Source organism: Engystomops pustulosus, chromosome 3, assembly GCF_040894005.1.
Source record: "Engystomops pustulosus chromosome 3, aEngPut4.maternal, whole genome shotgun sequence".
In the NCBI taxonomy this organism is placed as follows: Eukaryota; Metazoa; Chordata; class Amphibia; order Anura; family Leptodactylidae; genus Engystomops; species Engystomops pustulosus.
In genome coordinates this window covers 43,992,951-44,137,129 of record NC_092413.1, presented here as the reverse complement: position 1 = coordinate 44,137,129, position 144,179 = coordinate 43,992,951, and the positions used below count along the sequence as shown (strand labels likewise).

General features: G+C 41.8%; 1 protein-coding gene and 3 long non-coding RNA genes across 6 annotated transcripts; 1 reads left to right on the top strand and 3 right to left on the bottom strand.

Moving 5' to 3' along the window:
- Positions 1-7,929: 7,929 nt before the first annotated feature.
- LOC140121259 (uncharacterized) lies at positions 7,930-11,744 on the bottom strand. The gene is made up of 3 exons (XR_011854060.1): positions 11,409-11,744; positions 9,789-9,865; positions 7,930-8,081 (listed from the first exon to the last, which is right to left on the bottom strand). It is a non-coding gene; the product is annotated as an uncharacterized lncRNA (long non-coding RNA).
- Positions 11,745-31,015: 19,271 nt separating this feature from the next.
- KIZ (kizuna centrosomal protein) lies at positions 31,016-122,875 on the top strand. Of its 3 annotated transcripts, XM_072140616.1 has the most exons (15): positions 31,016-31,234; positions 38,343-38,405; positions 38,651-38,813; positions 57,133-57,778; positions 60,352-60,619; positions 66,197-66,331; positions 68,503-68,640; positions 76,321-76,456; positions 87,114-87,264; positions 90,580-90,645; positions 97,537-97,635; positions 106,151-106,253; positions 112,139-112,271; positions 120,083-120,153; positions 122,640-122,875. In XM_072140616.1, exons 1-14 carry the CDS (start codon positions 31,155-31,157, stop codon positions 120,122-120,124), a joined length of 2,223 nt encoding a protein of 740 aa, XP_071996717.1. In that variant the 5' UTR covers positions 31,016-31,154; the 3' UTR covers positions 120,125-120,153; positions 122,640-122,875. The 3 variants fall into 3 exon arrangements, with proteins under 3 accessions (XP_071996717.1, XP_071996716.1, XP_071996718.1); XM_072140615.1 differs by lacking the exon at positions 112,139-112,271 and having other exon boundaries at positions 31,018-31,234; XM_072140617.1 differs by lacking the exons at positions 31,016-31,234; positions 38,343-38,405; positions 38,651-38,813; positions 112,139-112,271 and adding an exon at positions 46,209-46,240.
- LOC140121258 (uncharacterized) lies at positions 38,653-46,701 on the bottom strand. The gene is made up of 3 exons (XR_011854059.1): positions 46,665-46,701; positions 45,856-45,943; positions 38,653-38,849 (listed from the first exon to the last, which is right to left on the bottom strand). It is a non-coding gene; the product is annotated as an uncharacterized lncRNA (long non-coding RNA).
- Positions 94,394-105,665, bottom strand: LOC140121257 (uncharacterized). The gene is made up of 3 exons (XR_011854058.1): positions 105,498-105,665; positions 104,420-104,531; positions 94,394-94,815 (listed from the first exon to the last, which is right to left on the bottom strand). It is a non-coding gene; the product is annotated as an uncharacterized lncRNA (long non-coding RNA).
- Positions 122,876-144,179: the final 21,304 nt, after the last annotated feature.

The window sequence follows — 144,179 nt, the reverse complement described above, 5'->3', positions numbered from 1 at the left end:
TACATACATGAGGTCAGTGAGAATATATACACAATCCACCTACATACATGAGAACAGTTAGAATATATACACAATATACCTAAATACATGAGGTCAGTGAGAATATATACACAATCTACCTTCATACATGAGATCAGTAAGAATATACACACAATCTACCTACATACATGAGGTGAGTGAGAATATATACACAACCTACCCACATATATCAGATCAGTTACAATATATACACAATCCACCTACATACATGAGGTCAGTGAGAATATATACACAATCTATCTACATACATGAGATCAGTAAGAATATATACACAATCTACCTAAATACATGAGGTCAGTGAGAATATATACACAATCTACCTTCATACATGAGATCAGTAAGAATATATACACAATCTACCTACATATTTGAGATCAGTTAGAATATATACACAGTCTACCTACATACATGGGGTCAGTGAGACTATATACACCATCTACCTAAATACATGAGGTCAGTGAGAATATATACACAATCTACCTAAATACATGAGGTCAGTGAGACTATATACACAATCTACCTACATATTTGAGATCAGTTAGAATATATACACAGTCTACCTACATACATGAGGTCAGTGAGACTATATACACCGTCTACCTACATATTTGAGATCAGTTAGAATATATACACAGTCTACCTACATACATGAGGTCAGTGAGACTATATACACCATCTACCTAAATACATGAGGTCAGTGAGAATATATACACAATCTACCTAAATACATGAGGTCAGTGAGACTATATACACAATCTACCTACATATTTGAGATCAGTTAGAATATATACACAGTCTACCTACATACATGAGGTCAGTGAGACTATATACACCGTCTACCTACATATTTGAGATCAGTTAGAATATATACACAGTCTACCTACATACATGAGGTCAGTGAGACTATATACACCATCTACCTAAATACATGAGGTCAGTGAGAATATATACACAATCTACCTAAATACATGAGGTCAGTGAGACTATATACACAATCTACCTACATATTTGAGATCAGTTAGAATATATACACAGTCTACCTACATACATGAGGTCAGTGAGACTATATACACAATCTACCTACATACATGAGATAAGTGAAATGTCCTCCTTATTTTAGGCTGGTGATTGAGGATATTGAAATCTCCCAAGGGTGCCCATATTGTTATTATTAGATAAATTTAACACATGATTGGACGGATAATAGAAGCAAGGATTGGAAGTGACAGCATGAAAACAAAAAAGACATGTCTGTGGTTCTCCGCAGATGCGTCGCGGCGGTCTTGTGTGGTGGTTATATGAGGCTGTCCACCCTATTCAGAGGCGGCCTTTATTCTCTCATCATATTTTCTAATGAGTAAAACTAAATAGAATGAATACTGTGATCAGTCTGTTTGTCGACCTCTGAAAGACCTCCTCAGTAAAATGATGTTGTCAGCTCCTGTCCTCACATCCAATACGTTCTGCCTTTCACTTCCCTGCAGCCCAAACAAAAGGCACACAACAATATCAATTAATCATGCAGCAGGCAAACAAGGAGATTTATTCCACTACAAATAGCCTCACAGAGAGATGCTGAATGGCTGTGATTAGCATGTGAAAAGAGAAGCAAAACTCCACAGTTCAACAGCTAAAGAGCAATTTGATGGGGCTGGGATGGGGAAATTACTTGATTAGTGTCTGTGGTAGAGATCACAATTAGAGCACCTCAGTCATGAATCCTGACGAGGAAGCACAGCCCAGCTAAAATACAGCCATAGTATTGAAGAGCACGAAATCTGTTATGGCCAAATAATCCCAGATAGGGAATGTTCACCTGCATAACCATCAGAGCGCTCGCTCCGCAATGCCCGTCACTTGTATTTACACACAAGATACAAATGTAGTAAAACTGATTGTGTTGTTTATCAGATTCTAACGCGCTAGCATCCGGTATAGTAATATCCTTATCACTGGATAAATGGACCGTCTCACATTAAAGCTGCTTTAACACAAGTCTAAGGGCTTATTCACATTTTCTTTATGTTTTTTATATGCATCCGTTTAGAATCTATTGTTGCAAATGTTTTTTTTTTTTTAACTGTTGGTTTAGCATTAGGGCTCTTTCACATTGGCGTTGTTTTTCATATCTGTGCTATGGTGATTTCCATGGATGCCTTACAGAGTGTTTTCACAATGTTTTTTTTTTTTCAAGGATCCGTTGTCAGTGAAAAAAATTATTAAACCTGTCTGTTGTCTTTTAAGCCCCTTCCACACTGGCGTTTTTCACGCGCGAGTTCTGCGCGTGCTTTTGACGCGCAGAACTCGCATTGCACTCTGTCCCATTGTATTCAATGGGTCTTTCTTCATTAGCGTTGTTTTTAACGCGCGTGCTTGCGTTCGTTTTCACGCGCGTCAAAATCGCAGCATGCTCTACTTTTGCGGGTCACGCGCGTTTTTCACGCCCCATTCAAGTCTATGGAGATGCATCAAGAACGCATTGCACTCGCAATCATTGCAAGTGCAATGCGAGTGCAATGCGTTTTAAACGTAAGGGTTGCTAGGTGACCAGAATAACATTATTTCCCCTGCTCGCGATCGAGCATTTAATTAAAAAAACACAATGAAGAACAGTGAAGAATAGAATAAAAACATTGAACACAGTGAACACAGTGAACACAGGATCATTTAAGATAAAAACACAGTGCAGAACACAGTGCAGAATAGATTACAGATGTTCGGCACATCTGCTTACTTGTCGGGAGATACGCGCGAAACGGTGCGCCCAAAATAGCATGTGAAGAACAATATATATGTGTGAAGAACACATTGCAGATGTATTTAAACATCTGCAATGTGTTCTTCACACACATATATATTGTTCTTCACATGCTATTTTGTTTGCGCCGTTCCGCGCGTATCTCCCGACAAGTAAGCAGATGTGCCGAACATCTGTAATCTATTCTGCACTGTGTTCTGCACTGTGTTTTTATCTTAAATGATCCTGTGTTCACTGTGTTCACTGTGTTCAATGTTTTTATTCTATTCTTCACTGTTCTTCACATCTGCTAACTTGTCGGGAGATAATATACGCGCGGAACAGTGAAGAATAGATCGCAGATGTTTGCAATTTATCAGAAGACATTATTTTTCAATTAAATAACACATTTTAATCCCAAACCATGGTCCCTTTGAAAAATGCTCGAGTCTCCCATTGAATCGCGCGTGAAAAATGCGCCGAAAACGCAAAAAAACGCTAACAACACGCGCGTGAAAAGCGCAAAAACGCTAATTACTCCAAGGAAAAATGGAACAAAAACGCAGGCAAAAACGTCAGTTTTTCACGCATTGCACCCTGACCTGAAACGCAACGCTAGTGTGGAAGGGGCCTAACTGATGCAGATCAATGAAGGCAATAGAAGGTTATGGGTCCGCAAAAAAAAAAGCTGAAGGTCGTTTTTTTTCACTGGTGGAGTTTGCAAACAAGTTGTGATACTTTCTAACCAATGTTAGAAATGTTAGGGTTTTTTTTTCTGGACAAAATTCTCTGAAAATTCTTTTGGAATGGATATGCTTGTTTGGATTTAATCCTGCATCATGTTATTAGGCTTCATGCAAGTCATGCTTGATGTTAAGGGGGTTGCCTTACAAGGTAGCTAAAGAGGCAATTTTTCCCTATCCCATACTGAAAAACATGCTTCCATATATCCCAGAACCCCCCATTGGAGCATCAATGGCTGTTTCTCTACATGCCTGTAAGGTGGCCTTAATTGGCAAAGTTTCCGCAAGGAGAACTCATATTTCCCAACCCTAATCATGGACAGCACATGGATGTTAAAAGCAGGGCCGCCATCATAATGGGAAACCAAGAACTGTAGTACCAGGTCCAGCCAGAACATGGGGCCCAAGCTGCAGTTCACCGCCACTTCCTTCAATAGCGATGTAGACCCTGAAGAGTGCAGGAGTGACAAGGAGCCAGCTCCCAGGGACTATATGTAGGAGAAATAATTTATGAAGCGCTTATATCTGATGTGGCTTTGGTACCTAAAGTGTTTGTGGGGTACCAAAATTCATAGTGGCAGACCCGGTTAAAAGATTTTTTTAAACATACAAAAGTATATATTTGTGTTTTGTTTTTTGATGACATGAAAAACGGAACCGCGTGCAAAGGACAGACGTCTTTCACATCAGCAGGATTATGTGCAGTCCATGGATAACAGAAATAAGAATAAAACCTTATGGATATATTTCTGGTCTGTAATACAAAGATACTGTTAATCTATAGAGCAGATAACAAGGGAGTATTATATTTGTCCGTTTATTGGAGTCTTATGTAGAATGATGAAAATATTGATGCACCTCTATTGCAAAGAAGAGGATTTCCTCAGCAAGTGATATTCTCAAGTTTAATGTCCATAAAAATATAAGAGTTTGGGTCCTCACTGGAAATGGTGTGGACCATTTATTTTTGACTTTCCACTCATTTTTTGGCAGATTTTTTTTCTTGCTGCACCTTGCGCGCCATATTTATGCAGTATCGGTGCCACAATATTGCAACTTTTTCCGACACTTAGGCCTTTTTTATTTGGTCGCATACTAACACTTCGCTCCTACTTTGCCAACACTTTTTTGGTGCGCAGTTAGAGCCACAAAAAGCTGGTCTACAGAGTTCTACTTCTCCTTCATGAATGGAGTAAGCAGACCATTTTTGGTTGTGCGTCAATTCATTAAAGGGGTATTCCGGGAATATGAACGTCTGATACAAAAACCCATAATGCTATAAATAAATGAATTTAACAAAACTAAATGTCATTAGTTACAAAATGGAGCTTAAATAGTTTGATTTTATGATTCACAAAATTTTATGGCCTCTCTAAAGTTATAACCAAGATGGCTGCCACTGGAAACTACAAGTCCCAAGATGCTTTAGTTCTCAGTAACTTCTCCTCCCTCTTATGCTCTGCTCCCAGTGATGATGTAACAGGTTTTCTTGCTCTGTTACCATAGTAATGATGTATAACTGCCATCACCACAACACTGATCATACTGGATGAACTGCAACCAACTGACTACAGCTAAACGTAGTGGTGATCACATGACCTGCCCAGGCAGGTGCAGGACATGTGATGTGGACATGTGACCAGCAGCCATCTTCTGTCCTGTGTATGCTCTGCAACGGACCGCGCGGAGGAAATTAACGGACTGATTAAAGGGCCAGTAGCATTTTAATTCTCCATTACAGTCTATGTCACCAGCATTTATCCGCTAACGGGAGCAAAATTTTAAATAACAACTAATTACATATAAGCTTGTATTTTAAGGACCCATTTGTGTATGAATTATGCTTATTCTTGGAATACCCCTTTAAGACCTTGTGCCACAATCTAAAATCCCAGCGTATGATTCGTTCGCCAAAAACGGACCATGCACCAAAATTGATGCCTCCTGGTGTTTCATATAAATGTCTTTGCCTCATGTGCCGTAGTATGACGGTATTGTGCCTCTTACATGGGAACACTGAAATTCCATATCATTCTTTAATATTGACCCATAGGGACCTTGGGGAGATTTATCACAAGTTCCTGAGGTAAAACTGTTCTAGTTGACCAAGGAAACCAATCAGAGCTCAGCTTTAATTTTATAAACATCTGTATAGAGCTGAAAGCTGAGCTCTGATTGGTTGCCATGGGAAACTAGAACAGTTCTGCTCTAAGACATTTCTGATAAATCTCCCCGAGTGAGTCTATCTACCATCATGCAGGGTCTGTGCACATGACACTGCCAAATATATGAACCTAAGAGTGTGTACATACAACCATAGTGATCGTCCATCCTTCAAACAAACAATAAAATGGGAAAAGACCGTTTCTTGTAGCAGCTTTTCCTATTTGACTGATATGTTCATTTTCTGTCTTTGGTAAAAAATGTATGGCGGTGTTCACATGTGGTGTGAACGCATGTGTTTTCAAATACACCACAACAGCTGAGAAGAGGAGTTTTGCCTAATTACATTGCTGTCAACAATAAATTTACAAAACGCACGTGGTAACGCAATGTTAACACATTTGTTAATGAAGTGTTGACAAATGCATGCATTAATGCTATGTTAACAGATTTAACACAGCAATTTGTGTCACAAGCCATGCACTTACATTCACCAGGAGCGACACATGCAGGAACTCGGGCGCACAAGCTTCATGAATCGGGGCAGATGTGGATTCCGGCGGACAACGCACCTCAGGGATTGCGCAGGGACCAGGTAAGTAAATGTGCCCCAATGTGTTACTCTCCGACTGAAATACTCAGTCTTTAGGCCCAGCCATAGTTACTTGTTTTGTATTGCAGCAATTCAAAAAACAAAATAGAAATATCTTCACTGACGAGCAGAAAATGGAATGCCTGACATTATTCTATATTGCATATGGGGTAGGAGTGCGACTAAAATCTGACTTGAACACAGTGGGGCTCATTCCCTTTTTCTGGGATTGCATGGCTTGGACAGTTATTCAACAGGGGTCTGTGCTAGGATTGTGTCGCACACAATAGTTTTCTGTTGCAGCTGTGCTGGCTTCCATGCGACACAAATTGGGGGGCGTCCGACGCTCCAACTGATTCGGACTGAGCGCTGGATTTAACTTTCAAATAGTGTCATACTTACGTGCACCATGAAGAAGAAGGTGAACTCTGTCGGACCTGAGCAGGGAAGTGACACATGCACGGGCGCACAATCTTAGTGAATCGCGGCAGAGTGCATTCTCGTTGGACAATGCACTTTCTGTGAACTCCATAGACATAGTAAGTAAATGTGCCCCAGTATATCACAAAAAAAGTCACAAGTGCATCCGGAAAAAAAGGTTAAAGGGGTTCTCCCAAGTTTACATGTTATCTACAGGATAGGGGATAACAAGTAGATCAGTAAGGGTCACGTGAATGGGCTCCCAGCAATCCAAAGAACAGGCGTCCAATTCTTGTTATCATTTGGAGATCCTGGGAGTTGGACCCTCATCAGTCAGCTGTGGATAGGGAATAACTTCTAAGTCTCCCATCACCCTTACATCTCCAATAGCTGTTGAGCAAATACTTGGTAGAGATGATTGATTAATAATAATTCTTTTATTTATATAGTGCACACAGATTATGCAGCGCTGCACAGAGGTTGCCAAATCAGTCCCCAATGGGGCTCCAATCTAATCAACCTACCAGTATGTTTTTGGAGTGTGGGAGGAAACCAGAGGACCTGGAGGAAACCTATGCAAACTTGGAGAGAACATACAAACTCTTTGCAGATGTTGACCCTGGTACTTGAAGCCAGGTCCCCAGTGCTGCAAGGCTGTAATGCTAACCACTAAGCCACCAGGCTGCCCTATTGGGTGAAAGGAGTAAGCACCATAAGATACCTTATTTTAAGATACCATGGTCATGATAGAAGGAGTCAATGATATGTATGATGAGAAGAGTCAGGCAAGTGGAGAAAAGAGACACTTTCCTCTGATAAAATATCATACAAAGTTTCTTGTATTCCCTTGTACCATTGATACATATGCAAAGTTTGTTGAAAGTTTTGACCATTTAAGTCAGTGGTTCTCAACCTTTCTAATGCTGTGACCCCGCAATACAGTTCCCCATGTTGCGGTGACCCCAAAGCATGTACAAGAATATTGTATTTGCACCCAAAATGCGATAAAATCGAGGCTCCGATGGCTTTCGGTGACCCCTATGTTTTGGTCTTTTGACCCCTGCCAGGGTCGCAACCCACAGGTTTGAGAACCCCTGATTTAAGTGAATGGAAATGGAATAATTGTATAGACTTAGTTGTCAAAGTTTAATATGCTGTAACACAAGATCACATGGAACCTTAGATCTAAATTGAATTTATAAACTCTACATTCATGTGCAGAAACATAAAACACACAACTTAGTAGCCTTTATTATAAATGTATAGTTCAATTACATAAGCTGGAGGCCTCCTGTGGTCTCATGTAGCTTCCTGCAGTAGTAGTCTTGTCCTTGAAATGCAGATTTTCCTCAATTTTGCAATAAGAAAGTCTTAGTTTTCTTTGTAACTAAATATGAAAGAAATATAGAATCATGAAACAAGTACATGTGCATTTAATATGTCATAAAGAGTACCATATACTGTATGTAGTAAAATAAAATAAAAGTAGAATAGTATTATAGTTTCATTGCTAGTAGTAGCAATATATAGCAGTACTAACTATTTCTAGATGAGTACTACAATAATGCTATACCTTACAAACCTAATATTCCATAGTATATAACTGCAAGGTACAACTACACAGGACTAATTTGCAACATATAAAGAATATTTGCAGTTAAATTGTCATAGAAATACCTGATTTTATTCTCTTTATTGCAAAGGGTGAAAACAATTTGTGGTAGGTGACTGCACCCCTGATGCTGCCCCCCATTTTGCTGCAGGTGGTGCTGCCTGAGGCAAGAGGTTCAACTTTCAAAAATGTTTCTACAAAGGAAATAAGTTCCCATTCTTCATAATGTATCTAGTACTAGATGTAATCAACAAAATGCCAAATGAAAAAAAAAATCCTATTATATACAGTATTCCACAATTTATATCTTTTGATGACTGCAAACGAATGTTCTCAGCCCCACATAAGTAAATAGGACCCATGATGTCTTCCTGGAAGATCAAGAGCAGTTTCTCAGCACGAGGCACATTTAACTTACCACCTGTAGAAGTTTACCAGATGATCAAGTCAAAATAGGGAAATAATTCTTAATCCAAAATTGTAAATTTTTTGTGTTTTATTATTAAATCCAGTCAAGAAACTAAATTTTCAAGAACACTTGATAGATTTTATTCCTTTACATTAAAGTTGGTAGCCAATTGATTTTTTTAGCAAATTTTTCAAATCAATTATCACTTAAAATCCTATCTTTTTATTTTGTAATAGATTTAAGGGGATTGAATTTGTGTTTTGGTTCGCTAATGTATGTGTCCTCTTAATTTGAAAATGTTGGGCCTTGATCAAGGATATTATATATATTTTTTTAATTGTATGTGTCCTGTTTGTAATTCATAGGTAGGATAGACATTGTAGGATAGAAAGGGGGCAATGACAAGCTGGTAATATACAAATGGGCATCATAACTCTCATGTATAGAACAAAAAAAAACAACCTAAGACTATACATCTGTAGCAAGTACAATTTGGCTTCCTATATTACTTTCAGTCCTTTGTCTTCTTGTCTTCTGGGCTGTAGTCATGTAGTCTTCAGACCCGTCCATCAATTTCAATCTCTCCCAGATCTAACTATTTGGTCCAGTAGAGAAAAATACAACCCCCACCTCCTGTCCTGGGCAATTGTGACCAATTTTGCCTCACGTGGCCAAGAGATTTCCTTCCTCTCTCCATAAGAGGAGTCAGATCAATTTCCTGGATCAAATGATCCCATACATTCTTTCTATTAGCACAGTTGATACTATTACTTGTAAGGGTCTGGTCTTTTTTTCATTTCCCTATTGATTTTGCCATTACTTGCTTCTGCGGCTCCGCATTTCATATCCTAGGCAATACGCTCCGGAGAATTCCAATGGCGAACGCATTCTAAGTATGAGGGATACAGGCTCTGAAGGGTTAATGCAAGGCGCAAAATGTATCTATCGGCGGTGCTGATGATGATTTGTTTGATTCTCTATGGGCAGGCACAATTGACTTTTTCTATTCTCCTATTACTCTTCAGCAAGGTGAGGAGCAAGTAGATTTATTAATACAAAGAAACTAATGTTACCATAAAGACAGCAGTTATGGAAGAGCAGCGCCCGCTCCCTGTTCTCCCCATTTTCTTAGGATATACACATAACGTTCCTGTGAAAAGGGGAAGAGAAACGCAGCAATTTATTCCAATGGGTGGTTTTTAAGAAACTGGCAATTTAAACCGGTTGGGTGTTATTTAGTGCTATATGAAATGAAATGATCCCATTTCTCAAATGACAGTGTCTGCCAGGAGAAGTGAATAGCCTCTAAGGGTAATTGTCTCCTCATGATATTTCCATTAGACTCAATCTTGGCCTTTAATGACATTCACTTGGCTAGGCTGAAAATACAGACAAATCAAACACAAAACTCAGCATTTAACAAGTTAATTTCCTGGGTTCCTGGGCCCTGCGTCCTATAGTCCTGTATTCACTGTGCTGTGTGGAGAGGCTGGAGGGACAACAAAATCTTGAACAAAGGCTACAACTTGTCTTATTTGTCTCAAAAGCGGAGGCTCATTAACCCCTGTGTTGCTGGCAATAGTAGATCATAAAAGAGGTTAAAGGCATGAGCCACATACAAATCTAATAGAGAAATAAACTATATGTGGACTGGCTGATCTCTCTCTAAATATAAAGATGGATAATTTAACGTATGTAAATAACTATATATATACTATATATGCACGTGTGTCCTTAAGCAAAGATAAACATTAAATATTAATAATAAATCTTAAACTTTTATTGGAAAATAATAAAATATGCATTTTGTTTTCTATAATATTTTAAAAAAAAGCATATATTTATATATTATATTTCTAAGTTCGTTTAATAGATTTGCAGTATGTACAATAATTGACTTCATGCTTTCATTTTCTTATTTTCTAAAAATAATCTGAACAATAAGCATGATAAATCTTAGCACATATATATCAATCAAAATAATAGAAATATAATATTTGAGTTATTTATGATTATTAATGAAATTTGTATTATTTTTATTATTATTTTACAATTCAATTTATTTTATTATCATTTGTATTTATTTTAATTTTTTTTATTAATAAGAAGAATAAATCGATTTTTTTTAAATTATTAGGTTTGGGTTTTGTATAATATTTCCACTATTAATATTTCCATAGTAGTACATTTCCTTCCATCGATTACAATGTTATTTAATATTTGATGTTAAATATATTATTTGTCCACTAATTATATTATATATTATCATATTTAATTTGATTGTGTGACATATGTTATAAAAAAAAGACTACATCGTAATATCTGTGATCATAATTTGATTTTATGATTAATCCATCGATTCATACAATCGTGAACATCGGCCTTCCATAGAGAAAGAGATGGAATTGTACGATATTTTTGTCCTATGAGAGCCGCTATCAGTTGCACATTTGCCGTTCGATGTTGGTAGATAATCAGAGATCGATGCGATCTGCTCGGCTCGGTAGCAGGTTATTATAAATGTGATCGGGCAGACTATGTGATGATGTTTGTGTGTGTTACTATTGTGTGCAGGAGATGAGTGTAATGTGCAGATCTGATTCTTCTCCCCCTCTATTCCCATCCGACCTTGAGAATAATTGACAATAAGGTGTAATAAGAATACATAGAAGTAATAGCAGGAGCAGTCCTACCTCACACCCGGCCTGTGCTCTCCCTGCTGAGCTGCTGTGATCTGACTGCAATGGAGAGGATTTTCCTGGAAGGAGAGAAGGTACTTACACTCCATGAGGAGACAAGAGGTTGGTGTCATGGCAGATCCTCCATCCTAGTAATTGTTGCCGGGATCAGTCTCCCTCTATGCTGCTTCCTCCACTTCATGAGGTTCTTATCCATGGGCTGATCATACATGTACAAAGCAGACACATATGTCTTATATGTGTAGCTATAAGTCTACTTCCTTCCATAGGTGTCAAATCTGCATATGTGTCTATACTATGTAATATATATACATTTATAAACAAGTGTTTATATTCATGTATTGCTTATTTCTCTGTAGTTGTATATCTCAATTTGCTTATTGTATTTATTATAATTGCAAGTGTGTATATATATATATATATATATATATATATATATATTCATGTGTTTCTATTCTATTACTATTAGTGTAGTATATTGTTCAAGTAAGTATAGTCTGATAGATTTATGCAGGTAAGTGTCTTGTATGTTTATATCTGTGTCTGATGCAAGCTATTTTTATGTATGCATATAGATTTATATTCATGTGTTATATATTACTATATATATATATGTATATTTGTGTGTCTTTGTATGTTTATACGACTGTGTGCAAATATGAATGTATCGTGTATGTTAGTGCTTTAAAATGCTTTAAAAATATATCTATATATATATATATATATATAGAGAGAGAGAGAGAGAGAGAGAGAGAGAGAGAGAGAGAGAGAGAGAGAGAGAGAGAGAGTTTGTAAGCTTTTGGGTGCAGTGCCCTATTTTCTATTGATTCATCTGACCTTGTTATTACTTTGCATTGCCTTATTTTGTCTGTTCATGTACCCCATGAGGTGCTGCGGAATGTGTTGGTGCTACATAAATAAAGATTAATTTCTGTATAACATTGACAGTACAATCTGAAAATTTATATATATATATATATATATATATATATATATATATATATATATAGTACTTATATAATTAGTAGGGGATACAACTATATTCCCATACACACATCCAGTTTTTTTTAGCAGTATGACTATGTTAATTTACTGGGTCTGTGCTTTTTACATACCAGGTGTTGCAGTTTTTGGATTTTCTTTTGTGTTCCCTCATGTTGATGTTTGTTGTAGTTTAGATTTTCAGATCACCTAAGTCAGCACTGTGGGTTCTGTCTGAGACATTAGTGGTAGATAGATGCTGCTGCATCCATCTGGAGATGGAAGATGATGGGAATAGAGCAAGCACTGATCTTGCTGTCATGATTCTACTTCAGGCACATTCACACTTTGCAGGCATCTGAATATATAGATTATTATCTTCCTGTATTAATACAAGTTATATAGGGAGAGAGAGCAAAAGAATACACATCACATGTAATAATAATAATCTAAACACAAATGTACAAGCTATTGTTATTGTATAGGCCTTCCCCCTATCTATAAGATGTGATCCTTACTAATGTTAATACACAGTATATATGTGCATGCCTCTCTCTATATATATGTGCATGCCTACACTTTCCATCAGTAGGATAAAATTGCGCCTTACATCTCTAATTATTGACCCACTATATAACAGGGAGACTCAGTAATTTGGCCTGTAAGCATCATGTTAATTTCATAACATTTTCAAACTCTTCCAAATAAAATATAAATGTGCCATGAAGCGTTTTTCTCCAGCTTTATTATAATCCAGTCAATAGTGTGATTTGTAATATGATTTATTATTTTTTTTTTAATCTCAACATGCAGGTCAAGTATTCTTTCTTGCCTTGAGATGGGAGATCGGATAGTTAACCACTTTCCCGGCTGATTAATGTCAAGCTGTATGAAGCATGTTCTAAATATGCCTATACTGAAGTGCTTCCTTTTCCAACCTAATCACCTGTCTCTGTCGTTGCAATAAAAATCCTTTTGGGTTGTTCGTGCCTATAAACAACTATGGTGGAGTTATTTCCGTAATAATATTATGATACCTAAGTCATTCATTTACATTGAACTGATTGGTAAGTACAATATTCTCATTGGGTTATATTCGGGGTCAGAGTTCAAGGAAAACGGACACCAGAGCTTTCACATTCATGCTGCCATCATAACTATTATATCATAACAATGATGTTTGGATACAATAGAAAAGCTGTGAATACCTGTTCTTATTGCTATACAATGATCCCACTTACTACACATGGAAAACTGGGAGCTCATTGTTACATAAATGTAACCAAGTAGCAATGAAAAACATTGGATGAGAAACAGTGGATGTTATGTGTGATAAATGATCTTACCAGCTGGGAAGGTGTTATGTGGCTTAGAACCAAATATTTGGGGTAAAGCTTTTTTTAAAAAAATATAGCGCATTGCATTATTTTTTTTACAAAGGGAGTTGTAGATTAGGGAGGTTAGGGCTGCCATGCAGATGCTCATCCCAAAAAACACATACATTTCATTGGCTTTCTCTGTATTTCTGGTTTGTGATATTTATGTTTTGTTCTTGACTATCCTTTGTATCCTTTGATTTTGTGCCTGATTAGCTATCTCTGTTTTGACCCAGATTGTCAACCTCTCCTTTGTGTTATTAGCATGTCTATTTTGTTTTGTGTCCATATTGTGGTGCAGGGAGGGATCGTCTTTGTGGCTGTCCCATATTGCCTAGGATATGCAGAGGCAAGCAGGCAGGGCTATTGGAGTTGGAGTTTTATGGTGCATCCACTGAAAGTAAGCAATGAAGTTAGAGAAACATGAGGAATAGATATAGACACACACTGCGTATAGCTAACTGCAAACAGACACGCATAGGGTAACTGGTAATTAGTGGTAATTTACCTGACCAAAGGGAAAAGGAACATATACAGCAACAAGGAACAAACATATTCAAAAAGCAAAACAGTAAAAATGTAAAAAGTCATACCGACCATCATCATGGATTGTTAGACTAACTGTCCAAACCTTATTTTTTTGGCTTTCTGACTGCAAAATTCTTAATGTGATACACACATGGGAAAAGAGTGTAAAAGAGTATGGCAAGAGAGGACAAGGGGAGAGCGCTAATAGTGTTACACCTTTCTTGAGAGGATAGGAGTAAGGGTGAAAGATTGTGCTCACCGTATAAGGTTGTGCTTAGATAGGCACAACGCTATGAGAAGTTAGAGATTCAGATGGCGAATAGTCTGGTGCTGCCTCCCGGTAGAGGATCTCCTCTGTGGTATGGCCGTACCACTCAGGAGTTTTATGGATAGTAGGAAAAGGTTTTGTGATTAAACCAGATGGCGCACTCAGAGTGTGTTATACAATTTGGTTTATTTGGGATCTTAAAACACAACGCGTTTCGGGGTTATAGTACCCCTTTATCAAGTGTACAAAGACTGTAAAAGATAAGCAGTGACAATAGGAGCGGGGGAAATAAAAAGTATATACATTGTCGTTGGTTGATAAAATTGACAGAATAAAATCAATACACTGATGCAATTCATAGTTAATACAAAATTAATACAATAATACAATTAATACAATAACATATGTCTTAGTGAGAGAATGCTTAGTGGCTTAATAGTTCTAAAAAATATATGCGAAACAAATGAAAAATAGATAAATAAATAAATAAAAAACCATTGGTACACGATGAGTTGATCAAATGGTTAAATGGCAAATTCACAATATGTAACCACGATGAGGAAAATAATAGTGATATTGAATAATAAATATAACACATATAGATGTAAATATAAAGTTGGTAATGCTGCTGCTAATGGAGGATGTTTATATATGCTTACCAGTGCTGGTGGTGTTGACAGTGTCGTCCACAGCAATGAGAGACGTTACGTGGTGTGAAGGTATTTAAATGCTCGTAGCGGGGAGAGGCTCGCGCCATAAATTATCGGGCGCATGCGCAATAGCGCGAGACTCCAACAAGATGTCAACCGTGTCGGGTGCGACACAAATTTGTAAGGCATTGCGCATGTCCCGAACGGGACTTCGTATTAGTGATGGAAGATGATCGTGACGAATGTTAAGGTGTTGTATGGGATGGATGAAGCTAATTGGTGTGCTGATCCGAGCTTGGAGCATATAGGGGATGGACGAAGCCCCCGACCATCATCCCCTATATGCTCCAAGCTCGGATCAGCACACCAATTAGCTTCGTCCATCCCATACAACACCTTAACATTCGTCACGATCATCTTCCATCACTAATACGAAGTCCCGTTCGGGACATGCGCAATGCCTTACAAATTTGTGTCGCACCCGACACGGTTGACATCTTGTTGGAGTCTCGCGCTATTGCGCATGCGCCTGATAATTTATGGCGCGAGCCTCTCCCCGCTACGAGCATTTAAATACCTTCACACCACGTAACGTCTCTCATTGCTGTGGACGACACTGTCAACACCACCAGCACTGGTAAGCATATATAAACATCCTCCATTAGCAGCAGCATTACCAACTTTATATTTACATCTATATGTGTTATATTTATTATTCAATATCACTATTATTTTCCTCATCGTGGTTACATATTGTGAATTTACCATTTAACCATTTGATCAACTCATCGTGTACCAATGGTTTTTTATTTATTTATTTATCTATTTTTCATTTGTTTCGCATATATTTTTTAGAACTATTAAGCCACTAAGCATTCTCTCACTAAGACATATGTTATTGTATTAATTGTATTATTGTATTAATTTTGTATTAACTATGAATTGCATCAGTGTATTGATTTTATTCTGTCAATTTTATCAACCAACGACAATGTATATACTTTTTATTTCCCCCGCTCCTATTGTCACTGCTTATCTTTTACAGTCTTTGTACACTTGATAAAGGGGTACTATAACCCCGAAACGCGTTGTGTTTTAAGATCCCAAATAAACCAAATTGTATAACACACTCTGAGTGCGCCATCTGGTTTAATCACAAAACCTTTTCCTACTACACATGGGAAAAGAGACACAGGTTGGTTACACTGGCAAGTATTTATCACAGCCCTGCTACATATCACTGACATGTGCCTGCCTCCCCCTTCCCCCGTATCACTTATCTCCTTGTAGCTTGCAGCCTCTTTCTCTGCTCACCATGTGCTTACAGGATGTAATTAGTGAGTGTCTCTGAGCTCCATGCAGGGGGCGTGGCTACAGCCACACAGCAGAGACAGACCGAAATCTCAGCTCCGCGATCTCACAAAAAAAAAATATCAAAATGGCCACCACCCGACCCTAAGTGAGAAGTTACTGGGGTATCCAGTGGAAACTGAAATTGTGTACAGCAGGACTGAGACAGGTTTGACTTCTGTGAAATGCTGCATTTGTTAATTACAGTAAATTAGAGAATGTGTTGTTTTGTTATGTGTTATAAGAAACTTGTCTTCGTGGGAATACCCCTTTAATAAATGCCTTCCTCTAAGTCTACATCAATTAGCATTTTTCTATTAATAGAGCAGAGGAAACACAGAGTGGGGGAACATTTGGCCTAGTGACTAGGTGTGAATTAGGTTATCTTGTAGTTTTCTCTATTTTCATGGGGAAAGGATGCATGAAAACCCATAGCTCATAACACCTGCCGTTGGCATTTATTGGTTCTGTGATCATGTACTATGGCAGTGGTGGCGAACCTATGGCACGGGTGCCAGAGGTGGCTCTCAGAGCCATTTCTGTGGGCACTCAGGTTCTCACCCCAGGACAGAGTTCACCAGACAGGAACAAATCCACCAAATCTTCCTGTAGTCCCAGGAAACTTAAGAGATTTTAAAGAAACACTTCATTGGCTGTTTGGAACTGCGGGAAAAGTAAGAAGGTGTGGAAGGGGCTGCATTATCTTTGGAGGTCCTCCTGCTGGACCATTCATTCTTCCTCTGGAGAGAAGCTATAATGCTATAATGATAGTCTGAATTTTCCCTCCTTCTTTCAACTGTATTGGTGGTCTTAGGGGTTGATACGATTGAAATATGTGGAAGAACAGGTAGCAATAAGTTACTGCTTAAAATTCCATGTCGGCACTTCTCAGTAAATAAGTGGATTCTAGTTGTAGCTTGGGCACTCGGTCTCTTAACCCTTTCACGACCCGTGACGTAATGGCACGTCACGGGTCGGCCGCGGGTGCCAGCACCGATCGCGGGTGTTTTCCCGCTGATCACCGCCGGCAAAGCTGTCGGCGGCTTCAAAAGGATGGCGCTCCCCGTGACGTCATCGGGAAGCGGCGATCCGTCGCCATGGTAACCTCGGGTCTCACGAAGACCCGGGTTAACCCGGGTTAACCCAGCACATTGTAATGTATGAGTAGTAAAATAAACATATACTGCCATACTGTAGTATGGCAGTATATGATAGGATCGTGCAGACACCCTAGGGTTAAAGTACCCTAGGGAGTCTGAAAAATAGTAAAAATAAAAATAAAAAAAAGTTAAAAAAAAAAAAATTATAATAAAAACCCCTAAAAACTCAAATCACCCCCCTTTCCCTAGAACTGATATAAATATAAATAAACAGTAAAAATCATAAACACATTAGGTATCGCCGCGTCCAAAAATGCCCGATCTATCAAAATATGATAACATTTTTTCACTGCGTCTAATCCCGTAACGGAAAATCGCGCCCAAAGTTGAAAATGGCACTTTTTTATCATTTAAAAAAAAAAAAAATTCTATAAAAAGTGATCACAAGGTCGAACAGTCCTAAAATTGATAACATTGTAAACGTCATCAAAATCTGCAAAAAACGACACCACCCACAGCTCCGTACACCAAAGTATAAAAAAGTTATTAGTGCCAGAAGATGGCAAAATCCCCCAAAAATTTTTGTACAGAAGGTTTTAATTTTTTTAAATGTATGAAAACATTATAAAACCTATATAAATTTGGTATCCCCGTAATCGCACCGACCCGCAGAATAAAGTAGACATGTCATTTGGGGCGCACAGTGAAATCCGTAAGATCCAAGCCCACAAGAAAACAGCACAAATGCGTTTTTTTACCAATTTCACAGCATTCTGAATTTTTTTCCCGCTTCCCAGTACACGGCATGGAATAATAAATACTATTACTATGAAGTGTAATTTGTTACGCAGAAAACAAGCCATCACACAGCTCTGGACATGGAAAAATAAAAAAGTAATGGATTTTTGATCATGGGGAGTGCAAAATGAAAATGAAAAAACAAAAAAGGGCCAGGTCCTGAAAGGGTTAAAGGTTCGCCATCACTGTACTATGGCATTCATACCAGTGAGAGCTTCCTGTAATTCCTGGTCAGAAGTTTTTGCTTTTCAGTGTGAGACCAATTACCCTAACCTGCTCTGTACTGATGAGAAGCAATAACTTCTAAACAGATTTGTTTGCAGATTGGGTATCTTTTCTTGGGTATTGTTTCTTACTGAAAGAGATATATTGGTTTGGCTCACTCCCAATTGATGTCCCAAGGTTTCCTGAATGTTGTGCTTTGAACTAAAGGGAGCTACTCTCCCTGTATATATTTTGATACAGTAAAAAGAAAAACATACAGTATTAACACAGTAATAACACTTTCTAAGGTATGAAATATATAGGATTAGAATTTAAGTGTCAACTATGATATACTGCTGACAGCTGCTGTGGATGGTACGGGTACAGCTGCTGAGCCGTAACTATCACAGTCTTTTACATTAAACACAAATTGAACTACACTTGGAGGTAGTGCCATAAATATTTAGTGGTTATATTTTAAGATATTGGAGTTTACAGATTTTGCTTCTGTTAGGACAAGTAAGAAGTGCAAGCACTGTACTAACTGCACTAACAACTGGTTGATGGTCCCTACTCTGGGTTCTTGCAGAAAACACAAAGACAAACAAGACAGACTGAGAGACTAATAGCGAGGTCAGGCAAACCGAGTCAACACCAATATGGAAGCGAGGTACAGAATCGTAAAGAAAAAGAGTAGCCAAGGGTACAAACAAAAGGGGTCAGAGAAAGAATATGGATAACCACTAGTCAGATGACTAGTCTAACAAGCACCTCTATATGGATAAATGAGGAATATATGTAGTGACTGGACTCTGCCTCAGAAGCTGATTAATGAAACACACTAAAGGATATGCAAACCCATACACAGCTGAGAGAGGCTTCTAGAGCAGTCAATCAGGCATAGTATATGGTACTATATAGTTGCATTTAAGTAGGTATACATTTAGAACTTAGCATTTTCAGCCACTGCCAAATTTGGCAAACAACGTGAAATGTCAAAAAATGATGACACAACAGTGCAAAATAATTTCTCAGTATTGCGGTGCTGTAACTGCTGGCATCTGTATATACGGCCTGCTAGAGCATTGGTTTAAGGACTGTGGGGCACCAGAAACAAGGAGAGAGGTGAGTATATGCTGTTATATAACTCCTTTAACCCCTTAACGCCGAAGCCACTTTTCACCTTCCTGACACGGCCCATTTTTTCAAATCTGCCCTGTGTCACTATAAGTGGTTATTACTTTGAAACATATCCAAGTGATTTTAAAATTGTTTTCTCGTGACACATGGTTCTTCATGTTAGTTGAAAAATTTTGGTGGTATGTTTTGCATTTATTTATGAGAAAATCAGATATTTGGTGAAAATTTGGAAAAATTCTCAATTTCTCATACTCTTATATTTGTATGATGTTATGGGGCTTTAAACGTCAGGTGCAATTTATCACATTTTCATTAAAAAACGCAAAATCCTGCTATTAAGGGACCTTCTCAGGTTTCAAGTCACTTTGAGAGGCCTAAATAAAAGTAAAACCCCATAAATAACCCCATTATAGAAACTACGCCCCACAACGTACGTAAAACAACTTTTATGAAGTTTGTTAACCTGTTAATTGTTTTACAGGGGTTAAAACAAAATTGCATACAATTTTGAAAGTACATTTTTTTTGGCTAAATTAATGTGTTTTTCAAAAAATTTACAAATTCTCAGTGGATAAAATACCAAAACGCTCCACAAAATTTGATACCCAATCCCTCCCGAGTATAACAATCCCCCATATGTGGTGGTAACCTGCTGTATGTGCACACGCCAGGGCATGGAAGGGAAGCTGTGCCATTCAGAGCAGATTATGCATTGTCACTTTTTATTGGCTATACAATCTTAATTTTTTTGGCAATTTGGACATATAAGGGCTTATTTTTTGCGACATGAGATGCACTTTACAAATATTTCATTTTAGTGGGTCATTAGCTTATTGATGAGATTTTATTAACTCTTGAATGTATGGGTGAAAAGAAAATTGTCAATTTTGGTTTCCTTTCTTTTTGCATTTTTTGGGGGTTGTACACCGTACACTAAAAATACTATATTATCTTTTTCATTTATTTTTTCAATTTTACGGGAAAAAAAACTAATATAGAGGAAATCTCATTTGTTTTTGCATCGCTATCTTTTCGGAGACGTAACTTTAATACTTTTTGGTTAGACTAGACAGAGCTAGTTTAGGGCTTATTTTTTTACATGTTGAGTTGTCCTTTCAATTGGTACCATTTTGGCGCACATAACTTTTTTAAATCACTTTTTAGAACATTTTTGTGAAGAGATTTTATGAAAAATGTAAATTTTTGGCGATTTTTTCGTGTTTTGTTTTTACAGCATTCACCAAGCGTGTACAATAATGTTTCTGAGTTATTGTATGGATTGTTACGGATGCGGGGATACCAAATATGTGGGGTTTTTGGGCGATTTTGTGATCTTTTTACTTTATTACATGTGTATAGGGGATGTTTGTGTTTAGGGGACTTTAACTTTATTTAATTAATTCTTTTTATAAAAAAATGTTTTTATTAATGTTTTTAACTGTTTTTATTCATTTTTACAGGTAAGCGTGAACAAGCGATCCACTGATCGCTTGTTCAAGCTATTCTTCACCTTACACAGTGTAATACAGATGTATTACACTGTGTAATGTAACACACTGGGCATGATGCGCATGCTCAGTGTGTTACAGCCGGGTCCTGCCAGAAGGCACGGACCCGGCACCAGGAAGCACCAGGATGCAGCCCCGGGCACCGGCAGTCCCGGGGCTGCAATTGGAACCATGGACCCCCTCGTAAGCGCCATGAGGGGCGGGTGTCCGATTGTTGTGAAATGCCCGCTGCACGCCGCGATCAGCGCGACCGCAGCGTTTTAGGGGTCAACACCCCTATCTCCGATCGCGGGTGTTAGAGGCGGGTGTTAGTTTGACGTAATACTACTCCATTTTTTGCGGGAACGCACCTCCCGCGTGCAGTAATATTACGTCAATGCCGGGAAGGGGTTAAAGTAAATGTTCAATTACATTACATAAATCAATAGTACAGGTGATGATAGCAAACTTTGTAATATACTTTATCAAAGAAATATGTTTCTGTGTCTTTTTTTTTACTCTGCATTTCTTCCTTGTTTCAGCAGTTTGTGTAAATCAGCTTTCTATTCTGTATCCACTGACAGCATGTCTAATGACTATTTCTCTGGATAGTCTTATCTCCTTACACAGCTGAAGAATCAAGGGAAATATTCTCTAGTTATGAAAAGAGTTAATCAATATACACTCTCCGGCCACTTTATTAGGTACACCTGTCCAACTGCTCGTTAACACTTAATTTCTAATCAGCCAATCACATGGCGGCAACTCAGTGCATTTAGGCATGTAGACATGGTCAAGACAATCTCCTGCAGTTCAAACCGAGCATCAGTATGGGGAAGGAAGGTGATTTGAGTGCCTTTGAACGTGGCATGGTTGTTGGTGCCAGAAGGGCTAGTCTGAGTATTTCAGAAACTGCTTATCTACTGGGATTTTCACGCACAACCATCTCTAGGGTTTACAGAGAATGGTCCGAAAAAGAAAAAACATCCAGTGAGCGGCAGTTCTGTGGGCGGAAATGCCTTGTTGATGCCAGAGGTCAGAGGAGAATGGGCAGACTGGTTCGAGCTGATAGAAAGGCAACAGTGACTCAAATCGCCACCCGTTACAACCAAGGTAGGCAGAAGAGCATCTCTGAATGCACAGTACGTCGAACTTTGAGGCAGATGGGCTACAGCAGCAGAAGACCACACCGGGTACCACTCCTTTCAGCTAAGAACAGGAAACTGAGGCTACAATTTGCACAAGCTCATCGAAATTGGACAGTAGAAGATTGGAAAAACGTTGCCTGGTCTGATGAGTCTCGATTTCTGCTGTGACATTCGGATGGTAGGGTCAGAATTTGGCGTCAAAAACATGAAAGCATGGATCCATCCTGCCTTGTATCAACGGTTCAGGCTGGTGGTGGTGGTGTCATGGTGTGGGGAATATTTTCTTGGCACTCTTTGGGCCCCTTGGTACCAATTGAGCATCGTTGCAACGCCACAGCCTACCTGAGTATTGTTGCTGACCATGTCCATCCCTTTATGACCACAATGTACCCAACATCTGATGGCTACTTTCAGCAGGATAATGGGCCAGGTCATAAAGCTGGAATCATCTCAGACTGGTTTCTTGAACATGACAATGAGTTCACTGTACTCAAATGGCCTCCACAGTCACCAGATCTCAATCCAATAGAGCATCTTTGGGATGTGGTGGAACGGGAGATTCGCATCATGGATGTGCAGCCGACAAATCTGCGGCAACTGTGTGATGCCATCATGTCAATATGGACCAAAATCTCTGAGGAATGCTTCCAGCACCTTGTTGAATCTATGCCACGAAGAATTGAGGCAGTTCTGAAGGCAAAAGGGGGTCCAACCCGTTAATAGCATGGTGTACCTAATAAAGTGGCCGGTGAGTGTATTCCTTATTTGTCGGAAGTGGGCGGTCCTTAGAAGGCTTTGAGATACACTCCTCACTGCAAGATAAAGAGCAGGTAAAGGCCAAGAGAAGCTGCATTGCCTAAAGGAAATCTACTATCAAAATCAAGCATGGATAAATGTGGGTCACTTACTCATAGATCCAGGCACTATGACTGGGGTAATCTTCTTATATTTGTTATCCAAGGCCTCCAGATTCCCCTGCATGTAGCACTGAAACCTGCGACTGATCTTACATCGTCAGGCAAGCAGGTAAACATCGAGGCAGACATTTGTTGCAATACCTGCCACTGCACATGACAGCAGCACGGAGGAACACTGGTACATGGAACACGGAGGAGGTCAGGTAACACAGGAACACGGAGGGAGTCAGGAATGCAGGAGACACAGGAACGCAGGAGACACAGGAAAGCAGGAGACACTGGAACGCAGGCAAATCGCAACAGAGCTTTCTCTAAGGCTGTGAGGCACAAAGATCCGGCAGGGTTAGATGGGAGAGGCAGATATAAATAGCCTCATGGTAAATGACCAGCGCCAATCAATGATGCGCTGGCCCTTTAAATTTTCTAGATGTGCCGCGAGCGCGCCTTAAGGCACGGGCCGCGCACACACGGAGCGAGGCTGGGACTCGGGAGCAGGGAGAGGCGAGACGCGCTGGCGCGGCGCCTGCGGGGAGCGAGAGGCACGGGTGTCCACCCGTGACAGGAACATTTGTCAAATTGGTGATCTGTAGGTGTGCAAAAACTGGCTGACAGTATTCGTGTTGCCCCATCCTATATGAGAATTATAAGCTAATATCTTTTATAAAATGTTCAGTTTTAGTAAAAATAAAGTACTAGAAATGTATTAAATATCCAAAAATAATTTACTGAGGTTTTCTGTATAAAAATATTGATCAGCAAAGTAGGGTAACAGCATTATTTTACAAGAGAAAGAGAATTTTCGTGTTTAATGGACGCCAATATGAATTCATTCCTTCATCTCCTGCTGTTCTAAGCCTCATAAATGGATTCTGAGCACTTCTTATTACAATAAACTAAAATCCTAGTATCCCTGTGTTTTGAGCTTGCATGGAGAAAATGCTTTACATTTCTACTACCAAGAGCCTGAGACATCACTGAATGGATTTGATAACCTTATATCTTGTCATTGTCCCGCTGGGCAGCAGATTTCTTTATACAGACAGAACTACACAGCGACTATGGCCTTGTCATGGCAGGGATACATATCTTTTAGTGCAGTCCCTGACTTAAAGACACCCAACTTACAGACTACCCCTATCTACAGAAGGACCTCTCTGCCCACTGGGACATCTGGTGAAGGTGTAATGAAGTTTTATTGATAATTGATAATTCTTGATCCTGTCACAGCACAAAATTAAAAAAAAATCCATTTGTCCCTGGGACAAAATGTTTGTCTTGAGTTACAATTATAAAATATACCAGGTTCAACTTACCGTACAAACAAATTCAGCTTAAAGAGAACCAGTTACCAGGCAAATCGATTTGAAACCACAATATGTACCTTGTATGGCCGGTTGCATGTGTGCTGGACATGTCTTTATAAATTGAGACCACTGCCTGCAGCCAGAGAAATTAACTCTTATTCACGATCCGCTTGCAGTCAGGGGGTTGAGGTTCTAGGCACAGCAGTCAGGGAGCAAGCAGCCCTCATGGCTGCATCTCTACATAATATCTCCTCGTAGCCGCAGGCACAGTGTACCTTTCTCCCTCCGCATACATGCTGGGCCGGAACAGAGATGACCAGTACATGCGCAAGAATTGGGACGAAACTGATGTGGCCGTGACTGCTGTGTCTGGAACCCCATCCCCCTGACTAAAAATGCACCATGAATGTAAGTACATTTTTCAGGTCTCAATTTATAAAGACATGTCCAGCACAAATGCAACCAGCCATAGACGGTATTTATCATGTCCCCTCGTGAATACCCCAACCGCTTACAGAGTGGTCTGGCATTTTCCATTGTACAGCGCTGCAGTGTTTGTTAACCCAACAACAGGCAGCAGCTGCAACAGCAAATAAAATGGGTGAGATAAAAGAGACCCCAATGCAATGTTACCCCTTTAGAACTCCCTTCTACACTCACATATTGGTGGTGGGAAAAGGTTTTGGACTTTGCCTACGAAAAAGGTCAAAAGGAATCTTGAGAGACTTAAAGGGAACCTGTCCCCAAGGTACTATTATTGGGTTATTAGAGCTTCTAAAAGCCCATAACATCGCAAAAACATATGTGCTTTTGTCATGTTTGTGTGATGTATACACCAGCTAATATAGGCATTAGAGTACAGTACCTGGCTCCCTATCAGCTTCCCCCCTAAAGTCCCGGGGGCTGGGATTTAAATTAAAAAAAGTCTTCTACTGGATGACGTCAACCCACACATCGAATTCCATCCCCTCTGTGACGTCAGCTCCCTGCTGCAAGCATTGCCGACACTTGAGCGGTGAGCTGTATCTCACTGTAGACGAGGCTCGTACTGCACATATCAGAGAGATATAGCTCACCAACAGCACACCTTCCATGCTGTGCAATGCCCTTTGGTGGACCACATATGTAAAAACCCCTAGTGCAGTGGTGGTGAACCTATGGCATGGGTGCCAGAGGTGGCACTCGGAGCCCTTTCTGTGGGCACTCTGGCCATTGAGCTATTTTAAAACGACAATTCATTGGCTGTTTGGAACTGCAGGAAAAGTGAGAAAGTGTTGATAGAACTGTATTATCCTTGGAGGTCATCCTACTGGACCCTTCAGTCTTACTGTACAGAGTGACCCTGGTGAGAAGCTACAATCATAGTCTGAATGTGCCCTCCTTCTTTCAACTGTATTAGTGGCCTCAATGGGTCGATACGATTGATAGATGTTGAAGAGCAGGCAGCAATAAGTTACTGCTTAAAATGCAATGTTAGCACTTTGCGGTAAATAAGTGGATTTTGGTTATAGTTTGGGCACTTGATCTCTAAAAGGCTCGCCATCACTGCCCTAGTGAAAACCAGCACATATAAGTGCCGTCATTCCTGAAATACCCTGACATATAATATCCCTCTTCATTATAATATCCCCCTTCTCTAGCTCCCCTCTAGTATTATTCGTACATACTGTACTTTTGTTCATCACTTAGTGAGTCCTTATATTTATCAACCCTCCCAATACTTATAATCCCCAAGCTTGCACTGTACTTCAACCCCCCCTTATTTAAAATTGTGGCTCTTTCCTCGTCATATTGTGATCTCTCTGGTGCTCCTCACATTCTGGTCTCCTCCTCATAATGTGACATCCCCCCCCCCCACACTGTAGCCCCTTTCCTCATACTGTGGCTCCTCTCCTCCTCTGTCCCACATTGTGGTCCCCTTCCTCCTCCTTCTCACATTGTGGCCCCTCTTCCCTCCCTCAAATTGTAGCCCCCTCCTCACTCTCATATTGTGGCCCCTCTTCCCTTACTTACATTGTAGCCCCCCTCCTCATATTGTAACTGCTCTCCTCTTCCCTCCCACATGATGGCCCCTTTCCTCTCCTGCTTCAGATTGTGGGTACCCTCTCCTCCCCTTTTATCATAGTATCATAGTATATAAGGCTGGAAGGAGACGCAAGTCCATCAAGTCCAACCTTCAAGAATTAAATAAATGTTTTATCCCCATAACCCGTGATATTTTTGCTCTCCAGAAAGGCATCCAGGCCTCTCTTGAACATGTACATAGAGTCCGCCATAACAACCTCCTGCGGCAGAGCGTTCCATAGTCTCACTGCTCGTACAGTAAAGAACCTTTGTCTATGGTGATGGTAAAATCGCCTCTCCTCTAGGCGTAGAGGATGCCCCCTTGTCCTGGTCACAGGCCTAGGTATGAAAAGATCTTTGGAGAGATCCTTGTACTGTCCGTTCAGGTATTTGTACATTGTAATGAGGTCTCCCCTCAGTCGTCTTTTTTCTAAACTGAATAATCCCAAATTTTTTAATCTGTCAGTGTATTCTAGTTCCCCCATTCCCCTAATAATCCTGGTTGCTCTCCTCTGCACCCGTTCCAGCTCTACTATATCCTTTTTATACACTGGTGCCCAAAACTGTACACAATATTCCATGTGTGGTCTGACCAGGGATTTGTATAAGGGCAAAACTATGTCTTTATCATGAGAATCTATTCCTCTCTTGATACATCCCATTATTTTATTTGCTTTAGCAGCAGCCGCCTGGCTCTGGTCAGTAAAATTAAGTTTACCATCCACGAATACCCCCAAGTCCTTTTCAGCTCCAGTTTTACTAAGTAATTGACCGTTTAGAACATAATTATACTTTTTGTTTCCATGGCCCAAGTGCATAACTTTACATTTATCTACATTAAATCTCATCAACCATTTCTCTGCCCACTCCTCAAGCTTCCACAAATCCCTCTGTAATGCTAAACTTTCGACCTCAGTATTTATTATTTTACACAGCTTAGTATCATCTGCAAATATTGAAACTTGACTGTGTAAACCCACTACAAGGTCATTAATAAAAATATTAAAAAGAAGTGGCCCCAATACTGACCCCTGTGGCACTCCACTGGTAACATCAACCCAATCTGAGAATGTGCCATTAAGGACCACCCTCTGTTTTCTATCACTAAGCCAATTACTTACCCAAATACACAGATTTTCTCCTATTCCCAGCAGTCTCATTTTATATACCAACCTTTTATGTGGCACGGTGTCAAATGCCTTTGAAAAGTCCAGATATTAAACATCTACAGCGTCCCCCAGATCCAGTCTTGAACTTACCTCCTCGTAGAAACCAATCAGATTAGTCTGACAGGACCGATCTCTCATAAACCCATGCTGACTCTGGGTTATAAGGTTGTGCACAGTGAGATACTCCAGGATAACATCTCTAATAAACCCCTCAAATATTTTCCCCACCACAGCAGTTAGACTCACGGGTCTGTAGTTTCCAGGATCGCTATTTGATCCTTTTTTGTATATTGGTACCACATTTGCTATGCGCCATTCCTGTGGAACATAACCAGTCTTCAAATATTAAAAATAACGGTTTGTCTATCACCGTACATAATTCATGCAGAACCCGGGCGTTTATGCCATCTGGCCCCGGTGATTTATCTATCTTAGTGGTTGCGAGGCGGCGCCGTACCTCTTCCTGGGTTAAACTGTTGACATTATAAAAAGAATTAACATTATTCCTCATTGTGTCTTCCACCAGGGGATTTTCCTGGGTAAAGACAGTTGAGAAGGCGACATTCAGTAGATTGGCCCTTTCCTCATCTCCTTCCACCATGACCCCCATGTTATTTCTAAGGGGACCCACACTCTCTGTTTTTAGTTTCTTATCATTTATATACTTGAAAAATAATTTGGGATTATTTTTGCTCTCCCTGGAAATATTTCTCTCAGTCTCTATTTTTGCGGCCTTTATCTGCTTTTTACAGGATTTATTTTTCTCTCTATAATCCTGTAATGCCTCATCGCTACCTTCACGTTTTAGCACCTTAAACGCTTTATCTTTCTCGCTTCTTGCTTTCCTTACAAGACTAGTTAGCCACATAGGGTTTTTCTTGTTCCTTTTATGCTTTTTCCCATAATGTGTTTCTCACAGGACTTTTTCAGAATATATGAGAAAAAGTCCCATTTTTGGGGGGGGGCTTTTGTCTTTGAGAACATTATCCCAGTCTATGCCTTTAAGGTCTTCCCTTAGTTGCTGAAAATTTGCCCTCCTGAAGTTTAGAGTGTTGGTTGCCCCTTCACTAACGCTCTTAGTAAAGCGTAATACAAAATCAATGATATTATGATCACTATTCCCCAGGTTCCCCCCAACCTGTAGTTTTGATACCCTATCAGGTCTGTTGGTTAGGATAAGGTCCAGCAGTTGGCTCCAGGACTAGTTGCGACAGGTAATTGTCTTTTGTTGTTGACAAGAACCTGCTGCCTTTGAAGGACCTGCAGGTTTCTGCCCCCCAGTCGATATCTGGGTAATTGAAGTCCCCCATGATAAGTACTTCACCATGCTTTGAAGCCGCATCCATTTCACTTATCAGCATTTCCTCTGCTGCCTCCATTATATTTGGAGCCTTATAACAAACCCCTAGTAATATTTTATTATTCTTTTTCCCTCCTATCTCAACCCATAGGGACTCCACATTTGCGTTACTGATGTCATCTCGCAGGACGGGCTTGAGGCAAGAATTCACATATAAACAAACCCCTCCCCCTTTTTTATTTATACGATCCTTTCTAAAAAGACTATAACCATCTATAGTAACAGCCCAGTCATAGCTACTGTCCAGCCATGTCTCGCTGATTTATATTGTGGCTTCTTTCCACCTCCTCTTCACATTGTGGCCCCTCTCCTCATACTATGGCTCCTCTCCTTCTCTGCCCCATATTGTGGTCCCCTTCTTCCTCCCTCTCACTGTAGCCATCTCCTCATATTGTGACCTCTCTCCTCCATCTCACATTCTGGCACCTTTCCTCTTCTCCTTGAGCTTGTGAATCCCCTCTTCCTCCCCTTTATATTGTGGCTCCTCCTCACATTTTGGCACCTCTCCTCCTCCTCTGTTGCTGTATATTAAAATAAAATAATCAGTTACTTACCTCTCCCTGTTCCCCTGCAGCAGTTCTCTTTCCTCCTCTGATGCTGGTAAGCGCAATGACATCATCACACCGTGCCTGCTGGCCTCTCCTGCACTAAGAAGCAGCAGAGAAACAATGATGAAGCAGGGAGCACACTGCTCCCTTCATCACCATCACATTCATCTCCCATTATGTTAATTTTCATTCACTGTATTCAACGCTATCCAGAAGAGGTAGATAACATTTATCGTAAGCGCGTGGCTCAGTCCTGAATGTCTGGGATGCAACTGTATCTGTGTCCTCTGGATTCAGATAGAACTGACTGTAATGGTGAAGTTGTGAGTGTGTGTGACCTGCCTGGGGCATTGGCATCTGGAGCTTCAAAGTCAAAATTAGAGGAATTTTAAAGAGGACATAAATATGATGATAAAAAAGGGGGCATTTTATGTGGGTCCAGTAATATACTTTGTGGTCTCTCTAGAGCAGTGATGGCAAACCTTTTAGATGCAGAGTGCCCAAACTACATCCAAAACCCACATATTTTTCGCAAAGTGCTGAAAAAGTGCCGAATTTATACAGTAACTTATTACTTCCTGCTCTGTCACATGTTTAAATTGTATAGGCATCTGAGGACACAAATACAGTTAAAAGAAGGAGAAAAACTTTGATTATCATTGTAGCTTCCTTCTAGGGTCCTGGGCTGCCTGGGGCTGCAAGAGGCCTTGAGTCCTGTCTGGCGAACTCTGCGGTGGGGTGATGGCCGGGTGCCCATATAGAGGGCTCTGAGTGCCACCTCTGGAACCTGTGCCATAGGTTCGCCACCACTGCTCTAGAGGCTGAGGATGGGGATGACTCAGGGGCAGGGATACTGGCGGGACTTGTCAGCTCAGTTGAATATTTTCATCTTATATTTTTCTTTTGGATTCCTACATGTGGGAGGTATAAGATAGGGCTGAATTACACAATTGTAAGGTTTTTTTATGCAATCTAAAAGAAGTGTCAGTCATTTCTTTATATTTCTTTTTTTGTGGCTTTGGCTAAAAAAATATGCACACGTGAGGATTGGCAGTTTATGTTCTTGTCATTAATATGTTTTCCATTACTGAACCCTGATATATGATCTCTCATCTCCCACATCACGGAGAGCGCGCAGATCCAGGCTACGCGTCACTCTGGATACTGTTACTGAACGCATCATGTGACCTGCCGGGCGCCTATCACGTGACGATCATCGGCTTCCTCGGTTACTATGGTTTCCATCGGCCATGACACCGCGCTTTGCATTGTGGGTGAGCCGCGCTGAGGCTAAGTTACCCGGGCTTCTCTCTTAGGCGTCGCTCGGTGCGGGCCGGTAGGAGACATCATGGAGGGCGGAGCGGGACTTCATGATGGAGAAGACTTTGATAAACGGGTCACGAAACTGCGGAAGAGCCTGAGAGACTGGTGAGTGTGGGCGGAGCCAAGCGCCCGGACACATGACTTCCTCTGTGTTCGGGGCAGCACAGGCCGGATACCGGGGCTGGCTGCCTGGGGACAATTCTGGGATTAGTTTGCTCTGTTTAAGAGCTGCCATGTATGTGTCACATGCTACAGAGGACGCTACTACTAAGGGTGAAGACACACTTGGCGTTTTTGGGCCGTTTTCAGATTGTTAAAAACGCATGCGTTTTTGACCAGTTTGGATTAAGATAATTGGTCAAACCTGTCAAAAAACGCATGCGTTTTTCAAAAACGATTTGAAAACGCACTAACTAAAAACGGCCTAAAAACGCCAAGTGTGTCTTCACCCTCAGGCGCTGTTCATACTAGATGCCGGTTATCTGGTTTCCTGTTGGGATGCGGGACCGCCCACTGGACCCAAAAGATTATAGGGAGCCCTCTGGGTCCTGGCATTGTGTCCGCTATATAATTTTAAAATTGTGTTGTTTTTTAATATCAGATATTGTGGAGTCTCCAAGGAAAGTTTGAAAAGAGCCTAACACTATATATTACAAAGGATGGGGCTACTGAGATACACCACAGAGGACGGGCGCATAGTCTATTCAGATACACCACAGAGGACGGGCGCATAGTCTATTCAGATACACCACAGAGGACGGGCGCATAGTCTATTCAGATACACCACAGAGGACGGGCGCATAGTCTATTCAGATACACCACAGAGGACGGGCGCATAGTCTATTCAGATACACCACAGAGGACGGGCGCATAGTCTATTCAGATACACCACAGAGGACGGGCGCATAGTCTATTCAGATACACCACAGAGGACGGGCGCATAGTCTATTCAGATACACCACAGAGGACGGGCGCATAGTCTATTCAGATACACCACAGAGGACGGGCGCATAGTCTATTCAGATACACCACAGAGGACGGGCGCATAGTCTACTCAGATGCACCACAGAGGACGGGCGCATAGTCTACTCAGATGCACCACAGAGGACGGGCGCATAGTCTACTCAGATGCACCACAGAGGACGGGCGCATAGTCTACTCAGATGCACCACAGAGGACGGGCGCATAGTCTACTCAGATGCACCACAGAGGACGGGCGCATAGTCTACTCAGATGCACCACAGAGGACGGGCGCATAGTCTACTCAGATGCACCACAGAGGACGGGCGCATAGTCTACTCAGATGCACCACAGAGGACGGGCGCATAGTCTACTCAGATGCACCACAGAGGACGGGCGCATAGTCTACTCAGATGCACCACAGAGGACGGGCGCATAGTCTACTCAGATGCACCACAGAGGACGGGCGCATAGTCTACTCAGATGCACCACAGAGGACGGGCGCATAGTCTATTCAGATGCACCACAGAGGACGGGCGCATAGTCTACTCAGATGCACCACAGAGGACGGGCGCATAGTCTACTCAGATGCACCACAGAGGACGGGCGCATAGTCTATTCAGATGCACCACAGAGGACGGGCGCATAGTCTATTCAGATGCACCACAGAGGACGGGCGCATAGTCTACTCAGATGCACCACAGAGGACGGGCGCATAGTCTACTCAGATGCACCACAGAGCACCCAGCGTAGTCTACTTACTCGGATGCACCACAGAGCACCCAGCGTAGTCTACTTACTCGGATGCACCACAGAGCACCCAGCGTAGTCTACTTACTCGGATGCACCACAGAGCACCCAGCGTAGTCTACTTACTCGGATGCACCACAGAGCACCCAGCGTAGTCTACTTACTCGGATGCACCACAGAGCACCCAGCGTAGTCTACTTACTCGGATGCACCACAGAGCACCCAGCGTAGTCTACTTACTCGGATGCACCACAGAGCACCCAGCGTAGTCTACTTACTCGGATGCACCACAGAGCACCCAGCGTAGTCTACTTACTCGGATGCACCACAGAGCACCCAGCGTAGTCTACTTACTCGGATGCACCACAGAGCACCCAGCGTAGTCTACTTACTCGGATGCACCACAGAGCACCCAGCGTAGTCTACTTACTCGGATGCACCACAGAGCACCCAGCGTAGTCTACTTACTCGGATGCACCACAGAGCACCCAGCGTAGTCTACTTACTCGGATGCACCACAGAGCACCCAGCGTAGTCTACTTACTCGGATGCACCACAGAGCACCCAGCGTAGTCTACTTACTCGGATGCACCACAGAGCACCCAGCGTAGTCTACTTACTCGGATGCACCACAGAGCACCCAGCGTAGTCTACTTACTCGGATGCACCACAGAGCACCCAGCGTAGTCTACTTACTCGGATGCACCACAGAGCACCCAGCGTAGTCTACTTACTCGGATGCACCACAGAGCACCCAGCGTAGTCTACTTACTCGGATGCACCACAGAGCACCCAGCGTAGTCTACTTACTCGGATGCACCACAGAGCACCCAGCGTAGTCTACTTACTCGGATGCACCACAGAGCACCCAGCGTAGTCTACTTACTCGGATGCACCACAGAGCACCCAGCGTAGTCTACTTACTCGGATGCACCACAGAGCACCCAGCGTAGTCTACTTACTCGGATGCACCACAGAGCACCCAGCGTAGTCTACTTACTCGGATGCACCACAGAGCACCCAGCGTAGTCTACTTACTCGGATGCACCACAGAGCACCCAGCGTAGTCTACTTACTCGGATGCACCACAGAGCACCCAGCGTAGTCTACTTACTCGGATGCACCACAGAGCACCCAGCGTAGTCTACTTACTCGGATGCACCACAGAGCACCCAGCGTAGTCTACTTACTCGGATGCACCACAGTTTTGACACAACCACTTTAAAGGAAACCTACCACTTGAAGTGGTAGGTGTAAGAAGGCAATACCGAGCACCAGCCGAAGCAGCTTCGGCTATAAAGTTTAAAAAGTGTTTTAAACCGCGATACAGTGGTTTAAAACACTAACAAAAATAAACTCCGGCACCAGCTCACCCTGAGCTGGTGCTCGGTATTGCCTTCTTACACCTACCACTTCAAGTGGTATGTTTCCTTTAAAGTGGTTGTGTCAAAACGGCAATTAACATTCACAGGGGCAGATTTACTTACCCAGCCCATTCGCAATCCAGCGGCGCGTTCTCCGAACAGGATTCGGGTCCGGACGGGATTTATGAAGGTAGTTCCTCCGCCGTCCACCAGGTGGCGCTGCTTCGCTGAAAATCATCTGAACGCGCCGGAATACACCACGCCCCCCGATTTCCGTCGCGTGCATGCCAGCGCCGATGCGCCACAATCCGATCGCGTGCGCCAAAATCCCAGGGCAATTCAGGTACAATCGGCGCAAATCGGAAATATTCGGGTAACACGTCGGGAAAACGCGAATCGGGCCCTTAGTAAATGACCCCCACAGTGTTTAAGCAGAGATGTAAGAGATGGGTTCTGGACATTGGCACTGCTTCACTATGAAATTGTGCTTGCATAAAGTCAGGGTGTCTTGTTCTCCTGATTTGGTGGTGTTTTTGGCAGTCTGACCCTCAATCAGCTTAGGGATGGGGGAAAGTTTGCAAACGTGATACAACCCCTTTAATATGTACATAGTAAAAGAAGTGATGCATCTCATGGTATATCAAGTGTCATGGTTCTCGTCAGTATACCACACATAAATAAAGAATACTGGCTGGAAATGCTTGTGTCTGATTATTTATTCATAGAAGCCCAGTATAGTGTGTCATTTATCTTCTTTTAAATGGAACATCCCTTTAAAGAGATCTTGTTGCCAGGGTTTACCCTACTAAGCTCCTAGCACCTTTAGATAGGGTATAAAATTGTCTTTTCTAGAATTTCCCCTTTTATGTGAAATCTCTCCCATTTACCTATACTTTGTGAGCTACAGAACCAGAGGTACAGGTAGCTAAAGACATAGTTGAACATCAGAAAATAAGCAGAACTCCAAACGGTCAAGTTGAAGAAAAAGTGGTCTCCTTTATTTCATTTATAGCAGTAGTGACATTTCGGCCCCAATTGAGCCTTTCTCAAGCCAAACAATCAGTGTACAAAGTGAGTATACAGGCGGTCCCCTACTTAAGAACACTCGACTTACATACAACCCCTACTTACAAACGGACCTCTGGGTATTGGTAATTTATTGTACTTTAGTCCTAGGCTACAATGATCAGCTGTAACAGTTATCAAATGTGTCTGTAATGAAGCTTTATTGTTAAAGGAAACCTACCACTTCTGAAGGTAGGTATGAGATGCAAACACCGGGCACCAGCTCAGGGTGAGCTGGTGCCGGTGCTTAGTCTCGTTAGTGTTAAAACCGCGGTATCGCGGTTTTAACACTTTTTAAACTTTATAGTAGAAACTGCTTCGGCGCTGCACGCGACCGTGCGCGCGCAACGCCTGCTGCATTTCCAATGTAGGCGCGCGCACGATCGTGCGCACGCAGCGCCGAAGCAGTTTCTGCTAGAAAGTTTAAAAAGTGTTAAAACCGCGGTTTTAACACTAACGAGACTAAGCACCGGCACCAGCTCACCCTGAGCTGGTGCCCGGTGTTTGCATCTCATACCTACCTTCAGAAGTGGTAGGTTTCCTTTAATCCTGATTCTTATGACAACCCAACATTTTTAAAATCCAATTGTCACAGAGACCAAAAAGGTTTTGGCTGGGATTACAATGATAAAATATACAGTTCCGACTTGCATACAAATTTAACTTAAGAACAAACCTACAGACCCTGTCTTGTATGTAACCCGGAGACTGCCTGTATATGCAAAATACACAGGTCATGTGACCATGGTTGCGATATAAAGTGTCAAAGTGTTTAAATGGTGGATGGACATACCCCTATGTGTTCTTAATCCTCCGTTTGTAGAAAAGTGTGCACAGACACCAGCATGTTGCTGGTACGCATATCTGGAACGCAACCCGGAGATACCCAGCTGCGCATGCGTCAATAGATATGGAAGTGCCAGTCCGTTCTCATGGAGACGAATAAACAGCCGCACAGACAACAAAGTGTCGCACGTTCATTGAATTGCAACTAGTGCTGTATATATAGAAGGAAACAATAAAACTAATAAAAATACACAAAATGTGGCACACTAGTCTGCTTAATTAAGGTAAATAACTCATTGCACCATGTCACCCATAATTCAGAAGGCTGAAATAAGTAATAAAGGGGTCTGGGATGCCCCAATATATGGAGCCCCAACTTTGTGACCTCACATTTGCATATAACAATCCTTGCAGGAGGTAGACTTCGTGAAGATCGGCAGACAAAACTTGTGGCCAATGCATGCTGTAAGGTCGGCTGAATACATAAAATTATCGCACATTTGTATACACACATTAAGTTAACTGTGAGTAATATGTAGGAAAAAATAGAACCCACGGAGGACGTCCACATAGGCTCAAATTCTATATAGGTATTTCATCACTGATTTTATTGGTTTTAAAGACATAGTTGGTAATGCAAACAGCAGTATCCAGTTCCTGACTGTTATTACTGTTTTTTAAGTATTTTTATAACATTGAAAATTAACCAAGACTATAATTCTGAGACTACAGTCCAGCATATTGTGACATTCAAATATCAGTGAGATGCAAGGAAACATAAAATCAGACAGTATAATAAACGCACTTGGGCAGTATTGGTCACCAGCATAAAAAGCAGAGTTTGAGAAAAACAACCGACCACACCAAAAGACATATACACAAGACAAACAACCTCACCCCCTCCCATACACTCTCACAAACAGAGGGAAATCGGTAATAATAATAATCTTTATATAGCGCCATTAAATTCTGTAGCACTTTACAGTTTCTGGGGCACATCATAGAGTAATGAGTCATATGAAACAAAAGCAATGAAGGTCCTGAAGAGCTTACAATCTATGAGGAATCCGTAAATTTATGTCAATCACATGGCAGTATGAGGATTCATGCACCACCTCAACCAGATGAGATCAAATTTCTGCGGACATTTCCTATTGCTATATACTGAGCGGTAATGAGGAATGGAGCTGTTACTGAGTACTGTCCATCGCTATAAAGCTGGAGGGTGATCCTTCCATGACATTATCTCTCCCTTAATAAAAAGATAAAAACCTAAAGAAGATCTTATCATAATGGCTATGTACGCCGTTTATGATTCTGTAGAGACAGACTTTTGGGATTCCAGACAAGGAAAACCAAAATGCAACCTCTGACCAAAAACCACTGACTCTTGGACAGGCCCAAACACAATGCAGGTAGGTGCCAATGGCAGCCTGACAGGAGTAATTAACCATTACACCCATATGATGCAGCCTAATAGGGGTGTAGTAAACACGATGCAAGAACTTAGATTGAACCAAGAAGTTTCTATTGCTCACTACAGTGTCACAAAAAGAAAGTTCAACTCCCCTCCAATCATCGTCAGATAGGTCGGGAATATCGCTCTTCCAGTGTAGGAAGGCCCAATCAAATGAGAGAGCCATGGATTCAGCCACAGTGGAGATGGGGGAGGAAGATCCTTGTTTTGGACCAGCAGATCTTATATCTGTATAATAGGTTAGTAAGGGCTTCATACGATCCCATTAGGGTCCCCACAAGAGCGGTTACAGCATTGCCTCTGTCAATATCTATCCACCAGTGAGCATGAATCAGCTGAGAAGCCCTGAGACTTAGGGGCCTGCAGCAGAGCCAAGCCAAGGATCTGAGAATACCATCTATGTATTTAAAGAAAACCTACCATTTAATTTGATGCATTATGAACCAAACATACTTTGAGAATGCTGTAGCTACACTGATGCAAAAACATATCTAAGATCATTGATTGCTTGTTCATGATAATACCCTGCAATACTGATGCAGTGTATTAGCTGTGCAAGCCTATGTATATGCATAGGTTGACACTGTGCCTCTAAGATGACATAGACTCCATCTATGAGGCACTGCTGGCAGCCACCTCTGGGGTCTTGTGATTTCCAGGGATTACAGTAGTTGGACCCTCAGTGAGGAAAGGGGATAAGTGTTATTTATGTGACAACTCAATCAGTTTGGCAGTTTGAGAACTATTCCGATTTTGATGTTCTATATTTTTTAATCTTGATTTATTTTGTGATTTGATTTGTATTTTGTAGTGAAATAAAAAGACTGGAGTTGGAAAAAAAGATGTCTCAATCCAGTTCATCCAGCACATATTTGTAAGTATTGTACATATTGTCCACCTGTGCTTGATAGGGTCCTATCCCCCTACCATTAGAGAAAAACTAGCGCAGCAGCGTCTTTATTATAATGGAATTAAAATCAAGGTAGATTTTCCTTTTAATGTATTGTGAATCAGAAACTCTGGGTGCAAGTGTGAACTGAACCCTACTTGTAATAAAAAAAAAAAATCACTTTGAAGTTGTATTATACGCTGTAATGATCTTTTAATCCTTATTTCCAGGTATCATCGGCAGTATGAAAGGTTAAAAAGTTCCTTGAGAGAAATCTGTGAGAAGGAGAAGATGGCTCGTCTCCGAAATAAAACGTTCCTTCGGGAGTTTGAAAGCATCGAAGCGCGCCTGCGTTTTCTCTTATCAAATTCAATGATGTCTCCACGAACAAAGGTAATATGTCCAGATGGATGTCACAAGGTACAGAATCTAATATAAATAACAAAGGGTGATAAAACAAAATTCTATCCTATTTTATAAGCGTAATAGCCTTTTGCACTGGAAATTTTACCCATTCAGAAAAGCCCCATGGGGATAAATCCGCATGGGACTTTTCTCTCCTCTCTCTATGTTGTGGCTGGAAACTGCAGCCTCTTCAGTGTCTCATCACTACTGCAGCTCCTGGCTCCACATAAACTTCCAAAGCAGTAGAGACGCAGCTGGTATCAGGGACGGCATTGGGGTGGCTTATACCGGGCTCCCTTATCCCCACTGCCCCCTCACATGCCATTAAATGCCCCCTCAGTGCACAGAGACACTGTATTATTTATAATCTGAAGCTTATAATTTTTCTGGTGTTGATTCTGTGGAAATGTATGTTTGTTTTTTTTTTGAGTATTGGTTCAGTGTCCAAGATTCCCAGGGGGAAGCAAGAAGTCACACCTGCATTACTGCAATACTTATGCACAGTAAAAATTGTCTTGCTTAAATAGCAATTCATCTACATTATCTACACATAATAATGGAGACCACCTCCCTCCCCCAAAGAAAACAAATACTGGAGACCTCCAGAACAGACAAATAATGGGGGCCCTGAGCAGACAAAAAAAAAATTTAGTAAATCCTTTCCTGGCTCTTCTTCTACTCCATGTGCCGCTCTGTTCTGTGTCCCACACTAGTTGTATGTCCCGGCACAGAGCTGTGCCAAGAGCAGGAGAGGATCTGGGAGCAGTAAAGTGCAGCTGACAAGTACATATTGCTGCAGGTCCTCTCCTGCTCTGTGTTCATACCCGAACACATACAAACTGGAGAGGATCTGGGAGCAGTGAGGACTTAAAGGGGTATTCTCGTCTGGGCACTTACATTCAGTTTCATTAATCTGCCATATGTAAACATTTCTTCAATTGGATGTTATTTAAAAAAATGTTCCCGTGTGAAGATAATTTCTCATAAATGTAGTCATATGATTCCTTAGAAATGAGAAAGCTTTCTCGGATATGGCCACCTCTGCTGGAGTGAGTGCACAAAGAAACAAAAGGTTATTGTATATAAAATGTCCGGGAGTTACTACATGTCACACAGCTACCCTGTGGTAATGAACACTGAATCCTGGTGGTCAGGCAGGACTCAGTAGTACATGTCTGGCCACCGCTGCGACGTGGTCGTATCCGAGGAAGCCATCTCGTTTCTATGGGACCATATCACTACATTTATGAGAAATTATCTTCACACAGGAACATTTTTTTTATTAACATCCAATTGAAGAAATGTTTACATAAGGCAAATGAATTTAATTAAATATAAATGTCCAGATGGGAATACCCCTTTAACTCTCCTCCAGCCAGAGATCGCATTAACGCCTCACCAAGCGTCATAGACGCATGATGAGGCGCCATTACTCCCCAGAATAATTGCCATGCGTGGAAGTACGCTTGGCAATTATCCCTGGCTGTAGTGTGTGAGCTTAGCGGTCCGGAGCGCACAGCATTGGTGTGCAGGACATTACACTGGCAGCGCACGGGCCGGCACTGCTCAGCTCACACTACAGCGCTGGTAGTCTGTAGAATGGAGCTGCTCCGAGTAGCCGTGATGTCACGGGAGGGGGCGGAGCCTCCTGGAAAGGGGCGTGGCTTACCACGCAGTCTCCTCACAGGAAGTCGAGCTGTAATGGCTGCCTGCAAGTAGAATGTGTACAGGTACTGTGTGCATACATGTGTATGGAGGGGAGGGGGCTTGACAGGAGTGGATGTGGTAAGGGCAGGGAAGACCTGTATGTTACATGGGACTGCATGGCTTGCAGGTGCTGAGTTGGCATGAGGTGTATTTTACATAGGTCTGCATGTCTGGCGGGTGCTGAGGTGTCAGGTGTGTGTTACGTAGGACTGCGTGTCTGGCGGGTGCTGAGGTGGCAGGTGTGTGTTACGTAGGACTGCGTGTCTGGCGGGTGCTGAGGTGGCAGGTGTGTGTTACGTAGGACTGCGTGTCTGGCGGGTGCTGAGGTGACATGAGGTTTACGTTACGTAGGACTGCGTGTGTGGCAGGTGTGTGTTACGTAGGACTGCGTGTCTGGCGGGTGCTGAGGTGGCATGAGGTATATGTTACGTGGGACTGCGTGTCTGACGGGTGCTGAGGTGGCATGTGTGTGTTACGTAGGACTGCGTGTCTGGCGGGTGCTGAGGTGGCAGGTGTGTGTTACGTGGGACTGCATATCTGGTGCTGAGGTGGCATGAGGTATATGTTACATGGGACTGCGTGTCTGGTGCTGAGGTGGCATGAGGTATATGTTACGTGGGACTGCATGTCTGGTGCTGAGGTGGCATGAGGTATATGTTACGTGGGACTGCATGTCTGGTGCTGAGGTGGCATGAGGTATAGGTTACGTGGGACTGCGTGTCTGGCGAGTGCTGAGGTTGCATGAGGTATATGTTACGCGGGACTGCATGTCTGGTGCTGAGGTGGCATGAGGTATATGTTACGTGGGACTGCATGTCTGGTGCTGAGGTGGAATGAGGTATAGGTTATGTGGGACTACGTGTCTGGCGGGTGCTGAGGTGGCATTAGGTATATGTTACATGGTACTGCGTGTCTGGTGCTGAGGTGGCATGAGGTATATGTTACGTGGGACTGCATGTCTGGTGCTGAGGTGGCATGAGGTATAGGTTACGTGGGACTGCGTGTCTGGGGAGTGCTGAGGTGGCATGAGGTATATGTTACATGGGACTGCGTGTCTGGTGCTGAGGTGGCAAGAGGTATAGGTTATGTGGGACTGCGTGTCTGGCGGGTGCTGAGGTGGCATTAGGTATATGTTACATGGTACTGCGTGTCTGGTGCTGAGGTGGCATGAGGTATAGGTTACGTGGGACTGCGTGTCTGGGGAGTGCTGAGGTGGCATGAGGTATATGTTACATGGGACTGCGTGTCTGGTGCTGAGGTGGCAAGAGGTATAGGTTATGTGGGACTGCGTGTCTGGTGGGTGCTGAGGTGGCATGAGGTATATGTTACATGGGACTGCGTGTCTGACGAGTGCTGAGGTGGCATGAGGTGTATGTGAAACAGGACTGCATAAACAGTAAAAACACGTAAAAAATGACAAAGACACAAATTCAATTAATAAAAAAACCTAAAAAAACACCTCATTCCAAAACAGTCTGTACGTTTGGTGTCAGCGGCGTTGGCCGCAGTGTGGTGGTGGGAGGTCTCGGCGGGCCGCAGTGTGGTGGTGGGAGGTCTCGGCGGGCCGCAGTGTGGTGGTGGGAGGTCTCGGCGGGCCGCAGTGTGGTGGTGGGAGGTCTCGGCGGGCCGCAGTGTGGTGGTGGGAGGTCTCGGCGGGCCGCAGTGTGGTGGTGGGAGGTCTCGGCGGGCCGCAGTCGGGTGGTGGGAGGTCTCGGCGGGCCGCAGTCGGGTGGTGGGAGGTCTCGGCGGGCCGCAGTCGGGTGGTGGGAGGTCTCGGCGGGCCGCAGTCGGGTGGTGGGAGGTTTTCGACGACTGTGGTTTGGGTGGTTGGGGGCGTCAGCTCCAGTCTGGTCAGTACATGATGTAACATCACTATAACTGCCTCAATTTGCTATTTAAACACAGAAGATACTGACACATGATTTTCTTATATAATTAGCGTCTATCAACATTATATACAGCTATGAGTTATATACTTGTATTACTGAAAATTTCATACTCCTTCCCGGCTAAAAATACTCCTCAAAAATAGTAAGAGGAGTATTATTACCCTTCTAGAAATATGTTAGTGCGACCTCTGCCTCCAGCACCAGTGATCTGACATCAGTCATGGAAGTGCTCATTGGACTCATGTTAGCGCTTTAACTCTGTTTAGAAATGGAATAAAAGTGCCATGGACCAGTCTTTCTATGGAATTTTTATTGTAATGTTCTATGGAAACGCATGCAGTCGGTAACCAGTTCCTGGTGTCTTGTATTGTTTAAAGGTAAGACACCAGGTGCTGGTTATAGGTTTCCTTAGAAGTGCATATGGCCCCTTGCACACCCCCATGCACTTTCATTCCATTTCTAAACTGAGTCAAAGCAGTACGGTGTGACCGCACCCTGATCGTTTTCAGGTTGCAGGCTGCAGCTCGAAGCTTGACATGTCACAGGTCATCTGCTTGTTGTGCACCCCTGATCTAGGCTTTTAGTTAAGATGAATTTGGCCTCATTTTATTTACATTTAAAGCGGTAAAGCTCCTCAACTCAGAGCCGGATTATAGGCGGGGCTCCCGGGGCGCGGCCCCCACCATATAGCAATTGAACTTGTAAAAATCATGCGGGCATTAGATTTGCGGCGCCAGCGGCAGACCGCTAGCGCTCCGGGACACTGACACTGAGCTCTCTGGAACTGGGAGCGATGCGCTGCGGCTGTGCTGCAGCGCATCACTTCCAGCCACGCACGGACATTTCAGCTGTTTGCAGAGCGGTGGGCTTCCACCCCCATCCGGATGCCTACCAGTCCCTGGTAGGAGACGATAAGCTGTCTGTCTCCACCTGGAGCGATGTGCTGCAACAATGCAGCACATCGCTCCCAGCCAGAGATGGTCAGCTCCCTTCTTCAGTGTCACAGGGTCACGTGCAGTTCATTGTCACGTGACCTGCTGTGAGCCCGGGAAATGCCGGCTTCTGTATACTGCCGGCTTCTGTATACTGCCGGCTTATCTACTGTGAGAGGAGGCTTCCCTGCCTGTCATGGGTCAGCGCTTCCCTTCACAACTCGGCTGAAAGGTAATTTTTGAGAGAAGCTAAGTCCTGGGCTGCCTGTGAAAGAAAAGGGGGGAGGGGGGGGGTCCTGGGCTCAGGGTCTCTAGCTCTGGGGGGGAGAGGAGACTGTATATAGATGTATTGCAGGGGGAGAGGAGACTGTATATAGATGTATTGCAGGGGGAGAGGAGACTGTATATAGATGTATTGCAGGGGAAGAGGAGACTGTATATAGATGTATTGCAGGGGGAGAGGAGACTGTATATAGATGTATTGCAGGGGGAGAGGAGACTGTATATAGATGTATTGCAGGGGGAGAGGAGACTGTATATAGATGTATTGCAGGGGGAGAGGAGACTGTATATAGATGTATTGCAGGGGGAGAGGAGACTGTATATAGATGTATTGCAGGGGGAGAGGAGACTGTATATAGATGTATTGCAGGGGGAGAGGAGACTGTATGTAGCTTTGTTACTGGGGGCCAGGCGGCTGTATGTAGCTGTGTTACTGGGGGCCAGGCGGCTGTATGTAGCTGTGTTACTGGGGGCCAGTCGGCTGTATAAAGATGTGTTACTGGGGGCCAGTCGGCTGTATGTAGATCTGTTACTGGGGGCGAGGCGGCTGTATGTAGCTGTGTTACTGGGGGCGAGGCGGCTGTATGTAGATGTGCTATTGGGGGCGAGGCGGCTGTATGTAGCTGTGTTACTGGGGGCGAGGCGGCTGTATGTAGCTGTGTTACTGAGGGCCAGGCGGCTGTATGTAGCTGTGTTACTGGGGGCCAGGCGGCTGTATGTAGCTGTGTTACTGGGGGCCAGGCGGCTGTATGTAGCTGTGTTACTGGGGGCCAGTCGGCTGTATGTAGATCTGTTACTGGGGGCGAGGCGGCTGTATGTAGCTGTGTTACTGGGGGCCAGGCGGCTGTATGTAGCTGTGTTACTGGGGGCCAGTCGGCTGTATGTAGATGTGTTACTGGGGGCCAGTCGGCTGTATGTAGATGTGTTACTGGGGGCCAGTCGGCTGTATGTAGATGTGTTACTGGGGGCGAGTCGGCTGTATGTAGATGTGTTACTGGGGGCGAGGCGGCTGTATGTAGCTGTGTTACTGGGGGCGAGGCGGCTGTATGTAGCTGTGTTACTGGGGGCGAGGCGGCTGTATGTAGCTGTGTTACTGGGGGCGAGGCGGCTGTATGTAGCTGTGTTACTGGGGGCGAGGCGGCTGTATGTGGATGTGTTACTGGGGGTGAGGCGGCTGTATGTGGATGTATTACTGGGGGGTGAGGCGGCTGTATGTGGATGTATTACTGGGGGGTGAGGCGGCTGTATGTAGCTGTGTTACTGGGGGCGAGGCGGCTGTATGTAGCTGTGTTACTGGGGGCGAGGCGGCTGTATGTGGATGTGTTACTGGGGGTGAGGCGGCTGTATGTGGATGTATTACTGGGGGGTGAGGCGGCTGTATGTGGATGTATAACTGGGGGTGAGGCGGCTGTATGTGGATGTATAACTGGGGGGTGAGGCGGCTGTATGTGGATGTATTACTGGGCGGTGAGGCAGCTGTGTTACTGAGGGGGTGAGACGGCTGTATGTGAATGTATAACTGGGGGGTGAGGCGGCAGTATGTGGATGTATAACTGGGGGGTGAGGCGGCTGTATGTGGATGTATAACTGGGGGGTGAGGCGGCTGTATGTGGATGTATAACTGGGGGGTGAGGCGGCTGTATGTGGATGTATTACTGGGGGGTGAGGCAGCTGTGTTACTGAGGGGGTGAGACGGCTGTATGTGGATGTATAACTGGGGGGCGAGGCGGCTGTATGTGGATGTATAACTGGGGGGCGAGGCGGCTGTATGTGGATGTATTACTGGGGGGTGAGGCAGCTGTGTTACTGGGGGGTGAGGCGGCTGTATGTGGATGTATTGCTGCAAGCATAGTGGATAGTGAGCAGGATAATTTGTATCTTTGTTGTATTCGGTTGGGGCCTCCACCATATTTTGCGCCCAGGGGCCCCCACCAACCTTAATCCGGCCCTGCCTCAACTACACATCAGAAGAATAAGGTGCTGGGAACGAATGCCGGCTCTCATCTTACAACTGATAGAGTGACCAGAAAAACAGGAGTGTGGAGTCAGTAACCATTTTTGGGTGTATGGAGTCGAAGTTAGAGAAATTGAGGAGGTGGAGTCAGAGTTGGAAGTTACCGCCTCAACAGCCCTGATAAAACCACAATTGGGTCATTATCTGTAACATACAATGAGGGGTAGGAACATTTCGGACATTGTGCTGTAAGGTTCTACAGGTACCTAACATTTTGATGATGTGGATTCTCTGTCGGGTTCTCAAGCAGATTTTTATTCCATTCTGATGGATGATCTTCAGCATGATATGTACCTACATACGATTAATAACTTCACTGTTACTTTACATTACTATATTCCTAATTGTGATTTCTCATTACAAGCATCATTCATCACCAACATTGTTGTATTATAAGTGGATATTCAATTTTATTTTGTTTTTACAATAAAACCTGGGCCATTCTGAAAACGCAGATTGGTTGTTCACTCGTTTACTCACCTGTTCTTGAGTTGTCGCTCATTATCTTCCATTGTCTCTAACTAATATTGTTGCTATGTCAACTTACACTTATAGCGAATAAAGACAATTGAACAGAACAGCATGGCAAAGGTAAAATATTAGATTGCGGAGCTGAATGCTTGCACTTGACACGCGTGTATGATCATTACGGATGTTTAAGTGTTGGGTTTTGTTTATTTACTATCATTTTGCTTCATGTAATGACTTGTAGATTCCTGTTTATAACAAGTATTACACCGCCAACTATTACTGTGAATTGCTGGTTTCTGAGCATCTACTGTATAATTGTCCAAACAAATATTTATTTTTGATCTTACTCCACCATTCCACCGTGAAATTCATAATTTTGCCATCGCCATAGCGCACAGCTTTCCGTAGTGCACAGCGATTGCTAGGCAACGACGACCAAGCTCTTCACAAATGAGGATCTTTATGAAATAATTTTCGCTATTTAACCCACTGATTGTATAAAATGTTCTTAGTAAAGGGAGCTATAAAGAGGAACTTTAATCACCTCAACCTATTCCAACTCTTTGCATCCTTTATTAAAGATCTATCTACTAATTCTGAAACTGTTGGAATGTTTTATGTAGCCTTTTGCTGTTCCTAAGCAACCAGTGCCATAAGTTGTAGGTTGTTCCGAGCCTTGTGTCGGAAATACAAAAACGGCCAAACAATGTTTCGGTAACTCCCATAGAAGTTTAAAGAACGTTATGGAAACAGAATATTCTAACAAATAATAATTTGAAACCAACGTTGCGATATGTATGGGGGGGGTGTGTGGATATCATGATCAGGTGATTCACATATTGACTTTGTTTAGAAAACCTATTAAGTCTAAAATATTTTAGCTTGAAAGCCGTTTCCGTCGTTCCAATAGACATCAATTACAGCTACGGCATGGCGGTATCATTAGTCATGAATAGGGCGCCATTTATTTATATTTACGGTATTTATTTTGTTTTCTGCTCCATAGATTTATTATTTATCATGGGGAATACATCATTTTGAGAAATCGTGACTTTGTTTTCAAACTCTTGAGTGATTTGCAGCTTTTTAGGGTTTTCTGTTTTTTTATTTTTAATTTTTATTTTACTAAACATTTATATGGGCTATTTTGGCTTGAAAACAATGTATTCATATAATGATAAATTCATATGACGTGATCAGCCTGATCAATCACTGACAAGTAATCATATGGCAGGGTATTAAGCTCTTACCCTCCTCTGCAATTTAGTTTAAAGGAGTATTCCCATGAAGACAAGATTCTTAAATACACTTAGTAAGTCCAACCTTTCTCTATTAGTCCTGATGTTTACAATTTTCGTTGCCCCTGGTTCCAACAATAAATCTTCTGACTATGGTCAGATCCTTCTCATGAATAGCTTCTTTTGTCTGCACACTGCAGTGCTCTCTGCCTCCTGCTCCCCCCTCCCTGCATTTCAAGACCAGGTCAGACACAGGCACCTCTGGTCAGCAAGCTGCAGTGTGCAGAGTCCTACACTACTAGCTACCGACAGATAAGGTCTTTATGCATATAGCAGGGCTGACTCTGTGTGTTATAGCAAAGCTGAGAGTGTTTTATATCCATCTCATGGATCTCATCATCTCTGATCGCTCTTTTTTTGTGTCAGATGCTACTACAATGTTCAGGAGATAAATAAAAGTGTAGATAAATCCTGTACCCAGATAATCTAAGCACATTGTTAGCACATAGCATCTCGTAGCAGAGGAATTATGAAGTGTCTGCTAAGAGATTCCCCGCCCACACTCTGGAATCTTACACTGCACAGCAATAAAACTGAGTGAAATTAAAGTAAGGGGGTTAAATATGATCTTTATTGTGTAATATCACTAAGGGATAAAATTTGAGAATTTTCTTTCATATGCAAACCTTTTGAAAGACACGCATTTTGAGCACCCCATTCCAATCTGTTGCATACACCTCGTAGGGCCCCTGTTTTTTTTTTTCTTGCAACTTTTACCAAAAAAAGAGCAAAATGACAACATAGAAAAGCACATCCAACTAACATAAACCCTCTTCAATGAGTTTTGCTGTTTCACTCCCAAAGTAGTTGTAGTCTGAAACTCCTCTATGGACGTTATGGAAGGTATCAGCTGTTCCAGTAAGTTATATGTGTTCCGGATACAGGACTTTTCTCATTTCAGTGAAACCTTTAATATGCTCCTTACACAGTTCAGTGTCAGACAGGAGGCCCCAGTCTCCCATGAAGAACCTTCCCGCTTTTAGGGATTCTTTCACATGATGGGCTCACCCACTACGTTATTGTGGGGAGTTTAGAGCAGTGGGTCCAATATATGTGTAAATTTATGTGTCCAAAAATTTTTTAAAAAAGCAACTTCTTAGACATTAAATGCATTGGCATTTAAAGGGAACCTGTCACCACCTTTTACAGAATTTTTGCCTTGACTGGTTCCCATAGAGCCGTTATACCACAAGGGCAACCTTGTTTCATCTAAAAAAAATAAAACTTTGCTCCCTAATGAATAAAATGTACTTTGCTACCCTACCTGGTATCTATGCAGAGAATCTAGCGTGTCGAACTGGGGGTGGCCTGTTCGAGGAGTCCGATGGCTCCTGCTGACCTTTTCATAAATCCCGCGCCTCCCCTCCTAAGTCATCCGGCCAAATTCTCAAAGCTACACATTAGTCTGTCCGCTGTTGTGCACAGTGAGCGTTGGAGTGAAAATGTGCCCTCCGTCTGCCCACTGCGCATTCGCGGCTTCCTACTTAGAGGACCTGCTCCAACAGAGGCTATACAATCATAGAATTTCGAATATACTTTCTGTATCAATTACTCATGGTTTTCTAGATCTCTGCTTGCTGTCCTTCTATAGAAAACTTCTATTTTGATTTCCAATGGATAGAAATCTGTCCATGGTCTTGTGATGGTCATGCAGGTGTCCATCATAAGACCTCCATGGGTGTTAATGGAACCTGGAGCCCCTCAGACTCATTTGCATTTTTTTCTTAAAAACAAGGGCATAAGAAGCCTAAAGAAGAGCAGATCCTGCCAGAGGGGGCACACACCAGTATGTCAGTGTGTTTGGTGTACAGTCCTTCATCCCTTTAAATGTTAAAGGGATTTTGCCATATATATCCACAGAGAACTCCTTAAACAAATAAAATTGTGAAGTCAATGTGGAGAAAAATGTAAATAGATCGTGACGCTATGTATTTCACAATCACATGATTTACATTTTACAAAAAGCAATGAATTCTGGGTAATCCACACGGCATATATCGGCTTCGAATAGCGGTCTCGGTTTGGTTACCATATCCGCCATTATCTTGCGTCTTTGTGTTCTGAACACACATTGCAGAAATATCATTATGCCACACCACGGAGCACAACACTGCAAGCAGCGATTCCATTTGTTTGTTTGTGTACTTTATCCCCCTCTTTTACAAAGGAGAGGAAGCCGATTACATATCCGCAGGACCGACAGGAAGAAAAAAATCCGGGAAACGCTCAAACGCATTGGGTTATGTATCTGCAGTAATGCAGGCTTCTAATCCCTCCTACTATCTCCATATAAATGATGCCGTTCAAGGCCATTGCTTCTTTTTTCACTTTAAAAAAAATAAAATAACATAAAAAAAATGTAACAAAAAAAAAAAAAGCAGCAAAGCCCTTTCAGATGAAATGTCTTAAAAAACATGGCGTAATAACTTGGAGCATGCTGGCAAGTGTAGTCACTTGTGACTGCGTGAATCCCCCTCAGCAAGTCAATATTGTAATAAGCAGAACTGGTAACATCTCTCCATTATTCAGAGGAGCCAACAGCGCGCTTGTCCCTTAGGCTGCGGCATTCATTAAGGAAAGCTTACTGGGCTGAAAGCTGGAAACAGATGATAACAGGATATGATTTTCATATTTAATGCATCCCCTTGGAAGAGTCTGTGTGCTGCAGATTGATAGAAGAATCTACCGCTACTTTACTGAAAGACTTTCTAGTTTGCCCTATAGCTACCGATGGAATCATTCAGCCAAGAAATTACCTTTTCCTCTTTTTTACCTGCTTTATATATCTGCCAAGCAGCCAGCCGAGCTGCCAGCCAATGTTATTGTGCAGTTAACTGTTTGCTATTTAAGACGCTTATCAGAAAAGAAACAGAGGCCATATGTTTTTTTTTGTTTTTTTTTTTAAGTAAGAAGGTTTGAGTTTTTTTTTATTTTTATTTTTTTTTCTTCTTCCTCTTTTTCTCTTCTTTTGGTATTTAAGTTGGCATAGAAGTGGAGTTTGCTGAAAGTTGTTTCTTCTTTAGTTGTCTATGATTATTTTCTTTCTTTCGGGTGTTTAGGGGACTTTGAGGAGGTATGGCGTGTGTGAATTGTATCCAAGGGGTTGGCTTTGATCTCTTCATAATGAAAAGGAACCTTTTTGGGGGGATAGAAGGGCATAATGGAAATATGTCTACCTATGCTCCAGGACCTGTAAATTGCTTTTATGCTTCTCTACCAGTGAAGATAAGGAGAACTTGTAAGATATTAGTATAAGTAGTAAGAAGATGGGCCCAGTCTTGCCTTGAGATAATATTTAATCATCTAAGTCTCTAGTTATGGAGGATTTGTGCTATTTTTAATCATTTTTGATTGCTTCTTGGCTTATTAGAATCTGGGCTACAATCGTATAGAGCTTTGATCTGTGACTACAGCTCAGCTACTGGGCTGGCAGGGAGTCTGAGACACACCCCCTATCTGATTATTGGTACAGACTTCTTTTCGGCCCCTCCCCCTACAGCTTTGTCTCCTTAAGATTGGCTGCTGTGTTAAAACACAGCAGTCAATCATTTGCTCTTTGGGAAGTCATTGCTTGGAATTTTGATTTCCAGGGTAGCAAAGGTAGAATGATCAAAACCTACAGCAGTGATGGCGAACCTTTTATAGACAGAGTGCCCAATCTACAACCCAAACCTACTTTTATGTCTCAAAGTACCAACATGACAATTTATGCAGTAACCTAGTGATCCCAGCTGTATCAATCGTATTGGCTTCCTGAGGACACCAATACAATAGAAATTTGGATTATAGCTTCCTTCCAGGGTTCCCTGAAGAGGAAGAATCAGGGGACCTAGAGCAGGAGCTCCAATGATAATCCATTTCTATCCACACCTTCTCGTGTAGTCCTGGGGTGAAGGCCTGGGTGCCCACAGCAAGGGCTCTGAGTGCCACCTCTGTACCTAAAAAAAAAAAAGTAGCCAAACACCTTCTCGGACATGTTTCTTCCATGGCCCAGTTAAGGTAAGAACATCCAGAAAATAAACTTTGAAGAGAGATGTATAATGGTTGTACAAGTCATTGGGGGCCATTTACTAAGGGCCCGATTCGCGTTTTCCCGACGTATTACCCGACGTATTACCCGAATATTTCCGATTTGCGCCGATTTTCCCTGAATTCCTCCGGGATTTTGGCGCCCATGATCGGTTTGTGGCGCATCGGCACTGGCATGCACGCGACGGAAATCGGGGGGCGTGGCCGAACGGTAACCCGACGGATTCAGAAAAACCGCCGCATTTAAAAAAAAAAAATTTGTCGCACGGGCTATACTCACATGCACCACGATGAAGACGATGAACTCCGGGGCACCTCGGCGGACTTCGGCGCACCAGCACCACCTGGTGGACATTGGGCGCAGGACCTTCATGAATGGCCGGAAGACCCGAACGCTCGTCAGAGAAGCCGCCGCTGGAACGCGAATGGACCGGGTAAGTAAATGTGCCCCATTAAGTTTAGTACTGAAGTCAAGCTCTTCTCTACTTAAAGGGAACCAACCACCACAAATCTACCTATAAAGGTAGATCGGGTGGTAGGTGGATCAATGGGACGTGAGGATAGCCCTTTTAAGGGCTAATCCTCACGTCCCCACACTTTTTTGGTAACTTTTATCAATCGTTTATGCTAATTTTATTATGCGGCTACTGGGGCGTGGAGTAGCCGCATCTGAGGTTACACGAGGCGGCTACTCCACGCCCCGGTAGCCTATTTTCTCCTCCTACTCACCATCTTCGGCGCGCAGCTGCTCGTAGCTGCGCGCCCTCGTCCGATGATACTACGAGCAGCTGCGCGCGGAAGATGGTGAGTAGGAGGAGAAAATAGGCTACCGGGGTGTGGAGTAGCCGCCTAAAAGGGCTATCCTCACGTCCCATTGATCCACCTACCCTTTAAAGTGTCTCCTCTGGTGTGATTGACATCGTGCACCAGACTACAGGAGCTGGTTAGTGATTAACTAACTCATAAGGGCATCAAATACAGCAAATGTGTGGGGAGAATTTTACTTTAATGGTAGATTTTCTGCCTTCTTGATTTTTTTTTCAACAAAACTGCATCTCATTTCAAAGAAACATGAACTGGAAGGTGGTAAGCAGCTTCACAATATACAGGTAGTGGTTTATCAGGTCCTGCTGACAGGTTCCCCTAAATAGCTCAAGCACACAGCTGTGATTGATCCATGAATCAGGGACTGTGCGCTGACTGGATTTCATGGACCGCCCACACTGCAGAGGACTCAGTGTGGGTCAGATTTGACTATGATGTTCGGAGTACCATCCTCAACACTGGGGTCAGTCTGTGTAATCCGTCCAACACGACTTAAAATTAGCCATGTTTTTCAAACCTTGAATAATCTCTCTATCGTATAAAATATCGACATAAAACCATTCACCTTCCTCACCATCAGTCATCAGCAGGCTCCCATGGAATATCAATTTTGGATATTTTGAGACACAGGGATACATAACATATTCATGTTTTGTTTATTAAGTGTGTTCAAGGGAATGATTTTGATTTTTTTATAATTTATTACCGTAATAATTTTTTTTTTTTACGTTTTTTTTAGAACCCCCCTCCCTTTCCCAATAGGATGTCTGAAATCTAGTGGGGTGTGATCCTTCATACAATATGCTGCACAACAATTGTATTGCACTATATTACCAACATACTGCACATACTGTAGAATAAAGTTGATTCATAAGTGATGGTGGATTGAGAATGCCTGACCAAACCCAAGTGGTTATAACTTTGGAATGAATAAAAGATGTGCAGGTTATTGGTTTCTTGCATCCATTGAACTCCATATTCGTTTAAATATTTGGGTGATATGTTTTGCCTTTAGGTATGAAAAAAATGGAAATTTCTACATTAAAGTTCAAAATTTACTGGTTTCCAGGCAGATATTTAGACCACCTAAATAACTTAATAACTAAAATTTAATGTAAGTCTGCTTTATATTGCCATGTTTTATGCATCCTCTGTTTTCTAGGATGTTATGAGGTGCAATTTTTTTTTTTTTTTTGTACGTTTTCATGAAAATTGCCAAGATTCACATTTTGAAAGACTAGCTCGATTTTCAAGTGACTTTGAGAGGTCAAAACAATAGTAAAACCCCATAAATTACCCCATTATATAAACTAAACACCTCAACATTTGTAAAACAACTTTTAGTAACTTTTTGTATCCTTTTAAAGGGAACCTGTCACCAGGGACCTAATTTTGTATAAAGACAGGTTGTAGAAGCCCATTACAGCTGCAGTGCAAATATGTCTTTCTGCTTTCACATTTGCATCACAATATACATGTGTGTTATAACTTACCTTGTGTGACAAAATCCTCTGTTTAGTCCCAGGGGTTGCGCTATGGTTTGGATGCATTTAAAAAAAACAACATGTCACTGTGTCTGTGCTGCAGACTGCTAAGCTATCAGTCCCCACCTTTGTGCTCCTGTACAGCTCCTCCCTTCTGCTTTTTCACAGAGCTCACAGGGTGGAGAGCTGACAGCAGCAGGGGAGGGAGGAGCTGTCCTGGAGCACAAAGCTGGGGGCTGAGAGCTGAGGAGTTTGCAGCACAGACAAGTCACGTTTTTTTGTTTTTTAAATGTATCCAAACCAAAGCCCATGCCCTGGGACAGAGGATTCTGTCAGGGTGCAAGGTAAGTTAAAACACATTGGGGGTCATTTACTAAGGGCCCGAATCGTGTTTTTCCGTCGCTTTACCTGAATATTTTCGATTTGCGCTGATTTTACCTGCATTGCCACAGGATTTTGGCGCACGCAATCGGATTGTGGCGCATCGGCGCCGGCATGCACGCGACGGAAATCGGGGCCCGTGGCCGTAAGAAAACCCGACAGATTTTAAAAAAAAAACTATGTATTTAAAAAAAAAAAAAAGTGTCGCTTGACACGCGCTTACCTGCACCCAGGGTAGGACGGTGAACTTCAGTGAACTCCAACGGAATTCAGCGCAGCAGTGATACCTAGTGGACATTGGGCGCACTACCTTAGTGAATCACCGGATAGCCCGAATCCTCACAGATAACACAACGCTGGATCGCAACTGGACCGGGTAAGTAAATCTGCCCCATTATGATTTTGTAAGGCAAAGGCTTAGAGAAACCAAAAAGGCATATTTGCCCTGCAGTTATAATGGGCTCCGAAACCTGTCTTTAGTGAAAATGAGGTCCTGGTGACAGGACATACATTTATTTAGGCCAAAATAATTACAATGGATAAAATATCAAAGAGCTTTGTAACGTTTGATACCCAATTGCTACTGTGTGTAACAATATGCCATATGTGGTGCAAAACTGCTGTATGGGTAGACAGCCGGCACTGAAAGGAAGGAGCGCCATTCAGAGCAGATTTGCATTGTCACATTTTAAAGGCTATAACATACAATTTTTGGGCACTCTGAACCTATTAAGGCTTATTTTTTGCAGGATGCACTTTACATATACTTCTTGAGCTTTTGGGGCATCTATAGCTGATTGATGAGATTTTATTAATTCTTTCAGAGTGGCAGAAAAGTAAATCATCGTTTCTTCTTTTTAGCATTTTTTTTTTGGGACGTTCCCATACTATAAATATAATATGTTATCTTTATTCCCTGGGTTATTACGTTGATACCTCATTTACCTAATATACATGGGTATAAGACAGGTTTTTCTAGCAATTTCTGCGCTGAAAAACTTAACTCGACTTCTACGCGAGTCTATAAAAATAATTAACACTGTACTCACCTTTCCAACACAGGTCCTCCTTGTTTTGGCTGCTCCGGCTCCTCATCGGCTGGCTATATACTGCAAGGGCTGGCAGACAATCTACTGGGGAGGGGGCAGGGGCTGGCTGGCTATATACTGGGGTGGCAGGGGCTTGCAGGCTATATACGGGCGGGAGGGCAGGGGCTTGCAGGCTATATACAGGGGGGAGGGCAGGGGCTTGCAGGCTATATAATGAGGGGGCAGAGGCTGGCATACTATATTATGGGGATATGGGCTGGCATACTATATTATGGGGATATGGGCTGGCATACTATATTATGCGGATATGGGCTGGCAGGATATATACTGGGGGGGCTGCAGGCTGTATACTGGGGGGCAGGGGCCGACTGTATACTTGGGGGGCAGGGGCCGACTGTATACCGGGGGGGGGCAGGGGGCGACTGTATATCGGGGGGGGCAGGGGCCAACTGTATACCGGGGGGGGGGGGGCAGGGGCCGACTGTATACCGGCTGTAGGCTTAACCAATGCATTTCCCACCCTAGGCTTATACTGGTCAATAGGTTTCCTTTTTTTTCGTGTTAAAATTAGGTACCACGGCTTATACATGATACTTGAGTATATATGGTATATAGTTTTTTAAAAAGATTTTTCCCAGTTTTCCTGGATAAAAAAAGTATTGGAGAAAATTTCATTTATTTTACTGTCACTATCTTTTCAGAAGTATAATTTGTGTATTTTTATGTTGACTGAGGTGGTGAGGACTTATTTTTCACAAAAAGGGTAATTTTTTTTTTCTTGGTTTCATTTTGGCACATATACCTTATTTTAATCCCTTCTTAGTAATGTTTCATTGTGAAGGGATTTGCATAGTTACATAGTTGGTTTAAAAAGACACATGTCCATCAAATTCAACCCAGGCAGGTATAAGGAAAGGATGTAAAGGAACACAATTCTACATTATAACATAACCATCAATGTTATTTTGATGTAAAAAAATGGCATCTATACCCTTTTTGAAGCTCTCTGCTCTCCCTACTGTGACCAGTGTCTGAGGAAGGCTATTCCACAGATTCACAGTTCTAATTTGAGGAAATTAGTTTAGTTTATAGTTTTAGGCCAACAATGCTTCAGTTTTATTGTACAGATTATTATAATATGTTATAAAAATATTTATATACCTTTTTTATTAGAATTGAACAAGTGATGCTGTGATTGCTTGTTCAAGTCACTGCACTGCAATGCTTAACTGCGGCACGTAGCTGCATGCATTAAAAGTTCTGCTCCACTTTCTTGATGAACTTGGAGCCTCCTTTCTTTTTCCAAAGTAGTACAGAACTTTTAATAGATGTATATTGGTAAATTACCCAATATCCTGCTCCCCCACACTTATACACATATTACAAAATACATGAGGTAAAGTGGCCAAATAATAATAATTCCTTTATATAGCGCATACAGATTACGCAGCACTGCACAGAACTTGCCAAATCAGTCCAAGACCCCATGGGGCTCACAATCAACCTACTGCAAAGAGTTTGTATGTTCTCTCCGTGTTTCCATGGGTTTCCTACGGGTCCTTTGGTTTCCTCCCACACTCCAAAAAAATCATACTGGTAGGTTGCCCCTTTAAGACTAAGATGGACTAATTTAATTTAGGAAATAACAAGTTATACAGAATCTTTTCCTAAAATACTCATATCGATCTCCTCAGTTTCTCCTGTTCTACATCACTGTATCTGCAGAATTCTCTCCATTTTCAATGTATCAAGTCCCCTTTAAGAGAGACAACAAAAAACCTGGAATTCAGTGTACTTTACACAATAGTATTTTCCTTTATCCAGGATCTTAAAAGCATCGTTAATACTCGCTTTTGAAAAACATAAAATGCCATTTTGAAGGAGGAAAGAAAACAATTTCCCTCAGTTCAATTCTCTCTTAAAGCCCCACAACCTCTATTTTCCAGATGCCGCAAGTTTCACGACAGGCCGAAATTAACACAAGCGCAGACATGTCAAGAAGAATCTATCATCCAGCAACAATCTTCATGGGCCGCCAAATGTCAGCCAACTCAAGCATTGAACATTGCCTTACACAGAGGAAATCTCCCCAGCCCACAAAGAGCTTTTCTATTTGTGACCCACATTCAGTCAGACAGGCAGCAATAAACAGCAATGTGACAGACAGCTGTGTAGTACCAGCTAATAGTGATACTCAGTGCTTAAATAAGCCTGACAAAATAGATGGGGAGACATCATCCTTCCAGATTAGTCAAAAAATGCCGGTCACATCCGTCGCTTCTTCTGAGGATGCGAGAACACACCGCGCCGAGATCGACAAGACTCAAAGTGCTAGGAAACATTTAGTTGAAAGCAGGCAATCTGCACAACTTAGCTCACAGACTCTGAAAAGATTAAGTCCAGAGAACAGAACAGGGGATTTACAGAATGACAGCCCAGGCAACAAGGTGGAAGACTCATTGATGTATGAAAGGCTGGTTCCTAATGAAGAGAGATTTACACACGCGAGCCCCTCTGGATCTCCACCTGATGCCTGTGATTACATAAATAACCAAACATCAGATAACCGGAGCGCCTGCGGAAATCTGTCAGGTACCGTGCCTTTACTTATATATTTATTTTGCCTTTATCCTACACTTTTCTTTGATTTGTTCTTTATTGTCCTTGGTCTGCCGCAGGTATTCTCCTGAGCCAAAGTGAAGCAGCAGAAACCTTCAATTTCGTGCTTTACGTTCTGTTTCCTGGATAAGCCTTTATTATATTTAGTATATTGTGTGGTCATGTGTTGTTTGAGCTGTTTATACAAGTCAGTCCTGTTTTATACACTGTTTATAGAGTTCTGTCTGCCCTGCAAAGAAGAGGATGGTCCTCAATTTTAATGCTTAAAGTTGCATCTGCTGCTTAAAGAGTACAGTATTACTTGGCTGTTGAGTAGTAAATTTTGACCCAAAACAAGGCTCCTGTCTCAGGGGGTTGTAATCCAGAACTGGTCAGATATAGGGTGGTTCTGTTTTGTACATTGTACAAATCAGAGGCTCACCAGATGTAGCTGTACTAGTTGGGCACAGCACTTTTTATGGCTTATGGAGCTGTGAGGGTGCTGCCACCATCTGTTATCGTCACACTGTAGATGCCACACTTTTTCCGAATAGAGGTAGCAGGAGCATGGAATGATGGAAGATTGCACACACCACATTTAAAGGAAATTGACCATTTGTTTTCATGCATTGTGAACCAAACAGACCTTGAGAATGCAGTAGCGACACTGATGCAGTCTTGTTTAATCCCTAATCTGAGTGGTTTTGCTCAAAAAACAATTATAACATTCAGGACCTTGGGAAAGCTGGGTTGCATGCTGAATTACACGGAGCTTCCGAAAAGATCCAGACAGGACTAATCAACCTGAGCTGGATGACTCGTACATGGCAGCTGGGGAATGGTGCTGCGCTTGATTACTTCTGCCTGTCAGAGACAACACAGTGACAACATAGTGGAGCAGTGCATAATCAGGGTAAAAGGAGAAGTGTCGGAGCAGCCACAGTAGCGCCAGAGTCTCATTATCATAATTTTATAATAGTTTTTTCAGCAAAAACACTCAATTCAGGGATTAAACAAGAAATGTTTCTGCATCAGTGTAGCTACAGCATTCTCAAGGTATCTTTGGTTCATAGTGCATAAAAACAAATGGTAGATTTCCTTTAATAGAGGAAGTTTTAGAATTTATGTGCTCTCCTGATCGCAACACGTTCCTAGAAACTGCAGTCCTTTTTTCTAGAGTATGAGACTTTACTTCCTTGTCCCTAGTGTGGACAATATCTCCTGGCACCCTAGTGACAAGGAACCAAAGTCTCCTACACTTGAAAAGGGGACCCTGGTGTCCTGACACGCGTATGTTCAGGAGGCCATTTTGGAAAAATGTCATTCTTAATCTTCCTGTATGAAGTGTGGTGTGTGCCAACTTCCATCACCTACCCCTCCTATTAATGTTGGCCTAGTTGCTTGAGTTTTAGGTCATTTCCAATTCTAGAAGGATTTCTTTTCGTGCTTTATCAAATGACAGCTTATGCAATTCCTTATAATTAAGCATGCATGATTAGTGGACGTCCTCTTCAGTTCACAGGATTAATAAGATTCAAGCCTTTAGCGACTCCGTGGACTTTTTTTTTATTGGTCAGAATATTTCTTTCTTCTCTGCCCAAAGTATGATCAGGTCAAGCAGAGGGGAAATTCAGATATTATTGTGTACAAACAGGATAACGCGTTTCGAGGCTATATCGGATGAAGAGGGTTTCAAGGGTGAACTACCCTCTTCATCCGATACTCTCTCGAAATGCGTTATCCTGTGTGTACACAATAACTTCAAGTAATTTTCACATTTTGCTTGACTTTGTGCTTCTACACATGTAACTAGATGACCAGGCTGAGGACTCGGTGCCACCATCTGATTTACTGTTATTTACTATTCTATTCCAGGTATATAGGCCCTAACTATATGGGTTTGAGGGCTCGATCAACTCCAGATTTTTACAGCACCTTTTTACCCGACTTACCTGCTATCTGTTGTGTTTATCTGACGTTCTCTGCCATTAAGTTAAATGGTTCTTTACTTGAAACTGGACTATATTCTGGACTCGCATAGACAGTAAATTGTTCTGTGTGTTATAATGTAAGGGCTATCTGAGAATCCAGCGTACTGTCTGACATCAAGTGATTGAGGGAACGGTGTAATCCGCAAATATCTGTATAGTGCCATTGTTTTCCATAGTGCTTTATAGATTATGGGACACGTATAGAAATAACATGAGACATTACAGAGGTTAAACATAGTCATATGGGACAATACCAGTGTGGACCCTGCCTGCAAGAGCTTACAATCCTTGAGGATGAAGGGGGGACACAAGAGGTATAAGAGCTTGTGTAATGGTCCATTATCTTTTTGTAATGCACTATACCTAACCTTGGTAGTGTAGCTTATCCTCATTCACTTTAATGGGTCTGAACTACAATATGACCTTATGGCCAATGGATGTGACATCACAAGCAGCACCCACTGCAGACACTGACTACCCCTTTATCTGCATATCGTTGCCTTTAAAGTGGTGGATATAAATCCCAGTCTTATTTTGTGAATATTAAGCACTCAAGATAATGTTTGTATCCTTCAGCTTTAGATCCAGCCTCAAAGAAAGAAAACAGTGATGTTTTTGACAGCAGCAGTGACCTCACCGTGTCCATCACTGAGTCTGAAGACATGTCAGTCGAAGATCTACTTGATGTGATCGATGGGAAAAAAGATCAGGCTGGGCCCCAAACCAAAAATGAACCTGTGAAGAAATATCCTACGTCTAGCAAGAAACTCCAAGACATTAAATTTACACGTTCCCAAGAAGATAATTTATATGAAGATTCCTCATCAATCTCTACAATGAGTCGGTAAGTCCAAGATGCTGTTATTTAAAGTTGTCTCCTAATGACAACTTCCCATAGACTTTTTAATACTTTTTCTCAATCTGATTTTATAATTAACATTAGTGGTTCCACTTTTAAAAGTAGATGAAAGCATAACGGACTCCCTGTCAGCAAACAGGAATGTCTGTACAAGGCCAGGAGTCCCTGTGTTGTTGTTGTCATTATCATCATCATTATTATCTCCTCTCTGCTCTGCTAGCTCTTCCTTCCTTCCCCCTCGTGCAGCTACTTCCTGACCACTTACTCCAAGCAAATCTCTTTCATGTCACATCTGCATAGGAGAAAGATCTAGAAGAGAGGAGATAATGATAATGACTTTGTGGGGAGAATTATCAGTGTTATAATTATCAATTATCAATAATTTATTGTTATTAAGCACTGAAACAACTGTACCTCAAGAAATTGAGATTATTCTTGCAACTACATCGCCTCCACCCCATGTGGGAGTGAAGGGGACACAGCTGGCGGCGAGTTGGGCTAGCATGGGCCGTTACTGCCCCACGACTGCAAGTTTGCTAAAGCCTGTGGATATTCACCACTAAATATTCGCACCTTAGACCATCTCCCCTTTAAGTGAGATCACACCCTTTTAGACCAAGGACACACCCCCTTTGGCAAATCTGTCTCAAAAGTGTCTAAAAACCATCCTTAGATAAATGTGATCCAAGGTGTTTAAGACACTTTTTGGCTTAAATTACAAGAGAATTCTGATTGATGAATCTGACCCGCTGTGTTTTGCCTCAACATGCGTTCCCGGATTAACTGGACCAACCATAACACTGTAAAACTGTCCTGGTATGTATGGCTGGTTTAGAGTGCGTGTCCAGGACTATAAATATGTGACAGAATGGGGCACATTTACTTACCCGGTCCCGTCGCGATCCCGCAGTGCGTTGTTTAACGAAGATTCCGGTCCGGCACGATTCATTAAGATCATGCGCTCGAGTTCCTGCAGGTGTCGCTGCTGCGCCGAGGTCCGCCGGAGTTCACCACCTTCTTCCTGGTGCATGTGAGTGCTTGATCTTGCGACACAATTTGTTTTTTAAATTCCGCCGTTTTTCCGCATCCATCGGGTTGTCCGACGGCCATGCCCCCTGATTTCTTTTGCGTGCAAGACGACGCTGATGCGCCACAATCCGATCGCGTGCGCCAAAAACCCGGGGCAGTTCGACGCAAATCGGAAATATTCGGGAAACCCGACGAAAGTGCGGCGTTCGGACCCTTAGTAAATGTGCCCCAATGTTTCTCGAAACAGCACGTTGCTTCATATAAGTGAACAGAGAATTTGGTTCTTGGGGGAATTAATTAAGACATTTTGCCTTTGACTGGTTGTACATTAGAGGTTTATGGCCCAAAATCTATGTTCCTATTCCAAAAATGTTCAGCAGGGGTTGATGTCTGGACTCTGGGTGGACACTCAAGTCCTTGCTTTGTGCACTGGAACGGAAAAATGCTTCCATGGATTGTTTCCACAAACTTAAATGATTTTGGTTAAAGGGGTTGTCCACTTTCAGAAAATAATTGACAAAAGCTGCGTCACCTGCGCAATAGCATCTGAACCCGGAAGTTCAATTCATCCAGTTTGTCAGTGCGCTTGGTTTACAATTCTTAATCCTGCTGGTAAATTTACTTTCTGCTCAAACCAGAACCTACCCTGAACGTAACCCGGGGACTGCCTGTGCTTTTGACCAAGGTGTAATGACTTTTCTATACCACGAAAACTCGTTAAGCTTATGGCACAGCGTTTGTGTGTGTATGGATGATAATAACCCAAATTCGACGCACCTGTATATAGATAAATGGACCCTTTAGGTACGGCATTTTCCTTCCAGCAGCTCCACATAACAAGGACATGTTTGATCAGTATCCTTCTGCAATGTGTACATTTTTACTTTTTACTGATGGGGACGGCAGTTGTATTGAGAACTCAATAGCCCACAATTTCTAAGGTGCTTTCGCCAGTTATCTGTCAGACTTTGCATGTTCTTTTCAGTGCAAACTGCTTATACATGTATTTAAGAAGTGTCTGCAACACATTTGTGTCATACGGACCCATTTTGTGGCACAGCTACATTATTCTTCGCTCTACACAAATTTCGGCCGTGAAATGGGCACTCCAGTGCACAGTCGACCGTGCAATACATTTATCATGCAAAGTCCGACAGAAGTGTGTTACATGCCCCATGTTAAAGGTGCACAAAAAAAAAAGTCGGGGCAGTGCAGAGAGCACCAGATTCATGAAGAACGTGCGCCACAATTCCTGAATCTGGTGCCCTCTGCACGTAGTACAGTTTGCACTGTTTTTAGTAAATGTAGGCCAATATCTCGATTAATGTATCTATCTAATACTATTATATATGTATGTATATATGTGTATGTGTGTGTATATATTAGTGCATGTGTATATGTATATATTTGTGTGTGTATACACACATAAATACACACATATGTGTGTATACACACATATATACATATTTATACGTATATATACACATATTCTACTGTCCCAAAACAGATTTCTGATAACCATGTTCTTATGGTAACTGTCATAAGGTCTCTGTATCCAGCAATTTGTACTGTACACACAGACATGCAAGAAAGATGTGTCGTTCCTGTATGACTACAAGACCCAGTTCACACCTGCTTTGAAACAAAAAGCAGAAAGTGAAGGGCAGGTCTTCTGTTCTTCGTAGACTTCAGAGTACAGAAGGCAATATATAGTGGAATAAAAAACATGTGCTGCCGTTGTATTAATACCTTAGCGACATGCACCACATTGTCATATTGATTGCGTGATCAGACCCTGCTCCTGCCCTCCACCAACCTTGGGCTAGCGGGCCAAACAAACTTAAAAAAACCGAAGGAAACGTTATATTTAATTTAAAAATAAAATGATGTATTATATTATTGTTAAAAACTAAAGAATAAAATCAAAAAGCCGTCAGATTTTCAGGCATTCCATACAAAACATAGTTAAGAAAATGTTCTTTTTATAAATTTTATTCTTTTGCGTTTGACAACACTTATGACTTATGGAATGCATGGAAAAAAAAATGAATCCGCAAAATCGCAAAAGGGCAGTGAAGTTAAGTGGATAGTAACAGAAAGTCAAAAAACGGAGCTCAGCCTGGGAATAATCCTGTTACGGCAGCAATTCCACATTCGGGAGCATCCCTAAAAAAGGCAGGGTTTTTATATTTGTGAATTTGAACCAATTTTTTCAGTTCCAAGTCACAGTACAGTTAGTGTGTCTACCCACTGTTTGCTAATACCATAAAACTAGATGTGTAAATGATCAGGGTGCAGGGGCTGCTGACACAAAGACAGGATCCTAACCCATTAGTGTACATGGGGCATTGTTTCAAGCTTGTGCCTAGAAGCAATGGCCATTATTTGGAGACTGTAGCAGGGATGAGGAGGACCCTGCACACAGTATTGTCCTCCATACAATGTAACCGATATCATTCATGCTGTCGGCTTAATCAGACTGTTTCCAGGAAGCAACCTGTAAAAGAGAGGAACCTCTTGTTCCATGACCTCTGATCCTGAGCCTGCTGCAGATTGTCATAAATTCTGTTCTTCTTTCTGTTAGTGTCCATTCCCTCTCCTCCTCCCGATTTATCAACGTGCCTTCAAGTAACAGCGAGAAAGACCACCCAGACGTAACCACAATGGGGAGAGAATGAGCTATCTCCCAAAATAAAGGTAGTAGAGAAAAGAAAAGCCCCCGCTTATCTGAAGCCACGTTATATTCTGGCTAAAACAAACACTGTAGTGATGGACGCACAGCTGCCTGCAAACTCTGCCCCTGGTTTTATTGTCATATTCTGCCCTGAAAGATATAGAAGACATCCATTCTCCCCTGCCAATGGGATCTATTGTTTCTTATGTAAAGAAAAGTCAAATGATGCTCTCAATAATTCCCATCCAAAAAAAAAAATTGGCTTGAAAGCGGGCCAGGATTCTGTGTGGCTGGACAGATATCTGATTCTTGTAGTGCCTATTTACGTTAAACCCTACACAAAGCAGGCGGTCTGGAAGTGAAGCCTGAATGGCCATTTACAACGCTGTAAAAAGGATTAAGAGATTTCTATTGTTACGATGTTCAAATCTTAATTTGCATTATTAAACGACTGAAGCCTTCACCAAATCCTCATTTGTCCACCACAACAAGTAGATGTGTGTGTCTGCAGGTGGTCTGGAGATGTGATCTCCAAAACTTAGAGATAGCCGGCAGGGCTGCTCCTCTACGCTGATCAATTGTTCTGCCTCTCAAGGCCCTGGCGGACGCGCTGCAATTACCCCGGCACCGCCACAAGTCATTAATTATCAGCTGGCCTCTTTATTCACAAAGGATTTATGCTTTATGATCCTTCATCATATTTTTAGGAAACTTGGTTCACGACAGGCAAACACTTTAAGATTTTCAAGTCCTCTTGAGGAGAAGAGGCCGACACTAGTGATTCTCACAGCCAGTTTATCATTTCAAGGATTATTCATTTCTAGGCTAAACATATTGATGACTGATGTTTACAGTAGATTGTCAATATCAGATTGGTCGGTTGGGGTCTGGCACATGTACCACAAGCCCTGTACCAATTACAAATGTTACCACAAAGAAACTGTGAGAACATATTGACTAGTGTATAAGCCTAGTGAGGGAAATGCAGCTGCCGCTATATAATAAAATGTTCAGCAGCCTCCCCACATCAATGAAATGACTAGCAACCACCCCTCATCAATGAAATGTCCAGCAATCTCCCCTCATCAATGGAATGTCCAGCAGCCTCTCCACATCAGTGGAATGTCCAGCAATCTCATCTCATCAATGAAATGTCCAGCAATCTCCCCTCATCAATGACATGTCCAACAGTCTCCCCTCATCAATGACATGTCCAGCAGTCTCCCCTCATCAATGAAATGTCCAGCAGTCCTCCCCTCATCAATGAAATGTCCAGCAGTCCTCCCCTCATCAATGAAATGTCCAGCAGTCCTCCCCTCATCAATGAAATGTCCAGCAGTCCTCCCCTCATCAATGAAATGTCCAGCAGTCCTCCCCTCATCAATGAAATGTCCAGCAGTCCTCCCCTCATCAATGAAATGTCCAGCAGTTCACCCCTCATCAATGAAATATTCAGCAGTCCTCCCCTCATCAATGAAATATTCAGCAGTCCTCCCCTCATCAATGAAATGTCCAGCAGTCCTCCCCTCATCAATGAAATGTACAGCAGCCTCCCCTCATCAATGAAATGTCCAGCAGTCTGAAGATGGCACACACTGCACTGGGGGAGAGTGTTTGGCACTTCTTAAAGGGGTTGTCCAGGTTCAGGAGGCTTGCGCTTGATTCATAATCAGAACATGAAAAGGCATGTTCAATACATGTGAAGAGATTCTGTATATATGCAGGCATAGCACTAAGGAAGAGCCTGGTTATTGGGATCATTTCTAGTTATTTGGCATATAATGGGTAGGATTTGTGCACCACCAGTTCTTCGATCAATTCATCCAGTCATTTGATATAAATTTTTTTTGCCGTTACAGAAACAACCTTTCTAACAATGGATTCCATTATTTGCTTCAGTCCATTGAAGATATGCTCCAAAAGATGGAAAGTGTTCAAATCCAACTATACCAGGACACTGAACTTGATCGCAAGAGAATAGATCACCTTATAAGGTATGTTTTATGAAGGGAAAACCTCGCACATTACATTTACACCACTGCTCCCTTCTATCCCTCTGTAGGGATCGTGTTAGAGGGGTTGGCCACTTGGCCAGGATATTGGGTAATTTACCAATATACATCTAGTAATAGTTCTGCAACACTTTCTTGATATGTAAAGTGCAGCCTCCCTTCTTTTACCTCATCAGGCGGACATTACTGACCATAACATGGTTGCAGATCGAGGGTCAGGTGATCTCTAACTTTCCATGAGCAATCACCCTGCCAGGAGCTTATGATAGTATTCATAAATATAAAATCAAGGCCCTGGAAGGGTGATTGCTCATGGACAGATAAGATCACATGACCCTCCATCTGCGGCTATTTTATGGACAGGAATCTCTGCCTGATAAAAGACAGGAGGCTTCACTTTACATATAAAGAGAGCGTTACAGAACTTTTAATAGATGTATTAAATGTAATAAATTACTTAATATCCTGCACTCCACGCTTACACATACATTACAAAAAACATGGGGTTAAGTGGCCAGGCTCCACTGTATCATTACCAGGCATAACACCTTACATGGCTATACATCGCACTACATGTAGCTCTGTCCGATTCATTTAACCCCCTCTAAGACAAGTGACATATTAGGTTGTATGTATAGGGCTACCAAACTGAGCCCTCTCCATACAAGTTGGTAAGGTCCACGATCGGTGCTGGCACGTATTGATATGACCCACAATTGGCTCATGGGCTCTGCCATATTGGCTTTGATTGTCAATCCCCATTGTGTCATTGGACTCCAGGACCTGTCATTGCGGAAGATTTATAACAGTGGCGCCAGTGGCACAGTTTTACACATATGTAGCAATTTCTCCATGTACTGAAATACAGTAGGGTAAGATCGATCTGACAACCTAGGGTTAAGGTACCCTAGATTGTCTGATCGATCTAAAAGTTTAGATCACCCCCCTTTCCCTAAACTAAAAAATAAACCTGATAAAAATGATAAACCTGTCAGTTATAGACATGTACCAAAATTCCTGATTTATCAAAATATTATAGGGTTTATTCCCGGAGTTGAACCCCTGTAACAGACAATAGCGCCCAAATGTCCAAAACTCACCTTTTTCGCTATTTTGCAGCATATAAAAAATGTAATAAAATGTGATAAATAGGTCATACAATCACCAAAATGTTAGCACTAAAAATGTGAGGTCATCCCTCAAAGAATAACATTTCATACAACTCTGTGCACCGAAGTATGAAAAAGTTATTTTCTTCGTACAGCAGATTTACATTTTTTTAAATGCATTAAAACACATCAAACCTTTATGAATTTGGGATCTCCATGATCCTACCGACCCAAAGTATAACGGAAATGTTTGGAGAGCCGTAAAAACCGAGCCCACAAGAAAAATGGTGCAAATGCGCTTTACACAATTTGTTGCGCAGAAACCAAGCCCACACACAGCTCAGTGCATGGAAAAATAAAAAAGTTATAGATTTTTTTGAAGGTGGGAAGTAAAAAATAGAAATGCATAAACAAAAAAGGGCCACGTTGATGATTACTACATAATGTATGGCTCTTTGCTAGTAAGCAGGTAAAAGCTGTGACACCTTTACACAATTGGTGATGCAGGTTCCAGATTTTGACCCCTCTGACAACCTATCCTATAAAACTCTTTCAATGTAAATATAATTTTCAATTAAACCTTGAGAATGGTAATGGTTTCCTTTTATATGTGGGGATCTACGTGATTTATTTTTGCTATTCACAAGGGGAATGGTTACGCTCTTCTTTAAACACTTAAAGGGGTTGTCCGGTGATAGCAAGTTAGGCCCTTTCCACAGAAGAGGGCCTAACTTGACAATTGGTGGGGGCTTGGTTATCTGAGGGCGGCGCTCACTATCTCTGTCATAGAGATGATTGGAGCAGTGGGCGCATGCGTGACTGACTTCTCTGGTCAGGTCGGGCACAACAGACAGATACCCGCCACCAATCAGCAAGTTCGGCCCTATCCTGCGAATGGGGGTCTAACTTTCTATCACCAAACATCCCCAATTAAATCTTCTAAATTCCTAACTTTTTTTTTGTTTCCATTTTTCTTCTGATTTATGAACACACTTCTTCCTTTGCTGAGTATTCCTGATATTGAAATGCATCTTTATTTTCTAGTCTGTGTAATCAGATGAAGCCTCTAAAAGCAGAAGACCTTGAAGCGTGTACTGCACTTGTTCTGCACCAGATCCAGAGATACAATGGACGAAGCTCAGACCAAAAAGTCAATCTCCACCACCAATTTGATGGAAATGGGTAATGTGATTATCCAGAAAGTTATGACATTTATGTTCTTATTCTGTGTTACATGGTCATAATGAAACTAGGTAGAACTGGAAATGATAAAACCCACCTTTATGCTGCACAAAGTTGTGAATACATAGCAGTGCTCTGGCTGTGTATTTCCAATGTTTCATCTATATTACCTGGGCTACCATTACTGCTATCAGGGGGGGTATCCAATGAACATATATCTACCCCATTCTAACATGGACTGAGTATCTAACCTGTCTAGAGCTTCTGTGTAATCTGACTTGTCAGGGAGCTTCTGTCTGTATTTCTAGCAAGGAAGAATTCAGCAATAAAAGAGCAGATTGGAGACAAAGGTTAGGAGAACAGAAAGGGCCACAGCAGGACGGCTGCATGGAAAAATATAGGATGTGTCCTATATTTTGCAGTTTTACTGTGGCCACTCGACTTTCAATGGAGAGGGAGGGGTGAGGAGCACTCGCACCTCCTCTCTCCTGCACACGACTGTATATATTGTAATGTATATGTCTAACCTCAAACCATAGTACAAGGTGACATTAGCAGATTCACAAGTGTTTTTCCCTCTGAAAAAGTTCATGTTTTTTGTCCCATGATGATTTCTATGTATTTTCTATTATTCTGGATTATTTTTACAAACCAGATGTTATAATCTATCGATTCCTCAATGCTTTCTGATTGCTCGTTCCAGAGCCATCACATTCGTTATCATTTGCTTTTGTCAATGTGATTAGGCTTTTATTATAACAATGTGATCTCATTATTCTCGCAGACATTTCTTAAGCTGGAAGGATTTGGCCCAAAACCAAATACAATTATCTGAACGCATGTATAATATACAGTAATGTAGATGAATGGTGTCGGAGTAGTAGCCATAGAAACGCCATATCAATCTGCAGGAAGATAAAAATGAGTGTCGAAGTGTTAGGGAATATGTGTACTTGTCAGGTGTAATTACAGTCATTGTGCTAATGATTTAGAATAATCAGCACATAAAATGTAAGTGAAGCTAAATATAAACCGTAAATAGAAATGGACATTAAATCTAGCGAGACCTCTCCTACATACTATTTGTGTAATGGACACTTATGCAGATTTCTGGTGTTAGACTGGAAATAACTTTTTTTTTTTAAACTTTAAAAGGATTAAAACATTGATGGCCGATCTTAAAGGAAATCTACCATCAAAATCAACCACTTACTCATAGACCCAGACTATGGTAATCTTATATTTGTAAGCCATAGCTTCCTTCCTTCTAAAATCAACTTTTAAAATGATGCTAATGAGTCACAAGGTATAAGATGACATTTTCAGTCATACCATTTTGATAACTGCACTGCCTTTAGATCAATTTTTATTAAAATTTTTATGTGTCACAAAATGGAGAAAATGCAGGGTTTACCGTATGGGCTGAAATTTTTTTTTTTTTTTTTATATTTTGATAGATGAGGCATTTTTGGATGCTTGTGGATACCGAATATGTTAGTAGGGAAAGGGGGATGAGTAGAGTTCAGTTTATATATAATACACCTTTCCTGTATAGAGAGGGCTCAATGTGCAATCTTTTTGATTCCAGACCTCTTATGACATTCCATTTTAAAGGGGTTTACTAGGAATAACCTTACATGTGCTGGCAAAGGGGAAAGCATAAGAAATAAAGGGTAATTTTCCCACTCTGGCTCCCAGCTTCAGCCTTTCACGGCCCTTCCATTCCAAATGAAATGTAAGTGAGAGGCCTGGTGACATAGAACAAGTGACATCACCAAGAGGTGGGGGGGACCGATATGCTGCAGCCGGTCCCGTGACCCCCCAATGCATTTTCGGCTAAGGCGGCAGAGTCTGGGGATTGACAACCCCCAACACTAGGACAAGGTAAGTACAGGTTTTAATTTTTTTTTTTTTCCTTTACCCTGGCCCCAGAATTCCTGGAAAATTAAAAATTAAATAAAACTATTTAAAAATCATGTTACACTTTAACAAGCCTTAGTACTATCATTTTTATTTTCTATCAAAAATATTCAAAATTAAGATTTGGGATATTAAGTCTGGCTCTTGCCAAGTCACCAATGCCGTCTACACAAATTCTAGGTCTTCGCTGTATGACCATGAACATGAACCTTATTGTTCCAGCTTTCAGTTCTACATCTGTAGGAATGCAGATGGTAAAGGATTGTACACTGTGCTCAGGGGTAATAATACATGATATAATGATACTGTAGAAGACAATGCAGAAAGACTGCTGAAACAATAATGGGCTGAATAATCGGCCTTGGCCTGTACATACAATGGTTGGGGACATTAACCAAAGGGACTCAAGGTTCTTTCATTTTTATCCTTTTGTATTGACTTTTGCAGATGATATTATTTGTCAGCTATTGTGTCTCTTTACTCTTCCGTATTTGTATAATTTATTATACACTGCAGTACAGGGGTTTTATGGGCTGTGGGCCAAGAGGTCGCAATAAATATTTCTGATAAAGTAAAACTACTCCTCTGACCATTTTTCAAGGATTATTAGCAGAGGAAGAGTTTATAGTAAAGCAAATAAATATTCTGTAAGCGTATAAGTTAGCAGGTAACTATTGCTAGAACTATCTTCCACGCAAAAATGCCATATTTAGGAAACATTACATTTAAGACCTCGTGCACTCAAACTTGTGGTCCAGCAGTGAGCTAGCTGTACAAACAGTGGCTGGCTCCTGGCCCCATTGCCTTCTTTTGGGCTTGTGCACAGCGCGGTGAGGCTCAGTGCATGCATTTCCTATGGAGATTGGCGGGGCGAGCATTACTCGCGCATTATACGGGCCGTAAGCAACGGCACACGGTCCATTTATTTGTAGCCTGCAATGCATACATGGTTGAGTCTTTACTTGCATAACATGTTGGGGATATAATTTCCCCTTACCATTGCACATAGAGAATGTGCAGAAATCAAAGGGATTTTCCAATAGAAACTGTCCTCACTAAGGGCTCGTTCACACGAACGTCATGGGGACCAATATCTGTCTCTGTAGGAATATTGGACCCCATTGACTCCTATGCCACCCGGTCACGGACCGTGGAGAAATATAGGACATGTTATTGCGCCGACCAGACCACTTCAGAAGTGTGAGAGTGCGTTTTGTGGATGCAGAGGTAGGAGGTATCACAGAGACTACTGAGATATGGAGTAAGTTTTGCTCCCATTGCCCAGATAGGCCACACCCCGCCCCTTTATCCTCTGCTGATAATTGGCATATTCGCTAAATAAAGTGTAGTTTAGTTTGGAAAGTATTTCAGGATTAGGTAAAACTAGATTAGGGCTGCGCACAATACCAGCCACCTACCATTAGATCTGCCTTAATAATTAGATTTCTGGTCGGTTTCCTTTTAAAGTTTTTTTTAAAGGAATCCTGGCATGTCAAGACTAGAGAAGATATGTGCCAGGATCTACGTGAAGGCTACCACGCTAATCCCATATCTAGCTGAAGCCACAGCTCACTCAGGGACAGCCCCAGCCTCTCACCCATATGTCCCTGATGTTATTGCTCATCTCAGCCCCATCCTCCAGGTATTTTAGAGGAGCTCAGAGAACACTAAGGCCACAGCACACTCTTGCATAAACCCAGCCCTTGGTAGCTCTGCCTACCTAAACTGGGCTACAGGAACAGCCTCCAGTCTGTGTATACAGGGCTATCAAGCTACGAGTTATAGAGCACCCCCATTGCAGCCTTCTGCTTCTATTACCGCTCCTCCCTAAAACCGCTGCTCGGTTCACATGACAAGCACATGGAAATTTATCTTCATGTGTCCTTTTTCAAGGCGTAAAACCGCCTGTACAAGCGTTTGTGACGCTTATACTGAATATATTTTAGTTACTGTAGATATTCTCTGTTGATGTCATTTTGGATTTTGCTTGTTTAGGTCAGATTTCTATCACATTTTTAGTAAGGATATCCGTAGTAAGGATATCCTAACAATAATAATAATAATCTTTATATAGCGCCAGCAAATTCCACAGTGCTTTGCAAATCATAGGGGACATATACAAATAAAATACTACATTACAGAGTACAAACAGTCATATGGAATAATAGAAGTGAAGGCCCTGCTGACAAAAGCTTACAGTCCTTGCAATGGAGGGCTGTGACATATTGCTCTGTTGCTTCCTCCCCTGAAAGCTGGAGTGAATTAAGGTATCTTCTGAGTGATTGAACTGTCCTTCTATTGAAAGACACGACCATGGGGTATTCCCACAGTGTACCATCAGTGGAGGCTGGGTATGGATGCAATGCAGTTTTACATGTCACCAATAGGTTGTTATGGCCTCCACTGAATGTAAATGTCACTCAGTAGGAGCAAGCAGGATGAAAAAACGCAGTTTGCTGCATTTTTTCAGAATTTTTCTGCTGGATGGAGATGGAAGATGGAGAAAGGAAGTATGTATATGGCCTCTTTAATTGTATACGCTTTCCTGGCATTCAGGCTAAACTTAGATCTGAACTTATACTTATTCTCATTCCTACCAGTAGTAATCTTTCTTCACATCGTATATACTTTAGTATAAGCCGACCTGAATATAAGCCAATGCTCCTAATTTTGCCACAAAACACTGGGAAAACGAGTATAAGCTTAGGGTGGGAAACGCATTGGTCACATTCCCCCCGTATATAGCTATTTAGCCCCCTGTATATAGCCAGCCTCCTGTCCCTAGTATGTAGCCAGCCTGCCTCCCTGCCCGCCCCTGCTATCCAGTTTGCCTGCCCCTAGTATATAGCCAGGCATCCCTCAGTATATAGGCAGCCCGTCTACCCCCAGTAAGTAGCGAGCCTGCCTACCACCAGTATATAGCCAGCCAGCCTTCCCCCAGTATATGGCCGGCCAGCCTTCCCCCCAGTATATGGCCGGCCAGCCTTCCCCCCAGTGTATGGCCGGCCAGCCTTCCCCCCAGTATATGGCCGGCCAGCCTTCCCCCCAGTATATGGCCGGCCAGCCTTCCCCCCAGTATATGGCCGGCCAGCCTTCCCCCCAGTATATGGCCGGCCAGCCTTCCCCCCAGTGTATGGCCGGCCAGCCTTCCCCCCAGTGTATGGCCGGCCAGCCTTCCCCCCAGTGTATGGCCGGCCAGCCTTCCCCCCAGTGTATGGCCGGCCAGCCTTCCCCCCAGTGTATGGCCGGCCAGCCTTCCCCCCAGTATATGGCCGGCCAGCCTTCCCCCCAGTATATGGCCGGCCAGCCTTCCCCCCAGTATATGGCCGGCCAGCCTTCCCCCCAGTATATGGCCGGCCAGCCTTCCCCCCAGTATATGGCCGGCCAGCCTTCCCCCCAGTATATGGCCGGCCAGCCAGAGGTTGGTTGGTTGTTTGTTTTTTATACGTATATATTTCCCTTTCTTCTATCCTGTTTTGTAATTTATATTTTCTTCTTTTTTTATTTAATTCTATTATTTTTATTATTATTATTATTATTATTATTATTATTATTATTATTATTCTTTTTTGCACCTCTACATTTTCCCTATATTTTTTCAGTTAGCCTTCACAATATTTACACTATACCATGAGTTTCGTTGTAAAAATTTGCCAATAACTACCGTATGTCAAGTCTAAAATCATAGTTTATCCAATTGTTTTTTTTTTAATTTCAAGAATTGCAAATTGAACAAAAATCAGAACAAGCAACATGGGATTATTCATGTAAAGTCTTGAAATGTAATCTTTTCTATTATTTGATGTTGTTTGGACATAAACTTTTGTATTTGTTGGGTAACATTTATTGAGACTCTCTGAGGGCTGACAGTGTGTGTGGCTGAAAACACGTTAGAGCATTTTCTAGGATTTCTTACAAAGGTGACACTTGTATGGTGACACTGTATTAATGTGTTAATAACTTTGTTACTTAGTTCAGGTTACCAAGTGCTCAGGAGCGCTACTGTTCCTGAAACTGTAGATCATAGAAGCCACTTACAGCCTTGTACAGTCATGGCCATAAGTTTTGAGAATGACACATATTATATGTTCACATGATCTGTTGTCCTCTGGTTTTTATGTGTGTTTGTCAGATGTTTGTATCACATACAGAAATACAAGTGCAATCATACTATGAGGAACAAAAGATTTTATTGACAGTTGAATGAGTTAATGCAGCAAGTCAGTATTTGCAGTGTTGCCCCTTCTTCTTCAGGACCTCTGCAATTCTCCCTGGCAGCTCTCAATCAACTTCTGGACTAAATCCTGACTGATAGCCGTCCATTCTTGCACAATCAATGCTTGGATTTTGTCACAATTTGTTGGTTTTTGTTTGTCCACCGGTCTCTTGATGATTGACCACAAGTTCTCAATGAAGATCTGGGGAGTTTCCAGGCCATGGACCCAAAACCTCCATGTTTTGTTCCCTGAGCCATTTAGTTATCACCTTTGCTTTATGGCAAGGTGCTCCATCATGCTGGAAAAGGCATTGTTGATCCCCAAACTGCTCTTGGACGGTGGGGAGAAGTTGCTCTTGGAGGACATTCTGGTACCATTCTTTATTCATGGATGTGTTTTTAGGCAAGACTGTGAGAGAGCCGATTCCCTTGGCTGAGAAGCAACCCCACACATGAATGGTTGCAGGATGCTTTACAGTTGGCATGAGACAAGACTGGTGGTATCGCTCACCTTGTCTTCTCCGAACAAGCTGTTTTCCAGATGTTCCAAACAATTGGAAAGGGGATTCATCAGAGAAAATGACTTTACCCCAGTCCTCAGCGGTCCACATCAGTCTGTCCCTGATGTTTTTTCTGGAGAGAAGTGGCTTCTTTGCTGCCCTCCTTGACACCAGGCCTTGCTCCAAGAGTCTCCGCCTCACAGTGCATGCAGATGCACTCACACCTGCCTGCTGCCATTCCTGAGCAAGCTCTGCACTTTTAAGAGACGGTCCTGGTGCTTGCTGGTCCTTCTTGGGTGCTCCTGGGAGACTTTTTGGCAACAATGGAACCTCTCCTTGAATTCCTTGATGATGCGATAGATTGTTGACTGAGGTGCAATCTTTCTAGCTGCGATACTCTTCCCTGTTAGGCCAGTTTTGTGCAGTGCAATGATGACTGCACGTGTTTCTTTAGAGATAACCATGGTTGACAGAAGAGAAACAATGATGCCAAGCACCAGCCTCCTTTTATAGTGTCCAGTGGTGTGATTCTTACTTAATCATGACAGATTGATCTCCAGCCCTGTCCACATCATCACCCAAACCTGTGTTACTGGAGCAATCACTGAAACAATGTTAGCTGCTCCTTTTAAGGCAGAGGCCTGCAATGAAGTTGAAATGTGTTTTGGGGGAAAAAGTTCATTTTCTAGGCAAATATTGACTTTGCAATGAATTGCTGTTAAGCTGATCACTCTTTATAAAATTCTGGAGTATATGCAAATTGCCATTATAAAACCTGATGCAGTAAACTTTGTAAAAATTAACATTTGTATCATTCTCAAAACTTTTGGCCATGACTGTACACGCTCAAAACCCTAAAATCTGTGATAGACAGGAGACAACAACCACAACACATCTTTCATAATTTTTTTTATTTTTATTATTATTTCATTCTCAAAAGACAGAAAACTAAATCCAATTTTTCATTTAGATGGCTGATAGATTGTTATACAAATATATAAGATACAGATCTTTATTTTTAGTAAAACTGTATGTTTCTTATAGGATGATCTCGGCATCGTTGCGGGAGCATCTGCTCGGCCATATATCTTTCTTGAAAGAACGTGGGATTTTGAAAGGCGGTGTTCCCGCAGGTTTCCTGAACGTATTGATGCTGCATGATGAAATGAAATCCCAGCAGGTAGGAGATGCTGATTTTGATAATCAATGTGCCTCGCTATTTTAACAAGTTGGATGTTTGCAACACTTTTTCTAAAGATGAATCTTCCAGGTTTAACCCATTTTTATTACAACAAATGCTTGGAGCACATCGCCTTGGTGTCAGGAAGATCAGGATGAATATTCCGACATCTGCCAATATAATCTTCTAATCCTTTACTCATAAACATTAGATTTTCACCTAAAACATAATTGGCAATTTACATTAAAGGGGTCGTCCACTATCCGCAAATTATATTGTTTATGTAAGGAAATGTTAAACAATTTTCCAATCCAACTTTTGTAAAAATTCCTTGCGGTTTTCTAGATCTCTGCTTGCCTTTTGGTTTTCCATCTGTAATATTTCTTCCAGTTTTATCTGACATTCAATCCATATTTGTCTGGATGTGTTGGAGATCTTCTTCTCACAATTTTTGTCCAAATCACAGCCTCTATAAAGATCTATGGCACTCTGTTATGGTGCAGTGATCACACTGGGGCTCATTTACTAAGGGTCGCACGCTGCACTTTTGTCAGACTTTGCACCATTTTCAGGGATTGCACGGCTTGGACAGGTATTTTACAGGTGTCTATGCTGGGATTCGGTCGTTTGTTTTTTGGCGCAGCTGCGTTGGCTTCCATGCAACACAAATTAGGGGGTGTGTCGTCGTACGATCCGAATGATTCAGACTGAGCGCAGATTTAACTTTTAAATTATATTGCAAGACAATGCTCTTGCATGCACCTCTAAAAAGTAGGTGAACTCACCTGCTCCCATTTCGGGCCATGGTGAGCACACAGTTGCGGGCATGTAGCCTTTCTATAGAATTAGTATACTCTTATATGGGTCGTCTGCTATCCTAGCTTCTCTTTATGGTTTCGCTTACCTGGATTTCCCATTTTACCACTGTCTTTTCAGAGTAATTGATCAGTGATATACAACTTCTTCTGTCCCTTAATTGAAACCAAATTCTTATTTCTATGGAATGATTTCCTCTCTCTGCTTCCTGCTTGGTTTTTTCCTAGGCAGTTTATACAAGCAGGTTGCAGGATGGTGCAGCGTGAAGCTAAATCTATAAATGCGTAGATGTGGCAGGTTGTCCGTGCAGTTTTTCTCATCCACCCTGACGTTAGTGGTGAATAATAACTCTGCTGTTTGATAGGGCACACACAGCCGTGCCATCATTCTTCACCTCCTCCCAAAGGTGAAAAACAGCTGAATTCCTTACTCTTCCTGCAGGTAGTGCCGACCTGAGGCGAGAGGCTCAATTTGCAGGTGCACCTGTGAATGAGGGGAGAGAAATATATCCTTTATATTAAACCTTACAGCCTTCTTTCAGGAACTTTTCATTTAGTATGGCTATAAATCCAAGCTTCAACATGAAATTAAGAACCCCTAAAACCCCCCACTCCACAAAGCTTTTCCTTAGATAAAAAAAATTATCTCCGACTTCAATAAAGCAGGTCACTGTCCTTTCAGCTGCTGGAAAAAAGTAGAAATTTAGATATTTAGATAGGTGTCATTGAGACTTGAGAATAGTAATAAAAGCCCCCTGAGACGTATTCACAAGCCTGAATCTATTTGTACATAAATCCGCCTATTGTGATCTTCCATGGTTTCACTTTCATTTGTATTTCTTAGTTTGACATTGTCCTCTAATAGCTTATTAAAGTGTGCTTCACCTTATAATAGACTGGCCTTGGAGTCTTTCTCCTAACTAGGAGAGTAGCCTTGGAATATGCCCTTTGGAGCGAAGCAAATTAACCTTGTATTGGTGTCTTTTGTAAGCGGCGGTGACAACAGAGGAATGTGTGTAGAAGTAAGCAAGTATGATTCATTCCATTATAGCGGATACTTGTGGAATGGAAGGCAGTTAGCCGCATTACCATGAGGATGGAATTCCCATCACAACTGGAATGAATCTTGTGTGCGATGGTAAAGTGCCTATTTGTTCTTGAATTGTAATAATAATCCCTCTTGCCTTTATTTTTGGCTTTCATTGGAGAACTAGAGAAGAGAACTCTGTTCAATTTCATTATCTGTAATATGTAATAATTAAAAAAAAAAGAGATTCAGTATTTGTTTTGTCAGTGCCATTTTTGTCTACGTTTGGTACATGTTGTTCACAGCAAGGCCTCAATGTGGTTATTTTCCAGCTCGCGGGTTTGGTGGTATGTGACCCGACAGATGTGAACCGGGCATTTCTTGTGATTGTCCTAAATGTGATGGTCACATTCACATCCCTGCTCCTTAGGCTCAGTTCACAACTGCATCAGGGGTTTCCGTTACACTCTTGTTTTAAGAGAGTGTAGCAGGAAATAATGGCCGTTATAGGGGCCCGATTTGTATGGCTCCCGATGATGGTGCGGCCACACTACAAAATTTAGGACTTGTCCTGTATCTTATTTGGGGCTGCTCGTCTGCCTATGGAGGGAGGAGGAGTTGAGAGCGCTCACAACTCTCATCTCTTCCTCCTGGCTCTGTGCTCACCCGGGGTCTGGTCCAGGAAAGCAGCTGGCCGTCTGAATGCACCCTAAGAAGGGAAAGTTAACCAATTACTTTTCTTTCCCCATTGACATCAGTGTAAGGAAGGTTGACTTCTGTTATGTTTTCGTTGTAAAAAGGGACTGTTGCACTGTTATTTTTGCTAATTGATAATGAAAGTGGGAACAGAACCTGACGAACAAAGGTGCAAACTGAGCCTTATTTGCAGCAATGATTGCACAATGACATGATCTTTGGTTGTGCTCTGTGGGGGACATCTATAAGTATTGCTTATAAATCACAATTACTAGTGAACTGCCAGTAATTGCGATTATTTTTTTACCCATCATGCCATCTCCACATGAAAGGGGGCGAGGTCATTGGCGGCACTAGTTATGGCCTTCTATGACCGTTCCTAAGGATAATAGCAACCGGCTGGCACCCTCTGATGACTTCACAGGAGGCACCAGCCAGATCCAAGTGAGTGGTGCCCATGCAGTGCCGTTGATGGCGGCACTGAAGGGGTTAACACCCAAAATCAGTGCCACCAGCAATCACGGGAGTGATCCTTATCAGACATGTGACGTAACAAGAAGGGAAAGAAAAAAGAAGAAGAAAGAGCGCGGGGGCGCTCGATGTGTAGGATCTTCCAGATGATGGGTGGGTGAATAAAATGATTATGCCCTCACCTTATTGTGTTGCGCTGATGGCGCAACTCATGTAGATCGCATATCAGGTAGTATGTGGAACTTGATGCCGCCTTGATGGGAGTCGTCTCGGTTCGGATGCCGGTAAAACAATGGTAAAGGTAGATCTCTATTCCTAGAGTTCTTCAAGACTCCTGCTTTGGTTTTAAAACAAAAACCTGGGCGCACTTCGTTCCAATGGAAAGACAATTTTATTTGTTCCAATTAAAATAACATATTAAAATATATGGAAAAGCAAGACGCGTTTCGGATCCGAACGGGATCCTTCCTCAGTTGCATAATAAGTGTTCGTATATGGAGTTCTATATATACATATTGTTTTGGCGCGTACACGGTAACGAGACCGGGGTGCGTTACTGCAGGCATATAAATCAATAACTAATATGATCGATGGCACACATAGATAAAATGTATAAAAGAAGAATAGTTTGAATGGTTACAATAAATACAATTAATACAATTAAAACAATTAAAAGGATTATAATGAATAAACATATTAATAAAAATGAATGTAGGTATTTGTGGCTATACCTATTATTAATCGATGTGCTGGATAAGACTTGGGCATCGATCTATATCTATCTTAATGCTGGGAACTACTAAAATGGCCGATGTGTGGATGCAGGACTACAACTACGGAAGCCTGGATGGGCCATAATTCCCTGTGATTGACAGGTAGAAGTTCGTGCCCAGGGATGTATACATAGAAGTGAAGCGTGTGAGGCTAAAGAGAGCCTGATGTGAGGGTAAGAATATGAAACTGGAGATTGGCTGGATGAATGAGAAGTACAAGGGTTAAATGGAGGTATATTATTATATAATTATATGATATTTTTTAAAAACAAGTGATTGTTCTAGAGGTATTATTATATTAGGATCGTTTCAGTTATTTCATTTAAGCCCAATGGTTTCAATGTTTTAAGTTTAAACATCCAGTAAATTTCTTTGCGTTCCTCAAACGCAAAGAAATTTACTGTATGTTTAAACTTAAAACATTGAAACCATTGGGCTTAAATGAAATAACTGAAACGATCCTAATATAATAATACCTCTAGAACAATCACTTGTTTTTAAAAAATATCATATAATTATATAATAATATACCTCCATTTAACCCTTGTACTTCTCATTCATCCAGCCAATCTCCAGTTTCATATTCTTACCCTCACATCAGGCTCTCTTTAGCCTCACACGCTTCACTTCTATGTATACATCCCTGGGCACGAACTTCTACCTGTCAATCACAGGGAATTATGGCCCATCCAGGCTTCCGTAGTTGTAGTCCTGCATCCACACATCGGCCATTTTAGTAGTTCCCAGCATTAAGATAGATATAGATCGATGCCCAAGTCTTATCCAGCACATCGATCAATAATAGGTATAGCCACAAATACCTACATTCATTTTTATTAATATGTTTATTCATTATAATCCTTTTAATTGTTTTAATTGTATTAATTGTATTTATTGTAACCATTCAAACTATTCTTCTTTTATACATTTTATCTATGTGTGCCATCGATCATATTAGTTATTGATTTATATGCCTGCAGTAACGCACCCCGGTCTCGTTACCGTGTACGCGCCAAAACAATATGTATATATAGAACTCCATATACGAACACTTATTATGCAACTGAGGAAGGATCCCGTTCGGATCCGAAACGCGTCTTGCTTTTCCATATATTTTAATATGTTATTTTAATTGGAACAAATAAAATTGTCTTTCCATTGGAACGAAGTGCGCCCAGGTTTTTGTTTTAAAACCAAAGCAGGAGTCTTGAAGAACTCTAGGAATAGAGATCTACCTTTACCAGACATGTGACGTACAGATATGTCACATGTCATAGAGAATCGTTCACTGCCTCAATCATGTGGAGCTTAAGATACTTATAGGGGCTGCTTAACAGAAGCAGTAGTATTTAGATTTTTCTTTCTAGCTCCTAAAATTGTGGAGAAATCAGTCCCGGTATCTGACTATTGAAATCCTGTCTCCTGTCAGAGAGGAGGCGGAGTGGGTTATGCTGGTCTACTCTTACACTGTTCAATTAGCAGCAGGAAAAATCAGATACACATTGGGGAGATGTTTATTTCTGCTAGTTTTTTTTATTTCATTTTTGCGACTTTTGATTGCGACTGTTGCTGTCTTTTTTTCAAGTACCCAACCAAAGAAATCCAAGAAAACACATTGTCAGTAGAACTATGGGGAAGATTTACTTAGCCGTTCCTTGGAGTTCACAGAAAGTGCATTGTCCGACGATAATGTCACTAAGATCGGGCTCCCGATATCCTGCATGTGTTGCTTCCCCGCTCAGGTCCGACAGAGTTCACCTTCTTCTTCCTGGTTCATGTAAGTGCTTGATCTTGTGACACATATTGAATCTTATATCCCGCGCTCAGTCCGAATCAGTCAGATGGTACAACGGCACGCCCCCACCCCCCGATTTCTGTTGCATGAAAGTCTGCACAGCTGCGCCACAATCCCAGCGTAAACCCCTGTTAAATACGTGCAAAAGGATGGAAATTCCGACCAAAGTGCGATCCGTGACCCTTAGAAAATTTGCCCCTATATGTTTATTAGATAACAAATCTAAAACCACATAAAGAAACATAAAAAAGAGGAACAGCGCACAGAGAATACAGGGCCCACATAATGCCACAATGTATACTAACATAATATATATGGAGACTCGCTCCTACTTCACTCAATATAATAGCCAAGTCCTGTTAGATACACAGTCCAACAGGTCTGGGCAAAAGGGCAGTATGAAAGTTGTGTACAGACCAAAGGAGCCGATCCCCGACACACGTTTCGCATGGATGCTTTGTCAAGGAACATTTTTTAACTACGCTTTGGTCTGCACCTTGTTCGGTGCCTTTAATATCTTTATTTTCTAATGTTCCGTATGATTTCTCTCTTTATGTATCACTTTTTTGCTTAATTTTTCGACTTTTAGGCACAAATCCTCACCTGGTCCAGGGCAGGTGCAGAGGAAGGATTTTTTTTTATCGACCCTTTTTTAACATGTAAATTGGAATTATTTCACTTACTGTACTTTAAATGTTTAAAATTTTACACATAAACCTTCCGGGCACTAAAAGTTTTGGATTCTTTTTTTTAAAGAAATTAATACAATTTTGCATTCACATTTTATTGAAATTTATTGGTTACTTCTAAGGGTGCGGTCACTCATGGCGTTAACACACACATTTTCAAATGCATCCGAACAATTGAGAAGAGCAGATTTGCCTGCTTACATTGTTGTTAACACATACATTTTGTAAATGCAATGTTGAATGTAATGTAATTGGGCAAATCTCCTTTTTTCAGCTGTTATGGTGTGTATGAAAAGGCATGCATTACTGCCACGTGTGACCGCAGCCTCATATGTCGTCATCTCCCCGGGGTGACTAGAGTGCTTAAGAGTGCAAATCCAAATTTTACAGTAGTGTCCACTCCTGTACATAACCACCTCACATGACTTGTATCCATGGGAATTTGAGACTTTTTCAACAAAAAGGCTAAAGAAAAAAAAAAGGCCAAAATTTGCTCCTGCCGGCATAGGAAAATCTAAAAATCACGGGAGAAAAAGAAATGATCATACATAAGGCGCAAAAAAGACCTTTCAAATGTCTCAATTATACACCAAAGGAAAAAAATACATGTCCCCCATCTTGTTCACACACACTTACATTATTAGGTAAACAATCAGTTTACACCACAGTTACACAAATGCAAGGGTACATAACTGTGATGCAAACACGAAGTAAACGCAATGTAAATGCGATGGAAAAGTAAACACGATGTAAATGCAAATGCAATTAAAACATGAGACTACAAACGCAGTGTAAACGCAATCACAATGGTAGCGCAAATGTAATGTTAATATAATATGAATGCAAATACAACGTAAATGTAATCACAATGTAAATGTGATGTTAGCGGAAATGCAATGTGCACGCAAGGTCAACGGAAAAGCAATGTAAACGTGATTCAAACGCAAATATGATTTAAACACAAATGTTATGTAAACGGAACTGCAATGTAAATGTCAGCGCACATATGATGAAAAATGATGTAAATGCAACTGCAATGTAAACGTGATGCGAATACAATGTAAACACAATCACAAAGTGAAAGCCACGTTAGCGCAAATGTTATGTATCTGCAATGTTAACGGGATGTGAACACAAATACAATGTAAACACAAATGCGATGTGAATGCATTATAAACGTAGAAGCAATGTAATTGCAATGTAAACATAATCGCACAGTAAACGTCAAATACGAGGTAAACTCAATGTAAACACAAGCGTGATGCTCACGCAATGTTACCACAAATGTAAATACTATGCAAACGTTATGTGAACGCAAATGCAATTTAAACATGATGCAAATGCGATGTAAGTGCAAACGCAATGTAAATGTGATTTTACACATCAGTGAAGGCGACGTGAATGCATTGCTGCCTCAAAAGCGATGTAAATGTATTTACACTGCTTTTGCGCAAATGTGACTTTACATAGTATTTGTATTCATACTGCTGTTGCAAAGCATTTACATTTACTTTAGGTTTATCTTTACAATGCTTTTGGGTCTACATTGCCTTAACATCACATCTGAGTTTACATCGTGTTTCCAGAGCGTTTATATTCACATTGTGTTCACAACACTTTAGCATTTACATGACATTTGCATTAACATTGTGTATACATCACATTTTTGTTCACATCACTTTTGCTTTATGCTTATATTGCATTTTCATTGACAATGCATTTAGATCATGGCCTCGTTGCACTTGCGCTCATATAGCATTTACATCTCATTTGCACAATTGTGTTTACATTGTGTTTGCGTTCACGTGTTATCTGAATATTAACGGAATATAAATGCAAGGTGTGAACACAGAATCTACATGAGAAGTGACCTATCCCAATTATACTCTCTTATACATCTGTAGCTCATCTGACATTGCCTTCCGCTGATTGAACAGTATCAGAGAAGATTAGCATAGCACACGCCTCCTGCTACAGCTCCCCCTCTCTGACGGCACACACGATTATGATGGTCCGATACTGGGACTGATATCTCTGCAGCCGTGGGGGCTATAAAGAAAATTCAAAGTGCCCCTAAATTTTTGTAGCAGCTTCTACATCCTGGTATTGTTAATGTTTGAGGTTGTGAAACGTCCTCTTTAAGAGAACTCCAGTAGCTTTGTTCCTTAGCAATTAAGATGTTTCTTCATCTACATGGAGCCTTTTGGTCCTTGCGACTTAGTAATCAGTATCAACACATCATCTTTATCAATAGACTTCCTTGAATCTTTCTCATCTCCTCTAATGGTCTTTCTTTTGTTCCTTTTGTCAGATTAGCATATACTCTATTGTTGCTTGCACATCACTAGAGCCTCGTACAGTAGGACTCTGTATAAGAGAATTGTAAAAATGATCTCGGTTTCAAGGATATATAAGGTGCTTTAATGTTGTATAAGCCGGGGTTATCATGCAATAGCGCTGCCAAGGTCTTAATCCCCTTAGATTTGTCATATTCTTAATAAGAGGGAACCTTGTGGAGAGCAAAACAATTTACATCCTTGGTCCATATCAATTGTAATACATTGTACATATTAATTGATTAATATTATTTCTTTTATATACTTATGTAGTTAAACTAGAGGCAGAATGAGTACATTATGAATATCAGAAAATATTATGACTTTAAAGGGAACCCTTTTTTATTTTTGCGTTTTCATTTTTCACTCCCCACATTCAAAAATCTGTAACTTTTTTAGTTTTCCATCTACAGAGCTGTGTGACGGCATATTTTCTGCGTAACAAATTACACTTCAAAATGGTGGTATTTAATATTCCATGCCATGTACGGGGAAGCGGGAAAAAAATTTCAAATTCAGTGAAATTGGTAAAAACACGCATTTGTGCCTTATTCTTGTTGGCTTGGATTTTACGGATTTCACTGTACGCCCCAAATGACATGTCTAATTTATTATTTGGGTCGGTACGATTATGGGGACAACAAATTTATATAGGTTTTGTAATGTTTTCATACATTTAAAAAAAATTAAAACCTCCTGTACAAATTTTTTTTGGGGGATTTTGCCATCTTCTGGCGCTAATAACTTTTTTATACTTTGGTGTACAGAGCTGTGGGTGATGCCATTTTTTTTGCGGATTTTGATGACGTTTACAATGTTATCATTTTTAGGACTGTACAACCTTTTGATCACTTTTTATAGAATTTTTTATTTTTTTTTTAAATGGCAAAAAAGTGCCATTTTCGACTTTGGGCGAGATTTTCCGTTACGGGGTTAAACACAGTGAAAAACCGTTATCAAATTTTGATAGATCGGGCATTTTCAGACGCGGCGATACCTAATGTGTTTACGATTTTTAATGTATATTTATATCAGTTCTGGGGGTGATTAGATTTTTTAGGTTTTATTATTATAATTTTTTTTTAACCTTTTTCTTTTTTTATTTTTACTGTTTTTCAGACTCCCAAGGATACTTTAACCCTAGGGTGTCTGTACGATCCTATCATATACTGCCATAATACAGTATGGCAGTATATCCGGATTTTACTCCTCATACATTACAATGTGCTGATAGCACATTGTAATGAATGGGTCAACCTGTAGTAGCTTCGGGTCTTCGTGAGACCCGAGGCTACCATGGCGACGGATTGCCGCTCCTTGATGAAGTCACGGGGAGCGACGATCCTCGGAAAGATGGCGGCGCCCATGCCGCCGGTGGCGATCAGCAGGAAAACACCCGCGATTACTATTACGTCACATGTCGGTAAGGGGTTAAACTACTATCCCCTTCAAGTGGGGTCTGAAACGCCACTCCTCTCTTATGTTAAATCTCACCATTTTCCCATGTCATGTAAAAAATGAACTGTGAAGGGTCATGTTTGCCTGAGATGAGTCATGTCTAAACGTTACAGGGGGGTGGTCACTTCAGACTCCCCTATCTTTGGTCCTAGAGAACCTAGATACATAATGGTGTCATATTCAAGTGAAGAATCTCACACTTCATATCACATGATGCTTGCGGCTCTGTGAGCTACAGAACCAGAGATGCAGGCAGATGCTTCAGAACTGAAGATGGAGCTTCTAAATTGATTCACCCCCTACATCCTCTAAATTCGACTTCTATTTGGCAAATATGACTTTTCTCTGCTCGTTTCCATATGGCTTTGGTGGAAATTTTTTAAAGTAGGTAGACGGGTAAGATTTCATATTAAAGTGAGAATTCTAGAAAAGACATTTCATACCAGACCTGAGTCTTGTAGTTTAATGGGAAAATTCTGTTGACCGATTCCCTTTAAATTATATTTTGACTTCTCCAAAAATAAGCCTACCTGGTGCACATGAATTATGCTGATTGATGTTCCTGTTTTTATAGTCTTTGCTATGTTGTCGTTGTAGGATGGCCTGAATCCTGCAGGAGATTCTAACAATCCTACCTCAGTTTCCAGCACAGATGAGGAAAGCTCCAACCTTCTGAAGAGGGATCAGTCAGTAGGTGACCGCTACAAGCATATGCCGAGACGTGAAGACAACAGAATACATAGAGTTGGCAAGTTTTTATATTAAATTAACTAATATCTAAAATAGAATTAAATATTACAACTCAAACTGATGATGGATTGTTTAATTTCATCATTAACCCCTTGCCGCCGGAGCTACTTTTCACCTTCCTGACACGGTTCTATTTTTAGAATTGACATTTATCACTATAAGTAGTATAACTATAACTATGAACTATAACTATGAAACTCTTTAAAGAAGACCTGTCATCAGAATTTTACTCCTCACACCAGTAATACCTGCTGGTAAAGGGTTAAAAGTCCCCCCATTACCTACAATAATCATCCCCCGAGGTCTTGTACCTTAATTACTGCTGTTTTTCTGATATGTAAATGAATATAGGTTAGTCATATTCTGAATAGAAGAGTCATGTTTTCTACAGGCTGCCAGTAAACCACACCTCCTTCTTTTGACTGACAGTTCAGTGTCTCTTCACATCTCAGCCTGGGTGGACAGGAAGTCTTTTCCCTGTCCACTTCCTGTCCTTACCAGAATGCTGTCCCTCTTACTTCATGGGGAATTTAGCAGTGATCACTGTGTGGGAAACTGCATATGTTCTCACCATTTATGTTGGCATGATCATTTATGTTGGCATCCTCTAATTTTTAAGGATGTTATAAGGCATTATAATTTTAGGAGCAATTTTTTTTTACATTTTGATGAGAATCACGACAACTTACACTTTGACGGACCAACTCAAGTTGCAAATGACCTTGGCAGACCCAGGCTTGACATGAGCATGATTGGTTCCCCCCAAAAGCACCATTGGGGGGGAGATAAGGGGAGGTCCTATCATGGCGGGAAGCAGGCAAAAGCCTATAACGTGCCATGGTCATGTAAGGGGTAAACACCCATCGGCTTGTGGCTTATGGCACCATCCTCACTTGTGCGCCAGTGCCATAAGCTGGACCTAATACTAGTACATGTTGGCGGATGTCACTTGCTGACATGCAGTACTATACGTCAAATTTTGGGACGGTGTTAAACTTTTATAATGAATATTCTTCCATTCATATACCTAAATCTAGATAAATCTACTTCTTCTGACCGCATTAGACTGTGGACCCTTTTACAATGCTGCACAAGAATACTAGTAGTATTGGGTGCTCTTCATGGTATCTAAGGGGGTTGATAGATGGAGGGATGGATTCCCTCATCAGCCCTTACTATGATGGAGCCTTGCAAATGGGGACCTTTATTTTAGGAAGTCTATAGCAACTCTCTGGCACATGAGATAAATCTCCACCACTATATTTATTTTGTCTCCCCCCAAAAGAATTCCCATAATGTCACCAATAAAAACTAAAGCTATCCCGCAAAACATGGGATGTGAAAAAAAAGTTAATTGAATATCCTCATTTGTCAAATATATCAATTTTGATTTTGCTGTAATGATTAAAAAAATTATGAATTAAATAAATCATTTCATTTATAGCACACAGAGGATAAGGTTAAAACAGAACATCCAAGCTGTTCAGAAATAACGCAATAAAGCTGTGTTTCTATATTGAAATAATTTTTTGCAGGAAGGAATAGAGCAGGTGAATATTTTGTCATATACTTCATTAAGTAAAATGGTGCCCTTTTTCTGATCATTCATTCTCCTGTAGTGAGCAGTGTATCTGACGTCATGTACACAGCATAGAGATAAGGAAATTAACTCTTTCCATACCTAGAGCATATTTCCAGGGATGGCCTCTAAAGAGTTAAGTCATTAGACACTTCATCAGGCTCCTTTATCTTTGAGCTGTCAGTGAAGAACAGGAGAGAAAGTTGACTTACACAAACTGCTTAACTAAGGAAGAAAGGCTGGAGAAAAAGAAGGTACTCAGGTACAGATTTCTTTAATAAAGTTTGCCATTAGCATCTGCACTATTCAAACTTTAACCCGTTTGTTAAAGTTTAGTTACGCTTTAATTAATAATTAAACCTTCTTATAAACCACTTTAATTTAGAAATATAGAACGTCTTGATTCATGCAATGTGGTGATGAAGACGTGTAATTTTGCCTGGGAGAGCCACTACAGTTTTATATCAATGAGCAATGTAATACTTGAACAGGCAAGGTTTGCAAGGGCTCATGCACACAACCGTAATTGTTAGCCATGAGCTAGGTGCTAAATTGACGGCTAGCTCACGTCTGACGTTGACTTTTATTATGCATGGTCACGGTGCAATGAGCACACCATAACGCAACGCAGGTTTTCCGTATAATATTTCCTCAAAGCAAAGTTGCGTATTGTTACTGAAGATAGAAATGTCATGAGGTCATTATGCACTTGTGGAGCAGGATAAAAAAATAAACTAGTATACATGTAAAATATACATATAAAACTCTGAAATCTCTCTAGCTATACTTTAGCTCACAGATGACCTAGATGCACTGTAAGAAAAGTTTTAAGGGAAAAAAAAATTGCTTCTATAATTGGCTTCAGATGTCAAGCAGAAACATTTGGGCCTGCACATTTATAGACCCGACAAAACGCACAGATTTTCCGTAGGTGAGCTGGAAATTGCCTAGTAATTAACCCCTTTTTATTCTTTTGAAGTCCGAACACTGCACATGTTCTCTACCAAATTATATCAACCAAATTAAAATGTTACATGGAGTGTTTTTCCCTTTTTTTTTTCCAATGCCGCAAAATAACAGCAGTGATGAACACCACATGATTTGTTTTAATTATGTCAAGGCCGAACCATAGACAAAGCAATTATGTCAGCCATATCCACCAAGAATCCATTTTAATAATCAAAGTTTAGACTTGGATAATGACTGGGTAATATACACTCGCTGGGTTATCTTCCTCAGTATCCATCTCATCAAAATCTAAAGAGCTCGGCAATTAGGATGAAAAACCCTTTATATGATTAAGCTGGGCACATTGATTTAGGTCTTTGGAGTGCATGCTTGTTTTATTCTCCCGTGGAAAAAGCAACTTTGATTCCAGCTAATTAAGTTTGTTGGGTTTTTTTCTGTTTTGCACATGTCCTGCTATTCAGAGAGACACTGTTGGTATTTATATACAATTTTTCCAGTTTTTTTGATTTCATCTAGTTAAAGCATAAATAATTTAAGAAGCCCGGTTGGCTGCTGAAGAAGGCCGAGAAGAAACCTATTTGATAAAAAGTTCACAGTAGGCTTTTCTTTTGAGAACCAGAAAGTAGAAGACAAGATCAATAAACGCTAGATAACAACAGTATAAGGCAAAAAAATATTCTCAAAGAGCAGGGTTTAACTGGAACTAAGCCAGCCCGGTCATCACGCCTTTGAAATGTTTCATTATTTTTCTGTCTCAACACACAGATGACACAAGCTCGCGTGAAGATGACAGCAGAGACGGAAAGTTTGGAGAGAAAAAACGTGTTCCAGGTAAAAGTCGTTTCGGCATGAAAGGAAGAGGCACAACACCCACAAGGGGATTAAAACAAATGAGCAGATATTTACTAAACACAATGTATGCCTGGTAAACAAAGGTGACGGCGCGCTAACGAGTTGGAAGGCGAGCACCACCGCCGCCGAGCCACAGTCACCTGACCTTTGGGTTTTTCTTTCATTTGTGGATATTTTAGAATGATTAATGCTCGTAAGTCGCTTCAGTAATTACCCTGCAAACTGCAGATGTTGCTAATTTGCTACTTGTCTTTTGTAACTGAATAACTATCGGTTATGAGCCAGTCAAATGTGCCGCAAGAAAAAGCTGCGCTTCTAAGGAACACCTCTCGATGGGCGTGCGGATCAGATGAGACAGATTTAGATTTTTTTCTGCGGATTTGCGCTTTTTTTCTTTTATCATAGAATGTGCACGGGGCAACGGGACAATTTAGGAATACTAAAAATTATCACAAGGTGCAATTATGGACATCATGCAAGATAAAACCCCTTCTGATACTCTTTCTTATAGCACTTTGCGAAACAAGTTGTAGCCTTGTTGTCATTCAACAGGGAGGAATTGATTGAGGAAATATTTAGTTGTTTTTCCAACATGAAAGGGTTGCAGTTTGTTTTAACCCCTTAAGGACGCAGCCATTTTACAGCTTAAGGCTCAGTCCCATTTTTTAGATTCTGACCTGCGTCTCTTTATATGGTTATAATTTTTGAACACTGTTACTTATCAAAGCGATTCTGAGACTGTTTTTTTCCCCACGTGTTGTACTTCATTTTAGTGGTAAATTTTGGCTGATAAGTTTTGCGTTTATTTACAAAAAAAAGAAAAAAATGATGAATTTTTAGAAAAATTTGCCATTTTCGAAATTCAAAATCACCGCGTTTTCAGGCAGATCAGTTTACCACCTAAATAACTTGCAGAATAACATTTCCCATTTGTCTACTTTACATTTTCATAATTTTTGAAATGTTTGGATAATTTATTTTGACGTCACGCGGCCTACAAATCGAATAGCGATTTTCCGTATTTTCAGAATTGACTATTTTTTGGATAAATACTGTTTGAAATCAAATTTTACATATTTAGCAACAAAAACCTCCTAAAACCCTGCAGCTGCCAGGATTTTAGTTTTCTCGTTGCCCCCTTTTGAAGGCTATAAAATTTTTGCTTTTCCGTTATTTGGGCCATGTGACGGCATTTTTTTTGCGGGACGAGATGCTTTTTCCAGTGCTACCATTTTGGGGTTGGTATCACCTATTGTTGAAAATTTAGGAACTTTTTTTTGAGGTCATGAGTAGAAAAGCATCAATTCTGTACTGGATTTTTTACTTTTTTTCAGTGTTCACCGTATAGCCTAATAATCATGTTATCTTTATTCTATGGGTCGATACGATTACGGGGATACCAGACATGAATATTTTTTCTTATGTTTTACTAAATTTGCCAAATAAAACCCTAATGTGGGGAAAAATCTATCATTTTTGCATCGCCGTCTTCCAAGTGGCATAACATTGTTACGTTTTTGGCTACAGAGCTGGTCGATGGCTTGTTTTTTGCGGGACATGTTGTTCTTTGCAACAGTATCATTCTGGAGTACATATGTTTTGTTGCATTTGTCACTTTTTATTGCATTTTTAGTGGGATATAATAGGTAAAAATCATAATTTTTGGCGGGTTTTTAAGGTTTTTTTTTTTTACGGCGTTCATCATATGGGTTCAATAGTTATTTAGTTTTATTCTATGGATTGTTACGGACGCGGTGATACTATATATGTGGGGTTTGTGTTATGATTTAGACTTTTTTGAGCGTTATATGTCTCTTTATATGTTTTGGGGCTTATTGAAAAACATTTTTTTTTACATGATCCACCATGGGATATGAACAATCATCTGATTGCTTGTTCTTGATAATACTCTGCAATACTAATGTATTGCAGGGTATTATCAGTGCCAGCCTATGCAGATGCATAGGCTGACACTTTGCCTTTAAGATGACGTCACAGACGCCATCTTAAAGGTAAACCCTTCAGGCTTCTCTGGGGTCCCGATCGGACCCCAGAGGTGCCAAAACAGCGATGCGCCCCCCCCCCCCCCCCCGAAAACGGTGCGGGGAGGGGGCGATCGTGGGGTAAAGACCTCCAGAAGGCATGTTAAATGCCGCGGTTGCGTTGACCGCGGCATTTAACGGGTTAAACACCCGTGATCGGAGCCCACTCCGACCGCGGGTGTTGGCCGGGGATGTCATCGGTAAATAACCGCTGAAATCCCGCGGCTAACGATGCCGGTTCGGCTGCCGTGCAGCTGCCGTTCACGTCTCCATCGGTGTAGCCCCATCCTCCTGTTCCATCATAGCCTGCGGCAATTTCAGGGTGCCTTTGGTACTTTTACCTGAATAAGGAGCAGAAGGGGAATGGAGTGGACCTTTCTTCCGTCTATAGTTTCTGTAATGGCTCTTCTATAGCAGAGGGTTCAGAGGTACCTGCTTTAAGGTCTTTGGACAATTGTTTGAAGTATTTTCATACCTCTTTACCAGCAGAGCCAAACTCTTTTTCACCAAGGCCAATTGGTACAGGAGGACAAAATGGAGGAAGCATGCAGTACAGACAAGTCATGTGTTGTGTTTTTGAAATGCTTCCAACCCTGTGACTACACAGAGGATTCTGTTAGGGTGCAAGGTTGTCTAACAAACTCATTCAATGCCTAATTTAGGACTGTAGCACTGCAGTTCAGATCTACTAAGTTTGGTAGAGTTAATCCATCTAAGGCACAGTTCACATTTGCATCAGGGGTTTTTCTTAAACTTTTAAAACTGGGAGAGTGTATAACAGAACAAAAAAACCAGAAGATAAACTGAAAGTACCGGTAGTTTGTTCACCTTGCGCTCCCCATAGACTTCATTAGAGCTTCCAGTGCACTTCTGTTATTCATAGCAGAAAAAAAGATGCACTGTATTTTTCAATATAATGAAGAAAGGTCTAATGGAACCTGCAGCTCCAGACAGTCATTGGCCAAAAAAGTGAAATTTCTGAAAATTGAAACAAGAGTTTTTTTTATTATACAGCTGCCCCTTTAAGGGACACCTGTCCATCAGGTCTCTGTAACTTATTCTGTCACTACTACTCTCAGGTCATTTGCATACAGTTTTAGTACCTGATTGCGTAATTTTACAGGCATGTAGAGGGATAATGTAGGTATAGGGGCAATGCTTTCTAATGGCAGTTTATAAAAATATATTTAGGTTTGGAGGTTAATTTGCCTGACAAGGCAAATCAAGGATTTGAAGTGGTTGATTTTTTAAAGGAGATCAACCACTGAAAAGATAAAAAAAAAAAAAAAAAAAAAAAGGCTAGAAATACTCAAATCCACTCCTCTTCATCTTGATACTGGCGCTGTCTGTCGCTAGTCTTGACACGCCTCTTGGGTGACGTCACCTCCCTCTCCCATACTCCCAGCATGGAAGAGGGAGGTGCGGGGTTGTGCATAATTACCAGCCTGGAACGCCGGACATCTTGTCCCTGTGCACCATGCTGCTAATTATAAGTTTGTGTCAAGACTAGCGACAGACAGTACAGGGATCAAGATGAAGAGGAGCAGAGGTGAGTTTTGTTTACTTTTTAAAAAAAAAATTCAGTGGTTGATTTTCTTTAAGATTGTAATAGACATAAAGGGGGAATTAAACCCTCCCGCTCCGTATAAATCTGGTGGCCAGCTGTGCTACCAGGTCCTTTCTTACAAGCCCTAATAAATCTGCCCCATAGAATTTCTTGCCCTCATGGCAGACCATCGAAAGTCTATCCTTTCTGAAGGAAACCTTTATTATTGATCATATCATTAGGCGGCTTGAAGGTCCTAACAATATATGTAAATATATTGAAACACTTGATCTGCACATTGAGTCTATACCAGATTGCACGAGTTATAAATTGCAAACATGCTCTAGATGTATCCATCCCATACCGCACTTATTAGTGGAATGTTTTCTCTAGTCACTTTCTTCATTGCATTTATCTCCCAATTTCAGCATATACACAGCTTCATCTACCGCAGCGATGATTAGTCTTAGTAATAGCCTATGACCTCAGGCGCATATGAACATTAGCTCCTCTTCTTTAGAAAGATCTGAATCGAGCCTCCAACCAGTGCTTCTAATGAACCTGTAGAAACGAGAATTTGCAATTAATAAGGTTGTGTTTTATGTGGAAGCAGGAAAGTGTTAATTAGATCCAGTTCTGTGAATATAAACCGTACACATCATTAGCAAGTAACCCCAGATCCTCCCACGTCTCCTCCACATGAATGATATGTCCTTGTAGAACCTCTCCACTAATCCCCATCATGCATGTAGTATGTATGTAGACTGAAGAGTTACATATATGTCATTTATTACAAGCTGTTATTTTCTTCTAGCTCCTGTTGACTTAAAATTAAAATAATGATTTGTGGAAATTTTCTTCCAGCCATAGTCTCTCACTTCCCCCCCTTCCTTTGCTGCGTGTTTGAAGATGGAGCAAAGCGCAGTAGGGTGCCCCAGGGAGCCTCAGCAAGAGCACCGTATTGTCAATTAGTTTTTTTTTTTTTTTAGTTTTAATAAAACTGATTCTTACTTACAAAAATCTCTCACTTATTAAAATTTTAATTACTGGCTACAGAGCGTAGTTTCTCCATGCAGAATTCGATTGATCCAGTGAAACATACAGTGATAACAAAAACGGTAAATAAGGTAAAAAACGGTAAATCCGTACTATCCACCTGGTCTGCAAGGGTTTATGTTTGTGGCCGTAACAAGTATTTTAATGTTTATTTGCTAATTTTAAGAATTGTTAACGGGTATAAACCTTTTGTATGGGGTTAAGAGTGAAGTTGGGACCGTTTTATGTGCCTTTAAGTACTGGGAGTATTGATTGCCATTTTAGCCTTGAGAAGAACAGATTGATTGCAGTTGGTGATAACCTTTAATGGACCAGGATTGGAGTTCTCAGAGATGAAATACTTCCATTTTAAAACCTCAAAGGTTCTCGAGCAGACCTCCTGTTCTCCATATGTGAGTCTAGCCAGGAAAATATCCTGAGAATGTAACGATAAAGCTATCATCAGGAGTGCCATTCAAACTAGTGGGATCTAATTATGTTCCATCACGGGTGAAGGATGGATGAAGTAGACAATTCAGCAATACAGTATGTTTTGTTGTATAAATTGACAACTGGGTGTCACATTGCCCTTACAGCACAACTAGATTTAATTTTTTCACAATATGTTGAAAAAATTGTTGACATACCGTGTTAGCCAGGAAAAATCAAAAATACTTTTGTGTAAAAACTACAAAAGTGCTTAAGGAATGATACCTTTATTAGCTAACCAGAAAAATTATATGGACTCACTTCAATCCCCACAAGAGACTAACTCCAGACCCCTGCCATCCTAGCCCCCCCCCTGCCCATCACCCTTCTCTGTTTAACATAACCTCCACTTTTATTGCCCCAGCTTATCTTATTTGAGTCTCACCATATGTACTAATTATCTTGTTGTAACATCCCTCAAATATTGTGTTTTTCTCTCAGTGCTTCATTGTTATCCATGCCTGAAGAAGGGGCCTGTGTGCCCTGAAAGCTTGCACCAAATATAATTTTTCTGGTTAGCTAATAAAGGTATCATTCCTTAAGCACTTTTGTAGTTTTTACACAAAAGTATATTTGACTTTTTTCACAAGTCAGTAGCTCTTGCAATGTAGGACAACTTTGCCTATTACCCTCCCTACCTATGCCCAGATACGTCTTTGTTATCCTCAGCAGTTTAGGCTGTCCGGGAAAGTCTCCCCTGGCTTTGCTGCTTATTTCTGTAAGACCTAGCTTATTTACTCATGAAATGTGTATCTAGCAGAAAAGGCTGGTGTCTGTGCAGATCTGTGAAAGTAGAAGTCTCCTCCAAAGAGTAGTCAGGTAAAAGGTCTCCCTTGTTACCTATCAGTCCCTCCACCCCCCTTTGTGATTCTTTAGAACTTTCTCAGTCTCTCTTTGTACCTCAAGCTACGTCATAGACTCCTCTGCAGCAAATTTCCGTTCAGCTTCTGCTCTCTGGAGACTATCTTAACAAAAGGGTAGTTGTTTACCCTTAGTGCTCACATAGTACAGACTATAATCTTCATGTAACTATCTCAATTCTGATTATTTTATTTTTATTTATTTTTATTTTATTTTGGGCTCCACTCTTTTCCATGTGATGGAAGCAGCCAGGCTAGTCACTGTACAGATGCTCTATGTATACACTATGTTGTGCTCAGTGGATTTATTTGTAGGAATCTCACTAGATTTGCTTCTCACTGGAGTTAATTCATGAGAGAAAACAGTGTATCATGGGCATCTTGTAATTGACCCAGCTTTAGGGAAAAGACAGTAAGAGGTTAGTTTCACCCTCTTCACTGTCTATACTGGGGAGAGGAGCTGGCTGGTATATACTGGAGGGCAGGGTTGGCTATATACTGGGGGCTGGCTATATACTAGGGGCTGGCTATATACTAGGGGGCATGGTCTGGCTAGCTATATACTGGGGGTCAGGGGGATGGCTGTATACTGGGGGACAGCGAGTTTGATAAATATATGCTAAAGGGCATGGGTTTGATGGCTCTATACTGGGTGGAGGCTGTGATCAATGCATTTCCCACCCTCTGCTTATACTCGAGTCAATAGGTTTTCCCAGTTTTGTTGTGTTAAAATTAGGTACCTCGGGTAATACCTGGGTCGGCTTTTACGCGAGTATATATGGTAGGAATATAATATATACATACAATGCTGTGGGTGTTTTTATCATTTTTACAACACAATCTTATTTATTGTATTTTTTCTAAATATTTAATATTTTCAATTGTCTTTTATATACAGGAAATTCTACAGATTTATTACAAGATGTAAAGGACAAGATTCACATAGAAGAAGAAAACATTGAGGAATTTAGTGATGTATCAGATATAGAAATTCCTGGTAGGTAATTGGGGTTTGTACACACAACATTAATGCATATTATATATGAAAGTGTTACAAAAGCAAGTTCTGTCTTCTTTAGCCACGACACTGCAGAGTTTGCGGAGAGCCTTTTTTATCTGATAGGTTTGTTCCTACCTCTTTATCTGAGATGAATCACTGACACCACATCTTGCTGCTCCCTGTCCCAAAACAATGTAGAACAAAGCCATGCTTTTTCTGTAGTGAAGTGAATGGGTGTTATGGAAAACATTCTGCTTGGTTCTGCTTTTACAGTCCATGGGGAAAGGTTGCCACAAGTTGTAGTAGTGTCATTGGCCCATTTTTAGGAATCGGTGCTTTTCGTAAATGTGGGACCTTCATCTCTCAGAGATTTGTAATCTATCCTGTGGATATGAAGTAAATTTATTTTATGGGTAAATCTCAGCACACCATTGAGGTCCTACCGCTCAAAGCACCAGTGCTCTGTTTTTGCTATTTTTGGGGAACTTGTCACAATAAGCTCATTGCACCCATTACGTGGATGTCATGGGCTTATTGCATACTGGAAATTTTCTCATGGATTTGTAAACTTATTGTCACATTTTCCTTTTTTCTGTAATATAATGCATGTGAGGCCACCAAAGGAATTGGGTTTTTGTGGGGTTTTGTACATACTGATACTGTAACATTGTATGTGGGATAACATTATAATAAAGTAATATTAATGTGTAGTAGGAATCTAAGATACGACTGGGACTGCCTCCAGACAGTTTCATAGTTAACTGTGGCATTTTTTATGGATCTCTTATAAGTTTGTATGGGGCAGACCTCTTTGATGATTGCTTCTTCCAATTTCAACCCCTCATGCCTCTCTCCAGTCACATAGCTAGTAATCTAAACTTTATTCAGTGAATAGGTGAAAAATTATTAATAAAGCATAAACTGATACACAGGAAAATGAGACAGTTTTTCAAATCCAACCATCATATTTTAGATCTTATTTTCAGAGGGTTTCTTCCACTCACTGATGTCCAATTACAAAGGCCTAAAATAATATGTCACTAAAGATCACCACATACAAACTCTGGTCCTTGAGGTCTAACCCTAGACATGGCACATTGCTTCAGTTCTGACCCGAGTGTCTCATTGACCTATCATTTCTCCTCCCAAGTTTTACTAATTAATTGCAGTCCCCATAAAATAATAGTTCTGGAGCGTTTTCCATTACTCATAATGTTTCCTTTGTTCTTCCCTCCTGAAATGTGTAAATAAGCTGACTACAGGGAGTTGCCATTTGTGTTACTTTAACACAGTCCTCACTAGTTGGACATAGTCAATGTAAGGGCGTCCTCTCAGCTGGTAACACCCAGTTGTAAATTTAACATATAAAGGGTTAGTAGCTCACAGCTCCCCCACATGGAGAAGAGAAACCTTCAGGAGAGCATTTTTGCCTAAGGATTTCACAGCCCTGTGTATGAACCTAGTGCCCCTAGGTCAGATCAGGTCCTATTTGTGGTCCATTCTGCCCTCCTATAGAGGTCTATAGGGCTGTGAAAAACTGCTGATCCAACTCAGGCCCTATGCACGTAAGCACATTGGGCACAGCCAGATCATGGTCCCCATAATGGTCTATTACACCTGCCCGTGGTGTAGTGAGCACACAGTGTCTCATCACACCACGACCAAATGTAGAGAAGGTCTTATCTTTGTACCAATATGGCGTACAGCCACACTACTACCTATGGAGAGGGGAGGGGTGAGAAGAGCTCACCACCATCCCCCATTCATACACCACATGGTTGTGTGCATGAGGCCTAAGATGTCATGAGGCTTATGATGTCACAAGGCCTTAAAGTGTTTTCTGCACACATAACATTCCGTTTCACAGGTTGCAAGAAACGGTCCCACGCACCAATGACAAGTGAAAATGGCTGACCAAGACACAAGCAGGAACAGAAATAGGACCTGCTCTATCTTTTTAATCCCGGCAGTCGAGTCTTGCCTGGGGCCGTGGAATCCATGGCTCTTTGCATAAAGTGAATGAGGGCGTGTGGCAGCTATAGCGATCAAGGGGATACTTGGGTTGGGCTACTATTTGGTGTTTTTTTTTTTTTGTTTTTTTTTAGCGTTTAGTGTTTTTTCTTTTTGTTATTATTTACTAAAGTAGACAGGCCAGGAAAGCTGAAGGGTCCCTGCCAAAAAACGAGTGTGAGCGACAAAGCTGGGTCCTCAGTAAACTCACAGGACAATGTGTGGTCCCTGTTCTGCAGATTGGGGGGTCCCCTCCCGCTCATGTCAGACATATATCACCTTTCTTGCCCACTGGATAGGGGATGCATCACTACAGTGGGCCATTAGTTGACATTTCGCTGTCTATGATATATAGCCATAGGGCTATGTTACATTTAGTTTAGAAAAAAAACCATCTGAAATAAATAAATTAAAAAAAAAACACCTCCACTGAATGATCTAACGTCAGGTGTCCTGTGTGGTGTCACTGCAGAAAGTGAAATGTCTCAAGGTCACTTGTTCGTTACCCTTAATGGCTTTTAATCCATGTAAATAAACTGGAATTTGTAGATGTATCTGTAAATACACCTGTGAAAATGGCGCGGTCTGAGGGAGAGCGTAACGGCTCCAGTCAGTGTGACACTAATGGCTAAATTTAGTAGCTTTGAAGTGAGAGGTCATCAATGCAGCCTCAGATTTATAGACAGGGCAACCAAAACCGCAGGGGGAAACCTTTCATGTATTGCTGAAGACTTCAATGCAATCCTTCCTCTGGAAATAGAGGGATAGAATAATGACACAGCCCAGGAATTGAATAAAATGTAATTTTTATATATATTTCAGACTCATTTAAGAAAACTTGTTTTGTCCAAAGTTTGATAAAAAAAAAACAATATCTGTGTAATGGCGATGGCTTCGGGTAGGATTACTGGACAGATTTACTCTAATAATCCACTTACAGGGCCTTTGCCATCGCCGGCAGACGGGCACAGATATAAAGCTTCCTCTGTAGCTTTCGTCTGATCTGCGTGTCCTTGATTTCATGGTTATTACGTGCGGCCATTTTTCCTTTATGCCGTCCATGTTATCATAGAATTATATTGGGTCTTTGGAAAGTTTAAGTGATTTAAGGATAAAGTTAAACACAGATGTCTGCCCCGTATCTTATAATCATAGAATTGAGTTGATCAGTGGGGCACGCCTGGCAGACACGTGTCATCTTGGATTCATGGTCACAGCTTCTTCCTCCTATCCCTATCCTATTATAAATCTTATAAACTGAAACTAGGCACATCTGTCTGCAAGACGGAATTTTTAGAAAATAAACGAACCCTAAATTTAAAGGGATTGTTCAGGATTGAAGAAACAAAGCAATTTTTCTCCAAAAAGAACAATACACTACGCCATAGGTTGTGTGTATTATTTAAAGGGTTCGTCCACTTTCAGCAAATTATTGATATTGTTTGTGTAATGAAAAGTTACACAATTTTCCAATAGACTTTCTGCATCATTTCATCACAGTTTTGTAGATCTCTGCTTGTTGTCCTGCTATAGAAAGCCAGGAGGCTGCTCCTTACTCATCAAGAGAGCGGTGCTGAACTATTAACCCCTTAATGACCGTCGTATCGGCTTTTTACGGCGGTCATTAAGGGTACTTCTTCTGACGCGTACGCCTTTCTACGGCGGCGCGTCAGAAGAAGATTTCGGGACACTGGGTCTCGCTGGCGCCGGTGTCGGGCTGTGATATCACAGCCCAGACCCGGCACCAACACCCGGGATCGGAAAAACTCCGATCCCGGGTGTTTAACCCCTTAAACGCCACGGTCAAGCATGACCGCAGCGTGCAAGGGTGTCCCATGTGGATCGGACACCCCCCCCCCCCCCCCCGGTGTGCTTACCGGGGGATCCGATCCCTCCTGCCGCTGCCCCGGGTCCCGACGAGTGACCCGAGGATGCAGGCTTCTCTCCCCGGCTGTAAGTAACTGAGCAGGCGCGCCATGCTCAGTTACTTACACTATACACTGCAATACAAGTGTATTGCAGTGTAAAGACTTGAATAAGTGATCGGATGATCGCTTATTCAAGCCAAGAAGTAGAAAATGTAAAAAAGTTATAAAAAAAAATTAAATCTTTTTATAATATAATTAAATAAATAAATAAAATAAAAGTCCCATAATCTCCCCAGTAACACATAAAATGCAAATAAAGTAAATAAAACACAAAAACACGTACATGTTTGGTATCACCGCGTCCGTATTAATCTGTACAATAAATCTAAATCAATATTGAACCCGCTCGGTGAACTACGTAAAAAAAAAAAAACTCAAAAAACTTCCCGTAATATACAATTTTTCATCAAACACCATCACAAAAAATGTTCTAAAAAGTGATCAAAAAAAGTTACGTTCCCTAATATGATACGACTGAAAAGAACAATTGTTTTCACAAAAAATAAGCCCTCAACCAGATCTGACAACAGAAAAATACAGAAGTTATGGCAATAAAAATTGTCAATAGTAAAAACAATGCGATTTTCTCCAATATTGGTTTTGCTCAGGAAAAGTGAGCAAAAATAAGAAAAACTATATAAATGAGGTATCACCGCAATCGTAGTGAACCAGAGAATAAAGATAAAATATTATTTTTATGTTACGGGAGCGGGGGGGAAAAAATGCTAACAAACCAAAATAAAAATTGATGATTTTGTTTGTGTCCCCCTTGAAATAGTTAATAAAATCTCATGAATAAGCTTTAGACTCCCAAAATAAATTATCTATACATTGTATCTCATTCCATAAAAAATAAGTCCTCATATGTTCGCATTACCAAAAATAAATAAAAATGTATAGGTCGTACAATGTGACAATACAAATCTGCTGTGAATGGCGCCTTCATTCATTCTATACTTGGCCGTTTACCACCACATATGGGGTATCAGTACACTCGGGAGGAGTCGGGCATCAAGCGTTGCAGTGCGTTTCATAATTTAATTTATTCTGAAACTGTCAGTTTGGCCTAAATGAATGTATTTTCCCAAAACTTCTATAGTTTCTAAATCGCAAGTCCATATTGTTTCTATAGTGGGGTAATTTATGGGGTTTTACTATTATTTAGGCCTCTCAAAGTCACTTGAAAGCTGAGTTGTCCCTCAAAATGTGAGTTTTGGCAATTTTCATTAAAATAAGAAAAATCGCACCTAAAGTTTTGCGCCTCATAACATCCTAGAAAAATGACCGGAAGCATAAAATATCATCCCAACATAAAGCAGATATTCTGTAAATGTTAATTATCAAACTTTTTGGGTAGTTTTACATCTTGTCTGGAAACCAGAAGATTTCAAACTTGGAAAATGAAGAATTTTTACAAACTTTTGCCAAATTTTCACTTTTTTTCAGAACGAAACGCAAAACTTATCACTTAAATTTTATAACTAACATGAAGTACAGTGTGTCACGAGAAAACATTCTCAAAATCACCCGGATATGTTAAAGCGTTCCGAAGTTATAGCCAATTATCGTGAGACATGTCAGATTGGAAAAATCGAGTCTGGTCATTGAGCTGAAAACTAGTGTCGGTGATAAGGGGTTAATAGATGTATATTGGTAAATTACCTAATATCCTGGTCCCCCAACACTTACACACACACATTACAAAGATACAAGAGGTAAAGCGGCCAACCCCTTTAACTTCCAGTGGATAGAAATGTGTCCATGGAGATGTGATGGACATGCAGGTGCACAAGCCGTTTTTATCACAGAGAATAATCCGAGCCGTACGATACTAACGGCTCCTGCACCTGTGTTACATCACAAGATCATGCACCGTTTTCTATCAACTGGAAAAAAAACATAGAAGCGTTCTATAATATGACAGCAAGCAGAGATCTAGAGAATTGATACAGAAAACATATAGGAAAATTGTATAACATTACCTTACACAAACCGTATCAATTATTTGCTGAAAGTGGACAAACCCTTTAAACCTTTTATGACTTAGGGCAGTGATGGCGAAGCTTTTGGAGACAGAGTGCCCAAGCTACAACCAAAACCCACTTGTATGTCGCAAAGTGCCAACATGACAATTTAAGCAGTAACTTATTGATCCCTGTTGTATCACAGATTTTAATCGTATTGGTGTCCTGAGTTCACCAATACAATAGATGGTTGAAATTTGGATTGTAGCTTCCCTCCAGGGTCTCCTGAAGAGGAAGAATCACGCAACCCAAAAGCAGGAGCTCAAATGATAATCCATCTCTATCCACACCTTCTTGCTCCTCCTGTAGTCCTGGCAGCCAAGGATGTCGCTTTAAAATGGCGCTGAGCATGGCATGTCCTGAGCTGTATTGGACCACAGGAGAAAGCCTCGAGTCCTATCTGGCAAACTCTGTGTTGGGGTGAAGTCCTGGGTGCCCACAGAAAGGGCTCTCAGTGCCACCTCTGGCACCCGTGCCATAGCTTCGCCACCACTGACTTAGGGTAATTGGTGCCTGAGTGTCCATATCATATTTTGCAGTTCTGTTCTGCTCTTCTATAAATGACGATCTCTTTGGAACAGCTTTACATATTAAGTTTTTTTTTTTTTTTTTTTGTTTCTTTCATAAAATGTGAGGATTTAACTTAGTAGAAAAGTTATAAATTACATGTTTTTTATTTGTTTATAGAATTAAAAAAAAATATTAGAAATGTGAAAAAGTATGCTTTTTGTTATTTTGCCTATTAAAGTTTTTTTATAAGCAGTAAAATTTAATCTTTACCAAAATATTTTAAAACTATGTATGGTTTCAATTCCTCACCTTTCCCCAGGTTCAGATACAGAGGGTGCATGTACTTATGCAAACTGTCAGTTCTATCTCCCGGGAACTACTTATCCATTCTGACTTCAGCTGTTCTTCAGAACTGTGGCACCTATAAACAAAATTGGGTGTCATATTAAAGAGGAAAAAGGATAAGGATTGTGTTTCTAGGTGCCACGGAACTGGAGATATCCACTGTTAAACTTAGTCTGGAAATGAGAGCTGTATATGAAAATCATATTTTTAGTGCAAATGTAACAGTGGGTATCTCATGTTCCGTGGAACCTAGAAACACAACTGCACGGGGCATGAGCAATAAGGACGTATATAGCCATATTGCAGTCATGAAGGGCATAAGGGGTTATTCTCATCTGTATGTTCACATTTAATTTAATTCCTCTGCCATATGTATACATTTCTTGAAATGGATATTCTTTAACTAAGTGAAGATAACTTCCCAAAAATGTAGCAATGTTGTCCCTTAAAAATTAGATTGTTGTCTTTGGATACGACCACTGCTCTTGGAGTGATTGCAGAAAGAAACAAATAGTTTTTTATATGTTTTGAGTTATCGAATGTCCCACATCGAATGGCCCTGTGGTAATATATGCTAAATACAGGTGGTTGGGCAGGAGATGTCTAGTCAGTGTTGGAAGAGTTGCTGGGTGGTCATATCCAAGGACAGCTATCTTAATAAGGGACAACAAGATATTTATGGGAAATTATCTTCACACAAATAAACAAAATGTCCACAAGTCACAGTTAAAATCAGTGTTATTCATTGGGATATCATTTAAACTTCTAGAAAATGGAACATCAGTCAGATTGACTTTTGGCTCATTTTGGCTTGACATCTTATTCATATTGTGCATAGTCTTATTCTTAGAAGCGGCCCTCCACGACAACTCCTTTAAAATATAAAATGTGATATTCAAAAGAGGTTTTTTTTTTCTTTTCATAAAAAAATTACCGGTAATCTCCCATCCACGGCATTGGAGGTTGTCTTATTGCTGGAGGTTTTACCGATGGTCCCATAAAGCTTTCCACACAAACTGCACTACTGTTCCTCATTCTTTACCTGCCATCTTGAAATATGAGGGCACATATCTTTTGGGGTTGTTCATAGCAATCACATTACAAATGCCTTGAAACCAGGTACCCCATGTCTTGGTAAAAGCCCTGTCAAATTTAGCGCATCAGTAATCTGAAATGTTGCCGGCATCCTGTGGGAAATCCTGCATGTTAATGATCTAAAAATATAAATAGATAATAACCATCTGTCAAAAAACGTTAAAATTGTTTTGTTGTCAAGAAGTGTTAAATATACTATTTAAATATTATTTACTGTTGCTATTTTCTATGGGTATACAGTTAAGTTGAATTTGTACGCAAGTCGGAATTGGTATATTGTATAATTGTAACTCCAGACAAATTTTTTTTGTCCCTTTTTGACAATTGGATTTTCAAAATTTTGTGCAGTCATGGCACCAAGGATTATCAATAATGCTTCATTACAGACACCTTACAGCCTGGGAGTATAGTAAAGCATCCAGAGAGCTTCCCAGAGGTCACAGTGGTCAGAGAGGTCCTTCAGTAACTAGGGGTCGTTTGTAAGTCAGGTGTCCTTAAGTTGGGGACAGCCTGTATATTATGTTTAGCAAAATTCTTTTTTTAACGTTTTAAATTTTGTTTTTATTCCCTTGTAATTTTGCGCAAACTCTTCAATTCTAGGGTTAACTCGGGACAATGATAAAAAGGATTTTGGAGGAATTTTAAGGAATAAACAGAGTTCTGAAGGATCCTTATCTTCGAGTGATCCAAGCCCTATACACAGGTAAAAAAGAAATTGTTCTCTCTTTGCACACGTTTTTAGATATTTCTCTTTGATTTTTACATTTTTGTTTGGCTTTTTATGAAGTTTTTGTGAATTGTTTTGCTACATATTTTCACCAAGCCCAGGTATTGTTGTGCAGCTGTTGTCTTCTCATTTTAAGACTCAATTGACATTGCACTGAACCTCAAATTAACGTGTCCAGCTGCTCTCCGTAGGGCTACTTAGAGACCAGACAAAGGCAGTTGTCAGGCAGAGAGCTGACATAATACACCGAGAGTCCTGAAGACATAAAGTGCTGGATTTATTCTTCCTGATATTGACAGAATGTAAACTGAGTTTCGTTTACTGCAGATTTTAGCTTCTATTTAGACCTGGCCTTCTTTCACTTTCCGAATTTAGCCATTTTACTCAATGAAATATTCCCAATGTATGGAAAACAGCGCATTTGGTTTCACAAGTCGTTTGCGATATAAAACGGAATGTACTCGCAATGTAAACGCAACGGAATATTAGTGGAATGTGTGTGAACACAGCCCTCAGATATAGATAAAGTATGAGAGAAGATTAGCATAACACACGCCCCCAGCTCCTCCTCCCTGACCAAACACAGATTATAATGGTCAGAAACTAGGAATTATATCTCCACAACCGGGGGGGGGGGGCCAGAAAGAAAATTCAAAGTGCCCCTGAATCTATGTAACAGCCCGTACAGGATGCTCATCTCCACATATGGGAGGTGGTGAAAGGTCCTCTTTTAGTGGATTTAAAACGAAACATGAACTTTTAATGATAATACTTTTATTTCAATTTCCTTATATATTTGGGAAAAGCCTATATTAATGCTAAATGTAGTAGATATGTTTTTACATTCTCTAAATTCTAAGCTTACGGGTAATATTTCCCCTACTTGTGGTTACATATTGCATTACTTCCTGTATTATATCAACAGTGATGAGTGCAGCTACTTGACTACAGAAATGTCTCTCTTACAATGCCTACACATCCAGAACACTATGTTAATTATTACTGATCGCTGCCACTTCATTAATGGACTTTCCAGATGAGCTAAGAAAGCAACAGTACAATGTACAAGTCATAGGCACTCAGCTAAAAATGTGATGTACAGCCATAGCACTCCTCTATGGAGTACAGTGATATATTTATCTGCAGCAATTACGGACTATAGAGCTTCCTTTATTTTATGGATTTTTCTTCCTTTTCCCTTTGCTGATCCACATAAATCATGCACAGTCATAAAAGACTTGTACCATTACGGAGCATCCACTTACCAGATTCAATGGGTCTCATGTATGAGCTGGATCAAAAGCAAATCCAGCATTAGTCAACAAAAAGTAGGATTTGGAGACATGTAATTGCAGGAAGTATCCGTTTCCAATTTATTGTACATAATACATCGATCAACGCTTCCTTCTCGGTGGCCTCACATTTTTTAAGGATGAAATAATGTATTTTGTGCAAGTGGCCTGCATTGTTTTTTAAATGTTTACCATTTTTTTTCTTATCCTGTTTACAAATTAAAAACTTCAAATAATATTTACAGAAAAATCCTATTCTTAATAAATCATTGGCTTATTAGACCGAATCATATTAGACAGAATGGATCATTGGAAGATAAGGCATGTAAATGTGGCGCATGTATATGTATGTATGTATGTATGTATGTGTGTGTATGGGCAGAGGCTTTCCTACTTAAAGAGCATATTCTTCTCCACTGCTCCTTCATCTGACTCTCCAAAGCATTAGCATGGAGGATATTATACAGCAATAATGAGCAGTAATGACATAAATTCAGCCTTGGTGTAACACTTACTAGTTGTGGCTGCAGCACTTCTATAGATTTCTTTGACTATCGGATTATTCATACATCAAATGACAAGTTAATGTCAGTCGCTTACAACATTATGACATTATAAGACATGGTTAGAGATGTAATCCTAATCCTAATAATTCTATTAATACTTGAAGAATAACTAAACGTTTGAAGCATTTGTAATTTCATAAATAAATAGAACCTATGATAATAGTAAACTGTGTAATATACTTCATTAAAGGGGTATTCCGGGAATAGTCACAAAACGGAGCTAAAATAATATGATTTTATGATTTACAAAATTTATGACCTCTCTAAAGTAGGTGGAGTTATCACTAAGATGGCCGCCACTGGAAACTACAAGTTCCATGATCCTTTAGTTCTCAGTAACTCCTCCTACCACTTATGCTCTGCTAACAGTGATGATGTAACAGGTTTTCTTGCTCTGTTACCATGGTAATGATGTGTAACTGCCATCACCACAACACTGATCATACTGGATGCACTGCAACCAACCCACTACAGCCAAACGTAGTGGTGATCACATGTCCTGCCCAGGCAGGTACAGGACATGTGATGTGGACATGTGACCAGCGGCCATCTTCTGTCCTGCAACGGACTGCGCGGAGGAAATTAACGGACTGATTAAAGGGCCGGTAGCATTTTAATTCTTCATTACAGTCTATGTCATCAGCATTTTCTTTTAAGGGGAGCAAAATTTTAAATAACAACTAATAACACATTAGCTTATATTTTGAGTGCCCACTTGTATATGAATTATGCTGATTCCTGGAATACCCCTTTAAGAGAAACCAATTCTTTATGCCTTTTTTCCTGTTCTTTTTCTGGTAGTGAGCAGTGTATCTTAAAGGGAACATGTCATGCAAATTAACCCACCCAAAATAAAGTCTTTATTAAAATCTATGTTTAAAAAGAACTGCCCTTATCCCTAAATGGTTCTGCAATGTTGCAAAAATCAGATTGTAACCTTTTATGCAACACACTTCATGTGAAACATTCACACTGCGTCCTGCATAGTAAATTTTACTTGTTCTTGATTGACAGACTATGATATTCTGTTGTATGGAACATTTATAGAGAGCATTTTTACAACATTGGACACTTAAAGACATCATCTATAGTTACATCTGCAACATCTACCTCATGTATGTATCTGATCACATGGAATTACAGCAGCTTTCATGAAGGATGGGTAGAAGTAGAAATCCATTTAGGATGGGGAGGAGCAGTCCATAGAATCTGCTGTGGTGTAATGTTATCAGTTACATGCATGGTGTACAGTTTGCTAATGTTAGGAGGCTAAAGGACCTGTGATGATGTCACTGGTCACATGACATGCTGAGAAGAGGCATGGGACATGGGTAAAAGTAGAAGGTAGGGGCTTGTTGTGTTTCTGTACAACTACTCATTCACAACGGTCACAGCCTGGTGAGCTGACATCAGTGGGGGGAGAGGAGCTGTACAGGAGCACAAAGGTGGTGGCTGGGATCTGAGGAAACTGCAGCACAGACAAGTCACATGTTGTTTTTTGAAATGCATCCAAAGCCCAGGTCCATGGTGACTGGTTCCCTTTAAAGGTCCGGCTCTCTGAGGTTATTAGACTCTATAGTGCAGTGGTGGCAAAACCTATGGCACGGGAGCCAGAGGTGGCACTCAGAGCCCTTTTTGTGGGCACTTAGGCCATCGCCCCAGGACAGAGTTCACAAAACTGGACCAAATCCACCAAATCTTCCTGCAGTCCCAGGCAACTTAAGAGATGCTGCTCTCAGCGCTATTTTAAAGCGACACTCCGTTGCCTGTTTGGAACTGCGGGAAAAATGAAAAGGTTTTCACAGAAGATCTTTGGAGCTCATCCTGTTGGACCCACCATTCTTCCTGTACAGAGAGACCGTGGAGGGAAGCTGCAACCATAGTCTGAATTTGCCCTCCTTCTTTCAACTGTATTGGCCTCGGGCGGCCGATACAATTCAAAGATGTGGAAGAACAGGTAACAATAAGTTACTGCTTAAAATGCCATGTTGGCCCTTCATGGTAAATAAGTGGATTTTGGTTGTAGTTTGGGCACTTGGTCTCTAAAAGGTTTGCCATCACTGCTCTAGTGTCTGTAAAGAGATAAGTTATTAGACAGTTTTCAGGTTCCTTTGCTGTCAGTGCATACAGGACACAAAGCTGATTTACACAAACTGCTTACATAAGGAAAAAAGGCAGAGACAAAGGGCACATGGACATATTTTTTAATAAAGTATATTACAAAGTGCATTAGTATCACCCGCTCTATGTATTTATAACATTTTGTCAAAGTTTTAGTTCCGCTTTAAATGCTGCAGTGCAAATAACTATTGGCGATTCCCAATTTAACAAATGTTGGTATTGCACTCGTAAATCTTAAAAGCAAAAAATAGAAACATTACACCTATTTCAATGAATGAAACCAAAATAATATACTCAAATATATTAACTAACATTTATAATAATACTCTTCACCCTTTCCAATAAAAAGGAGAACAATTTGTGGTAAAGAAAGAAATCCCATCTGTGAACATTCCTGCCCTTTTTTCCAGCCTACATCTGCCTTCCCTACGAGTGGCCTTGTCCGTGGTTGTCCCCACAATCTGCCTTCCATGCCATCAGTGTCTTTTCTCCTGGGAATACTTTTTTTTTTTTTTTCTTCCTAATGTCCCCAAATGCTGACAATGGCGCCATCCCCCTTCCCACGGGTGCGCGCTGGATGTTTGGTTAAGCAAGTTTATTTAGATTTTCTGTCTGCGTCCTTTGTAACGTGGTTCATCCTTCTCTTAAAGTGTCGTCCTTGTTCCCATTGAAGTTTTATTTCCCTAACAGCTGAGGGATAATGGTCTGTGTTTTGTTTTTTTAAGTTTCGCGGCAGCACATGGTTAGCGCGTACTTGACATCAGTCTTGGAAGGGAGAGATTAAGTTGGCGAAGGAGACGCTCGGTGTAGACAGAAAGCGGGGAGCTCAGGTGCTCACTTATTTGTGATTGACATGCAGCGAAATTTCTTCTAGGCTTTACTTTTAAAGATTCCACTTATGGCAGTCACTTCTTGTGCTTTATTGCTTTTACAAGTGGGTCTCAAAAACCCTGTACTTGACAATAAACATAACCGTGCTGTTACTGCTGGGGTACTCAGTTTTTTTTTTTTGTTTTTTTTTTTAAAGAAAGTCTTCTTTGCTCTGTTTTGTCAGTGAGCTGATGAGTGACATCAAAGCGGACCCCGCTGGACCCAAATTAAAAAAAAAATGGCTTCCTCTGATGTCCTAGAGACAATAATTATGATGTGCCGGTTAAGTCCAAACTACAGCTGAGGGATTTTACTTTAAAGCAGAGGATTGGGCGCAAAAAAAAAAAAATGCATTTATGGCTCTTTGTCTGCCACCTCATTATGTGTGGGTCTGATTCATTAAGTAATTGGTTTGCAGTTGTTTACATGAGTATTAAGGCCTTCTATTCATAAGCCTTTGAGAGATACATTGTGCAAATGTTGCATGTTATGAATGCCGAATGAGGGGCAGGGGGCCAGTCCTATTGGCTAAACACTGTACTCTGTTGAATAGCAAGAGAAAGGGATTGGGCGCTGCTTTGCATAGCAATGACTTTGCTTTAATAAGCTTTACAGATTAATACACACAAGCTATAAAAGATGCAAAGAGATACTCTTAGCACATTTAAACATGCTCATTTCACCATTGTGGTAGTGGAGACCGAAAGAATCGAGTTCTTTCATATTCATTTTATTTTCTCTCTCTCTCTCCCCCTTTCGTCCTATTGCCTTTAGAGGAAGAAACTTTAATAGAATCCGATGTTTATTGTATTAGGGGCGAGATCCGCAACAGTTTATTATTAAAGATTCATTCAATGTAAATCTTTTTTTTTTTTTTCTCCGTCCGTCATTGTATTTCCTATAGCAAAATCATTTTGTGGTTGAATGGGGATAAAAGGCGTAATGTGCAAAGAAGTGAGTCTTAATAGGACGCTGCTCTCTGAGTAAAGACCACTTGTTCCCCTTTGTGCAGGAGAACATGCCAGCTTCCTCCTCTTCAGTTCGGCCTTCCACCGTTACATCGCATTCTGTCGCTTTCCCATAAAACGTTTTGCAAGAAACAACATAAATCCAGCAGGGAAACGCTGTCTTTTGGTTATCAGAAGGTAAAATGATCCGTGCACACAGGGAGAGATGGCTGCCGACCGGGAAATTCTTTAGATTAAAGCTGATTTTCCTTCAGACAATATACTTGTGTCTGTGTGATAATGAACGAGCCAGAGGAGGTCGCTAGATACTGAGCCATGCCGTGAGCTGTGAGATCAGACCACAATACATACAACTATTCACATCCTGGTAAACTTACCCTCCTTTTTCATAACAGTTTGTATCATTTTTTTTTTATGTTTACTCAAAGTTTACTGGAAAAAAATAACAACAACAAAAAAAAAAAATAGAATTACAACAAAGAAAGTAAACAAAGAAAACCATGGCACAGGATCGAGCAGATTTGTATCACTATTTTATATTAAATATTCTTTATTTTTATTATTTTAAATATATAAGAATACATCTTTATTTATGTGGCGGCATTATATTCCGCAGGACTTTACAGATCATGGGATAGATATACAAACAAACCCAAATATCACCGTTTTATATAGGGGCAGCACAGTGGCTCAGTGGAACGCATTACAGCCTTGCAGTGTGGGTTCAAGTCTCAGGGTCAACATCTGCAAAGAGTTTGTATGTTCTCTACGTGTTTGCGTGGCTTTCCTCCGGGTCTTCCGGTTTCCTCCCACACTCCAAAACATACTGGTAGGATGATTAGATTGTGAGCCCCATTGGGGACAGGGACCGTTTTGGCAAGCTCTATGCAGCGCTTCATAATCTGTGTGCGCTATATAAATAAAGGAATTATTATTATTAATAACATGGTCATACGAAGCAGTAGGAGTGAGGGCCCTGCTCACAAGCGCTTACAGTCTCTAAACATTTTTTGAAATGCTTGGAAATGCATTAGAATTTTGCCTGTTATTTTACCTTACTTTTGGGAAATGTTTAAAGGGGTTGTCCATGGATAAAAACAATTGATATATGACTGGGGGGCTTAAGAAACAATAAACTACTTATACTCCTCTCTTCTTGCGTTCACTTTCTCCCGCAGAGCAAACAGTTATTGCCAGGTCTTGGTTGCTTGCAGGGGCTTGTGGTGCCGCTCCGACCGCTGGTGCTCACCTGATACAGCCGGATAGCAGGCGGGTGTCAGAGGTTGGGAAAGCACCAACAACCTTTGTGCACAAACACAGGCCGGCAGTGACAGGTAACAGGAGCACTGGTGGAGCTGAGGAAGGAGTTTGTTTTTATCTGATGAATAGTGACTTGTTATTTTAATATAATTTATCAAGCCATCTGTCTATTGTACTATTACAGAATGGCCAGAACAGGTTAAAAATGATAAAAAAATAAGCAACACATTCCGCTTCTGTTCCAGTTTTTTTTTATATAATACTACAGGTCTTTATTTACCAGTCCACTATTGGCATGCAGCCAATGACTGACTGAGGCTGGTTACCTCTCTAATAATCGATTGGCTGAGTGATCATTTACTGCATGTTAAATGTGGGCAAGGATTTGGGGAAATTAATAATTTTTTTTCACGTTCATTAAACAAATTGTGACCTCAACAGACCACCCTCTTTTTATATTGACCCCTTCATATACGCCCTGATTACACACACCTTGTGCAGATAGCATTTGTATAGACATCATGACAGTTTCCAACTTCAAACGGCTATGTCTTCTGAACTGTGGCACCTAAAAACACAGTTCTGGTGTAATTTTAAAGAGGAGAAACTCCCCTTTATTGGGATTTTAGGTGCAATAACAAATATGATGTTTTTATACAGCTCCTAATTTCCTACTATTATTTTAATAGTAAATTAGGAACATAAAAGCAGTTTGCCTGTGTATAGTGCAGAGTGCGCCAGATTAAGAATTTCTGCATGAATCTGGTGCCTTCTGCACTGCCCCGACAGAGTGCACCACTTTTTTTTGGTTCACCTTTTGCATGTTTATTTTGGCGCACGGTCCGACTGAGCACCAGAATGCCCCCTTCAGTGCAGAAACTTGTGAGGAAAAGTGTTAAGAAAAGGGCAGCCACGCCATAATATGGTTGTGTGCTACACAAATCTGCTGCAGGTACTTCATAAATATACGTGTAAGCAGTTTGCACTGAAAAAAAACTTGCAAAGTCCGATAGAAAACTGGCGCAAGGACCTTAGTAAATGTTCCCCAATATCTCCAGTTCTGTGGCACTTAGAAACACAATTCTGGTGCTATATTGAAGGGGAGATTCAATTTCGATAAGGCATGGAGTTTTCAGAATTACATGCACCCCCTGTCTCTGTAGCCAAACCTGGTAAAAGGTGACAGACTGACAGTGCACATATTTTGGTTATATTTTTGGTTTATTCATTTTTAGCACTTTACCATAACGTGTCCGAGACGTAAAAAAAATTATATGTGGCCGGTTGGGGCTGCATAAACAAATAAACATTTACCTATCTCAGTGGTCCCTCTCGATGTCTTACGCTGCCGTCTCTCCGGTCCATGTCCCATGTATATAGGGACAGGTCAGACTGCAGCGCGGGACATCGGGAGGGACCACTGAGATAGCTAAAGGGTTATTTTTTCATGCAGCCCCATTCCAACAAAAAACATTTTTAGGGCAGATGTTTTACATAAAGTATTTTATTTAAAAAAAAAAATAATAATAATTAGCCATGTACGGTGTCTTGTACAGTGTAACATGGTTAATATAGTGAGCACTAATGTGACAGCAGCTGAATTATGTGCATTAACAGAGGGCTTTTACATATGGTCATTCTGATTCTGCTTGTAATTCATATAAATGACCATTAGATGGCAGTAATATTCACAGCTGACATCTGCTTCTAGCTTTACCTTCTATCTCCCTCCACTTTGCTGTGTAAATTGAAGCCATGATAGGCAGAGCTCCTTCTTGCTGTACCAGGTCCTGTTATACCTTCCCATTATTTATAGTTTGGGGGGGGGGGGGGAGCATCAGCTAGCGTCATCTACATTACATTTTTTTTTTTTATAAACATGATGGTAGCTACAATATTGGGGACTTGGCAATCACCATTTCTATTTTGTTTCCCTTACACAAGTACAGAAACCTGGGATCATATTGTGCTTTTAAATAAGGACCTGTCACCAGCATTTATCACTAAACTACTAGCCCGCTCAGGTAGGGTATGAAAGGTCCTTTCTAGAGTTGCCTCTTTTATGTGAAATCTCACAGGTTTACTATATATATATATATATATATATCTCTATATATCTCTATATCTATATATATCTCTATATCTACACAGTTGGAAATGCAAACTGTGGATAAAGATCCAGTTCCTCCCTATTTTTAACTGTATATATGTCCAATTCTGTACCTCACAGAACAAAAAGCCTGATGTGACCTGAAAGTTGAGATTCTTATCTTTAATATGACACAAAAACATGCTTCTAGGTCATATATGCCAAAGATAGGGGCATCTGGAGAGACACTACCCCTGCAACCACTAAACTTGACTTCTCTCATGTGAAAATGTGGTGAAAGGAGTCATTTTTGCCTCACTTTGGGGGAGATTTTTTTTATAGGTAAACGGGTGAGATTTCATAAAAATGAAGGAATTCTGGAAAGGACATTTCATACCCTAGATGAGGGGGCTAGTAGTTTTGTGGGGTAAAACGTGTTGACAGGTTCCCTTTAAGGCTATATCCAGGGTCATGATGTATTTTTATTTCTTAAAGGAAATCTGTCAGCAGTTATGATCATACAAAGCTGTGAAGATCTGTGTATACATTCCTTTGTGTGTGTTGTAAGCAGCAGTAGGACTTTGAAAATGCATTTATATTCTAGGATTGTAACTGGAATTGCATCATATTAATGTATTGGTCTGTGAGATATGACAGCACAGCCCCCTCCCCTCCCCCTTCCTGCTGTAGCAGCTTCTGTTTGAATACTACAGCAGTTACGCAAGGGAGAGAGGCTGTGCTGTGTTTAGTGAAGAGATCTCACAGACCAGTACTCTCCAAGTCCTGCTAAATCACTGAATATCAATGTTTTTCATATTCTTGCTGCTGGTAACACATACATATCTCCAGGTCTCCATTGCCCCTCATCTTCTGTGCAGAAATCAAAACAGTCACTTAACTTTTCCAATAAGTGAAGGTCCCAGAGGTCACCCCCAACCTAAAAGACACGGGCTGTTGCCTTTACATCTCATACATACTGATATCAACGCCATATGTCACAGCCTGGCCACCAGTCACTTGTCCAGGAGAGAATCGCAGACTTATGATTTGTACCTTAAAGGGGTTGGCCACATTACCTCATGTTTTTTTGTAATGTGTGTGTAAGTGGGGGATATTAGGTAATTTATTTATTTAATTCTTTTAAGTGTCTCCTCTTTCATGATATGCAAGAACTGTGAATCCTCCTGTCTTTCACCTCATCAGCCAGTGATTCCTGCCCATAACATGGCCGCAGATGGAGGGACATGTGATTTTATATGTGCATGACCAATCGCCCTGCCAGGACCTTATGATGGTATTCATGAATATAAGATTAAGATCCAGGCAGGGCGATTGTACATGGACAGATAGAGATCATAAGACCCTCCATCTGCTAGATGTATATTGGTAAATTACCTGCTATCCTGTTCCCTCTTCCTACACTAACACACACATTAAGTAAAGTGGCCAACCCCTTTAATGTCAAAGTATGGTTATATTATTTCAAGCATCTGAATTGGGGTTTAGAGCCTGTGTATGGATGGTTTATATAGTGGTCATATCCTGCTCTCTTTCCCACAAATAATGTACAGATGTACATTGGGATGTAGCTATGCTAGATATTCGCTCTAACATGAAAAAAGTCCCTGTACAAAAGAGCTAACAATCTAAGGGTACGTTTACACGAACGTCACACGTCAGAGCTGCTCACCCCTCCCCTCTCCGTAGAGGAGCAGCGAAGGGCACTGTAACACAGTGAAAGTTAGGACATGTCTTATATTTGGCCATGCAGTCATGGTGCGGTGAGACCACATGTGCTCACTGCCCAGTGACCGGACCGAGATGTGGCCGCAAATGGTGCAGTCAGATATTGGTCCCCGTTACCTTTGTGTGAATGTACCCTAACTGCTAGATGCAATTGAATTGTTAGCTCTTCTGTACAGGGAGTTTTGACTCATTGTTTTCTTTTTTTATTGCCAGTTGTTAGGTGTTTTTTTCTCTGGAATTCTGTATTGATGACCTTTCTTTGGTACAGGTAATCAAAATCAGATTGCTAAGGGTCAGACACCATTCACCCCACTAAATACTTGTTCCTGGCTACCTCCAGGGCCAGAAGAAAACAGCACCTTACACTGTGTTGTGCCCATATGAGAGTATAGTAGTGGATGTGAACTAAGCTGCAACAGTGTGATATGGCCACTGCACAGTGGATGTAGCCGGCAGCTTGTGGGTGCACCCAGTTTTTAGTTCTGGCACTGGAGACCACCGGGAGTGCTGGTGTCCTGAGGATATGTCATTAAAGGGGTGTCCTGCAGTGGATTGTAGATAACAGTCTGATCATTGAGGGTTTGACTGCCCGTCCAGCAACTGTTCTGATGCTCAATTCAGTAGTAGTGGACTGTCAGATATTTCCATGAAGAGCGTTATCTCTGGCACTGTCATAGACAATGAATGAGAATTCCAAAGATAACTGAGCGCTGTATTCACCAACTTCCGACACACTTCCATACTGAATGGTTAACATGCAAACTTGGTCCAACCCATTTAATATCAATGGCACGCAAAACGAGTATAAAGGTGGTGGGATATGTTGCCGCTACACATATGTATATGAAACAAGAAGAATTCAGCTGCACCAGTGCATGAAAAAAAGTGCGTGCTCGACCTGGAATTGTGAGATCCTTCAAATAACAATCAATCTATATAGTAGAAGTTCATTATTTTTGAGACCATTTAACTAGAAACCTCTTAGAGGATAGATACACATGTCCTGATGACCTAAGTCTTACCCACTTTGCAAAACCTTCATATTGCATATAGGAAGCTGAAGAGTCCCTTACAATATTTTCACTTCTCCACCAGGCCTCTCAGCTGAGTTTATCAAATGAATCAATTTTAATAGTTTTTTATTATTATTATAAAATGAAATTTAAACCAAACCTAGCATGTATATAACAACTTCAACATCTGCAAAGAGTTTGTATGTTCTCTTCGTGTTTGTGTGGGTTTCCTCCAGGTCCTCCGGTTTCCTCCCACACACCAAAACATACTGGTAGGTTGATTAGATTGTGAGCCCCATTGGGGACAGGGACCAATTTGGCAAGCTCTGTGCAGCACTGCGGAATCTGTGTGCATTTATTAATTAGGGAATTATTATTATTCATAACCCAGATCACTGTCCTAATTTGTGTAGGAGACTGGACATGGGCTGCCCTAAGATACCAGGCCCCAGAGCAATGACTGTTACTACTATGTTCTGCAAATGCAACCGATACGGAATTGCCCTTATTACTCATTAATTGGGTTTATAAGATATGTTACAGAATGGAAAAGCAATAACAACACGGATATTTAACACAAAAGATCAAAATAATTCCAATGTGACCTTGAAAGCAGCCTCGCTATGCACACAAAGGGCCAATCTTTCTTCTTGATTCGTATGCATGAAGACAGATCAAAGGCTGTAAACAGCCCGGGCCCTTGTGCCGGAGCTTCTAATGCACAGGAACGTGGATAATTATATCCATACAAGTACAGTACCGAGAATATGGAGGTTTTGGGAAGGAATATTCTAAAATGTTAAAGTAATTGTATGTAGTCAATACTTATTTTATGGAAAGAGAATAAAACACAATGAAAATAATTTGTTGCTCATTGACGCAACAAACTGTTTAAGTTATCAAATGAATCTCGCCTATTTTATAATTTATTTTTTTTTTGGGGGGGATTATTTGGGTAAAAAATTCTACTGTACAGCACTGTGATGGTGCTAGCAATCCTAAATGTATTATCTGTACTCAAAGTGGATGTGTCAAGTTTTCATGTAATCCTCTATTAATCTATGACACTCATAGAGGGAGTAAATGGTAGTGCTGCAGGTAGCTGAGTGCTGTGCTCGGCAATTTCCAACACTTTTATACTATTGAATAGAGCAGCAGGATGCATATTGGGAACGGGACCACCGTCTCTGGGTCACTGCTAGTCATTCATGTAATTTTTTGGGTTTCTGATTATTATCCCCTATTCCAGTGGTGGCAAACCTATGGCACGGGGGCCAGAGGTGGCACTAAGAGCCCTTTTTGTGGGCACTCAGGCCATCACCACAGGACAGAGTTCACCAAACAGGACTAAATCCACCAAACCTTCCTGCAGTCCCAGGCAACTTATGAGATGCTGCTCTCAGCGCTATTTTAAAGCGACACTTCATTGGTTGGAACTGCAGGAAAAGTGAGAACTGCTTTATCTTTGGCGGTCATCCCGCTGGACCAGCCATTCTTCCTCTACAGAGAGACCCTCTTTCTTTCAACTGTATTGGTGGCCTTAGGCGGCCGATACTATTGAAAGATGTGGAATAACAGGTAGCAATACGTTACAGCTTAAAATGCCGCGTAGGCACTTCACAGTAAATAACTGGATTTTGGTTGTAGTTTGGACACTCGGTCTCTAAAAGGTTCGCCATCACTGCCCTATACCGTAGATACTGGTAGCATGCAATCCTGGTTCAACCCTTTAAGGGTCTCTTTACACAGTTTTTTTTTTACCGACTAAAAATCTCGATCTGTCATTTCCCATGTAAATAACCTCTACATACAATGTTGTTTTGTGAGCTTCTACCATTGCATTTATACTGAGATTCCTGTGGTCTCCTCTTACATTACAGGAAAGAAAAAGCAACTACAGCGGCAACAAAACTGATGTTTAACAAAGGGCCAAACAACATCAAGTCTAAAGGTGAGTAATATATACAGTAATATAGAATGTACAGTATACAGCCATAGTGTGGGATCTCATACCTCATCATAATATTGGTGCACAGGGGTGTTAGCCAGAGGTGGAAATTATTATACCTTATTTGTGCTGTGATGGCTCCTCCCCTTTTATGACCTGCGCATCTTTGCCATAATTTTCATAAGCTCTGAAATGTCCCAAATTGCTCATTAAAAGTCAAAAGAGGGGTCCGGGGCTTGATAAATCACTGTATTGTGGTATGGGTTGCCATTTGGACTACCTGGGCTTTACACTCCATTGTAAGGATCCAAAGCGCCTTGTGAGTTTGTTTTCAGATTGTTTCTTTTTTTTTGTTACAATCCGACTGTAAAGAGCACAAGTGAAATCTGCATTTCAGCTGGAATGTACATGTATTGAAACAACCCCCCCCCCCCCTCCACTGTCATGTCACATGGCAGAACCTCCAGAATGTCTCCTACGCCCCATCATCAATCAACTGAATAACACTTCCCACGATGACAATCCCAGGTATTCAATCTACTTGGACGTGTACACATTAATGTCTATTAAAATAATACAATTCGGCACCGAACACTTCATCATCCCTGGAATACCCACATAAGGTAAGTACCTGCGTACTTACGTGATATAAAATTTAAGTGCCTGTGTCATCACTGCTCTCCAAGCTCCGCCCCCCCCTTCCTGCTCCTTCCTCCTCCCCCTTCCCTCCTGCTCCCGCCTCCCCCCTCCCTCCTGCTCCCGCCTCCCCCCTCCCTCATGCAGACAGGAGCTGACCCACCAGATGGGAGAAAAGTTGCATTTTTTTTACCATATTTGACACAATAATGTCAAAAGATAAGTAAAAATACCTGTAAAGCATGGCGGTCGGAGGGTGGCTAATTTACGCTAGTTTTGTAGCCACAGAACTTGATCTCTTTAAAGTCATTGGCACATAGTTACAATTTTTACAACAAATCGGGTGAGATTTATCGTACCCCGGCGCTCGATGAAATCCCTGCCCCTGCGATGCCACTGATCTATCTGGTGGCCGGTTGCACAGCCTGCAATTTTTTATTCCTGGAGAGTAATGCCTCATGCAGGCCCGCCCACTCCACCGCCGGCCACAACCCCTTCATGCACCCTTGGCATGGCGCTGGCGTTAACAGAGTAAGGATCACAATGCTTGTTGAATCGCCAAGCATTTACAATCATTTCAGGGTTTCTACACCAGTTTTCTGGCATAGAAGCCCTAATGAATGCCCCCCATTGTCTAAACCACCTTGCAACATGCTTATCATTACAGCATTGACGGAAGGGTTTGTGCCCAACATTTTTCCATAAAGTTACCAAGTCCTAAATTAAGCTACTGATATTGGGTGCAAAGCATTGATATCCAAACTCTTCTAATTTTGACCATATATGAGTGAGAACAAAAATCATTGAGAAGTGGGTGGCTGCTCTAAAGGTGGTCACACACTGACAGCTATTCCTCCGTACACTTGACTTGGCATATATTCTTTTCGGTAACAAAGTATCAAGTCACCTCCAGACACCTGCGGTGGAGGCTTATCTCTTGTGGGAACAAAGGATCGGGCATATTAAAATCCTACTTCCCCTTGACATCTGACATTGAGACAACCCCATACACATTAGATTGTCGTCTGGTTCCGCTTGGCAACATTCCTCCATTGTGTACGGTCACCTTCTGCATTTCTCTTCCCGTATTCTCTCCATCGCGAGGAGGCATTGTTCTATTCAGCGCCGAGCCGGTGTCAAATTAATCTTTTTCTAGGTGGTAATGTGACACCAGCTCTTTGTTATCGGGTCTTTTTTGCCGCAACAATAAGTAATATTACAAAATGAAGTAATGTAAGAGAAAACAATGACAAAATGCTGACCTCTGACTCGGAGCTTTGTGTTTGGAGGAGAGGCTCGTCTATGTAACGTTGTATTTCACCGGCTGTGAATGCTATCTGTCCCTGAATTCCACTCTGCATGCCATCGGCACATTTCTGCTCATACCTTTACTTTCTAAGGATTTAAAATAGTTCCGCCAACACAATAAATATCAAATGTCTGTCATCAGTCTCCAAGGGTAGGAGCGTTTCATGTTATCCTGCCCTAATTGTAAGGGACACGTTTCCTTTGTTCCCGCCTCAGTCGTATTCTGTGTAATCTCGGTGGGATAATAGTACAGCTATTTGAGTGACACGCTCCCTAGCATTGTGTTCAGCAGTTTCCTGGTTATTTTCCAATTCTTACAAGTGTGACCTTCCAACAACACTATCATTTTGCTTTTGGGAAGGAAGGTAATTCGTAGCCTGTCTAGGTGATAAGATGCCGCAGACAACCTAGATACTTGCTGTATTTTATCCGGTTTTATAGTGTGTTATTATACTTGACTGTCAGAGAATACTTATGTTTTCTATGTGTTTACTTATGCAAGTGTTGTGTCTGATTGTTATCCTGTGGTTTTTTAAATTTTGTAGCTTTTTGGGGAGAGTCAGAGGACAGCAGCTCAGATATCGAAGCCATTCTTCGACCACAAGCAAATCAAGTAGAAGCCGATGACTTTGACGACTTCTTCGATTAGAATATGGGAAGAAATAAGTAAAGACGCCGCATGTTACAGAGAGAAAACGTGGAATCATGTGCTGAATATTTGGAATGATGGAATTTATTTGACATTCGCTGTTTGATATAAATATTTTTGCCTTTTATAGAATTTTTAGTTTGTGTTTTTGTGAATAAGCAAAGACACCTAATTTTACCTAAAAAAAATGGGTAAACTTATTCACTTGAGTGTAAGACTAGGGTGGGAAATGCATTGGTCAAATCCTCCTCTCACTAATTAAATGCCCAGCATCCTCCCCTCACTAACTAAATGCACAGCAGCCTCCCCTCACTAACTAAATGCACAGCAGCCTCCCCCCACTAACTAAATGCACAGCAGCCTCCCCTCACTAACTAAATGCACAGCAGCCTCCCCTCACTAACTAAATGCACAGCAGCCTCCCCTCACTAACTACATGCCCAGCAGCCTCCCCTCTATAACTAAATGCCCAACGGCCTCCCCTTACTAATGAAATACCCAGCAACCCCCCTCCCACTTATGAAATGCCCAGCAACCTCCCTGACTAATGAAAGGCCCAGCAGCCTCCCTGACTAATGAAAGGCCCAGCTGCCTCCCTGACTAATGAAAGGCCCAGCTGCCTCCCTGACTAATGAAAGGCCCAGCTGCCTCCCTGACTAATGAAAGGCCCAGCTGCCTCCCTGACTAATGAAAGGCCCAGCAGCCTCCCTGACTAATGAAAAGCCCAGCAGCCTCCCTGACTAATGAAAGGCCCAGCAGCCTCCCTGACTAATGAAAGGCCCAGTAGCCTCCCCTCATTAATGAAAGGCCCAGTAGCCTCCCCTCATTAATGAAAAACCCAGCAGCCTCCCCTCATTAATGAAAAACCCAGCAGCCTCCCCTCATTAATGAAAAACCCAGCAGCCTCCCCTCATTAATGAAAAACCCAGCAGCCTCCCCTCATTAATGAAAAACCCAGCAGTCTCCCCTTAATAATGAAAGGCCCAGTAGCCTCCCCTCATTAATGAAAGGCCCAGTAGCCTCCCCTCATTAATGAAAGGCCCAGTAGCCTCCCCTCATTAATGAAAGGCCCAGCAGCCTCCCCTCATTAATGAAAGGCCCAGCAGCCTCCCCTCACTGATTGAAATGCCCCATGCAGCCTTCCCTCACTGGTGAAATGCCCCATGCAGCCTCTCATTACTACTTACGTCGGGCGCTCCCCGCAGCTCCTCTTCACTCTCTGCTTTCTCGGCAGGTAGAGACGGTCCATGCACTCACCTGTGCACACACTATCATCATCACCGCTGCATCAGTGTGTGTGCGGGCAGAGAGCATGGACCCATTTCTACCTGCTCTGTTACACAGAAGGCCGAGAGGGAACAAGGTCTTTAGGGAGTACTAGAGGGAAGTCCTGAGTTTGGGGCTCTTTCATCTCAACTATATACGATAAAACTATTTGAAAACAAAAAGCGCCTGTATAAAATGATGCAGCTAAGGCTCAGTTCACACCTGCATCAGGGATTTTATGTTACACTTTGTGTTAGGAAAAGTATTGGTGCTATGTTGTTTCCCAATCATGGAAAACCCATTTTAGATGGATGTGGGTAGATTCTAGCACTTGACATGTCTATAACTTATAACAATAACCTTGAATGCTCATTATTGCTATGGAAGTCGAAAAATAATCTGCTAAATACAGCAAGAGGAATAGCATACATTTCATCTGACATAAAGACATGGTGAAAAACGTTTTGACAACGTATCCGCCAAATGGGTCCTAAATATTAGATGAAATAAACAATCAGCCCCCCTGTGGCGCAGGTTTGGACGTCAGACTTTGCGTTTTTTAAACCAGTGCTCATTATTGTGGTGGTGTTTCCGAAGGAGTCGGAAATTTTACACCTTTATCTGGTCTAAATGGCAAAACAAAGTGCACCCAAAAAAATAATAAAAAGACATCTTCATACGTAAATCGCAACTTGGGAAATCCCGCCCACATTCGGAGAAAATAAAGACTAGGGAAAATGACTATTTTGGGGCGCACACAAGTAATCAATGAAACAAAAAGGAGTCATTTAAAATCATGAATGAGACCCATGTCATTGCGGATCCTTAATTCCCTGGTGATTTGCATATTCTCTTATGTTTTATGTCAAGAATTGCTAAAATAGGAAAACCGCATGAATTAACCAGGAAGGTGATGTGACTGCGCCAATTAGTGAGATGAAACGTGATATCAGAAAAGCTAAAAGTAACATTTTTCAACTGAGAAATCAAGGGCTGAGACCAATTATAGGTGGCGCTAAACCCCAGAGGAATAAATCAAATGCCATGAATCCGTACACAGTGATAGAAGTGATCAGTGGGGGAACGTTACAGCTACAATGTACAAGAAAATACCATGAAATGACACCAACTGGGATCTGACACCCTGCTGGACCCTGGGGTTGCTGTGATCAAACCTTTTTGCTATGTAAAAGCTGAGCAGCGGTGAAGGTGATCGGGAGAGTGGAGAATCCCTTTAATACATGTCAGTTAGTAAATATGAGCAGGGTCGGTTATTGGTGGTGGAGGCTCCTGGGGTCATACTGGTGGGGACCCCCTGACAATTTTTTTCAATATAGTAAATGTTGCTAGCAATAAATATATACACCCCACCCCCCAGTAATGAATATATCAATTATCAGTAATACATCTGTACAGCCCCCAATAAAATGCCAAAATCATAAAACTTTATTTAACTTCTCCCACTTCCCAGGTGCGCGGTGCAACCTCCTCCTCTTCTGTCTGTCAGACATGATGTCACTGCGCCAGGACACTGACTTCCCGCGCACTCCTCTTTTTAATAGCAGAGCCGGGAGCATATTGTGGCCATGTGAATGGCCCACATTTCCCACACTATAATCCACTATTGGTTGGTGTGGACCCTTTATATAAAGTATATCTATTTATCCATGGCCTCCTTCCTTCTAGAAATCAACCTTTTAATTTATGCTAATGAGTCAGAAGGGCTCTGGGGGGAGTTAACAGAACCCCTCCAGATTCCCTCAGTATAAATAGTCTCGTCCCCCATATATACCCCATATATACTGCAAGATTTTCATCTAGCCTCTCAGCAGATGGGCCCTGCGGGGGTGGAAATAAATTAGCTGGGTGCTGTTGCTCAGGGCTTGTGGTATATAATTCTGGGAGCTGTAGATACTATAATTTATTTGGGGAACTATATAAAGGATGTTTTATGTAGGGAATAGTAGATCATATGTTATTAAGAACACACTCCATTATACCTTAAGCGACTGTGATGTTTTTAGGGGCGCAGTGTGGAGTCGTGCTGCATTTAGCTGACATTTGACTGTAAATTCAGCAGAGGTTAACCATGGCCGGGAGAAATTTGTAAAGCAGTCCTCTTCCTGATGGAGCAGATCATCCCTTGTAAAGTTACTAGATGTCACAAATATCTGTGTCACTTAGTGATTACTAGTGTGTAAGGTAGCATCTTTTGGCACACGTTGCGTTTTGAATGCTTTTTTGGCCAGTTTTTAAGCAGTCCGTCAAAAAACGCATGTGTTTTTGAGTAGTTTGAATTAAGATAATTGGTCAAAAAGCATGCGTTTTTTAACGGACTGCTTAAAAACGGGCCAAAAATGCGTTCAAAACTCCACGTGTGCCATCACTCTCACGCTGATGTCACAAATGGAGTTTTTAGACCGTTTTTAGTTAGTGCGTTTTCAGATCGTAAAAAACCCATCCTTTTTTTTAAAAAAACGCATGCGGTTTTGACCGGTTTTATGAATTGCGCAATTAAAAACTGACAAAAACGCATGCATTTTTAACACATGCGTTTTTTTATGATCACCCTTAGGCAGCATAAAGACTAGTACCGACCCTGGGTGCACGTCTCGTTAGTATGATAGAGAGTAATCAGAGCTGTGTGATATAACGAGCCGTTATTGAAGAAAATATCCCGGCACTCGCTTTCTTCTGCTCAATCAAGTATTTTATTCTCAATGCACATTATACACAGACAGAACGCGTCTGTTTCGGCTTATCCAAGGTGAAGTGATTGACATTTGCATTGCCGCCTCCTGATTGTCTCACACATTCACCGGTGATGTGACGTCAATAGTAGGGGACGTATTCTAAAACTTATATATTAGTTATCATGTTGATAGTGTGCTAGCAGTTGATAAAGGCTTGGATAAGCCGAAACGCGTTCTGTCTGTGTATAATATGCATTGAGAATAAAATACTTGATTGAGCAGAAGAAAGCGAGTGCCGGGATATTTTCTTCAATACTGGCTATTAGCGTTTATTCGCTTTTTCCATGTGCACCGCACAACCACTGAGTGCCGTCCGTGCTATTGTATTTCTGATATAACGAGCCCTGCACCTGTGTGACCATGGTCAGATTTCCACTGGACATAAACAATGAAGCTTCCTATAGAATGACAGCAAGCAGAGATCTAGAAAAACGTGAGGAATCAATACAGAAAGTAGTATACATTTTAATTGTTCAAACAATAAAAAAAAATTTTCCCAAATATGAATAACCCCTCCAATTTGTCAAGTTTCAAACACTTTTTTGACAATTTTACAACTAGTACTAGTACAAAGGGAGCATGGCCTAATAACACTAGGGACGGCTGTGCAGTATGTGTCTCGCTTGATAAATGAGCTCCTATATCTACTGTGTATAGCACCTTCTGCAAAGTGTGATGACAACAGCGTTCTCATATCCCATCTATCCTCTCCGTCAGTGCTGGAGGGTTTTTTCTCATTAATTACAGTGCTTTTACCATGTACATTAATTTACACATATTTATAGCTAATTGCCATGTTCACTCAGATATATGCAAAGTTGATTGAGAACCTCCTAAATGCAGATTTCCACCACATCAAATTCCACCTGACCCCTTAAATCTTGGCAAAAATACAGATCTTTTTTTTTTTGGAGATAATAATCACAGATAGCGAGAGCTTCAGAGCTGCAATCAAAGAGAAACAAACTTTGAAGCTCTCAAATAAAAGCCACTGTGTGGTAGCAATTTCCAACTCCCAAATCAGTCGGCCAAAAAAAAAAACTGTAATGAGATTAGAACACCTGTAAACAATTCAGAAGAAAGGCACAAAATCCTGAGCCAATGAAAGAAAAGAGTTAATCCTTGATATGTCAAGACCAAAGTGAAGTGTCTATAGAGATTGGAGTGTTTGCTGTATGTGACGAGCACTAAAAACACTTAGAAGTCAAATGCTGGATTGTATAAAATCTCAAATGGAAATTTTGGGGTAGAAGCATCATTTTTTCATATATTTTACCTGTGTGTAATTACCCGTCAAAATTAACGATTTAGATTTATGACTTTTTTTGTTCTGTTCCTCAGGTATGCTAAATGTTTAAGGCCGGTGGCACACATGGCATTTTGAACCCGTTTTTGGGCCGTTTTTAAGAAGTCCGTTAAAAAGCGCATGCGTTTTTTGAAAACGCATCCGTTTTTGACAGTTTTTTCCAATAATCTTAATGAGGATAATTGGAAAATGGACAAAAATGGTCAAAAAACTGAAGCGTTTTCAAAAACTGCATACGTTTTTAAACGGACTGCTTAAAAACGGTCCGATAGACTATGCTGTTTGCTCCCACCCTCTTATCATGGGCGCTAACACCTATAGTAGACATCTAAAACTTTACTAAGGGTGATAAGTACAAACCCAAAGAATATATCTTAAGTTGAATTTTTATGTAAGTCGGAACTTATAATTGTAGCTCCAGATAAATCTTTTTTTTTTTAATTTCTTTATTCAAATTTTTCAAAGGTTACAAAAATAATTAATAAAAAAACGTGGGATAATTCTTACCATCACAAGATATCAATACAGTATTAATCAAATTACAATTCTTTAGAGATGTTTACACACTAAAGATCAATTTTAACCCCTTCACAATTTTACAAAATTTTATTGCTCTTTTAGCTTCTATGACTCTCTAAGCCAGTGGTTCTCAACCTTTCTAATGCTGTGACCCTGCAATACAGTTCCCCATGTTGCGGTGACCCCAAACCATGCACAAGAATATTGTATTTTCAACCAAAACAAGATAAAATCGGGGCTCTGATGGCTTTAGGCGACCCCTGTGTTTTGGTCGTGCGACCCCTGCTGGGGTCGCGACCCACAGGTTGAGAACCCCTGCTCTAAGCAGACAATTTATGATTCCTCTGTGCTATGCGATGCTGTGAGCTGACAATGTGCTTAGATTATCAGGGTAAAAGGTTTATATACACTTTCATTTAGCTTCTGAACATTGTACTTGTATCTGACACATAGAAAAAGAGAGATGAGACGGATCAGAGATGAGAGATGATGAGATCCATGAGATGGGTATAACACACAATGACACTCTCAGCTCTGCTCTCTCACCTATAACACACACAGCTCTGCTATATACAACCTCACCCTTCCCTGGATAAAGATCTTATCTGTCTGTAACTTGTAGCATTACAAGATGGCGGCCGACCCTAAACTCAGAAGATCCAGAGTCGGATCTACGGGCATCCAAAATTGTGTACACTACAACTGATAGAGAAAGGTTGGAATTATGTATGTGAAATGCTGTATTTTTAACAGTCAATTACAGAATGTTTTATTTTGTTATTCTGAGTACATTAAAGAAACTTGTCTTCATGGAAATACACCTTTAACATGTGGACTGGCTGGTGATTCCAGAGATTGGCAGAGATTACACTAGACTGAAAATTGACTGGAGGTAGTCAAACAATAGACTGAAGGCTGACTGATGGCAGGAATTATGCTAGACTCTTTATTTTGGGCCTGTATAAAATCTAGGCCTGGGATTCAGGGATATGTCACACTGGACACAGCTAGGGATATCATTAAAAAAAAATATATACATATATTAACCACGTCACAACTAAAATACAGCTATATACATCCTCTGTGCACATGCCAGTGCAGAAAAGACCAAATTCAAATGGTGATATCTCCCGACTCCTGGCATGAAGAAACAGAGATATCCACTCTTAAAGCTGTAGTAAAAAAAATAGATTTTTATTTTTTCAAGTTGTCAGATTGTAACTTTAAGAGTGGATATCTCTGGTTCTATGAATCTTCCATACACAATCCTATCATATTAAATTCTATATGAAACCTAAATTGTGTTTCTAGGTGCCAGGGTTCAGGAGATATAGGCATTTGAAATGTTTCACACCGAGACAGCCTGTCAGCTAATTTTAACACAAAAAACTGGGCAAAACTATTGACTCGAGTATAAGCAAAGGGTGGGAAATGCATTGGTCACAGACCCCCCAGTATATAGTCTGCCAGCTCATGACCCCAGTATATAGCCAGAAGCCCCTTGACCCCAGTATATGTACAGTAGCCCCTGTCCCCCAGTATATAGCCTGCTTCCCCTGCCCCCCAGTATATAGCCTGCCTCCCCTTCCCCCCTGTATATAGCCTGCAGCCCCTCCCCCCCCGTATATATTGCCTGCTTCACCTGCCCCTAGTATATAGCCAGCAGCCCCTGCTGGGCAGTATATAGCCTGCAGCCCCTTACCCCCAGTATATAGCCATCAGCCCCCCCCCCCCCCAGTATATAGCCATCAGCCTCTGCCACACCAGTATATAGCCCCCTCCTTGAGATACACCCAGCCTATAAAGGAAAAAAAATGTGTACTCACCTTCCGACGCCCCTCTGGCAGGTCCTCTTCTATATATTGATGCTCCGGCATCAGCTCCCTGTCCCTGCGCTGTCTGTCGCACACACCATGATGCACGCAACTGACATGGAGCCGATGCCGGAGCATCGATGTATAGAAGAGGACCTGCCAGAAGGGCCTCAGTAGGTGATTACACTATTTTTTTGGTAAATAGACTCGAGTATAAGCCGAGTCAGAGTTTTTCAGAACATAGGAGAAAAGACAAAACAGCTTATTTAGTCACATTTGTACTCATTTATCCGCTAATTTTCCAAAGAAAAAAAATATGTGACTAATAAAACTATCCTATCAAGTTAAAGTCTTACATGTCATGAAAAAAAGAGAAATCTGCTTTTTCCAAAGATCTAAGCATATATATATGCTTAAATGCTAAAGGTCATTGATGTCACATCCATACCAAGCAAAGCATGGGCCAAAATCATTGTGAGCCAACAGCAGGAGAAAACGGTGACCCAATCTGGGCTTCAACTACTGTTCAATGCAACCAAAGTGTTATATTGCAATGAAAGGATATAAGAAGGATAATGAGGCGGCTGGTCTTAATACTCCCCCAAATGTCTTCATGTATTTTACTTCATGGACCTTCAGTATAGATATAGATGATATAAAACACACACGTCACTCACACATCTGATGGAAAGACAACATTTAATCACACTTGGACCCTAAGGGCGCGTTCACACGTTGCGGTTTAGTCGCGTTTTCATTGCGTTTGAAACGCATATACAAAAGCTGATGAGAGGTGATTTGCCTAATTACATTACCGTTTACGTTTGTAAACGCAATGTTAACTCATGTTAACAAAGCGCATGCGTTAACATCGCGTTTACTATACTATACCACCGATCCTGACATTGTCCTGACATCTGTTACTATAAGCAACTGGGGACCTGTAGCTTTTGAGTTTGGGGGGAGGGGGGCTGTTATTATTGGTATCTGAGGGATTTGTAACTCCTGGTTATGGGGGAGGGTACTTTTGGGAACTGGGGACCCTATGATTATAGGTGATGGGGGTCATGTGAGGGAGAAGACAGAAGACACAAGGGCTTAATCCTGGCGCCTCTCACAGAAGGTACACGGCGTATGGCGGCACAATCAGCACATATGGGATATATACTGCTTGTACCACACATGAGCTCTGCAAGAAAAAAAAAAGACAAATTAAAAAATGCAAGAGAATCAGCAGCACAATAATATACAATAATCAGATGACATTTCAGATAAGGATTTGGTCCACACTCGGACACCATTAGTTGGTTCTCAATTTGGCACCATTATTTGGTCCTCACTCACTCTTGGGCATCATACAATTTGCTTCTGCTTGGAATCACGCATTTTGCCCCTCTTGGGCATCACACTTTTGCCTCTTGAGCATAATACATAGTGGCCTCCTGGGCATCATACATAGTGGCCTCCTGGGCATCATACATAGTGGCCTCCTGGGCATCATACATAGTGGCCTCCTGGGCATCATACATAGTGGCCTCCTGGGCATCATACATAGTGGCCTCCTGGGCATCATACATAGTGGCCTCCTGGGCATCATACATAGTGGCCTCCTGGGCATCATACATAGTGGCCTCTTGGGCATCATTCATAGTGGCCTCTTGGGCATCGCACATTGTACCCTCTTAGGTATCACATGTTTTAGTCTCTTTGGCATCATACATTTTGCCCTCTCTTGGGCAAAACACATTCTGCCCCCTCCTGGGCATTATACAATATAAATATTACAGCTCATCACACTTTTGCCTCTTGGGCTTAATATATAGTGGACTCTTGAGCATTACACATTTTGCCTGTTGGGCATCATACATATTGGTCTCTTGGGCATCACACTTATTGACCTCTTGGGCATCACATATTGTACCCTCTTAGGTATCACATATTTTGGTGTCTTTTAGGCATCATACATTTTGCCCTCTCTTGGGCAAAACATATTTTTCCCCCTATTGTGCATTATACAATATAAACATTACAGCTCAGGATGGGTTTACATCTCATATTTGGTATACGCTCAGCATATACGTCGGCAGGAGGGAGGACACCCCTAACATCTGCAGTAACCAATCGCTGGCTGTTGTTGTTGTTTACTCCTCCCCCTGCATTCATGGGGGAGGAGGAGTCATTGGGGACGTATCCCACTGTATAAGCAAATGATGGAATACATCGGGAATCTGCCGGACGTGTCCTTACAGTGTATGGAAAAAATGAGATGTGAACCCAGACTGATACAATGAGACAACAAACCAATTTGCATATAAATAACCCAGTGTTCTGCTCAAAGGAAATAGAATACACAAATCTAAAAAATGTACAGCACCGAAACACATAAATAATGATGAAAGGCCCCAAAATCCCATATTATATATTTTATGCTTGGACAACATGGCCCAGACCATTACTAAATACCCAAGTCACCCCAGCCCCCACACATATAACCAGACGCATCATTCCTGCCCTCCAACATGACCCAACCCTAATCTTACTCCAGCACAAGGCTCCCCTCTCATGCTCCCTAATCTTATTCCAGGTCCCCAGAATTGTTACTCCACACGTTCCCATTACACTTTCCTTTTCAGTGATGATCCCCCTATTGTTGCCCTCTACTTTCAGGTCCCAGCATGGCTTCCCTTCCATTGTTACACATCAGTGTGGCTCTCTTATTCCATTCTCCCTTCAAAATTCATAAAATTCAAAATTCATAACATTTACATACGACCTTCATCACCTCCATCCTGTAATATGTGCGACTCCACTAATTTTTTCTTACAATTTTAGTATTTTTGTGTCTTTATATTTATTTATATTACAAATTGCTAATTTTATATTACTAATTATTGAATATTTTATTATTTCTACCAATGTTGTCCTCTAGAGTGAGCATCATCGGTGTCCTGTATAAATGAAAGGCACAGAAGAAAGATGATTTTTTTATGTTTTTTTTGGTAGCCATCAGAGATAAATCAAGCAATCAAAATAAATAGGTTACGGCTCCTTTAAAGGACATCTTCCATCAGATTACCTGATGGTCAGGGGTGCACCTAGCCTGTCTGCTGCCTGAGCCGAGCCATAGTGAGACGCGCCCCCCCCCCCGCCCATATATGTAATATATCAGGGAGTATAAGGACCAGATCCATCATATTGATTTGGTGTAAAAATAAAGCAATGCAAAATGCATACAGCTTGCCACCATATACTATAAAATGCATATAGCGTATCGCCATGTAGTATAAAATGGATACAGTGTATTGCCATGTAGAATAAAATGCATACAGCATACCGCCATTTAGTATAAAATAGATACAGCGTACCACCAAGTAGTATAAAATGCATACAGCATATAAACAAATACAAACAGTAGATACACACACACACACACACATATATACAGAGATACACACATACATATATACACGTATACACACACATATACACAGATATATACACAGACATACATACTGTGGGGAATTGCTCTGGTAGTTGACTGGTAGCAGTGCAGAAAGCAGGGACACAAGCAGGTTTAAAAGTCCAACTTAAGTGTTTTATTCACACTTGCAAAACAGAACACAACTTCAGCCTTGGCTTAGGCACATGCAAGAAAAACACTACAAAAGTAATTCCTGCCCGGCTAGGCGCTGTCTAACACATTTGACGGTCTCTAGCTATCCGGGTACCAGGCTGCCTGGCACACGCTCTTGGCCAGCAGCAAGACAGGAGGCCCTCAGTTACCTTTGCTGTCAGAATGCAATCTCGCTTTCAGCTCTCCAGGTAGGGCCTCTCCTACTGCTTCTGGCCTGCAGATTAAATCAGGCCCTAACGAGGCCTGTGACCTGCACCTGTGGGCTATACAAAAGCCCAGGACCGAAGCCCGGGTGGAGTAGGAGTCCCACTACCAGCCTACCCCTACTCCATAATAAGCAGGCCCAGTACGGACATTACCAATGTGTCTGTGTTAGCTAGGCCAACACAGACAAAACAGACTATTCCTGCTTATCATGTCTGCATTAACCCTTGGGTTACTGCAGACAAACCCAGGGCTTTTACCACCAGCATTTCATCTGCCTGTAAGACAGATAGCGGTTTTCCCAAATGACACCTCTCACTTTCTCACATACCCTCCCCCTCAGTTCAGACCCACCGGGGTGAACTCCTGACATTAAGCATTGCGTTCGGGACAAGGCATCCGCATTGCCCTGTAGCTTCCCGGCTCTGTGCTCCACCATGAAACTGAAATTTTGGAGGGACAAGAACCACCTAGTGACCCTGGCATTCTTCTCCTTAGTTCTACTCATCCACGTGAGAGGAGAGTGGTCAGTTATGAGACGGAACTGTCGTCCCAGCAAGTAGTACCGTAGGGACTCTAATGCCCACTTTATCGCCAGACATTCCTTCTCTACGATACTGTAATTTTTCTCTGCTGGCGTGAGCTTCCTGCTCAGGTAGGTAATGGGATGTTCTTCTCCATTCACCTCCTGAGACAGGACAGCTCCCAGCCCTACATCTGACGCATCCGTCTGCACAATAAACACTCTCTTGAAGTTTGGCGTAATGAGGACGGGGGATCCACACAACGCAGACTTCAATGCCTGAAAATCCCCTTCTGCTTGTTCATTCCACCGCACCATGACCGGCCTTTTACCCTTCAGCAGGTCTGTCAGGGGAGCGGACACGGTGGCAAAGTTTGGTATAAACCGTCTGTAGTACCCGACAATGCCCAGGAATGCCCTGACTTGCTTTGTGCTCACTGGTTGAGGCCAACCCTGTATAGCGTCAATCTTGTTGACCTGAGGTTTAATTATACCTCGACCGATCACATACCCCAAATAGTGTCTCCTCCATTCCTAGCGCACACTTCTTGGGGTTTGCGGTCAGGCCCGCTGCCCTTAGCGAGTTCCTACGGCCTGTACTTTGGCCAAGTGACTCTCCCAGTCTTGACTGTAGATGATAATATCATCTAGATAGGCGGAGGCGTATCTCCTATGTGGCTTTAACACTATATCCATTAACCGTTGAAAGGTAGCGGGGGCCCCATGAAGCCCAAACGGTAACACAACATAGTGAAAAAGGCCCTCAGGGGTAACAAAGGCTGTCTTTTCTTTAGCCCTATCGGTCAGGGGTACCTGCCAATATCCTTTAGTTAAATCCAATGTGGTGAAGTACCGAGCTCCCCCTAGTCTCTCAATAAGCTCGTCCACCCGGGGCATGGGATAGGCATCAAATTTAGACACCTCATTCAATTTTCTAAAATCGTTGCAAAATCGCAACGTCCCATCCGGTTTGGGAATTAGAACAATTGGACTGGCCCACTCACTTTTGGACTCCTCAATAACCCCTAGCTTCAGCATCTTCTGAACTTCTTCTGATATGGCTTGTCTACGAGCTTCAGGGACTCTGTACGGCCTTAATCTTACCTTTACCCCTGGCTCAGTGACAATATCATGTTTAATTACGGATGTGTAGCCTGGCAACTCTGAGAACACATCTGTATTTCTAGCTACAAACTCTCGAGCCTCTCGCTGTTGCTCTTTGGTAAGGGTATAGGCTATTCGCACTTCTGCCTCCGGCACAGGCTTACCTGCAGCCTGTGAGGGTATCGCAGGAGGTGGACTCGCCAGAACCATCTCTGTGTGCAGACTCTCTCTGTCTTTCCAGGCCTTCAACAGATTTACATGATAAGTCTGCTCGGGTTTTCTCCGTCCGGGCTGACGTATCCTGTAGTTCACCTCTCCTATTTTCTCTATAACCTCATACGGTCCTTGCCATTTAGCGAGAAACTTACTTTCTACAGTGGGGACTAGCACCAACACACGATCACCGGGACTAAAGTTCCTTACTTTTGCTGACCTGTTATAAACCCGGCTTTGAGTCCTTTGTGCCTCCTCCATATGCTCTTTGACAATGGGCATGACGGCCGCCACCCTGTCCTGCATATCTGCGATATGGTCTATTACACTTTTGTGGGGGGTGGGCTCTTGTTCCCATGTCTCCTTGGCTATGTCCAGGAGACCCCTGGGATGTCTGCCATACACTAACTCAAACGGTGAGAACCCAGTAGAGGCTTGTGGGACCTCTCGGATGGCGAACATTAAATATGGCAACAGTACATCCCAGTCCTTCCCATCCTTGTTTACCACCATTTTTAGCATACTCTTTAAAGTTTTGTTAAACCGTTCTACCAATCCATCCGTCTGAGGATGGTACACAGAGGTGCGTAACTGTTTAATATTAAAGAGCCGACATAGCTCCTTGGTGACTTTTGACATAAAAGGAGTCCCCTGATCTGTGAGGATCTCCTTGGGAAGTCCCACCCGGCAGAACATGGCAAACAACTCTTTAGCAATTAGTTTCGCAGAGGTGTGCCGCAGTGGGATGGCCTCAGGATATCGGGTAGCATAGTCCATGACTACCAGGATATGCTGATGCCCCCGAGCAGATTTAACTAAAGGACCGACCAAATCCATGGCGACCCTTTCAAAGGGTACCTCAATAATGGGCAGAGGTACCAACGGACTTCGAAAGTGTACCATGGGAGCATGCAATTGACAATCAGGGCAAGTTTCACAATACCTTTTTACCCTATCACCTTACACTCCTGGCCAGTAAAAACGCTGCAAGATGCGTTCCAGAGTTTTTGTGGTACCTAGGTGCCCTCCCATCACATGCTTATGGGCAAGGTCTAACACCATCTGACGATATAGCTGAGGTACCATTAACTGCTCCGGGGTTTCACCGTGGACCTTATCAATGCGGTACAATAACTCCTGATTTACCACCACACGAGGGAACAACTTATCCGCACCTGGGTGCTGAGGTACACCATTAATTTCTACCACATTTTCTCTGGCGCGGACCAGAGTGGGATCCTGGAGTTGGGCAGTACCAAAGTTGTCACGGGAAACCTCCAAATCAGACAACTGCGGTCCTGTCACTACCTCCTCAGTTTCGCCTGCCATAACATCTAGGGGAAACATTACACTTCCATCTTCTGTGGTGGTCACCCCTACGGCAGGAACTCCAGAGTCTGGGTCATCAGGCTCGGGTTCAGAGATCTGACCAGACAACACAGGAGAACAACCCCCCAACTCTTGGTTTCCCCGCCATAGAGTCCAGAACATGGGGAAGTCCCGTCCCAAGATAAGGTCATGGGGCAAGTTCTTGACAACTGCGGCCTCATGTAGTGTCTCTCCACAAGAGGTCTGGAAGTTAATAACTGTGGTGGGGTAGTCCTTTACGTCCCCATGGATGCACAGGACACCAATTGTGCGCCCTGTGACTGTCTTGGGGTCTATGAGGGTCCCACTAATCAAGGTTACCCGACTGCCTGAGTCCAGCAGGGCCAACGCTGGATGCCCTGCCACAGTCACCCGGCACAGAGTCATCAGCAGAGTCGGGGCTAGTAGGTGTGTAGATAGGGGCAGCATAGAGAGAAACCCTTCTGGTGGAACTGCAGTCCATGGGCTCTGAGGAATTGGGGCAATGGGCTGCAATATGACCTGGCTCATGGCAGGTCCAACAGGTGGGAGCCTCCCCCTTCCTCCTCCCCTGGGGTACTTCCCGGACATTGGGCGTTGTCCTACGCCGGGAATTTGTGGGTGACACTACCTTCCGTGCCTTAGGGCTCGCCTGGGTATAAGGGGCTTTCTTTGTTAGGGCCTGGGTGGCACAAAACCTCTCCACCAACCCCACCAGCGCCTCGGCATCAGACGGGTCCCCGTGTCCCACCCATTGTTGGATCTCACCCGGCAAGGCTCTCAGGAAACGATCCAAACCAACCTTCTCGACCATCTGGGCTGGGGTTGTTGCCTCCGGCTGAAGCCACTTGCGGACCAAGTGAACAAGTTGGTGCATCTGCCCCCTCGGTGGTAGCGCCTCCTGGTATCTCCAGCTATTCACTCTTTGAGCGCGTAGATGCTGATCCACTCCTAGTCGGGCCAAGATCTCTGCCTTTACCTTGGAGTAGTCCCGGGCATCCTCCTCGCTCAGGTCGTAGTATGCCTGCTGGGGATCAGCGACGAGGAAGGGGGCCAACACCTCTGCCCAGTGTTGCTGTGGCAACCTCTCTCGGGTGGCCACCCTCTCAAAGCCTGTCAGATAGGCCTCCACATCATCCTCGGCGGTCATCTTGGTCATAGCTTTGCGGACCTCTTTCCTGGCGTCCTTCACTGTCATTGCTGGGACAGTCCTTTGCTGAGCAGCGGTCAGGGCTATTACCTGCTGGAGCAGCAATCTGTTTGTCTCTTGCTGCTGCACGCTGGACTGGACAAGCTGCTTGATTAACTCCTCCATGGCTGTGGCTTGCAGCTTCAGTGCTGTCAACTTCCAGGACATGCACTAGTGTATACTTCACTGCACTATGCCCGCTCCAATCCACCATATGTGGGGAATTGCTCTGGTAGTTGACTGGTAGCAGTGCAGAAAGCAGGGACACAAGCAGGTTTAAAAGTCCAACTTAAGTGTTTTATTCACACTTGCAAAACAGAACACAACTTCAGCCTTGGCTTAGGCACATGCAAGAAAAACACTACAAAAGTAATTCCTGCCCGGCTAGGCGCTGTGTAACACATTTGACGGTCCCTAGCTATCCGGGTACCAGGCTGCCTGACACCTGCTCTTGGCCAGCAGTAAGACAGGAGGCCCTCAGTTACCTTTGCTGTCAGAATGCAATCTCGCTTTCAGCTCTCCAGGTAGGGCCTCTCCTACTGCTTCTGGCCTGCAGATTAAATCAGGCCCTAACGAGGCCTGTGACCCGCACCTGTGGGCTATACAAAAGCCCAGGACCGAAGCCCGGGTGGAGTAGGAGTCCCACTACCAGCCTACCCCTACTCCATATTAAGCAGGCCCAGTACGGACATTACCAATGTGTCTGTGTTAGCTAGGCCAACACGGACAAAACAGACTATTCCTGCTTATCATGTCTGCATTAACCCTTGGGTTACTGCAGACAAACCCAGGGCTTTTACCACCAGCATTTCATCTGCCTGTAAGACAGATAGCGGTTTTCCCAAATGACACCTCTCACTTTCTCACAATACATACACAGATACACACATATATACACACACATATATACAGATACACACATAGATACACAGATACACACATATATACATAGATACACAGATACACACATAGATACATACATACACAGATACACACACATATATGCAAAGATAAAGTGATCTTACCTTTCTGTTGTGTTCTTGTGTTTGGCGCCTGGTCCTGCAGTGGCGGTGGTTCAGTGGGGGAGCCGGGAGCGGGAAGATTCGATGGGGGGCGGGGGGAGCGGAGGGGGAGCCGGGAGCGGAGGTATGCGGGGAGTGGGAGCACATTGTCGGCCGGCGGCCGGGAGCGCGGTGCTCGGCTGGAAAGTGGCGCTGGCCGGCATGCGGGAGTTTGATGCAGGCCGGCAGGGGGGTGGAAGCTCATTGCCGCTGGTGGGGGGCAGGTGCAAGGTGCCGGCAGCGTCGAACAAGGTGCCGGACGGAGGGCTGCAACGCGGTCTGGTCCGGCGTGCGGAAGTTCAGTGCTGGAGCACGGTGCCGCCCCCTGTTGAGCAGGAGGTGCGCCGCCTGAGGCGAGATGGTCAACTCGCCTCATGGCAGGTGCACCCCTGATGATGGTAGATGTGTATCACTCACCTCCCTGTCCAGTGTTATTATTTCTGATATCCAGGGCTTCTGACAGTCGGAAGCCTTATAACACATTTTGTACTGACACTACTCACAACTATTCTAATTAGACTCTCTACTGACATGTACAAGAAAGTGATGATACTAATGACATTTGACAAAGTTTGGAAGAAGGTGGTGGAAGGTCTTTTAGCTCTGCCTCATTTTAGAGGGTAGAGTTTCTACTCCATCCATTCACTGGGATTGGTTCCAAGAGCTTTTCAAATCAGGTGTACAGATGCTACACTGGCTGAATGTTGTAAGACAAATCTAATACTGGAGGTAAGATCAAGAAGTTCCCAAACTCTACTTTGGGAAGAATGTGAAGTGCAGGGGTTTATATCTTCTTCACTAAATGTGGTCTTTGACTAGATAAATGAGTGGTCCGATCACAGAGAGGCAGGTTACAGAGATTGTAAATGAGAAAAATCGATTTTTAATAAAATTTGTCTTTTAGGTAGGTGGTCTTCTCTAAGCGGTGGTCTTATGTAGAAATGTGTGGATTTGTCCAGTATCTACTTTAACTTTCATGAAGTTTTCAATAAATTTCCATTTCTTATAAGAATTATGCTGCGAGTAGCATCTTTATATTCCTCTCTTGGGTAATGTAAGGCAGCGGGTGAGGACCCACTGTGCCACTGAACTGGTTTGGCTTAGGGCTAATCCTGAGGGTGTTGTCTAAGTGATTCCCTGGTTTTCACCCTTTAACCCCCATACAGGGATCTGGTCTTCGCTGCAGGGAGCCACCAGGTCGCTACCCCAGGAGTAGTCCCAGTTCAGTGACAGCTGACCCCGAAGGGTTTAGAGGTGCGTGACCTTGAAGGGACATGAAGGGGGATAGTAGCTTGACCTACAGGTACTTGCTTTACTTACATCTTCTCCATTATATGCACTGACCCTGCTCATGTGGATGCTCTTGTTCTTGATGGCTCTACTGACCCTGCACCTCTTGATGAGTTTTCTGCTGGGTTTCTCCTATTTGCTGGGACATTTGGTTTCATTCCTGATATGTTCTCATTTTGTCCCATAGCACTTTACAGTATCTTCTGGTGTCAAACATCATCTCTGTCCCTGACCACAATACTTCTCCATCATCACCAGCAATAACCCATGACAACCTCCTTGGTGGGATAATCCCAGTCTATCCGGTGTGAAATGGATGGAGAGAAACCCCACATTCCAGTATGTGACCAAGATATAAGCCCCTTACCGGGTACCAGCTCAGCTCCACTTGCCTCATTTCAACTGCAGTTGGGTTATTTTGCAATGCAGAAAGTTCTTCATCATTGCCAGCGGCCATAGTGATAGCAACTAGAGCCACCATGACATTCTAGGACTGGTTTTCTTTGCCTGGTTCCTAGTGTAAAGCCAGGACTAAAAAAGTATCTGGTACAAGGTGTTTTCACAGTGGAAAAAGCAAAAAATGTGAGTAGAGCCAAGCCAATATCAGGCTCTGGAAAAGATTCTACAGACCCATTGGGGCAGATTTACTTACCCGGTCCATTCGCGATCCAATGGCGCGTTCTCTGCGGTGGATTCGGGTCCGGCCAGGATTTATTACCGTCCACCGTCCACCAGATGTCGCTGCTGCGCTGAAGAGCATCGGAACGCACTGGAATACACCGAGCCGGGCCGAGTGAAGGTAAGTGCAATTTTCGCGACACATTTTTTTTTTAAATGCAGCGTTTTTTCCGAATCCGTCGGGTTTTCATTCGGCCACGCCCCCCGATTTCCGTCGCGTGCATGCCGGCGCCGATGCGCCACAATCCGATCGCGTGCGCCAAAATCCCGGGGCAATTCAGTGGAAATCGATGCAAATTGGAAATATTCGGGTAACACGTCAGGAAATCGGGCCCTAAGTAAATGACCCCCATTATCTTTTCTATTTTTTTTTTTTTTTTTTTAACCCTGGATTTGGTTAATTTTTTTAAATTAACACTGTAGTTTATAACACAATAATAAACTTATCGTATCAACCCACCCCCACCCACATGTTAGCCTTGGTAACATTTGGCCCCTTATTTTAAGGTGAGACTTATGTATATCCCTTCCTCCCGTGTAGCGGTATACCGTGCACACAACTTCTCTTTAGTTGGGGCTCCCTGCAGATTCTGCTTTCGGTTTTCAATTCATCATCAAAGAAACAATATTTATATCCTCTTAGTGTCTCACCTATTCTGGGTCTAAAGGGGTTTCAGGTACAAACTATCATTGACCCATCCATAGGGTAATCTATAGGTGACTCCGCTGCTCAGCTGTGTTACCCAAAGGAGGGAGCCAGAAGCAGACGTCTGTAGTGTAGCGGCTATCCTGGTTACCACAGTGCACAGTTATACTAGACAGTCATATTCTGCGCCAGGTCTATCCCAGGGTCTGAGGCTGGAGGATAAATCTGGTGGAGGATGAGACGGTCTAGTATAACTCTCCTCCACCTATTGGGGCAGATTTATCAAGCTGTCTGAAAGTCAGAATATTCTTAGTTGCCCATGGCAACAAATCACAGCTCCCCTTTAAAATATTGGTTGCCATGGGCAACTAAGAATATTCTGACTTTCAAACAGCTTGTTAAATCTGCCCCATTGTCTTTACTTACACCAGAAAATGTACTAAAATTCTGCCATTTCCGGCACACGCTGTTTGGACCTGGAGTGCTGCCCCAATATGTAGATATTTAGTTGCAATGTTCAGATGAAATTACCTCTAGTTTTCCTATGAGGGCTGGATATGTGCATGGTATTTTTCACCATTCTACTTTGGGGGCTTGTAAACAACTGCCCCCCTCATTCCCCAACCACCATTATAATTATTACCCCTCTCTCATTCCACCACCCCACAAAAGCACAAAAGTCCCCACAACGTTTACCGTGGTTTCTACCACCATCCCAATCTCCACCACTTTTACCCCACTCCCTATCACCACCAGCCAACAACTTTTAACCTTCCCCAACACCATAGAACTTTTACCCAACTCCCCTCTCCCTGATTTTTTACCCACCAATCCCTTTAGAGCTCAGTAACTTTTAAACAAACTTTACATAAATTAACTGTGACATAGAAAGTGACTACAAGAATCTTTTTAATATATCTTATCAGATAAAGTGCTTCCTCATCATCTTACTATATCTTTTATCATCCCCTTTCTCTCCTAATCTGTTTTTCCCTCTGAAATCTCTGATGAATTTTAACTTTTCCAGGCACAATCTCACAGAGGAGTCGGATTATATAGAAGTCTATGGGGGGGGGGGGGGGGCAGTGAGTAGGAGGAGAAAAGCCTCCACCCACCGGCACAGAGGGGACACAAAATTTGGAGACAGAGACCGCAGAGGGAGGAAGCTGCTAGAAAATGTAGATTACAATTCACACAATGGGGCAGATTTACTTACCCGGTCCATTCGTGATCCAGCGGCGCGTTCTCTGTGGAGGATTCGGGTCTTCAGGCGATTCACTAAGGTAGTGCGCCCGATGTCCACCAGGTGTCGCTGCTGAAGTCCGTCGGAGTTCACTGAAGTTCACCAAGCTAGCCTGGGTGCAGGTAAGTGCGTGTCAAGCGACACATTTTTTTAAAAATACAGCGGTTTTTCCGAATCCGTCGGGTTTTCTTACGGCCACGCCCCCGATTTCCGTCGCGTGAATGCCGGTGCCGATGCACACAATCCAATTGCGTGCGCCAAAAACCCGGAGCAATTCGGCGCAAAACGGTAATATTCGGGAAACCCAATGGAAAAACGTTAATCGGGCCCTTAGTAAATGACCCCCAATGAGTGGACATTTTCACATATTAAACATTTGTACAGTTTGTAGAAATTTCAAGAACAGCTGAACATTTCTGCCCCTAACAAACCCAATGATGAGTTTCAATTTACCTGTTTTCACATTGCAGAGGGAGGGGCCTACTCAGGGGTAAAACATGTTTCAGTTTAGCTGAATGTTATTTTATGTTACTCCCCTGTCCTGGAGAATGACATCATAATATACATTACTAGATACATCACAGAGAGGGCGGAGCCTGGAGGTGCAGGGTTCTGTGTATGCGACCCCCCGTAGGCCAGTGCCCTG

What these genes read in the sequence shown, in the direction of transcription:
- KIZ (XM_072140616.1), top strand. Translation starts at nt 31,155, where the DNA reads ATGGAGGGCGGAGCGGGACTTCATGATGGAGAAGACTTTGATAAACGG. An exon ending in TGATGTCTCCACGAACAAAG is followed by an intron (nt 38,814 to 57,132) that starts GTAATATGTCCA and finishes TCTATTTTCCAG; the next exon opens with ATGCCGCAAGTTTCACGACA. An exon ending in TCAATCTCTACAATGAGTCG is followed by an intron (nt 60,620 to 66,196) that starts GTAAGTCCAAGA and finishes TTGCCGTTACAG; the next exon opens with AAACAACCTTTCTAACAATG.